Source organism: Phocoena phocoena, chromosome 20 (assembly GCF_963924675.1).
Source record: "Phocoena phocoena chromosome 20, mPhoPho1.1, whole genome shotgun sequence".
Taxonomy (NCBI): Eukaryota; Metazoa; Chordata; class Mammalia; order Artiodactyla; family Phocoenidae; genus Phocoena; species Phocoena phocoena.
The window spans coordinates 30,344,037-30,466,045 of record NC_089238.1 but is presented as its reverse complement, the minus strand read 5'-3'; the positions used below and the strand labels follow the sequence as shown (position 1 = coordinate 30,466,045).

The window sequence follows — 122,009 nt, the reverse complement described above, 5'->3', positions numbered from 1 at the left end:
CCGGGGAGTATGAGGAGAGGGGGTGGTAAAGGGGCTTGTGGCCTTAGGAGACTGCGGGAAAGACCTGCTGTCCTCATGGGGGGACATGCAGTCAGAGAGGGGAGGTGGCAGTTATATTCTCTGTGACCCAAGAGCAGGATCAAAGCCCATAAACACACACTGCAGGGAGTCAGCCCCCAGCTCCCCGGAGCACAGGAGGGGGCTTAAAGAGCTGTACCGGGGTGGACGAGGCCCCCCTCCCAGGCATGAGGGCCTGGCTCCCAGAGGCGTCCGGGCTGAGCCCCAGCGTGAGAACAAATCACATGGTGGGGATTGTTTGCCTGACAGTTTTTCAGGTACTCATGAGGCCTGGGAAGGGGGTCGCAGGAGGAAGAAGGCTCTTCCTCAAGGCTTTCCCAATTCTGCCAATCATTGCTAATCATTTTACTAATAATAATCCCTCCACTTTTGCCTCCCTGTCTCCCAGCCCACTCCTAACAAGACCTACTCCACTCCCCAAACCACTTAGAAGGCAGGACAGCCAGGGCTTAGAGGGACCTCGCTACCCTTTCCTGAAGTAGAGCAGCACAATGGGTCGTGAGATGTTGATGATTTAGGCCCATGTAGCCCCTGCTTTAAATGGCTTTGCCTCATATAGGAAGAAAGTGTGACCCCCTTCCCACTGTAATAGAGAAGAACAAATCTGACTCCATATTGGATCTGTTTCTTCTGTTTTAACCTTTGTATTCTATTGCTTTTGCTTCCAGTTAAGAATGTTGTCTACAGCCTGAAATATACAGCACAGCCCATTCTCAAGGCCATGACCTTTAAGGGTATAATACTTTCCCATTCATATAGAGATAAAAAGTTGCAGAACAGAGAGAATAACGTTTTCTTCCTTGGAGGTTTACAGGAACATCCTGACCTGACCTACATGGACAGCTACAAGAACAAACGATTCTGACACCAAGAAGTTTGCAAGAACAAGCCACGCTCCTCCCTCACCTTGTCTTTAAAAATGCTTTGCTGAAACCCTTCGAGGAGTTTGGGGTCTTTTCAGGCATGAGCCACCTGTTCTCCTTGCATGGCCCTGCAATAAACCTTTCTCTGATCCAAACTCCAACATTTCATTGGGTAACACCATGTCCTTTTAACCCTGACTATTGAAGTAGCACCTCTCTCTCCTTCACTGATCCCCATTTCAACAGAGGGAAGCCGGGCTCAGGATCAGACCCTTCTAGCCCAAACAGTGTCAAAGTACAATTGAATAACAGCGTTTCATCTCATTGAATATCTATTGTTACGCTTACCATCTATTTATAGCATGTGGTAGTGGTTTTTGATTTCTGATATTATATAAAGTTTCTTTCATTATTTATTACTTAATGATTTTAAACTTATGACATATCTCAGACTTACATAAAATTATAGACACTCCTATAACAAACAACTAACTAACTTAAGAAATAAAAACATTAGAAATATGGTCAAACTTCCTGAGTCTCTTTCCCAATTGTATTCCTCTCCCTCCCACCTGCCCTGGCCTGCCGCCATCCTTATATAATGTTGATTATTCCCAAGCATGTATCTATGTTTTCACTAGACGGATGATAGATTGATATGTAGATGGATGGATGGATGGATAAAGACAGAGATAGATATAGGGATATATAACTAAAATTGTATGTGTATACTCCTAAAATTATCTTACATATACGTGTGTGTGTGTATGAGGCTTAACACACACAGAAAAATACAGAAAAGTGCGATAATTACTAGTGCACTTTTTACATAATGAATATACTTTAAAAAAAATGACCAGCACCCCAGAATTCCCCTTTGTACCCCCTCTCCGTCACCATCTCCTCCCTCCTCCCCTCTAATGTCATGGACTAGTTTTGCCTGTCTAAACAACAGAAAGTATCGTTTTGCTTTTTTTTTTTTTTAGTTTCTGCTTTATAGCAAAGTGAATCAGCTATACATATACATATATCCCCATATCTCCTCCCTCTTGCGTCTCCCTCTCACCCTCCCTATCCCACCCCTCTAGGTGGTCACGTAGCACCGAGCTGATCTCCCTATGCTACGTGGCTGCTTCCCACTAGCTATCTATTTTACATTTGGTAGTGTATATATGTCCATGCCACTCTCTCACTTTGTCCCAGCTTACCCTTCCCACTCCCTGTGTCCTCAAGTCCATTCTCTACATCTGCATCTTTATTCCTGTCCTGCCCCTAGGTTCTTCAGAACCATTTTTTTTTTTTTTTTTGCTAGCTGATTTCCCATGAATGGTTGCTAATATAGGTTCTAGCTCAAGAACAAACATTTTAGAACCAATTATATCTTTTTTTTTCTTTTTCTTTTTAGATTCCACATATATGTGTTAGCATACGGTATTTGTTTTTCTCTTTCTGACTTACTTCACTCTGTATGACAGACCCTAGGTCCATCCACCTCACTACAAATAACTTTGTAGCTTTTTATGGCTGACTAATATTGCATTGTATATATGTGCCACATCTTCTTTAACCATTCATCTGTCGATGGACACTTAGGTTGCTTCCATGTCCTGGCTATTGTAAATGGAGCTGCAGTGAACATTGTGGTACATGACTCTTTTTTTTTTTTTTTTTTTTTTTTTGCGGTACACGGGCCTCTCACTGTTGTGGCCTCTCCCGTTGCGGAGCACAGGCTCCGGACGTGCAGGCTCAGCGGCCATGGCTCACGGTCCCAGCTGCTCCGTGGGATCCTCCCGGACCGGGGCACGAACCCGTGTCCCCTGTATCGGCAGGCGGACTCTCAACCACTGCGCCACCAGGGAAGCCCCACATGACTCTTTTTGAATTATGGTTTTCTCAGGGTATATGTCCAGTAGTGGGATTGCTGGGTCGTATGGTAGTTCTATTTTTAGTTTTTTAAGGAACCTCCATACTGTTCTCCATAAGGCTGTATCAATTTACATTCCCACCAACAGTGCAAGAGGGTTCCCTTTTCTCCGCACCCTCTCCAACATTTATTGTTTCTAGATTTTTTGATGATGGCCATTCTGGCTGGTGTGAGGTGATACCTCATTATAGTTTTGATTTGCATTTATCTAATAATTAGTGATGTTGAGCATCCTTTCATGTGTTTGTTGGCAATCTGTATACCTTCTTTGGAGAAATGTCTATTTAGGTCTTCTGCCCATTTTGGGACTGGGTTTTTTTTTGATACTGAGCTGTATGAGCTGCTTGTAAATTTTGGAGGTTAATCCTTTGTCAGTTGCTTCATTTGCAAATATTTTCTCCCATTATAAGGGTTGCCTTTTTGTCTTGTTTACGGTTTCCTTTGCTGTGCAAAAGCTTTTAAGTTTCATTAGGTCCCATTTGTTTATTTTTATTTCCATTTCTCTAGGAGGTGGGTCAAAAAGGATCTTGCTGTAATTTATGTCAAAGAGTGTTCTGTCTATGTTTTCCTCTAAGAGTTTGATAATGTCTGGCCTTACATTTAGGTCTTTAATCCATTTTGAGTTTATTTTTGTGTATGGTGTTAGGCAGTGTTCTAATTTCATTCTTTTACATGTAGCTGTCCAGTTTTCCCAGCACCACTTATTGAAGAGGCTGTCTTTTCTCCATTGTATATTCTTGCCTCCTTTATCAAAGATAAGGTGACCATATGTGCATGGGTTTATTGCTTGACTTTCTATCCTGTTCCATTGATCTATATTTCTGTTTTTGTGCCAGTACCATACTGTCTTGATTACTGTAGCTTTGTAGTATAGTCTAAAGTCTGGGAGCCTGATTCTTCCAGCTCCGTTTTTCTTTCTCAAGATTGCTTTGGCTACTCGGGCCTTTTGTGTTTCCATACAAATTGTGAATTTTTTTGTTCTAGTTCTGTGAAAAATGCAAGTGGTAGTTTGATAGGGATTTCATTAAATCTGGGGATTGCTTTGGGTAGTAGAGTCATTTTCACAATGTTAATTCTTCCAATCCAAGAACATGGTATATCTCTCCATCTGTTTGTATCTTCCTTAATTTCTTTCATCAGTGTCTTATAGTTTTCTGCATACAGGTCTTTGTCTCCTTAGGTAGGTTTATTCCTAGGTATCTTATTCTTTTTGTTGCAATGGTAAATGGGAGTGTCTCCTTAATTTCTCTTTCAGATTTTTCATCATTAGTGTTTAGGAATGCAAGAGATTTCTGTGCATTAATTTTGTATCCTGCTACTTTACCAAATTCATTGATTAACTCTAGTAGTTTTCTGGTAGCATCTTTAGGATTCTCTATGTATAGTATCATGTCATCTGCAAAGAGTGACAGCTTTACTTCTTCTTTTCCCATTTGGATTCCTTTTATTTCTTTTTCTTCTCTGATTGCTGTGGCTAAAACTTCCAAAACTATGTTGAATAATAGTGGTGAGAGTGGGCAACCTTGTCTTGTTCCTGATCTTAGAGGAAATGGTTTCAGTTTTTCACCATTGAGAATGATATTGGCTGTGGGTTTGTCATATATGGCCTTTATTATGTTGAGGTAAGTTCTCTCTATGCCTACTTTCTGGAGGGTTTTTTACCATAAATGGGTGTTGAATTTTATCGAAAGCTTTTTCTGCATCTGTTGAGATGATCATATGGTTTTTCTCCTTCAATTTATTAGTATGGTTTATCACATTGTTTGATTTGTATATATTGAAGAATCCTTGCATTCCTGGGATAAACCCCATTTGATCATGGTGTATGATGCTTTTAATGTGCTGTTGGATTCTGTTTGCTAGTATTTAGTTTTTGCATGTTTAACGTTTATACAAATGGCATCATTCTGCATGAATCTTTCTACAAATGTTCTTGAGATTTTTTCATATTGATACTTGAGCTTCCTTTATAAAACAAATGTATTTAATTTAGAAGAGTGAGTTGACTTAAAGGAAAACATCAAGGGCACACAAGGACGAGTTGAACTTGAACTGCCAGAGGAACAATGGCTCTAACTCCACTGCCTTCCCCCCTTACAGATGTGAAAACTGAGGTCCGAGAGAGTAAAAGTCATACCTTCAGGTTACTTTGCAAGTTCGGGACACAACTGCGATGAGGGCCCCAGCTCCAAATGCTAGAGGCCAGAGATCTTTTCTACTGTGTCATGTTGGCAAGAACTGTCTCCCTCACCCCACCCCATGGCAACAGATACCAACACTATTTTCTAGCCAGGGTTAGTTCTTAACCTTGAACTGCAGAAAGTAAACTGTTTTTGTGAGTTGATTGTTTGAGAATTAAGCCTGGGATTGGGGTGTGTCATGTGGGGGGAACAAGACAGCTAGCTGTCCAGCCTTCAAAGTTATGACAAGGCTTCCACTTGGCAGCCCACCTCGGTGACCTATATTTTAATATGTGCTATTAGATTATTGCTAATGAGACATCTTAGGGATAAAAGAATTATGCTCGCTGCCCGGGCTGTGGTAAAAGTACAATTGAATTAAAGGCTGAAATCGTTTAGGACTCTGCTAGACAACCTGTCCCCCAGGCTGGGCCTGAATGGAGATATTAAGCTTTGGAAATTACACAGGAAAAATAAGTATAATTGATCTAAGGTAACTTCACTCGTCTAAATTAAATAATGTGATTGTCACAGGCAGAAAGGATGGGGATGAGGAGCCGGACAGAAAAGGCTCACTATCTGCAAACAAAGTTATAAGTAAAAGCCGTAGGGAATTGACTTTCCCCTGATGAGCTGAGCACCCTCCCAATGGTTCCGAGTGTCCACTTGGGCATCAGCGGGAAATGGATTTAGTCTGGGCATCATAGAATAATCTGTGGTGTGGCAGGGACTCAGACCACCATCTTTACCATCTCCTACCTAACACCTGAGCACTTCTTGCTCTCCTCAGCCTCCAGTGTGGGAAGCTCCTGCCTGCTCCAGCCCCCTAGTCAAGCTGTCCAGTGTCTGCGCTCTCGGTTACAAGAGATTTCTCTTCTGGTGGCCAGCTGGCTGTTTTTGTGTAGCATGTGTCCAGCCACATGAGTCCTGCCCTCTGGAACACCAAAGGTTGGTGCAATGCCACCTCCCTGGAACAAGGTCCCACCCCCTCCTGAGCCACCTTCATCATAGCTCAGTTGTGTGTGCAGTGCCCACCTGAGGCCAGGTCTTGAGTGACATACTTCATTTGCATAACTTCAGAAGACCTGGGCCCCGTCTCCAAGGACCTCATGGGCTGAAGGAGGGAAATAAATTATATTCCTTGCTCTGACCTAAATATTTGCATTCCACCAACTCTTTCATTGATTCTAGGTTATTTGAGGGCAAGGCTGGTCCTGATGCTGTTTATACAATGGCAGATGCTACCATCACACGTCTGCCAGGCAGGGCCAATCCTGCCCACCTGTGAGGGCGAAGACTTCTCCCCTCCTCCATCCACTCCATCCAACCATTGCGCCCCACTGGCAGCTCCCTTTACCTCCCCAGCTCCTGTCTGTCCTCCCCTGGACCACAGAGCTGGCTGCCTGGAAGGTGAGACTGAGGGCTCCCCACCCCCAATCTGCCCCCCAATATTGCTGCTTATAATGCATTAAAACCCACAGTTAATCCTTTTGTTTTAGCTACTACCCTCTTCAAGCTAGACACCAACTAGTATATGTAGATATAAGAGGCTTCCTTTATCCTTTCTCTTTTTCTTCTCCCGTTCTTCCTCCCTCCCTCTTTCCTTCCTTCCCACAAGTATTTCTTGAGCAACTATTACACATCAGGAACGGTTCTATGAGCCAGGATTGTAATAATAAAGAAAACAGATGAGGTCCCTCTTAAACTCAAGCAGGGGGAAGACTAGAAAGAAATAAACAAGCAACTAAATCAGCTATCAACAGATACTGACAAAGCCTTGCAGACAATACCACAGCAGTGGGTTAACTCAGAAAACCTGGGAAGGGCCCTTTAGTTGGGTGCTCAGGAATGCCTTCTCCAAGGCCTCCCCAATGAGACCAAAAGGTGAGAGGGACCTAGGTCGGCAGGGAGCAGGGAGGGATGCCTCAGGTAGATGAAGCACCGTGTGGGCTGGAGGGAGCTAGCAGCAAGGGGCAGTGCCTCCCAGGGGTGTGGCCAAGGGCAAGGGAGAGGAAGTGGAGAGGTGGGCGGTGGCCTAATTTTAATCTGCTTCTTGGCCACCCTGAAGAGGATGGCATTTACTCAATGCAGTGAGAAAGCCACTGAGGCCTTTATACAGTAAGCAGCACAATCAAAGTTGTATTGAAAGGGTCTGTCCAACACTGTGTGCAGAGTGGCGGGCAGGGGTGGGGCAGAGGCCTGGTCAGGAGGTCCTGGAGTCACCGGAAGAGAAGAGGGGGCAGTGAGGAAGGGGGGCTGAGGCCTTCCTCACAGGCAGGAGAAGGAGGACAGCAGGCGCAAAGGGTGGTTTTAACGACGAGTCTAAATCACACCCCAAAAGAACAGTCTGGGGACATTTTCTGATCTTGAAAAAAGGTAAAGAAATACTGAAAGAGTAAATGGACCTGCTCTCTCTAGTTCCTTACACACGTGACCGCCCTGGCTCAGAAAACTGCCTAACCTTCCCAGTCCTGCTGGGAACCCTGCTGGGCCTCTCTCTGTCTTTCAAAGTGGGCCAAACAGGTTCCATGCCCCTGAACCACCCAGGGATGGGCCTGCTCTCTGGGTGGGTCTGTGAACAGGGCAGAACACAGAGCCCGGTGGTACTTAAGAACATCCCCAAACCTCACCCTGTCAACAAAAACGTGACTTTTAGTGTGTGGGACAGGAGAAATCTCTATTTCTCAAAAGCCAGTTATTGAGTTGGAGAGACTCCCATATTAATCTCCAGAGATGATGTTTTTTAACGCAGAAGCGTGAGCTCTATCTTTAGTGCTGTGAACTTCTTTTCTATTAATTTAGGAGAGAACATGAAGCGGCTCCTGCACATCTCAATCTTCCCTGTCGCACTTGGTACAGGGACCGTTCTTCGGGCCTCCGCTTTCCCTTCTGTACGACGCATGCAGTGTTTCCCAATGTCTAGTCTACTTCTGTTCTGATGTTCTGCGTCCTTACTGAGGGGGAGTGATGAAATGGACTGATCAACACTATAACTGGACGTGAAGGAGATCACTTGCGTAAATGGTGAGCGCCTGGTCTCGTTGGGTCCTGGGGTGGGTGTGAGGGCTGCTATTGACCAGGAAGGAATCCAGTGATAGGCGAAGGCCGGAGCAGGACGTCTGGCTGCCGTAAAGGACTCCCCTAGCAGGGTGTAATTAACTTTTCCTGACTTCTCCTGTTGCGTTGGTCACCAGGGGTCTCTGGAAAGCCTTCATTACTCTCCAAGTGTCGATTTTCTTTTTTTCCATTTCTTATTTTTTCCTGTTACCTTCAGACTTGGAAATTATCTCAGTGACTCAGCCATTTGACTTCTTATTAATTCCAGGATTCCATGTCCTATCTGCCCATTTTCCTTCCTGTTTCTCAGAAGCCTGGCTTGTACTTTAGTTCTTCCCGGCAGCCACAAATTAAGGCACTGTCAGTGACTCCCTGCTACCTTCGCCTCGAAAGTATCGCGGTCCAGGGTCACTTTCCACTCCTCATAGTTCCTGTGCTGAGAGTTCTAAGTCCCATTTCTAGAGTGGAAAGAGAATTCTGAAGTTTCTGCATATCTTCTAAAACAAAACAAAATCAAATCCCAAACAAACAGAAAACAAGACCCCAAATAAAGCAGGTCAATTGAACTGTGACTAGTAAGATAAATCACAGAATTTCTAGGATGGATGGAACTCCAGAGTCTGTCCAAAGTGATGCTTCTCTCCACCATATAATCTCCAAACGGTGGGCACTGAACGTGTGCTTGGATGCCTCCCACGACGGAGTGCTCATTTCTTCCAAAGGCAAGCGACTCCACCTTTAGACCTCTGATTGCTAGGGAGTTGTTTCCCTATAACTTCCACCTGCTGGCCCTGAGTTTAACTCTTGGATCCTCACAAAAGAAGCTACTTCCCTCCAACTGTAACAACCGGCGGGTATTTGAGGACAGGGATAACTACTCCCTCTCCCTCCCTTTCACCACGCCCTCGCACCTTGGGTTTTCTCTTCTCTGGGCCAGGCATCCAGCCCCAATGCCTTTAAGTGTGTCTTAAGAGACTGATTCCAAATCATAGCTTCTGGAATTGCCTCTGGAATTCAGCAGCTGCTAGGGACATCAATGCTAATTGCTTAAGAGGCCACACGACACATTTCTTCCCCTCCCAGCCCTTGACTTTCTCAGGTTTCCTTGATCTGGTTTGTAATGATCGCATCCCAGTGAAATGCAAACGTTCACACTGTTTCACTGCCCCAGAGAGACCTGCCCATTCTCCGCACCAGAGAAGGCCATAACCCTTTGTGATCACTTAGGAAGGTGCCTAAGGGCCACTAAAGCAGCTGTGGCCACGCACAGCCAGATGTCAGGGTGGATGGTGGAAGGAGTTAACTTCTGTTACAGAGCATCACCAACCAGTGCCTTTATGGGCCCACCTTGAGGTCCCAGTGTTTTACTTGGCCCACCCAGTGCTTTACAGATCAGGAAATTTCACATAAAAATCTAGGTCTCTGCAGAGAAAACAAACTTATTGTTATCAAAGGGGAAGGGATGTGGGGGGAGGGATAAATTGGAAGTATGGGATTGATAAGAGGCACACTACCATATATAAAATAGATATACAACAAGGATTTACTGTATAGCACAGGAACTACATTCAGCATCTTGTAATTCACTATAATGGAAAAGAATAGAAAAAAATTCGGATAACTGAATCACTTTGCTGTACACCTGAAACTAACACAATATTGTAAATAAACTATACTTCAATTAAGAAAAAAATCTAGGTCTCTGGCTTCCCATAAAGCTTGGGGAGTTATGTCTGGCCACCCTGAGTTTTGGAGAGGGCAGGAGCTCTCCAGATCACTCCAGACCCCTTATTTCTTGACGGCTGTACTCACTTCCCTCTCTGCCGAACCTCCGTGGCTTTTGAGTTTGCAACCACGGCCCTCGGCCCTTCCACTTCTCTGTCACCAGTGTTGCCCCCGCGATGTGGTGCTGCCTGGGAAAGAGTTATCGCTTTGCCTCTACACGGGACTTTCCATGTGCACTGACCTCCCCAGCCATCGCTGGCCCTCTGTCTGAATTCCTACCTATGTCAGTGTTGCCAGGTGATTCCTGACCGGATCAGGTGCCTTTGGTCCATCCTCCTGGTCTAGCATTTGAACCTGATCAGATGTTCTGCTGAAATAGGCAGGAGGGATAGGGAAAGAACCATGGGTTACCAGGCTAATCTGAGTGTTAATTAACCAGTTGCCCTGAGAACATGTGGTCACATGCTTCTCCGGTGGAGGCCTGGGAATCTGAAGGGCTGTTGCTGAATCCTGTTCAGCGCCATCTTTGGAAACAATACATTTACCAGAAAGGACTGTATGAATTTCCTAGGGCTGCTGTAACAAAGTACCACAAACTGGTGGCTTTAAACAACAGTTACTGTCTCATGATTCTGGAGGCTGGAAGTCTCAAATCAAGGTTTCTGCAGGGCCTTGCCCACTCTGAAAGGAAAAGAATCCTTCCTTGCCTGAGGAAGTATGGGCCTTAGGTGTGGCTCAAGGGCTGCCATGTGAGGGATCAAAGCAAAGGAGGTCTCCATTCAAGGTCACAGTACCACTTCTACCCTTCTGTGGACTTCATGAGCACCCTGAGCCCTCTCCCAGCTCTTGTCACATCAGCTTTCTCCAAAGGCCCTGTGTGGTCGACAAAGCCATGATAATGATTTCCTTTTAGAGAGGCAGAAATTGAGCTCAGAGAGATGGAAGTGGCTTCTTGGTGGTGTGTGGGAATCAGAGTTGACCTACGAGTTAGAGGACTTGGAACACTAAGCCAGCTTGGTCCCCAGAACTGTGGGAACTCTGCCCCCAGAGCTGGATCCAGCAGTGACTTCGCCTCATGGGGTCTCAGCTTCCTCATTTGTAAAGGAGGCCTAATGCTTCTTTTGAGACACTGCTAGTAGGACCCAAATAGGTAGCTTCATTTTGATAGTACCTTGGGAATCATTAAACCCCCCCCCGCAACTTTCTGGACCCATCATTCAAATGATCTACTGATTCAAAGAATGAATGGAGACAAACTTAAGGTCTATGTGTGACTATTATGAGTGAGCTCAAGGCAGAAAACAAAATCATTCTCCAAAAATGTCCTCGGAGGGTCAGGACCCCATGATCTGGTTCCTTCACTTCTGAGCCATTTATGGTTTACATTTGAATGTTCCCACAACTGTTCTGCATTTGCCAACATTTAATGCAGGCATTGCAGGGTGATGATGGGGAAAGGGGCAGTTCTGGCAGATTTAAAAGCAGCTTACTAGCAGGTTGGGTTTCTGTTTACACACAATTTAAACAAACAGTCAAATTGTCACTGGGGAAAGTGACAGTGCTTCTCTCTCAGGATTTCTGTGTTTTGTTTCTTCACCAAGAAACTCTGAGGTTGAGAGTATTCAGTTACTTATTCGTCCAGAAATATCATGGCAGAGTTGAGGAGATAATGAGAGGCCTATAAATGTGGCAGAATTTGGATGAAGAGGAAATGTGCTATGTAAAGATGACACTGATATGGTATGGTAGGGTTGGGAGATTATTGAACAATTGTTGGATTCTACGGCAGGTTGAATCTATTGCCTGAGAAAACACCTTTGTTCAAATAAATTTCCTGTATCGGAAATCCGTTTTAGCCTCCTAAACTTTTCCCTGTTCATTTAATTTGACAAATCATTTGTTCTCCTCCACCCTGTGCATCTGAAAGGAAAGTAACCCTGAATGGAGTGAAAAGTGATTTCAGCAGGCCCCATCAATGCTGTTCATAAGGCCTGTGTTTACCTTTCAAAGGAAATTCCTTTTCCGTAACAATTGTGCAGAGCACAGAGATTTTGCTTCAATTATCTCAATTTAATTTGGAGCGCCTTCTAGTTTAAAACACTGACAAGCAGGTGATTGAATCTAAGAAACCTGGAAAAATTCGCAAGTTATATTATGAATGTCTTTCACTGAAGAAAACTCTGTGTGTGTGTAAAATAAATTTAGGGGAAACTGCAGGCTTTTCTACTATAGAGAAGTAGATTACAATCTAGCAATGCTATTCAAACAACCACTTTGGAAGGGATTCTTTCCTTCCCCCACCTCCAGTTCCCCAAATTATCACTCACTTGAACTTTCTCCATCGGACACATATGCTTCATCTTTCTATACGGCAAAAATGCATCCAACAATCTGTGAAGCTATCTACTGGGAAAATCAGTCTGGGTTAAAACTTGCTAATGTTAAGAATAAGAAAGTATATCATTAAGATTGTACAGACATCAAAAGGATAACACAGGAATATTAAGAACAAATTTATTGTAATAAATTCAACAACTTAAGTAAAATAAATAAATTCCTTGAAAAATGCAACTTATACTGACTCCACCAAATGCTAGTGAGAATGTAGAGCCTTCAGGGTTCTTATCTATTGCTGATGGAATGTAAATTGGTACAGCTACTTTGGGAAAAACGTCTTATAGTCTTATGCTTTTCGTGTCAAGTCTCAAAACTCTTTGCCTATCCATAGAACCCAAAGATTTTCTCACACATTTTCCTCTGAAAGTTTTATAGTTTTTCATTTTACATTTAAATCTGTGATCATTTTGAGTTATTCTTTGTATAGGGTGTGAGGTTTAGGTTGAAGTTCATGTGATACTCTGCAAGTAAATTAATTACCTGGCAGAACAAAACTCAAAACTCTGTTAAGGATGATAGCCAAATCTAGACACTCAATACAGTGGCATCTATAATGTACAGGATATAGTACAAAATTACTTTCATAAATAAACTATACACATTTGTGTACAAAATAGTTTGTATAAAGACACGTGAAGAAGGAAAATATGACCCATTACCAGGAGAAGAATCAGCCAATATAGACCCAGGAATGACAGAGATGATGAAATAGGAAACAAGGACTTTAAAACTACTATTATAAGTATATTCCAAAAGGTTAAGAAATCTATGAACATAATGAGGGAAAGAAATATGGATTTCTCATTAGCCAGATAGAAACTAAGAACCAAATGAAAATTCTAGAAGCAAAAGTTGCAGTATCTGAAATGAAACATCTGCTGTGCAGATTAGATGAAGAAGAATCAGTGAACCTGAAATAAGAGCAACAGAAATGACCAAAATTAAAGCACACTGAGAAAGACTGAAAAAAAATCCCACCACTTGAGGTCCCACTCAGTGACCTGTGGGATAATCCAAGCAGTCTAACATATGTGTAATTGGAGGAGAGAAAAGAGAAATATGAGGGGCAGAAAAGTTATTTGAAAAATATAATAGCTGAAAATTTTTCCAATATGATGAACTCTAAACCTATAGATCCAAGAAGTTCAATAAACCCCTAGAGGATAGCATAAAGAAAATCACACCAAGGCAAATCACAATAAAATTTCTCAACAGTAATAAAGAAAAAAGTGTTAAAAGTAGCCTGATGGTGAAAATACATTATATACAAGAGAGCTATGAAAAGAAATATTTCTAACTTTCATCAGAGACAATAAAAGGAAGAAGACAATAGGATCTTTAAAGTACTGAAAGGAAAAAAAATGTTAATCTAGAATTCTGTATCCAGCAAAAATATTCTTCGAAAAGGAAGGCAAAATAAAGACACATTTAGACAAAAGAAAGCTGAGAGAATTTATTATCAGGAGACTTGCACTACAGGAGTTGTTTAAGGACATTCTCCAGGCTTAAGAAAAATGATGGAAAGGTGGAATTAGAATGCCAGGGACAGTAAATATGTAGATAAATAGACCTTTTTTTCTAAATTTTTAACTTGACTATTCAGAGCAAAAATGATAAAAAAGTCTTGTGGGATTTAAAACACATAGAAGATATATTACAATAGCACAAATGATGGGATGGAGTGAATTGGAAATATATTTGTAAGGTTCCTATGTTATAAGTGAAAAGTATACTATTATTTGAAAGTAAACTATATTAATTTAAAGATATCTATTGTAAGCTCTGGAGAAACCACTAAAAATAAATAAGTATAGCGAAGAAGGCAAAAGAAAATAAGATAATAAATGACCAAAAAATATTGATTAATCCAAAATAAATCAGGAAAGGAGGAAAAAAGATCAAAGAAAGTCAGACAAGATATAAAAGCAAGACCCAAACAGACCACAAAACACTCACTTAAGAGATGCATATTAAATATAAAGTAAAAAGATAGAAAAAGGTAAACATGCAAACACTAAGAAAGTTGGTGTGGTTGAAGTGGCTATGTTAACAGAACAAGTATTACTGGAATTAAAGAGGAATATTCATGATGATAAAAAGGTTATTTTATCAAAACTATATAACAATTGAAAATGATTATAAACCAATGGCAAACTCCAGACAAACTGACAGTTGCTAAAACCACAATTACAGTTGGAGATTTCAACATCCCTCTTCAATAATTAATAGAACAAGTAGACAAAAAAACAGTAAGAATAAAGAGGACTTATACAACACTATCAAATAACTGGATCTAACTTATGTTTCTAAAACATTACACCCAACAACTGCAGAATACACATTCTTTTCTAGTACACATGGGATATTCACCAAGATATATCACAGGCTGGGCCATAAAATGAGTCTCAAAACATTTAAAAGAATTGAAAGTTTTAAAAAAGTTATCAGAGGAGGAGTTTATCCCCCAAGCTAGAACCCAGGCCAGGACAGAAAATTTCCTCAGAGTCTTCCTTTACCAGAAGATGAATTTTCGCAGTTCATTCTTTTACTGAGGGTATAGCCCTTCAAGTGTCTTTTTTTTTTTTTCCTCCCCTGAGATCTCAGTTCCAAATCCCCACATCATATAAAAACCTTGTCTTTTGTTTCCCATAGCCACAAAATACAACCCTCTTTGTTACTAAGATTGATGAATGTCCCCAGGTCAACTATAACTTATGCCTTCACACAGTTCTGGGGTCCAGCTCCCTTTTCATTTTCAGCCTTTGAGCATTTCCCTTAGTATTGTGCATGCTCAGCTACACATTTCAAATATGTTGGTGATATTTTGTTCAACATTCTAGGGGTTTTGTGGCCAGAGGTTTCTCAGATTATCTAGTTTCCACGTTTCTGGAACCTGAAGCTTGTCATATAAGTTTTTACTTACTTGATGGGTTCAGGTTACCTTGGCCTAATCAAAAGTCCCTTCACTTAGAGCCAGGCAGCCTTGGGTTTGAATTCCAGCCCTGGTACTCACCAATTATGTAACTCTGAGCAAGTGACAAAACCTCTCTGAGCCTTATTTTCTATATTAGTTTTAGGGATCATAATCCCAGGTTTTCAAGTTTGTTGTAAAGATGATCTCTATTCTAAATACAATACAAGGCACAATAAGTGAAAGATAATATTATCATTATTCATTCTTCAAATACTGAGTGTTCACTGTCAGGTACACCCTCTTAGTGCTATGAATAAAAGACAATAAATACACGAATAATACATTATATAAACATATTTTAATATATAAATATATATTTGTTATATATATATATATATAACAACAACAAACCCCCCAGAAGTTTAAGTGCACTACCAAAAAGGATAATGGGATTGAGACTGCCCATAGAGACAGAGTGAGCTTTTTGATTAGGTGATAGGAGATTCCAATTTGATGGTGTGACATTTGATTTAAAATCTGAATGAAGTCAAGAATAAAAAATGTAGATGAGAGGTGATGGTTGCACAACTCTGTGAATATGCTAAAAAAGCTGAATTGTAGGGGCTTCCCTGGTGGCGCAGTGGTTGAGAGTCTGCCTGCCGATGCAGGGGACACGGGTTCGTGCCCCGGTCCGGGAAGATCCCACATGCCGCGAAGTGGCTGGGCCCGTGAGCCATGGCCGCTGAGCCTGCGCATCCGGAGCCTGTGCTCCGCAACGGGAGAGGCCACAACAGTGAGAGGCCCGCGTACCGCAAAAAAAAAAAAAAAAAAAGCTGAATTGTATACTTTACATGGGTGAATTGTATGGTGTGTGAATCATATCTTGATGAAGCTGTTTTTCTTTAAGACTGAAGGAAGAAGAGAAAACAAGGTGAAAATCTTTGGGAAAGAGCACTCCAGCTAGAGGGAACAGCAGTACAGAGACCATGAGGTTGGAAGAGACTTTCATCAGTTGGAGGAAAAGAAAGATTGGGTGGTGGGAGTTTAGTTAGGGAGGAGATTGGAGACGGTGGAGATCTAGACTATGGTAGGGGACAGACCAGGCAGGGCCTTGTAGGTCATGTTGAATACTTGAGATTTTATCCAAAGTGCAATGGGTAGCCCTTGAAAACATTTAACTGGAGAAGTGATATCTGGTTTATGCTTTCAAACAATACTTGTGCTTTCTGTATGGCAAGAGGATATATAGGAGGGCAAAAATATAAGCAGGGAGACCAGCAAAGGGAATGCTTCACAATAGTTAGAATGAAGGTCCTAGATATTGCAATTCTGGCTTTGTCCTCGGTCCCTCAGACTATCCTTTATTGATCATAAACTTTATTCTGAGTGCAGAGATGTGACAGAAAAGGCCACTGCAGCAGAGGGACCCATGAGAAGTAGAGAATTCATGCTCCACCACTACCCACAAAGGAAAAAGTTTACTGTAGTACCCTGGCATTCACCTCACCTTTGGTTTAAAGTAACTTGTACTATTTCTACAGGAAGGTTTCAGGGTTTTCAGCTGATCTATCCTGGGCCACAATGAAGAGGGTTAGGAGGGTTCACTTTTCTAGGCTGGGGTTGGCCAATCTTTTTCCCCATCTCAGCCACTGCTTGGAACCATTCTGAACTACCTCTGTCTCTCTTTAAGAACTAAGTCAAGGGCTTCCCTGGTGGCACAGTGGTTAAAAATCCACCTGCCAATGCAGGGGACACGGGTTCGATCCCCAGTCCAGGAAGATCCCACATGCCGCGGAACAACTGTGCGCCACAACTACCGAGCCTGCGCTCTAGAGCCCGTGAGCCACAACTGCTGAGCCCCCATGCCACAACTACTGAGGCCCGTGTGCCTAGAGCCCATGCACCTCAACAAGAGAAGCCACCGCAATGAGACGCCTGCACATCGCAACGAAGAGTAGCCCCCAGTCGCCACAACTAGAGAAAGCCTGCATGCAGCAACAAAGACCCAATGCAGCCAAAAGATAAATAAATAAAAAATAAAAAAATAAAAAAAGAACTAAGTCAAAATTTCCCACAAGTAGAAAAATACATGGGCAGATGCTCAATCTATAAAGTTTATAAATCAGGCAGCTTTGCTGCTTTATATAAATGATTAGAAGCATGGCCTTTGGAATCAGACAAAATTAGGTTTAATTGCAAGCTCTGCCACTTAATGAGTAACTTAGGGATAGTTGTAAATTTTGTTTAGTAAAACTAGGGACAACAATACCTATGCTTCATTGAGTGTGTAAATGTGTTGATGTCTGTAAATCACTTAGCACAATGCCTGATACATAGTAAGGATGCCAGATTGGTAGTATTATTACTTATTGTAATAATTAGTAAGTCTGTTACTTTTACAAAGGGAAAAATACCTTCAAAAAGATGAAGTCGGGGCTTCCCTGGTGGCGCAGTGGTTGAGAGTCCGCCTGCCGATGCAGGGGACACGGGTTTGTGCCCCGGTCCGGGAAGATCCCACATGCCGCGGAGCGACTGGGCCCCTGAGCCATAGGCCACTGAGCCTGCGCATCTGGAGCCTGTGCTCCGCAACGGGAGAGGCCACAACAGTGAGAGGCCCGCATACCGCACAAAAAAAAAAAAAAAAAAAGATGAAGTCTACTTACCTTTAAAAGACATGAACCTGTTAACTACTACATGAGGTTAAAACTATGGAATCAAAAATAATAATTTCAATTTTTTCCTGTAATAAAATTAATTTAAAATAAAGTTAATAATTATAAAATCTTTAGCCAAAATTTTTCATTTTGGAATTCAGTAAGTGTAAATAAGCCCCTTAGCAAACTATTCATAATTATAAACTATTATGGAGTATGGAGTTGATTATTTTTAATAGTCCCAAAATGAAAATCAAACTCACAGTTTCAATATTTGAAGAATGATCACATATATTATGTTATAGCTATATACTATGTTATACTCTGAAGGAGTATTAGGTACACTTTTAAAAATTTACATTTCCAGGTAATTTTAATGATACTGGAAAATGTAATATTGCAAGTGAAAAAGCAGTATATAAATACCATCTACATTGTTTATGATATGTATACGTGATATGTATGTTGGATATATGTCAAGAACTTTGTGAGGGCCTTTGCCTCTATCAACTCACAGCATGGCATCAATGGAATACTCTGGTATAACAATTTACCAAAAATGGAAAAGTCCATTCAAGGGAACAGAAAAGAAAAAAAGAATTATAAGTATGTATGCTTTCCTAGGGGATGGTTTCTTACTAGTGTCTTTTAATCCTCTTTAGTGATTCCTTTATAAGAATTCCACAAGGACCTTTGTGGTTGAGAGCCCACTTGTTCCAATACAGTCAATGGTGTATCAATTAACTGCCATCAACTAACCACCTTGCATCTGTAACAGTCTGAAAGGGAGAGCTCCTGAGTCTGGGAGTCAGATATCTGTACTGCTGTACCTCATGCAGACAGCAGACCATGTGTCTTCTAAAAGGGGCTCTTTTAAATATCCATTAGAGGTAGCACTACTAGCGATCACACTCAGCCTTCCAACACTCTAAAAGCATTGGCAAAGGAGAATTAAATATGCATAATGCAAGCAACTTGTTCTATAAGCATTCAGTATGTCGTTATCCTTCAATAGAACTGTTCTGATGGAAATTTTTATGGTCTTTATAGGTTTTAGGATCTAGTATTTCTCATTTCAAAGAGTAACCTCGCTTTTTCAAACTATTATATAAAACCACAGTGCATTTAACTGATTTAGTTAAATTTAATTTCTTACTTTAAATTCTAAGAGGAGAAAAAACTCTTTGAAGGAAATCTTTGTTTAGATGGCATAAAAGTAGAGGCCTCGTTGGTAGTAGTACTGACAGTCATGACTTCTGTTATTACATACACCCTACCAGTCGAAAGTCAACTTCTTTAGGAATAATAACTATTGCTGCTTTGGCTAAAATTTGAGTCTTTCATTAGAGTAAAATTATGTCTGACATTTCATAAGGCTTAAATGCAAACAAAAATGATTAATCACATTCATAAATATGCAAACTTACATTCAAACCATGATATTAAAAAGGTATATTACATTTGAGACAAAATGGCAAAACCAGAATTTTTAATTGCCAAGAATTTTATGTAGCAAGTGTGTTCAGTAACATAATAAAATAGGAATATTACATTGGCAGAAGTGGAATTAAAGAACATAAAATATTACTTTAAAACAGGAAAACAATGGGATCACTTTCAAGAGCCTCACAGAAAGCTTGTGATTTAAAATGCTACCTTTTCATGATTAATGGGATTAATATGTGGGTTTTCTGTGATAAAAATCATGGTACCTGAGTAATAACATACACTCAATTGCATATGACAACCAATATTATAAAGATGTACTTTCCTAATTACTTAAGAAATTGTTTTCAGCTTATTCAATGCTCTGTCTAAATAACTTAAGATATGTAAAAAGCAAACAATCATACTGTTTCATCCTTCATACTTAAGGATGAAACTTTTTAGTAAGCATGCGTGACATATCATAAAATGGCACTTGAGGGAAATTATTGCTTAACCTAAAGGAAAAAAATATCACCGTTAAATTCCTGCCTGGGGGTTAAATTGTGGTCTTGCATTAATAAAGTAGGTTTTTGGATTCCTTAGCTTTTGGTGATAATTTGGAACCTTTCGTATTTTCCCTGTAGATATTTCAGGCAAGCTCTAAAATTTGAGAGGACACAATAAAATAAAACTCCCACTTAGATGATAAAATATATTAATTCTAATAATATATAAATAAAGTAAATCTGATTCATTTACTGGGCAAGGGCTACATTCTAAACTACCCAACTCAAATTAAACTAAACTCTGTGGCAAACAATTTTTCTCGTTAGGCAATTAATGTTACCTTCGATAAGGCAATTCCCACATAGCCTTTGGCCATAGCTGTTGTCTTTAAAACAAAGTTCTAAATCTGTAGATCATGCAAAAGGTTATGATCTCCTTAGCAGGTGGTTAAGGAAAGCTACAATAGGGATGCATGGTCAAGAGAATATGAGTTTTTAAGAAGTCTCATCTAATTAGCGGAGCTCTCCCTTCCAATCCCCCCATGTTTAGTGATCCAAGAAACTGAAATGCAAATGGAAAAAATGAATCTGTGAAGTTAAAGGTATAAAATTCTGCAACGTTCCTCAGACTCTTAATTCTTATTTCTAGAATGGGAAGGGATTAAAGCTAACCTTATTTCTTTAGAGGAAAGTAAATGAAAAATTATTTATACTCTTAAAAACTTTTTGCAGCGTTGATTAATGCTCATCAATAAATAAGGGAGACCATTTCATTCATTTGGATATGCAAATTAACCTGGAAAATCCATAAAAACATCTTTATCGCCAATAAGCCCATCAGTATAGCAAAATATAATGTAAAAGAAAATGAATATTACTTGATAAACACATGTGAATAGAAGCATTTCAATAAGAAAATCTATCATTTTTTTATAAAAAAGCTTTCTATTTTAAACATCATTACTCAATCACAAATAAAATACTATCAGTAAATGCCTTTGAAATTTCAAGTAAAAGCCACCGCATTTTCCTTATTAGGAATGTTTGCTTTCAGTCGTCCTTTTTGTCTGAGGTACTCTCTTCATGACTTTCAGGGCTGACTTTATTACTTACGACTGAGGGAGTTGCTTGGACTTCTTTTGGTAATGAAAACACATGGCACGTCTGGAGGTCTAAGTAGGTTGTAAATATCTTAGCATATTCTGGATGCTTTAGGGCAAAACTTTTAAATTCCTCTAAAAGAGGAGAAAAAACAAAATCCAATAAATTGAGGTGAATCTTCTTTTGGCATGATGCAGATTAACATATGATCTTAATAATACAATGATCGTAAAAGTCTATTACTCAACCCCTATAAATTATACAACCACTTTGGGAGATAGTTTTTTCCATTATCTAGTCAAGTTGAAGATATGCATACTTTATTCCAGGGTATATAAGCGAGAGAATTTGTGCACATTGTGCTCTGGGAGACATGTATGAGAATGTTCATAGCAACATTATTCATAATAGGTAAAAAATGGAAACAATTCACATGTTTGTCAACAGTTGAAATGGCTAAGTAAATCATGGCATATTTGTGGAACAAAGTGCTACACAGCAATGAAGATGAATGAATAGCTGTGTTGTAACAATGTGGATGAATCTTAAAACCATAATGTTGAATGAAAAAAGCCAGATGCAAAGGAACACATATTGTATGAGACCATTATGTAAAGTTCAAAAACTTAGGCAAAACTAAAATATATTTAAAGATGTGTACTTTTGTGGTGAAATGCTAAAACAAAGCAGGCAAAGATTCCTTTTTAAGTCAGGTCAGCAGTTCCCTCCTTTAAGACAGAGGAAGGGGTTCTATTTGGGAATAGGCACATGGAGGCTTCTAGAGTTATTGAAAAGCTCTATTCCTTGATCTGAGTGGTAGTTACCCAAGGGTTCATTTTTAAAACTTTGTTGTGCTCTATGTTTATGTAATTTTATTATTTTTTTGTAATAGAAAATGTTAACAAAATTTATTACCCAGGACTCTCTATCACTGGCTTTTAAAACTATTTTAACCTTTAACTCTGGTAAAGAAATAAACCATCTTGAAAAGCTGAGCCCTGACTTATGATCAGTAAGGGCAAGTAGAGTGTACAATATTCACTAATCATATCACTAGACCCCTGAGTAGTAGGCCTCCTTTTATCTCAGGTGTTTGAGATTTAGGAAGTGAGGTAGAGTATAGAAGGCTTACAAAATTAACCATCAGAATTTGAACCCCAAACCTCCGGTAACCTGGAGTTTCTGAAATATGATGCTACCCTCAAGTTCGACATTTCTCTCTCCTCTTCTGTTTGGACGGAGAAAACTTTATTGAGCTTATATAGCAAAATGAGCCTGGTCTTTGAATCAGCTTGCTATTTGACTCTATAATAAAAGGTTTTTAACCCAATATCCTATTTCTATCCATTCACTAAAAAAAAAATCCTCCGATAACCAAATGTCTACTTCATGGCACATTAGACTATCTAGCAACTCTCGAAGATAAAAACAGGTCTTAGTGATGAGGAAGTCACCAGTTAGAGCCCAGATCATTCTTTGCAATTACAACATTATTTTGCATTGACAGAGCACTTTATATTTCCAAATCAGGCAAGCTAGTAATTGTTCTTTCTTAACATCCAAAATAAAGATTTATCTGAATGAGTCTATTTCAATGACAGAGATACAGAGGACATAAGTGACTTCTAAGATACGTGGGCAGGAGTGTTGATCTACTGAAATCATGAGCTTTAATTTTAAGACTTGTGCTCTGGTCAAAAGATCAAGGCTCTCTGTCCTCTTTGGGGATGCTAGTGGCATTAAAGAGTAACTCATTTCTAGAAGTGCTGAGAGCTGGCAATAAGTAGAATTTGGGCATTAATTTGGCTAAAGGAAAACCAAGAATGAAAACAATTTAAACTATCACATTTAAATAATGTAAATGGATACATTCATGATACATTTCTATACCTATTCTTTCATAAAATCATACTTAAATACCTCAAACATTCCTGCAAAAAAAAAGAGGGCTTGCATAATATTGGGGAAAGGGAGATATTCTGTGTATTCTAAAAAGAAAAAGGTTGAACTCCAAAAAACAGAGTAGATTTCCCTAAAAACATATTAAAACTGACAGGTAAAAATATGACTACCTACAAATAATTCTTAGTATTAGTTTCCATTGAAATAGCTATTCCAAATAGTTTTTCAAAATTTGTAGTTTGGAGTAATACAGAGTATTAACTATGCAATGAAAATGGTCAGAGAATTAGTACACATGGGGTTTATGACTCTTAAGTTTTTTTTTTTTTTTTTTTTTTTTTGCGGTATGTGGGCCTCTCACTGTTGTGGCCTCTCCCATTGCGGAGCACAGGCTCCGGACGCGCAGGCTCAGAGGCCATGGCTCATGGGCCCAGCCGCTCCGCAGCATGTGGGATCTTCCCAGACCGGGGCACGAACCCGTGACCCCTGCATCAGCAGGCGGACTCTCAACCACTGTACCACCAGGGAAGCCCACACTCTTAAGTTTTATATCAGTATCTACTTGCCATTTTATCCTTTTTTTTTTTAAAATGAACTTAATAGATAAGTGCACTTAATTACCTAAAATAGAATAAGGACAGCCAAAATGACAGTAATTAAAAACAGAAGAGTAGGGCTTCCTTGGTGGCACAGTGGTTGAGAGTCTGCCTGCCGATGAGGGGGACACGGGTTCGTGCCCTGGTCTGGGAGGATCCCATATGGGGCCCGTGAGCCATGGCTGCTGAGCCTGTTTATCCGGAGCCTGTGCTCCGCAACGGGAGAGGCCACAACAGTGAGAGGCCCACGTACCTCAAAAAACAAAACAAAACAAAACAAAAAACAGAAGAGTAAGAGAAGTCTATGAGCTAATTCCCCCATCCCACGAAAGTTATCAGGTTGAAACTCTCTGAACACCAGAAGGAAAAAGGCATTCAAGAGGAATCCCCCTCTGGCCCATGACAGAAGACTGGGGAAGATAAGCCACGCTGATATCTACGACCATATCAAAGCTAAGGCAGAGGCCTCTCCACTGAGGTGTGTTTCCCAAGGACACTGTGAAACTGATGAACCATCCCTTCAGCGCTTAGGGGACTTGTCTTCATGTGTGGACTCGAGCCATCAGGAGAAAGGCTGGTCACTGGTGGACGGACCTGCCATTTGGCCACAAGGTCTTCCTCCATGATAGTCCCTACCTCACAGGGGTGCCATCAACATGATGTGAGATAATGAACGTGAAAGCTCATCTAAGCCACTAACAGGAAACATTAATAGATGGTTTAGCTACTGTTATTACTGTGGGTCCCTCAGTCCATATCCCTCTACTGTGGCTACAACTCTGACATTCTCTAGTAGATGATCTTAGGTAAGTCACCTAAATTCTTTGCATCTCAGTAACATAAGAATAATGAAGAGTACTGATTGAATAGGCTTGCTATAAAGAATAAATGAATTAATATATATAAAATGTGTGAAGAGCGCTTAGCATACGGTAAGTCCTCAATAATTAGCTTCTACCATTACACCACTACTACTATTATTACTATCATCATCATTGTTACTATTACTTCTATTGTTAACATATTAGTGGGGGGAAACAACACTCTTGTATGAGGGTCAGTCATAGTCTGGATGTACACTGTATACTGTACAGTACACCGAATCAGGAGCCAAACTGCCTACTCACCATATGAAACAGAATCCCCCTGGGCTATTTCCTTGAAGAGACCAGAAACATCAAGGTCAGGCACTCCAAGGGAAGCCTGCAGAATGGTGGCGAACTCTTCTTCTGTTATGAAGCCATCCTCGTCAACATCAAAGAGCTGAAGGAAAAAGAAAATAAAGCCTAAGAATGAGCTCCTCCAGAGCAATGGTGGTATGTAATAATCTTAAAAAATAAACTGTTTAGTAATTCAGACATTCATTGTGTGGGGGGCTAGGGATATATGTCCATAAGTATGGTATCTGCTGACTTCACAATACTTATAGTTTAGTGGTAGAAAGAGATAGGATTAAAATAGGGGCTACAGGGACTTCCCTGGTGGTCCAGTGGTAAAGAATCTGCCTTATAATTCAGGGGTGCAGGTGAGGGAACTGGGATTCCACATGCCACGGGGCAACTAGGCCTGCACGCCACAACTACTGAGCTCTCATGCCTTAACTAGAGAGACCCCATGCCACAAACTACAGAACCCATGCTCCCTGGAGGCTGTGTGCCACAACTAGAGAGAAGCCCGTGCGCTGCAACAAAAGATCTTGTGTGCCGCAGCCAAAAATAAATAAAATAATAAATAAATCTTTAAAGAAAAATACGGGCTACGACCATAGTAAGTACAAAAGCACATGGAAAAAATAGGGGCTATAACCATAGTAAGTACAAAAGCACATGGGAGTCCTGTGTAAACAAGATGAATCCTACCCGGAGAGGTCAGGGAAGGCTTTATGACATTTGAGTTGGGTCTTAAAACATGAAGAGATATTCCCAGAACATACAAGTACTGGCAGGCAATTGCCTGGGGCTCAAGTCAGGAGAGAGAAAGACAAGCAAGGATCAGATCATGATGGCCATATAAGGCCTCATCTACCCCTGCAGGATTATGATGGGAAGGGCTGTGGGGTGATTGCCTGTGAACTGAGGGAGCTCTGAGGCAAAGTGTGGAGGATGGAGAGAGGGCAGAAAGTTGAAAAGACTAGAGGCATGAAAAACAATTAAGAGTCTGGGGTGGAGAAGCAGGAAGGGCAGGAAGAGACAGAATTTATAAGGAAGCGAAGACAGGACTTACATATCAGTTAGAGGTCTGTAGTGATGGAAAAGAAGGAGCTAAAGACGGCTGAGGGATTCTAGCTTGGGCAAATGGGTGAAGGAGGGTTATGTTACCAAGAGTGGGAAAACAGGTTCCCAATGAGATCAAGGGTTAGAACTGGAGAGCTTAAATTTGAGTCAGAAGTGCCAGGAGGAAGTTAAGATTGAGCACATCAACTCAGGAGAGTGATGAGGCTTCAGATATGAATTCAGGTAAAGATTGAAACTACAAGTGTGTTTGAGCTTCTCTGTGGAAAGTGCAGAAAGTAAGGCAGAGCCCTGGGAACAGCAAGAGTTGAGGTGTGTGCAGGGAAGAGGAACCGGCCAGAAAGACTCAGAAGCAGCAGCCAGAGAGATGGAGAAGCAGAAAGAAAGAGCATGCATCTTGGAAGCTAGGGAAGGTTTTCAGGAAAGAGGAAGAAACTCTGAGTGTGGTAATGGCCAACAGAGTAAAATGGCATAGGATGGCCAAGCAAGAAGCAAGAAGGTTTGCTGGATTTGGCAATTAGGAGATCCTGGCGACAGATGGTAACGGAATCAAGCAATGAATAGAGAGATGAGGCGTGGAGGCAATAGGCATGGCTCTTTTAAGAAATTATGGAATAAAGCACAGGAGATAAATGGGGTAATAACCACCTACAAAAGGAGGCTGCCTTCAGGAAGGGAGAGACAATATGTTTATAGGCAGAGGGGAAAGGGTGGGATAGTCTGAAAGTCAAGCAGCAATGCAGGGGTAACTGATAGATAATTAATATGCCATATTCATAATCCTCTCCAGGGTATTAACAGTTTTTCATGATATCAACACTGACTCTTTGCAGGCACTGATCCAACATGTTCAAATCACTTTACACACTCATTGAACCCTAATAATAGTCTTATGTAAGGGGGGGGTGTTGTTATTAGCCCTATCTCACAGATGAGAAAGCTGAGCAACAGGGAAGCCAGGTAACTTTCCCAAGGTCACACAGCTTGTAAATGGTCAAGCTGTCGCCCAAATGCAGGCAGATATCTACAGTTCCTGCTGTTAAGGTATCCACTTCTGACCAAATACACGATCAAAAACAGGCATTGGATAAGGTGTGATAATCATGAAAAGAACAATAAGCAAATACTGAATAGTGTTTTAATTGTCCACCAGGGTGGGAGGAGAACATAATTCGAAGATGTGATTTGCTGCTCCCAGATAAGAAGGCACGGAGGACGCCTAGTCCATTTTCTACTACTCAGCCCCTAAATGGATGATAAGATAGCTGGAAAGCGCAAAGTGAATTAGCTAGCATTTGTTTTCACAACAGTAGCCCCGGGGCTCTTTATGGGCCTTGGACTTCAGGCGTTAACTGCCAGGATTCAGTCACAACCTCCCCCCACCTTCTCACAAACTCTAATTTTTCTGTAAAAGTCTTCCATTCCTAAAGAATTCTCACCAACTTATCAAATCAACTAAATTTGGTCCTTTGATGGCTCTTCCGTCTGTATAAGTTTCCTTCACACGTCTGTTCTGGGGACTTTTACTTCCTCTCCATTTGTCCTTTGTCACAACTACCCCACGAAAACCCCTCCATTTCTCTCAATTCCTCATCGCTCCCAATAGCCTCCCTACCCCAGAGTTCCCAGATCTAAGGTAAATCTCGTGCTCTGGGCTCTGGTAGAAGGTTTAACACCTCGTTTTCCTTGGAGAATGGGGGAGCGATACCTCCCCAGTGCACGGAATGCTGTGGGACTCTGCATCAAGACATCCTGTCTTTCCTAGCAAGCACATGGTCCAAGACCATTTGGACTCTGCCTGGAATTTGAATGATGAACAGCGTTCGAGTTTGCTCACTCTAACGTCAGTGCCCAAGGGAGATGTAGAGCAGCTCCCGCAGCTGGGACCTCTGGAGCTGCCTGCTTTGGAGTATTCCCTGGAGCCTGCTTGCTGTCCTCACAACTGATTCCTCCACCAGAGTCTATGCCGGCTGCTTACAACTGAAGAATGCTGACTAATATTCTACCTCTAAAGGTCACCGTGATGATGAAATATGATCAAAGATGGGAAGTTAACTGTGAAGTGTTACCCAAATAAAAGGATGTGAATGCATTCTGTATATATACAAAATGATACTACTAAATGAAAAATAGAAGCATGCCAAAATAATTTTCAAAAACATCATACAGGGACTTCCCTGGTGGCACAGTGGTTAAAGAATCTGCCTGCCAATGCAGGGGACACGGGTTCGATCCCTGGTCCGGGAAGATCCCACATGCCATGGAGCAACTAAGCCCGTGCATCACAACTACTGAGCCTGCGAGCCACAACTACTGAAGCCCACATGCCTAGAGCCTGTGCTCCACAACAAGAGAAGCCACTGCAGTGAGAAGCCCGTGCACCGCAACAAAGAGTAGCCCCTGCTCGACGCTACTAGAGAAAGCCTGCACACAGCAACGAAGACCCAACACAGCCAAAAAATAAATAAATAAAATAAAATAGGCATTTAGGCACTTAAACAAAACAAAACGAAAAAACCAGAACATCATACACCCCTGAGAAGGATAAAAAAATAACCAAAGTAAAACATGACACTTGCTTTACTGAAGAAAAGAGCTAATTATAGTTTTAGGTCCTTCTTTCCTCTCCCTGTCCCCCCTCAAAACCAAGGTCTAGGCTAGAGAAAAATCTCAGGACTTCTTTAAAGACAATAATTACTATGATTAAGGGCCAAATTTTCTATCAGGTCTTTCATTGGTAAACCCAAAGTGACCACTTGCCCAGCTGACCTTATAATCACACAGACAATCTCAGAACAGAAACAGAAATGTCTGGGTTGGAATAAGTTAGCTATGTGTATAATTTTAGGTTTTATGATGAATAAGTCTGTAAAAGTTTTCAGCTTGGAAAGAGTTCTGGCCCTTGCCTTGAGACCATCTGCTAAGCATCAACCTCTTAGGTTCTTTATAGGCCTAGCAGTTAACTCAGTTGAAACCAATCTGAAATAAAAAGTCAACCTGGGGACTCCTCTGTCAAGGATAGAACACATGGAAATTCGTGAGGCTAACCCAGGTGGCCTCTAAGACATGAGAAAGGACTCTGGGAGGAAGAGAGTCTTTCTAGACGATAGACGGGACAACACTTGTTGAGGACACAGTGGGATATTCTTCTTAGAGAAAATCAGGAAGAAATAAGAGTAGGAAAGAGGCATGGGGAAGGTCCTCAGCTGTTATGGTGGATGAAGCAGAGACTCAAAGACCTGTACGATAAGATTCCACATACACAGCTTGGTAAGTGAGATCAAGTTTTTGTTTTACTTGAGAGCAGATCATGTAAGATTAGAATATGGAAGGGAACATCCCATTCAAATACTAATTAGATAAAGCACGTTTCATCTCCAAAGAACCAAAACACACTTTGGGAATGTACCCTTCCCTCTCCTTTTTGCATATATAAGTGATAAAATGGAATCTGAGTTCTCATAATTCAAACTTCCATTAAGTTCTGCTAGGGATGGGGGACATGGATTTTATTCATCTGCCCCTCAACCCCCCATACTGCTGTGACAATATATGTGATATACAGGAAAACATATAGGGTGGAAACTTGAGACATTTATGATGGTATTCACTTGACACCACCACAACAAAGTAAACTCCATCGGGAAAAGATCACCTAAAATATCTCTGACATACAGAGTGAGAAAATAAGGATGGATCAGAACTTTCTGCCTGGTGAATTGGGATGACTATAGACAGGTGGTGTTTATTTATAAACCTCACTTTGGGGCTCCAAAATGGGGAGGCTGAAAAGAAATAATTTTTAAACTAATTTATGAAATCAACTGCTCTTCAATTTTAATGCTGTTAACTAGGCTGCTTCCAAAGACTTTCTTTTTGCTTAAATGGATGCTTGTCTTTTCTTTATTCTCAGTAGCGATTGTCTTAATCACATTGCCCTCGTGTACATGTCACAGCAGATCTATAAACACTCGTAATAGATGCACTGATTTTCAGATAATACACTTAGAGTCAACACTTGTTTACGAGACAGACCAAGATGATTTCAGTGGGGCTGACAGTACCTTAAATGCCACCTGGATGATCTCCTCTGTGTTGGCAGGGTTGCACAGGACAGCCAGGCCAATTACATACTCTCGGAAATCGATACTGCCATCATGGTTCTGTGAAAGGATGGGAGAAATCAGTTAGCAGGGCCATTGGTTGAATGACTATTAATCACAGCCCACAAGGTGAAACTCAGACATGCCACGCAGCTCAGACTCGTCATGCACTGAGCCAATTTGGAAAAATGTTTGCACTGAGATAGAACAGTAGTGAGTGGCCCACCTATTCCCAACTCAGAAGGAAGAAAAATATATTCCTGTTGAGTGATCAGTATAAACATTTTATCACTGAGGCTCATTTAGACTGGCTTTATGGCACTCATTGTGGGTTCTTGAGCTCAGCCTTGATGGGAGCCTCTCTGGGAAGCAGGATGGGGGATTTCATCCTAGGTGGGACTGAAGCCTTCATTCCACCATCGATGGTGGGCCTGCCATGATGGCCAACACCAGTGGGTCACTAAGAGACTCTCTCCATGTAGGAGATAGAAGGGAAAGGAAAGGGGCAAATTGAGGCAATAATCACAGCTACATTCTTTCTCCTTTCTGTACTTACTCTGCAATAAAGCAGGAGAAAGTAAGCAAACTCGAGCAACTTCAAGGGCCCCTTAGTGATATCGGGCCCTGGAAGATCCTGCACTTTTAAGCCTTGGAAACTAAACCTAATTCGTATGATGTTTATATCTATACACTGCAGCAGGTATTTCTTGATGGTTTTATAAAAGAAGGGGTTGATAATTCTAATCCATGCTGACCGAATACAGAGTTTTTCCTACACATGAACTACTCACCTAGATGGGAACACTGAGAAGATGAAATGGGGAGAAAGGAGAGAAAGCTTAAGGAAGAGAGGAAGAAAGGGAGAGAGAGGCAAGGCAGAGAAGGAGGGAGGATGGAAGGAAGAGATAGAAGACAGAGAACAAGAAGGAAAAGGGAAGAGGAGAAAGGAAAAGTGAGATGGAGAGTGGAAGAGAAAGATGGAGGGGGAAAGAGAGGAGGAGGAGGGAGAAAGGAAGAGGACTATAAGCTCAATGATTATAATCCCAGGTGTGGAATCATTTTGGCAGCAAGATCTTCATGTTGCCAGATGAACTATGAACTAGTAACAACAAAGCTAAGTGTGATACTTGATAGGTTAGCAGATGTTTGGCACTGATAAGAGCGTAAGTATCTACATTTCAACCATCAAGAGTTCCTGTAGGGCAGGGATTGCCTTCCTCTGTGCAGTGTATTCCCATTGCCTAGCACACACAGGTAGGTACTAAAAAACGATGCTACCTTTTCCTCACCTACTCTCACCTACTATTGATACTTTGGGTTCACCTTAAGACACTTAGGCAGTGTTTTTCACTGGGGTTTCATAGATGAGCTTGAAAGGGAAGGCTGTGAAGCCTCTGAAAGGGTATGACTTTTTGTTTGTTTGTTTGTTTTTGGCTGAGCCACAGGGCATGCGGGATCTTATTTCCCTGACCAGGGATGGAACCCTTGCCCCCTGCAATGGAAGCGTGGAGTCTTAACCCCTGACCAGGGATTGAACCCGTGTCCCGTGCAGTGGAAGCATGGAGTCTTATCCCCTGGACCGCCAGGGAAGTCCCAGCCCTTTTTATATGTACATTTTTCTAGGGAAAAAAAACCTTGTAGCTTTCCTCAGCTTCTCAAAGCAACCAAGACTCACTGTCACCATACTACTTTATCTTGCTGCAGGGTGGGAACTAAAAAGGAATAATTTACCTTCACTTTCTCATTGGAGAAGGTAGAAACAGAGGATTCAAGATTTCCCTAAAGTAACAGGGTTTCTTCCTAGGATTTAAAACTCAGGTCATCCGACTTCCATTTTTGTCTGATTACCAGCCTCTAAGACAGCTCTTTTCTGCCTTTCCTTTAATCGACTTTATTGAGGTATCAATTACAGTCAATAAAAAGCATCCATTTTAAGTGTACAGTTTGATGTTCTTTGAAAAAATGCAGACACCAGGGTAACCACCATCACAATTGATGGCTACGATATTTTCATCACCCCAGAAGTTTCAGAGAAGGTAGAGTTTTAAGGGACATAATTTTCCTTGTGCCACTAACGTTTAATTTTCTTCTGTACTATGGAGGGCTGTTGTTCATTAGGGCTTAGAGGCTGAACAGCTTATGGTACCGTGAATATATGCTCAATAAAGGTAAATTTATTCTGCAATTGGTTTTCTCCACTAAGCAACACAGAAGTCTTGAATAGAAGTTCTGAAGTATAATGAACCGGTTTGCAGGGCAGAAATAGAGACACAGATGTAGAGAACAAATGTATGGACACCAAGGGGGGAAAATGGCGGGGAGGTGGGTGGTGGTGGTGGTGTGATGAATTGGGAGATTAGGATTGACATTTATACACTAATATGTATAAAATGGATAACTAATAAGAACCTGCTGTATAAAAAAAATAAAATTCTAAAATTCAAAAAAAAAAGAAGTTCTGAAGTATAGATATAAGAATGACCTATGAATATATTCAATATCCTGTGATAAACCATAATGGAAAAGAATATAAAAATAAGTATATATATGTATAGCTGAATCACTTTGTTGTACAGTGGAAATTAACACAACATTGTAAATCAACCATACTTCAATTAAATAAATTTTAAAAAAAGAATGATCTATGGACACTGAGGATATGGTCATAGATAGTATGACTGGAAATACGCCTTTGATTTATTGTGAGGCATCCAATTTTTATCTATACTACCGGACCCTATGTATAATACAAGTCAAGCATTATAGCTTATTTTTCAGATGGAGAAAGAGAAATGTAAAGGACCCTTAGTATTACTGTTATTCATGAATAAAGGTAATATTCTGGACCCTTGGTTTTCTTTAACAGTTTTATATGAGTGGCTTTGACCGACAAAAGAATATTAAAGCAGACTCTTGACAATCAATCACATGAGAAACTATATGTAAGTTTTCATCCTAGTAATGTGAAGGACAAAAGGCAGCATAGAAATTATTCTGAGAGATTTCATTATAGGACTAATAAAATAATACATTTTAAGGTTCCAATTTCAGAATAATAAAATTTAGAACTGGGAGGAATCTTAGAAATCATCCGTTCAACTTCTTCATTTTTACTAATGAAAAATTGAGATGTAAGTTTTACTTGAGGTCACAAAACTCACTATTGCCACAATGACAATTAACATTTACCTAAACATTTACCTGACACCCAATCATTCAAATTAAAGCAGGCAAGTTGATAAAATATATTCAAAAACAGATAATAAAAAAGTATACAGCAAAATACACTCCTTTAATTTTTCAAGTTCAAATCAGTCCCATGGTAAAAAATTATTCCTCAAAGCTGTGGTTCTTTCCTTTAAAAACTAATGGAACTCCTCAGGAAGAGTATTATTATTCAAATTCAATAAATTCTCAGTTGTCCAGGAGAGTCAGGCAAGAGGTATTCTGTTTACCTCAATATTCTTATTTAGAGCATATTTCTACCCACCTGCATAATGGTATTATCAATTTTCTAGGAATTAAATTGTTTTAATCCACTTAGCATTAAAAATAGACATTTAAAAAAAAGTAATTCTGAAAGCACTTCAAGATTAATACATACATTAAGTATCAGTGCCCTGCAGGTGCCTCAGCAAATATTCTTTAAGGCCTGACTATGGGTTAGTTGTGCAATATTACTGATGAAATTTCTGATTGAAGTTGATACATAAATCAACTTTTAAATCACATGCACTATTACTCAAAAAATATTTTAAAAGTGACCTTTAAGATGATATACAAATTTTGAATGTTTTTGGACATTTGCTGTTCTTAGGTACAGAACACACTTCTTTTTCCTGCTATTATAGGTTACAGAATTCAGTGTATTAAATCAAGACTAAGGTGTTTTTCAAAATCATACGGGATATTTTGAAATTAAAAAATGTAGATGTATAATTTCACATTTAAACAAAATCATTATTATTTTCAACTTACTACATTGATTGTATTGCTTTTAGAAATTTGAAAATGAGATGGAGTTATATTAATGAAAGCCCTTCATCGTAGGCTATCAGTAGTCTTCCATGTAGAAAAGGCAACATTTGAAAAAAATTATCAGGTAAATACTCCCTCTTACACTGAAGATGTGCCTTTAAAACACCAACTAAAACCAACCAACAAACAAACAAACAAAAAAACCCATTGGATGGAAATTAAGAAATTCAATCACTTGTTAGGCTATTGGTTCTACACAATGCCAAAGGTTTGTTTACTTGGAAAAGTCCAGACTCTGGACTAAATTTTCTGGGATCCACTCTAGTCCCTGGGGTTATTTGTCCAATTTTACACAAATTCAGAAAAGAACAAGAGAAACTTAGGTAACTTCAGGATGTTTTGCCCTGTGCATGCAGGAAGAGAATCATAAAAGTAGGTAATCCCTTAACTTGAAGAGCAAGAGAAATACTTAATACCACCCCTAGTGTGAGATAATTGTCTTAACTTTCATAAAACATTTAAAATGAAGTGAGGGGAGAAAAGTGGGGCTACGTTTTCTTTTCCCCAACCATCATGTGGAAAGGTTAAATTATAAACTTAATATTCTGAGACCTTAAAAGGCATCTTGGCAGATTTCCCCTTTCCTGGCTATATTACTACAGCCATGCCTAACATACTAGTGGCCATATTCTAAAACAGGGATCCTGATATTAATGTGAGGTTGCAGCCTCATTCTAATATAACCACACCTGTTTTAAGTAGCTCCCCAGACCAAGTTTAAATTACAAGTCCCTTGAGGAAAGCGGACGTGATCGCTAGGCTTGGCTCAATTCAGAATTACACGCATGTGGTATATCATAAATATTATACGATGGTGATAATGGTGTCCACAGAGGCCAAATGCCAACCTGTCCTATTTTCACTGGGGATTTCTAACAGGCAGCTGAGGGCTGTTAACAGGCCAGTTACATCATTTCAACAGTTACAGCTTTCCTCTAAATGAGTCAAAAAGGAAGGATTTATCTTCAAACTCAGGATGATCCTCCAAAGTAGACTGGGAGAGAGGGAATGCATTAAAACCCAGAGAAGCAGGAGGGTAGAAACCAATTAAATAGGCAGATGAACAGAGCACTTGAAAATGCAGCCTCTCGAACTGAGTCTATTGGCCGGGGATTCCTGGATTCTCTTTGCCCCGTTATCACCACCTGAATCAAAATGAAAAAGCCAAACCAAGGGCCATTCACAAGAAAGGTGCAACTACCCCTGCTTTTTGGGTGGCAGTTTCTCCATACTCCTATCTTCTTTTTTTTGGAAGCTGGCAACACTGACTCCTGTGGGGACCTCAGTTTTCAGCTGAGACTAATATGAAAAATACAGTGAAGACAGACTAACCTTAAAGCTGTGGCTGTCAACCTTGGTTGCTCATCAGAATCACCCAGGGAGCTTTAAAAAATACTCATCTCTGAGCTCCACCTCTAAAGATTTGTATTTAACTCATATGGAGTGGGACTCAGCTCAAGAGCTCTCCCGGTGATTCTAAATTACAGTCAGGGCTGAGAACCACTGCAATAAAGACTCAGCAACATTTATAGATATTTATACATCTCTCTATGGCTTTAGATACCAAATAACTGGTTATGATTTGTGTACATTTTCTTTGTTTACTTTTTTTCCTGTCTGCAGTTTTCAAACAAATGAAAGAATATTCTTTGCTCTGAGGCAGGGCAAGACGTGACAAGAGCTGGCTAACATCAGCAGGGCGTGCCTGATTTTGAAGTACATGTAAGAGCGATCACTTTGATTCATTAAGGCAACCAGAGACATTTCAACTATAAGTACACTCTTTCATTCCCCAATGCCCTGATCCTCTTTACAATTATATAAAAACAAAACTGTTACATGCTTATTTTGCTAGGGAAAAGGGACTAAAGAATTCTAGATTTTAGATAGTTGTATCACCATTTAAAAAAATACTACCTTTTATAAAACTGCTTAATTTCACATTTCTGAACCTGTTTCTATACAGTTAAGCAGGTTACCAGGAAAACACTTTTTTAAAAAAAAATGTAATAGAAAGACCAGATGTGAATTAAGAGAAAAACAGGTTTTGAATTTCCTGCCTCCTCACCTTTTTTAAAGGAAAAAAATGTATCTCCTGAGAGCTTTCTTGATTTATTCCAGGATTTTTTTCAAAATTCCATTCTTAACAATAACAACAGCTTTCCTGCTCTTTGGAATTCATTCACCAAATAAGAAATGACCTATTAAAATCTACTCCGTTAAAGCCTGCCTTGCACTCCCATCACATATATAAGTCCATATTAATCCTGTGTCTCAAAAAGCCGACATACAAACCACTCAGAATATTTTTCATGAAAAATCTGTTTAATTAAGCAGTAAAGGGCAGCACAAGTTCAGAAACAGGTTGGGTTATGAAAGAAGTTGGCAGGAAATGACAGCTTTGGATGGGGTAACCGCAACCGTGCAGAGAGCATGGCTAAGCTTCCAGCACTCCTGTCCCCCAGGGTAGTCCCGACTTAGTGCCCACTTTAGGAATACATGGTCAGCTGCAGCCATTCTTGGATAGACACCTGAATCAGGCCATCCACATCTCTATCCAGGGATTTGAAAGCACGAAACATGGCATCCAGGCGAACCAGGCAGCTGATGAAGTTGTTAAAATCCATACTTCCATCCTCATGGGCATATCGGCGGACAATCATTTGGTAAAGTTGTTCCTTTAGCTGGAAGCCTGCTGCCTGCAGAGCACCCCGCAGCTGAGAACTTCCCAGAGACCCAGAATGGTCCCTGTCATATTGCTTATAAACACACTGCCATTTCTTGATGTTTCTCCAGAGATACTTAAATTCTTTGAAGCCCAGCTTTCCAGTTGTATCACTGTCCATGATGGACACGATGCTCCGGCAGGTGTCAAGACTAAAGCCGTCAGACTTCAGATCCTTGTGCTTAGACAGGACTTTGTTGAGAATATTCATTAGGTGAGTGGCATCCACTTCCATGTCTGGTCCAGCCAGCTGTGCAAATTGTTGCCGAAACCGCCTAACTTCCTCACTTTCATTGGCCTCCACGTTGGTGAAATGCTGCTCAGTGGGTGGTGGTTCCGGGGTATACTGAGCAGCTGCAGCCTCACTGATAAAATTCACAATTCCTCCAACTATCCCTCCAATATTTCTTGCTCCTCTACTTTTCTGACTGCCTCCTCCAAGAAGGTCTCCAAGAGCTTGTCCAAGACCTTGACCTTGATCTGCTCCTTCCAATAGAGCTTTTGCAAGAAACATGCTTTTGGTTTACCGAAAGGGTAAAGGGTAAAGGCTGCTGAAATCTTGGAGGTGGTATGAGAGAGATGAAATGCAGTCTAAGTAGTTTACATGCGGAAGAACTGGCTTTTCTGTACTTGCTTGCACTGTACCACACCCAGGGTACACCTCCTACCCTAGTTGCCTGAATTCCACTAGGTCCTAGCACCTGCCATTTTTCAGAGGGCGTCAATAAAATACTCCTAAGTTATAGTATGTCTGACAAATTAGAAGAAATCATATTTTTAAGTGTAATATATTAAACTCTACATTTCTATATGCTGTTAACTATTTTTAGTTCTCTTTCTCAGCACCTGAAAGATGATGTGGAGTTTCCTAACAGGAGAAGTTAAATGACTCAAGGATATCAAGAATTTCTTTTCTAAGGAATATATATTGTTAGGGTACAACTGAATAATTCTGGGGCACTGGAAAAATATTTACCTAATTCTCTTCCTTTAGCAAAGATCTGCAGCATCCAATGTTCTTAAGAAAAACTTGGAAGGGGGATTTTTAAAATGCAGAGTCCTCAGGTCCCATCCTCAGAGATTCTGATTCTGTATAGTCTGCTGTGGGGCTCATGATTTACGTTTTTGGAATCTTTTGGAAGTGTAACATTCACATAGAAAACTGTACAAATCACAAATATATAGCTCAAAGAATTTCATATATATATATATATATATATATATATATATATATATATATCCATGTCATAACACCCCAATCAAGAAATAGAACATCATCAGGACTTCCAAAGCCTCTTCATGCCTCTTTCCAGTTATTCTCCTCTCCCAAGGGTAACTAACCATTGTCCTGACATCTAACACCACAGATTCATTTTTGTACCTTAAATAAATAGAATCATATAGCATATACTTTTTTGTATCTTGTTTTTAAATTTTTAATTAAAAAAATTTAAAATTGTGGTTAAATACATGTAATGTGCAATTTACCATTTTAACCATCTTTTAAAAAATATTTATTTATTTATTTGGTTGCACTGAGTCTTAGTTGCGGCAGGTGGCTCCCTAGTTAGTTGCAGCAGGCGGCGCCCTAGTTGGGCTCCTTAGTTGTGGCACATGGGCTCCTTAGTTGTGGCACATGGGCTCAACACTTGAGTTGCGGCTCGTGGGCTCCTTAGTTGTGGCAGGTGAACTCCTAGTTGTGGCGCGCATGTGGGATCTAGTTCCCTGACCAGGGATCGAACCCGGGCCCCCTACACAGGGAGCGCAGAGTCTTAACCACTGTGCCACCAGGGAAGTCCCCCATTTTATAATAGTTTTAGCTCTTAGACCCATTTTGAGTTAATTTTTATATATGGCATAAGGTAAGAGTCCACTTCATTCTTCTGCATGTGGTTATCCAGTTTTCTCAGTACCATTTGTTGAAAAGACTGTTCTTTCCCCATTGAATGGTCTTGGCACCTTATCGAAAATCATTTGTATGCACACACACAGGTTTATTTCTGGGCTGTCTATTCTATACCATTGGTTCATATGTCTGTCTTTATGCCAGTACCACACTATTTGGATTACTGTAGCTTTGTAGTAAGTTTTGAAATCAGGAAGTGTAAGACTTCCAACTTGTTCTTGTGCAAGACTATTTTGTCTATTCAGCATCCTTTGAGATTCCATATGAATTTTAGGATGGATTTTCTGATTTCTGTAAAAAAAATTTTTGTCGGGATTTTGATAGGGATTGCACGGACTCTGTAGACCACTTTGGGTAGTATTGACTTCTTAACAATATTAAGAATTCCAATTCATGAACACAGGATGTCTTTCCATTTATTTGCATCTTTTTAAATTTCTTTGAACAACGCTTTGTAGTTTCCAGTGTACAAGTCTTCTACCTCCTTGGTTGTTTATTCCTATTTTATTCTTTTTAATGCTGCTGTAAATAGAGTCACTTTCTTAATTTCTTTTTCATATTGTTTATTGTTAGTGTATAGAAACACAACTAAGTTTTTTTTTAAAAAAAATTATTTATTTTTGGCTGCATTGGGTCTTCGGCGCGGTGCACAGGCTTCTCACTGCAGTGGCTGCTCTTGTTGCGGAGCATGGGCTCTAAGCACGTGGGCTTCAGTACTTGTGGCATGCGGGCTCTAGAGTGCAGGCTCAGTAATTGCATTGCACGGGCTTAGTTGCTCCACAGCATGTGGGATCTTCTTGGACCAGTGATCGAACCTGTATCCCCTGCATTGGTAGGCAGATTCTTTTATTTATTTATTTATGGCTGCATTGGGTCTTTGATGCTGCGCGCGGGCTTTCTCTAGTTGTGGTGATCAGGGGCTACTCTTTGTCGCGGTGCACGGGTTTCTCATTGTGGTGGCTTCTCTTGTTGTGGAGCATGGGCTCTAGGCTCATGGGCTTCAGTAGTTGTGGCATGCAGGCTTCAGTAGTTGTGGCTTGCAGACTCTACAGCATAGGCTCAGTAGTTGTGGCGCACGGACTTAGTTGCTCTGCGGCATGTGGGATCTTCCCAGACCAGGGATCAAACCCGTGTCCCCTGCATTGGCAGGCGGATTCTTAACCACTGAGCCACCAGGGAAGTCCCCACAACTAAGTTTTGTGTGTGGATTTGTATCCTGCAACTCTGCTGAATTAGTTTATTAGTTCTAACAATTGTGTGTGTGTGAGTTGTCTGCAGGATTTTTTTACATATAAGAGCATGTATTCTGTGAGCAGAGATAATTTTTCTTCTTCCTTTCCAGCTCATATTCCTTTCATTTCTTTTCTTGCCTAACTGTTTTGGCTAGGGCTTCCAGTACTATGCTGAATAGGAGTAGTGAAAGCAGGCATCCTTTTGTGTTCCTAATCTTAGAGGAAAGGTTTTCAGGCTCAAACCATTGAGTATGCTGTTGGCTGTGGGCTTTTCATATATGGTTTTTATTATGTTGAGATACTTTTCTTCTATTCCTAGTTTGTTAAGTGTTTTTATCTGAAAGGGGGTTGAATTTTGTCAAATGCTTTTTCTGGATCGATTGAGGTAACTGTTTTTTCCCCCTTCATTCTGTTAATGTGGTTTATTACATTGATTGATTTTCATATGTTGAACCACCCTTGCGTTCAAGGAATAAATTCCACTTAGTCATGATGTAAAATCCTCTTTGTGTGCTGTTAAGTTCTGTTTGCTAGTATTTTGTTCAGAATTGTTGCATCAATATTCATATGGGGGACTTCCCTGGTGGTGCAGTAGTTAAGAATCTGCCTTCCAATGCAAGGGAGATGGGTTCGATCCCTGGTCAGGGAACTAGATCCCACATGCATGCCACAACTAAGGAGCCCATGAGCTGCAACTAAGGAGCACATGTGCTGCAATTAAGTAGCACACGTGCTGCAACTAAAGGAGTTGGCGAGTAAGGAGCCCGCCTGCTGCAATTAAGACCAAAATAAATAAATTACAAAAACAATTCATATAGGACATTGGTCCGTAGTTTTCTTTTCATGTACCGTTGACACTTGAACAATACGGGTTTGAACTATGTGCCTTCATTTCTACTAGGATTTTATTCAATAAATACATACTACAGTACTACACTTGAGCTTGGTTGAATCTGTGGATGCAGAATCATGGATACATAGGGCCGACTATAAAGTTATATGGAGATTTTCGACTGCACGGGGTTTGGTTCCCCTAACGCCTGTGTTGTTCAAGGGTCAACTGTACTATCTTTTTCTGAACTTGGTGTCAGGATAATGTTGGCCTCATAGAATGAGTTGGGAAGTATTCCCTCCTCTTCAATTTTTGGGAAGAGTTTGAGAAGGATTAGTGTTAACTCTTCTTGAAACATTTGGTAGAATTCACTAGTGAAGCCATCTGGTCCTGGGATTTTCTTTGTTGGGAGTTTTTAAAAAAATTACTCATTCAGTCTCCTTACTAGTTAGGTCTGTTCATATTTTCTGTTTCTTCATGATTCAGTCCTGGTAGGTTGTACATTTCTAGGAATTTGTCCATTACATCTAGGTTAACCAATTTGTTGGCATACAGTTGCTCATAGTACTGTTTCATAATACTTCTTATTTCTGTAAATTTGGTAGTACTGTCCTCTCTTTTCTGATTTTGTGTGTCTGGATTCTCTTTGCTCAAAATTACATTTGTGAGATTTTATATTTTTAATAAGTATCTTCAGAAGTCAGTCTATGACAGATAGTCCCAGATAATACTTTGAGAAACCTCACCCTTGATACTAGGTAGAGTCAGGGTACAAGCCCTTCAGCAGTCTTTGGAAGTTCTATTGGTAAACTCAGGGAAAAGTGGCCAGGACATAACTAAATCCTTATATCACTCAGCATTTTGGACCTTAATTTCAATCTGCAAACTGATGATAATAGTATCTCCCCTGCCTACTTCATAATGATTCAATTTCTTTTATTATGTTTCAGGACTTGGACTCAATGTTTAGGAGAGAAAGATGAAAACATCAGGATTGCTGTCCTCAAGGATCAAAGAAACCCACAGAAAACTAGGTGTTGTAACTATAATCTGAGGTCTATTTTCACATTTCTACTATTAATACTAAACTATTACATTTGTATATAACATTCTTTGGTATATCGATTTTATAGAATTTCCATGAAAGACATAAAAGCATTTGAAATAAGGAAAGGAAAACTCAGAGAAGTTAATCTACTTATAAAAGGTCACACAACTAATATATTGCATAGGATTATCAAACCAATATGGGTGCCCAAAAGGGGAACAATACGTTCTGCTGAGGAAAGGAAAGGAGAACATTTACCTACAGAAGAGGTAATGTGTAGGCCTGACCATAGGCTAAGTCAGAGTTCTCCAAAAAGACAAGATATATATATATATATATATATATATATATATATATATATATATATAAAGGGGTGGTGTAGTGAAAAGATAGAGGAACTAAAGCATGTGTGGTATTCAAGAGATAATGAGTAGTCCAGTGTGATGAGAGTTTACTGCTGAGAACGATGGGCGATAAAGGCAACTCAATAGAATAGAATGAAATTGGAAAGGACTCTGAACTGCCATGTGACAGAGTCTATCTCACAGGTTACTCTGGAAACTACTAAGGCTCAAATATGAAGTCAAAAGGAGATTAAACGTAAAATTACTTTATAAACTGTACAATTCTAGAATTAAATAATGATTATTCTAGCTATTATTAGGGAGAGAATAGTAGCTGGGAGACACTGCTCTGTGTAGGACATGAGAGCAATGTCTCCTGCCACACTTAGTGGTTTATAGAAAACTCTCCATCAACTGGTTTTATGGCACAATGACTCCAATTACTGGTCTCATGGGCACCGTGAAATGGTCTCTGTAAACACCAAAGGCCAAATGTCTTCCTTTACCACACTGAAGAAGCACCACAAAAGGACTTTCTTCCCTTTAGGGGATCACAAGGGGCCATCTGGCCTCAGACAGATTTAAATCCATTCATATAAGCTTCTGAGGAAATTACATGGGCTTTGTTTTTATAATATTGCAAATTAACTTGACAGCATCCATTGTCATATAAAATGTGCCTCCTTATGACCATCTGAAGTGTTTTTCGCTGAAGTTTAAATCCAATTCCTCTCATTTATTTTCTGCTAAGATGGAAAGCATTTGGCTAACAGTTTCTCATAAGCCATCATAGAATAAAAGACTGTTATTAGATTAACAAGCCTTTTCTTCTCTGGACTATTTAATCCCCTAAGGCTATTTATTAGAACATTAATAGGAACTTTGGTTGCTGTCTGGGGGAACTCCACTGTGCAGCTCTGGAGAAAAAGAGTAGGGGAAGAGGCCATATTCAATGGAAATTTTAACCTCAATTTGAGGGGGAAGAGTTATTGAACTTAAAAAGTTAACAGTGACACACGAATGCTACTAGCAACACTATTCATAATAGTTCCAAAGTAGAAACAACCTAAATATCGACTAACAGGTGAATGAATAAACAAAATGTGATAAATTCATATAATGGAGTACTATTTGGCAAGAAAAAGGGGTGAATTACTGATACAGGCAACAACATGGATGGAGCTCAAAAACTTACAATAAGTGATAAAAGCCAGACATGATACTGTATATTGTAAGATTCCATTATATGAAATGTCCAGAAAAGGCAAATCTATACAAGTCTCTATTCTAGTCTTTATTCTAGACCAGGTCTAGAACAATGCAGGAGGACTTACTATAGTGGTTGCCTAGGGTTGGGAGATAGGTAGGTGACAGGAATTAACAGTTAATGACACAAGGAATCATAATGGGGTGATGGAAAAACTCTAAAACTGATTTATGGTGCTGGTTGCACAACTTGGTAAATTTACTAAAAATATCATTGAACTGTATGCTTGAAATTGGCTGAATGCTATGATATGTAAAATATGCCTCAAGAAAGTTATTTTTAAAAAGTCCAGAGATGGTTTGTAGTAAAAAGAATACTGAACTAGGAGTTCCCAGTGCTGCAACTAACCAGCTCTGTAGCCTTCAGCATACAACTTCCTCTTTTGGGCTGGAAGCTTCCTGAGAAATGAGGAAGATGGGCAATTTGACACTAAACATCCTTTCAGCTCTAGAATGCTGTGAGTCTAGATCTTCATGTGCCATGAAGTGGTGACTGCAGCTTCGTTCTTACCTTGCATTCAGTTTCCTTCTCATGCCCAAGTATTTTTATGTTATATATGACTGTAATTTAATCTTTTTCTTGGGTCTGGTTCTACAACTTTTAAAGACATACTTACATACCCTTATCCTCACTTTGACGTATTGTCTGGTTTTCAGAAGTATTCCGGTAACCTATCAAATATGTTGCTCCTCCAGACAGAACTCCAAGGTGGGGGGACTGAAGCAGGTCTAGAATAACACAGGACACACAGCTCCCACTTTCAGTGAGGGCTCTCTGTCAAGTGGGGCTTTCACCTAACTGCAACATGATCTGGACCAGACCTTCCTAATTTATTGATGAGAATGTCACGTTGGATGAAATCAAAAACCTTTCTAGAGTCCATATAGATAATATCTATTTCTTCTTCTTTATCATCTTGGACTGTCACTCTGTCATAGGAGGAAATTAAATTGGTCTGACACAATTTGCTCCTTACAAAGCCCTGTTCTTTACCTCTTTATGCTCTTGGAGGAGGCCACTGCTCACTTGTTCCAATAAAAAATCGAGCTTTAATCAATGCCCTCTCCTTTCTGTTTCCTCTAAGTGTCTCCTAGGTAGACTTGCATTGAGAAGCCAAAAAGAAAGCATACAATTCTCATGCTTAAAAGGATATTTCTAGTGTAAGAGCACTCAGGGAGGGAAAATATTATGCTGGACTACATGGGGAAGTTAAGTCATCATGAGAATTGAAGAAGGAAATGGTCAGACATATAGGCCATCAAACTTTCAGGATGACTGGTACAACTGGATAAGAATGTTCATCTAGCCCACTCAGAAAGTTATAGCCTTCTTCTGTTAATTATATCATATGAGCTTTAGATTTCATATAACAAATCCTGATTAATTGAGATTGGAATCAAGATGAGTTCTTTTCACATGAGCTATGAAATACTAAAGTACACATCAAACCCGAACTGGAAATTTAAAGGATAGAAGAAAGGGGAAGAGGGGGGTGGAGGAGGGATAAATTAGGAGCTTGGGATTAACAGATACACACTACTAGATATAAAGTAGATAAACAACGAGGTCCTAGTGTGTAGCACAGGGAAAAAAATTCAATATCTTGTAATAGCCTATAATGGAAAAGAATCTGAAAAAGAATACATAAATATAACTGAATCACTTTGCTGTATACCAGAAACTGACACAACATTGTAAATCAGCTATACTTCAATTTAAAAAATAGGATAGAAGACTTCACTGTTGCAACTATTCATCTCTGGCACTGTATTATGAAAGCAGCCATAGACAGTACATAAACAAATGGGCGTGGTTGGTGTCCCAATAAAGCTTTATTTACAAAATAGGCATCAGACTGGATCTGGTCTATCAGCTGTAGTTTGCTGACTGTCACCTGCTATATTTCCTAAACTGATGAAAATAAAGCATGCTGGTAAAGTTTAAGGACTGATTGAAGGATTGCAGTCAAGGCTTATAGCCACCATCGTTCCACATCTGATTTAAAGGGGGTCATTCTGAATCTTTATTCTCACCAAATCTGTCTACTTCTTACTGACATCCTCCCCATTTCTAACTAGTGGTATATCATTCATCTTCACAGATGAGAGAGACTGATTTCTAATCACTCAGCTATAGTCTGGCATGAGCTCACTCTCTTTTTACCAAAACCATTATGCACACAACAGACCACAGGCTAAGAAAATTTAGATAGTTGGTTACTATTTCCATTCTCTAAAAAATGTGAAAACTGTCCTGATTTTTCCCATTTCGGCCTTCTAACTGGTACTTAGTTCTTCTGGCATTACTATGTCCTTTGTTTAAATATTAGAACAGGAAAGTGTGTGTATACTTTAGCACTTGGACAATCCAGCATTTTTGGCTATTCTGGAGATCTTTTATTACTCTTTTGCATTGTGTGGAATGAATGTGTTTCTTTATCCGAGTTCTTCCTGTCTGCCCCGTTCTTGGCATTAGTTCAAGTGTTAAATCATGAGCAAATAATGAGCATATAATAACAAGCATCCTTGCTTGCCCTTCCCTGTTAGAGAAGGTAGGGTGCTGTATTATGCAGATTTTCAAGCTGAGAGTTAGGACAGGGCATTTATGTGGCTTAAGTGACTGAAAATAAACAGAGAAATCTTTCTGAGTGGGATGGATTAACTTTTCTATTCAGTTGTACAAATTATACTGAAAGTTTAGGACCAAATGTCCCACAAAGTCAAAAACATTTATACAATCTGGCTCTTTGCTGAAAAAAGCCTGCTGATCCCTGAAATATAGCTACGCCACCAGCGAATATACATACCGTTATGGTGATGTGTGCCAGACGGAACATGACCCTGAATGTATCATGAGATATAGTGCAGATGAGATGACTTGCCACTAGTAAGAGGTAAGAGGCAGATAACATGGTATACTGTCAAACTAGCAACAAAGATGATATGTGTGCTGCAATATTTGAGGACTTTGTCTCGTAGGTACGTAAGATACTGCTGGCAGGGCAGCACATGGCTCTGCTCAATAACACAGCGTTGAAGAATGAATGAAATAAGGTGATGCTGTGTAGATATTCTTATAACTGTACAAATGACTGTGTTATAATTATTTCTGACTTAGCCAGTGTTGTTTCTCAGTCCCATTAAGTGTATTTAAATGCCTTCAAGAGTGTTGGCAAAAAAAATCTAGTCTTGAAAACTGAATTATGAATATAAAAAATGTTGAGAAGCCACTGTTTTAAACTACTGTCTCAGCTCTCAACTGTCTCTAACTCATGTGGACTTTTGACTAATCCCTATCAGCCTCTGATTCAGAGAGTTCAGTGTACATTTGGGAAAATAAAGAAGCTGAATGAAACCTAAAGATGAAAAGGGTCTTCTTTTCCTTTTTTTCAGAGATGAGACCTCTCCACAAAAAACTATCCTAATCCAATGAGCCATGCTATGCTTTGGATCATGAATGCCACATTTCTGTTGGACCTTGAAATCATCTGCCATCGCATATCTGACAATCTAAAAGAACACATCAGATTGTCAGAAGAAACTGAATAGACAGCACTTTTTATTTTTAGGACAGACTGAGACGAAAATCATTATGAAGTTTTTGCAGAATTGCCAGGAATGTACATGGGAAGAAGGAGTAAGGGAACATGGAGAGATATACAGATCTCTCCCCTTCCCCAAAATACCAACCACAATTGCACCAGACTTGGGGAGAGATTGAGAGAAGAAAAGAAAGAAGGGGAAAAGGAGAATAAAGTGGGAAAGGCACATGGGAGGAGCCCTCTGCCCTGCAAAAATTTATAGCTACTGAAATGAAAGAGCAAGAGGAACAACCCACCCTCTCTTTCCCACCCTTCTTCCTCCCCCACCCCTCATAAGTATTGAGTTTAGCAAGATAAGCTACTCAGAGAGAAATAAACAATGACGTTACTGAACTTCTTTGTCTTTTCCATGGAACATTTCCCAGCTAAATCCCTCCAAGAGAGCATGGAAGTGGGGATGTGCACAGGGTGTGGCAACGATTACATAATTCAGCTTCTCAAAACAAAGCAAATCTTCACAGGCACAGACATGCAGGTATGTTAAAAACAAAAAAAAAAAAAAAAAGGAAAGCGAGAAAGACAGAGAGACAAAGAGAAGAGAAAAGGAAGAGGTAAAGAAAGGTCAAATGCATTAGTTGTTAATTCTCCAGATTATTTTCTCTACCTTCCAGTATGTTGGAGATCAAAAGCGTTTTAAAGACCAACTCGTGGTCTATATCTAAAGCTAAGTCTATACACTATACAAAGAAGTGAAGAAAACTTAACAGTTACAATTGATACGTGAGCCGATTGAAGCAGTCCATGCAGAAGTGTGATTGACCACACTGGCCACAAAGGCTCACCAGTCTCCAAACTGCTTGGAGCTAATTGTATTCTTTCGTTCAGAGTGAGTCAATCTGGCTAACTAGGGCTTATTGTAATCCTTGGTTTACACTCCCTTCCCCACTCCCAAACCTTACCACATATCCCAGTGCTATAGAAACAATGGGGCCACTGGCAGGTATCATCAGTCATCAAAAGACAGAACTGGTGTCAAAGCAATCCTGTTATTGCTGTTATGACAGTTTGACACCTGAAAGACAGGGCAACTTCTATGGAGACTTTTTTTTTTTTTTTTTTTTCGGTATGCGGGCCTCTCACTGCTGTGGCCTCTCCTGTTGTGGAGCACAGGCTCCGGACGTGCAGGCTCAGCGGCCATGGCTCACGGGCCCAGCCGCTCCACGGCATGTGGGATCCTCCCGGACAGGGGCACGAACCCGAGTCGCCTGCATCGGCAGGTGGACTCTCAACCACTGTGCCACCAGGCAAGCCCTCTATGGAGACTATTTTTAATCTTGATTAAAAATCCTGATGAGCATAAAGTCTATGATGTGCTTTGAACTTCCCTCTTGGTCTCTGTTTCATGTCACTTCCCATTTCCCCATCTCCTGTTCTTATTTGTATGTCCCTGCCATATTCCTTCCTGTCACCAAGTTCATATTTATAGAAACTTTATTTAAAATTGCTTGCATGGTTTCCAGAGCCATACTGAAAAATGCTATACAAATCTCACAGAAATACTAGTAACAGTACAAGTGAAAAGTGCCTGTATTTTCCCAACTTGCACTGTTACATACCATAATTTACATCTCCTTTTCCCTAAATCTTCATTACACTTTAAAGTAGCACCATTGCAGTGACACATTACCATTTCACGGACAAGGAAAAAATATTTGTATGCTGCAACAAGCACAGAAGAGAGGCTTGTGCACTCCATACGGAAGAAGGTTGCTTACCTGTATCATGTTAAAGAATAGTTCATCTAAGGGACTTCCCTGGTGGCGCAGTGGTTAAGAATCCACCTGCCAACGCAGGGGACACAGGTTCGAGCCCTGGTCCGGGAAGATCCCACATGCCGCGGAGCAACTAAGCCCACGAGCCACAACTACAGAGCCCACGTGCCACAACTACTGAAGCCCACACACCTAGAGCCCGTGCTCCACAACAAACAGAAGCCACCACAATGAGAAGCCTGTGCACTGCAACGAAGAGTAGCCCCCGCTCGTCGCAACTAGAGAAAGCCCGGGCCCAGCAGCGAAGACCCAACGCAGCCAAAATTAAAATAAGTTAAAACAAAAAAGTTCATCTAAGAGAATAAGTCACAGAATAAGTCATTAGGAATGTTAGTGACCTCTGGGTAAGAAGAAAAAGAAAAGCTCTGTCCTGGTTTCTGTCAGCAGGCTATCATTTCTTTGCAAAATATCTTTTCCCAGTGGTTGATAGAGACCTGGGACTTCTGGTGCCAGCCAGGATGGAATGAGCTTAGTTTAGTCTATCTCTCCTTCTCACTACAATTAGAAACTCTGATCGAAATACAAAAAGCACTACCTCTGGATAAAATACCATGGCAGGAGGAACTTGAAAAACCACCAGATAGGCCTGAAGGCAGCAGGATGAAATTATTAAATTGTTGAAAGTGAAGAACTCTATACAGAATTCCATATATGTACAACAAAAATATCCCTCAGGAATGAATGTGAAATAAAAAAGATGACAATCCTAAGTATTTACCCAACCCTAAGTATTTACCCAAGTAAAAGGAAAACCTATATTCACTCAAAAACCTATACATGAACGCTTAGAACAGTTATATTCATAATTGTCCCAAGGTGGAAACAAACCAAATGTTCCTCAATTGGGGAATGGATACACCAAGTATGGTACATCCACACAATGGAATACCATTCAGCAATAAAAGGAGACAAATTACAGATACATGCAATAACGTGGCTGAATCTCAGGTGCGTTATGCTGAGTGAAAGAAGCTGGACTCAAAAGGATATACTAAATGATTCCATTTGTATGGCATCTGGAAAAGGCAAACCTATAGGGATGGAGTGATTGTCAGTGGTTAAAGGTGAGGGAGGGGCTTGACTATAAAAGCCTAGCTACAGGGAATTTTTTTTTTTTGCAATTGTATTTCTTGAATGTGGTGGTAGTTACATGCCTCTATGCATTTGTTAGAACTCACAAAACTGTAACCAAAAAAGTAAACTTTACTGTCAACTTTATATATTAAAAAACAAATTAAGAAGAGAGAACTTGAAATCTTGATGCACTTTTCCTAAGGAAACTTTGACATTTCAATTATCTAACTCCATGTACGTACATATTCATAAGCAGAAAACTGAATCCCCAATATAAGGACTAACAGTCAAGCTTTAATTGAAAACTTTGTTATAAATAAACTAAAATCTATTTGGTCTTCGGATGTTTTGGGGGAAGTCCAGAAACCTTCAGGATAGAATAGTACCACCCGTGTCATCAATGTATGATTTTGACATAAATATTAAAATTCTTGCTAGTTATGTAAACCTTTCCAATTCCATACACAAATATGGGTATATGGTCACAATATTTATTTCTGACCTGGTGTTTAAAATAAAGACACTATCATAACTGTTGCCACACACACACACACACAATTATTATTATATTACTATTATCATTACTACTACTACTACTGCTCTACTACTATTAAGCTGAAAAACAAAATCATGCAATTAAACAATGGGCTCAGCCTTGCTTCTTCTAACACTGACCTAGCAAGTTTTTCTAATGCCTGCCATACTGATTTATACCCTGTGGGGACTCACGAAATAAAAATATTTGCATGTTAAAGATTAAACTTTAACCTACCCTGTCAAAGAGCGCAAAAAGTTGTCTCAAGACATCTGAAACAGGCAGCTTCAAATACTCCGCAAATTCTTCAATTCCGATTCTTCCTCCTTTAGAGGAACTTGCAATAGCGGCATATTCATCCAAATGCTTACGAATCCCATCCCAATCTAATCTAAACAAAGAGTTATGAAGATGTATTAGCGTTTTACAATCCACATGGACATTTTGTGAGTTTTGTTTTATTCATCTAGAATAAATTAAATACCATAATTTAGGGAGGGAAAAATATATTCAGTGTTACATTTGAAAAGGAGAAGAAAACGAATTAAAAAAATTTTTTTTTTTGCGGTACGCGGGCCTCTCACTGTTGTGGCCTCTCCCGTTGCGGGGCACAGGCTCTGGATGCGCAGGCTCAGTGGCTATGGCTCACGGGCCCAGCCGCTCCGCAGCATGTGGAATCTTCCCGGACCGGGGCACGATCCCGTGTCCCCTGCAACTGCAGGCGGATTCTCAACCAGTGCGCCACTAGGGAAGCCCCAAAAACGAATATTTTAAGGCACACTTTGAACATGGATACAGACTTCTAATTTTTTAAAGGATATTAACATAACTATAATTATCCCAAATATCTGAGGGAAAGAAAAGTAACTGGGAAAAGGAGCAATGTGGTAAGATAATAAATGACTCATGAGAAGAAAAAAAGAACTCACATTTTAATCTAAATATTACTTAGTAAGTCAACAGTACTTACTGAGTTGTTAAAAAAAAAATACAATTCTTGCTTTCAAGCTTTCCGGATGATAATGAACTTACATTTCACAAAATGTTGTGATGGGGGATTCATTAGACTTTGTACACTTCCTCCAATATTAGTTATAAAACACTTTAAAAAACACTGGAAAATATACTGTAGCTTACATCACATCCTGTAGAATTAAACAGGTGACTTAACATATACTTCTACATCCAATTTCAGTAACTATCTAATTTTTTCAAATATATTGGAATATTGTAAAAATATAACATCAAAACATTGCCATCTAGAAGATATAAATAATGTTTGCTACATCAGTTATCAAAAAATATTTTTTAATACTGAACTTTAATACAGTAACTGGTTCTGCAGCTCCCTCCTAGGGAGGATGCCAAGGTCTACTGGGTTAATAAATTCTGCAGATCCCTGTCAGGGCTGAAAACAATGAACTGTAATCAGAGAGGGATGTGGGAGTTACACCTTCATACCAGGAAGTTCAAAGGGAATGTTCTAAATGGTTTAAACCAGATCATTAAAATCACAATTTTTTTTTTTCCTTTTCAAAAAAATTATGTACCCAGAAGGAGAAGATTGATCTAGGGAAGTATTTAAAATTCAATGATGGTCAGAATTGCTGCTCTACAAGTCAATTCCTATTTCACATGAGGAGTTCTGACCACCTCGTGCCAGTACCATACAATTATGCCATCTTTCTTATAAGAAGGTGGCAGGACCAACTACTCAGCTGTTTCTGGGTAGGGAGGCAGATCTGTGCTGATTCGTGTTTACTATCTCATTCTCCTCTCATGACCAACGCACATATTTCTGAGTTAGCTGTTCTTGAAAAAACAAAACTAGATGAACTAAATGGGAGATAAATTCACATCCCTGGCTTTCTTAATAAACACCACGTAGGTTCTAGAGTTTGAGCATTAATGAAACCAGAGAAAATAAACATAACAGGATTTCAGATCTCTTTTGGACACCTTTAGGAAAGTGTGGTAATTTAAAAATATGCTTACTTCAATTTCCGGCTGATTTTGGTAAATTCCACCAACCCAGCTTCCATAGGCAGTGTTAGCTGTCCTGCTGAAATCATCAATCTGCAGTCTTCATAGGTGTGATCTGTTACTGGAATTCTCAGAGCTCTAAAGTATTAAAAAACAAACAGATTCAACTTTTTTAAAAAGGTGATGGTTTTTCATTAGGCCTGAATTGGTCAACAAACGACAGTAAATGGAAAAGTATTTACTACTTTTTGAACCAGTGGCTTTGGCTTATTATTGCCAAAGAGACACATTTCTCTACTTCACAGACTTATTGTGGCCCGAGTTAATCTCCTTATGTCTGTGTGCTTCTGCCAGCTAGTCATTTTTGTTCTGTGTTTTGACTACAGCGATAATAATAGTTGAGTTCAGTCCATGGAAAGTAATGAGAAGACTTAGGTTCAAGTCCTATGGAGTCTTTTACCAGCTGGCACTTAACCTAAGCCTCACTTTTCTCATCTGCACATGGGAATAATCACTTCCTCCACAGGGTTATTTTAAGGACCAACTAAGAATGCCTGTGGAAGTGCCATTTAAACAGATAAATGGTACCTGTACATATTATAAGTGAACGGTCTATCCATATTGCTAGCTATCTGCGTCTTTCCATCTTTTAAGACTGAAGATCACCTTCTTGCTACATAGCAATCTTCAAAAAATACTAATGAGGACTGATTATAAGATCATTTCTTCCAAACCTAAACACCCTCCATCCTCAAAGGAGTGCACAATACTGACTACCTCCCTCCTGCTCAGAGATCTACTTATAGTGAAACAGATTTGGAAAAAATACATATTAACAAGAACTTGAAATAACACTTGAGTGACAAGAAGAAAATCTGTGCTGTACATAAAATAATTTCCTGCAGATCCCTCTTGGCTAAATTTTTATTCACACACATTCAGTGACAATCATAAAATTATGTCATCAACTGTTATTTGATTTTGTTGAATCATGGCTAAGAACATTCAATTTTCAATGAATGCAATATGAATAAACATTTTTTTCCTACCTGCCACTAAGCTGTTTTTGATTAATGACTATTTGGGTATAAGAATATATAAGGAAAATAAAAATTAAAAACACTTCAGGAATTATGAGTAAATAGTAGAACAAAACAGTTAAGAGCTTGGGCTTTGGTAATAGGAAGTGTGGATTTGAATCCCAGCCCAGAAACTCTCACTACCTCAGAGCCTCCATTTTCTCACTTGCCTCAGAGCTGCTGTGAAGATTATGTTAGGTAACACAAGCAAATGGCCTAGCACAGGATTTGGTAAATATTTATTAGTGGTCGACCACCACTACTTACCTCGGCTTTGCTCTTTACCATTTTCAAATGCTTTTAACATTTCCTACTTGACTCTCATAATAACCAAAACTATGAGAAAAGCCAGGCAAGGATTAGAATTCCCACTTTACACATGAGGAAAGGAGCCTTGGAGGGGACTTATCCAAGGCTGTACAGCTAACTGAGGTCTTTCTTACTCTTTATCCAAGGCCCTTCTACCTCCACGCCTCCAAATCCAGGAAAAGGCTGCTTAAACAAACCTTTCCTGTTTTTAGGCAGGTTTTGGGAAGTCAAAATATCTGATGTAAATTCTCTCAGTTCCTAATACTTATCTTCCTTCCTAAATTTTGGACATAAGCTAGTATGAAAACATAATGGAAGAGGGAAGAAAACAATATCAAAGCAAATTTTGTAGCTGCTCTAGAAACTAGGTAAATCAAGTACATGTAGGGACACGTAGTAACAAAAGTTTTTCAGCCAAACACTTTAACATTTATTCTTTTTTGAAAATAAAGTTAGTCTCCTGTGAAATATTAATATATGTAATATACGTATAATATATATAATCTTGCTTATAATGCCAAATTCAGCTATGAAGCTAAATTCAGAGTTCTCATTGCATTTTTACTAAGAGAATAAATACTGCTGGCTTATTAGCTCCAAACCTACCGTTGGGCATGACTGAGGGAGGTGGTGCTTGGGGAGAGGGTACACACCTGGAGGGCTCTGAGGCTGCCTGGGTGGTGGGGATAGTATAACACACTCTTTCATTACAGGAGGAGAGGTGATTTATCTAATCAGGATAGTGGCCAGTTAAAACTCCCTTAAGTGCAGGAAAATACTTGCCTTATGTTTTGCAGTTTCTAAATCCTAAATTTATAGCCATCCCCTTAATGAGGGTGACTTTCCCCCTTTTCTATGCATCCATTGCATTCCCTTGCAAACTTTTCCCTTTTTGGTGCTCTAATCATTAATGCCTTTGAAACACATGGTCTTGGCAGCTATATGGAGGTTGAGGGGAATAGAAGGTGGGTCACAGCAGGAACCACTCAGACCATCATTAGCTTTGTCTGACAGCGGCTGGCCAGCTTGGGAGAATTCACCCTTTGGAGGTCACTGGCTGGTTTCTCCTGGTTCATGTACCCTCCTTGTTCACCTTCTGGCAAAGCTACGTCTCCATTAGTTTGGGGTTACGTCAGAGAAAATATTTATAGATTGTCTTACTGACCGCATTCCTAGGCACATGATTTTTCCTTACCAAAATGAGTTGGGGAATGAGGCCCTCAGACAGAAAAAAACAAAGACAAAAAACAAAAACAATGTTAAATGCCATTTACCAATAATTTTAAAACTATTTACTGATCATAATCACATATAGATACTTACTCTGCCATTAAATTCCGGACTGTACTGGCAAAAAGGACAGGATCACTTTTTTCTTCATCATTTGGTATTTGAACAGGCATAAACTGAAAGGCAAATATACCTTTCCATTACAATTGTGAGGCCTAAGACTTTAAATGCTAAATTAATTTATAAGCTGTCATTATATGAAATCCCCTGCCTTTCTAGCACACGGGTTATAGGATAGAATGTAAAGAGCACTGTGCTTGGACTCAAGAGATCTGAATCCAAGCTCTGGGTCTTTCTGTGTGTTAACTAGTATGACCTTTAACTTTTCTGAACTGTCTCCTCAACTCTGAAAGGAGGGCTATGACCACCTATGTTCCGGGTTGTGGTGAGGATGAAATGAACCAATGTCTGGAATTCTGGAAGTTGTAAAGCTGAAACTACTCAGATCTTACTCTCAAAGCTGCATTTTCTCCCACTTACCCTCTGTGTGAAAATGTTATTAGTGGTAGTACTTTGTTTTTTGTAGTTTATCTTCTCTATCCTTTCCTATATCAGCCATATTTTTTTTTTTTTTTTTTTTGCGGTACGCGGACCTCTCACTGTTGTGGCCTCTCCCGTTGCGGAGCACAGGCTTCAGACGCGCAGGCTCAGCGGCCATGGCTCACGGGCCCAGCCGCTCCGCGGCATGTGGGATCTTCCCGGACCGGAGCACGAACCCGCGTCCCCTGCATCGGCAGGCGGACTCTCAACCACTGCGCCACCAGGGAAGCCCTATCAGCCATATTTTTATCACTTGATCAAGCTTTATGTTTGATCATTTCTTCTGCTTGTTTTTGAACCCTTATATTGGCTTTCTACCATGTTTTGCTTTATCATTTTAAATTTTACTCTTTTTTCTCCACTTGATAATCTGTGATACCTCATTTGTACTATTCTTGTTTTTAATTATAGTTTCCTAACATTAACAAGCTTTCAGTGCTATATTTAAGTCATTGTTCATTTTTTGAGCACCTACTATATACCAGGCAAGATGAACAGGACCCTAATTCCCACTCTAAAGAAGATCCATATTTTAACAGGATAGACTGACACAACACACACTATCATTACCCCTAATGATAGGGCTTAAAAGCTTAATTAACTTACTTAAAGTTATATGGGTCACATGACTAAGATTCAGCTCAGGGCCTGTCAGACTTTAAAACCCTTGTTTTTCCCACTAAACCATCCTTCCTGGAGTATGAGCACAAGGGATAGGAAATGATTAATTTGGTCGGGGGCTGGGAAAAGCAACCAAAGAGGTTTTATAGAAGAGCTAATGCTTGATCTTGACTTTCTGAGGATAAACATGATCTTGCCAATTCCTACTGTTTATTAACTGAACCAGGCACCACGCTAGGTGTTTTATATGCATTATTTCATTTTACTAATCCTCCCAATTCTAGTTATAAGGAATTGGGGATCACAAAGATTAAATGACTTGCTCAAGATTTCATGGCTCATTTCCATTCAACAAATCCTGCTTAAGCACACTGTTATATGCCAGGCACCACACTAAGCCTTGAAAACATGACAAGGAAGTTCTGCCCTCAAGGAGTTCTTCATGCAGTGGGGAATAAATGTATGATACAGTGAGCTAAGTCCACCAATAAGGGCTACCATCCTTCAAGAACCTACTGTGTACTGGGTACTTTATATAAGGGGTTTTATGTGCTGAAATCTTGCAACAATTTCTTTTTTTTTTTAAACATCTTTATTGGGGTATAATTGCTTTACAATGGTGTGTTAGTTTCTGCTTTATAACAAAGTGAATCAGCTATACATATACATATGTTCCCATATGTCTTCCCTCTTGCGTCTCCCTCCCTCCCACTCTCCCCATCCCACCCCTCCAGGCTGTCACAAAGCACCGAGCTAATATCCCTGTGCCTTGTGGCTGCTTCCCCCCAGCTATCTACCTTACTACGTTTGTTAGTGTGTATATGTCCATGACTCTCTCTCGCCCTGTCAAAACTCACCCTTCCCCCTCCGCATATCCTCAAGTCCGTTCTCCAGTAGGTCTGCGTCTTTATTCCTGTCTTACCCCTAGGTTCTTCATGACATTTTTTTTTCCTTAAATTCCATATATATGTGTTAGCATACGGTATTTGTCTTTTTCTTTCTGACTTACTTCACTCTGTATGACAGACTCTAGGTCTATCCATCTCATTACAAATAGCTCAATTTCATTTCTTTTTAAGGCTGAGTAATATTCCATTGTGTATATGTGCCACATCTTCTTTATCCATTCATCCGATGATGGGCGCTTAGGTTGTTTCCATCTCCGGGCTATTGTAAATAAAGCTGCAATGAACATTTTGGTACATGACTCTTTTTGAATTTTGGTTTTCTCAGGGTATATGCCCAGTAGTGGGATTGCTGGGTCATATGGTAATTCTATTTGTAGTTTTTTAAGGAACCTCCATACTGTTCTCCATAGTGGCTGAACCAATTCACATTCCCACCAGCAGTGCAAGAGTGTCCCCTTTTCTCCACACCCTCTCCAGCATTTATTGTTTATAGATTTTTTGATGATGGCCATTCTGACTGGTGTGAGATGATATCTCATTGTAGTTTTGATTTGCATTTCTCTAATGATTAATGATGTTGAGCATTCTTTCATGTGTTTGTTGGCATTCTGTATATCTTCTTGGAGAAATGTCTATTTAGGTCTTCTGCCCATTTTTGGATGGGGTTGTTTGTTTTTTTGTTATTGAGCTGCATGAGCTGCTTGTAAATTTTGGAGATTAATCCTTTGTCAGTTGCTTCATTTGCAAATGTTTTCTCCCATTCTGAGGGTTGTCTTTTGGTCTTGGTTATGGTTTCCTTTGCTGTGCAAAAGCTTTGAAGTTTCATTAGGGCAACAATTTCTTGAGGCAAATTCTACCACTTCCCTTTGATAGGTAAAGAATGTGGCTCTAAGAGGTTAAACGATATAGCTAAGCCACACACAAGTGGCAGGGTCACAATTTGAAAGAAAAGTAAGTATCTGTATAAATAACACCACTTTCAGACTCACGTGGGCCTGTTTTCAAGCTTGTTAACCATGTTTAAGAAGCCTACGGGCAATAGTGACTCAGAGATGAAGTTTAAGCAAGGGAGTGAAATGACCAGTCAAAGTTTTTGAGCAGTAACTTTGGTGGCAGGGAGTGGATAGTCAAAGAGGAAGAGGCTCGGAGCAGGGAGAACCCCTGGAGGCAACCACAATCACTCTGTGAGTGATGGTAAGACCATGAATAGAGGGAGGGAGGGAGGGTGTACAGGCCAGCATGGACCCAAATGGCATTTTCAGGATAAAATGGACAGAAATCATAGGATAATGTGCTATTTGTTATTTTACTTCTCACATTTCTTTTATTAACATCCTCTCCAAGAGGACAGTGGCATGCTGCGGAGACAGCACTAGGCCTGGATTGATGCCTTGTCTCTGCTGTGCGATCCTGGAAAAGTCATTTCGCCTTTATAGGCCTCAATTCCCTCTCTTGTCAAAGGAAAAGTTTGAGTAGATGCCGTCTAAGGTCCTTTCCAACTGGACTTCTAAGTCTATCTTTTCGCTTAGTATCCAGTCATCCTTTAAGATGGAAAAATAAACTAAGCCACCAGAGGTCCCCACATCACTTATATATCCAGAGCAATGAAAAATCTTTGCAAATAAAAATTTCTAAAAATTCCCTCCTTCCTGTTCTAGTAAAATCTCTTATAGTTGCTTAGGATGAAATCCAAAGAAGAAAACTATGTTAAAATCAATGTTCATAAAAACCTAACAAAATAATACAATTAAAGTTTTAAATGGCCATTTAATTCTTCATTAAAAAAAGCTAAATGCTCATTTATAATACACTTGATTGGTAGGTCATAAAAGTTCATACTGAAAACCCTAAAAAATAAATTGCTGTTACACTGTTAACCAAACACAATACAATGAACTATGGGTTTGGTTCCTTTTAGTGCAGGGAATATTTTCCATAAAATGATTTTTAATAATGCTCATATTGGCATGGCATTTTATTCTTGAGGAAAATAATTCCCCTGAGATTTCAAAATAGTTAAAAGCCTGGATTTGATACTCACTGGTCTTGGAGGCCCCCATGCCTCCTGAGAAGCAATTCAATGGAAATTCTAATAAAAAGTCATCTCTCCTTGGATAAGATCTTGCCCTCTATATCACATTTCCAATTTGTACGAAGTCATTCAAGGGTCACAGCATGAACATATCTTTTACTTGGGAAGGAAGATCAGCCAGAGAGACGGGAACATGATTGTCGTTATCTATTACTGAACGCTAATACACACCTAAGTACCCCAGTGACCCCAGGACCACAAGTTATCCTTTCTACCTTTATCTTCTCTCGTTATCCCCAGTATCCACATTGATGGCCCATCTTGATTTCACACCCCTTCATCTGGCCACAGATATTCTTCTCAACTCCACCTTGGCCATGGAAAAAACATGCAATTCTAATTCCTCCTCTGACAAGTTCTTCCATGAGAGTTTCCCCTCATTATCTATTAGTGTTTACTTCACCCCTAACCTGGTCCTGCAGAGACGGCAAGAAACTGACAGTCACCCTCAGAAACTATTCATCCCTCTCTGCCACCCCATGCTGACAACATCTGTCTGCCTATCTACACTGTACTTTGAGAATCAGACACTTCTCTATGACCTTTCTGTCACCTAGAATCTCTCACTTCTGCCACATACTCAGTCACCTCTCCTGATCCCGCCTCTCCTGATCTCCTGATCCCATTAGAGAGTGATGCTAACTGAGAGATGCTAAACAAAGGTACAAAATCTTACTGGCTGAGGCTACTACAAATTCATGTTCAGCTCCTTGGAGCTGCTTGAAAAATTATGTAATTTCCCAAGGTGACCATGCTGCCTCCAAACATAAAAAAATACTTTTTTGTTTCTGTTGTCGAAGATCTTCTTTTATCTTTCTAATCTGTGTAGGTGGGCCAAAATATGTGATCTTAACATTGGGTCTATTTCTTTAATGTTGATGTGATGGGCGAGGATCAAGTTACTTAAATCGAACCTCACTGCTGCTTGGCAGCCCTCTTCTGTCCCTCTTTGACCTGCTGCCATCATATTTTCCGGTTTCAAACATGTTCCTTGCTTCTCAAGTTGCAACTCCACTTTCATCTCAATGATACTTCATTTTCAACTTTAGAAAGAAGACAGTGAAGGAGTTCAGGACATGCAACTGCAAAATGTGCCACTTGGGTATATCAATTATTTTGAGCTGTAGGCACTTAAAAACAGCACTGCAGGGAGAGGCTTTCTCTAAACTCCCCTTATCTGCCCATGACAGATCCTCCAAAAAGAACTCACTTGTCCTAAATGTGCTCCTGGGGAGTTTCAACAAACAGGGAGGACTGACTCTCATCAGAGGGGAGGAGACTAGAAGTCAACATCACACCCAGACAAACTTTATCACACACCATCATGTCTCCCATCTGTTCTAAGGGCCCACTGGTCTTTCTTAAAAATCATTTACTCTTCCCTAAGTGGCTTATGCCCTCCCTCCCCTGCTTCTTTTTTTTTTTTCTTTAATTTGAAACTTTTATTTCTGTTATAAACTATGTGGAAGCTCTAATTCATCCTGTTTTTAAGTTGGAGTAAAATTGCTTTACAATGTTGTACTAGTTTCTAATGTACAATGAAGTGAATCAGCTATATGTGTACCTATATTCCCTCTCTCTTGGACCTCCCTCCCTCCCCATCCCACCCATCTAGATCGTCACAGAGCACCAAGCTGAGCTCCCTGTGCTATACAGCAGGTTCCCGCGTATTTACGTCAAACCTAATCTCCCAATTCGTCTCACCCTCTTCTTCCCCGTGTCCACATGTCCATTCTCTACGTCTATGTCTCTATTCCTGCCCTACAAATAGGTTCATATGTACCATTTTTCTAGATTCCACATATATGCATTAATATATGATACTTGTTTTTCTCTTTCTGGCTTACTTCACTCTGTATGACAGACTCTAGGTCCATCCACATCTCTACAAATGACCCAATTTCGTTCCTTTTTATGGTTGAGTAATATTCCATTGTATATATGTACCACATCTTCTTTATCCATTCATCTATCGTTGGACATTTAGGTTGTTTCCACATCCTGGCTATTGTAAATAGTGCTGCAATCAACATTGGGGTACATATGTCCTTTTGAATTATGGTTTTCTCAGGGTATACGCCCAGTAGTGGGATTGCTGGGTCATATGTTAGTTCTATTTTTAGTATTTTTAAGGAACCTCCATACTGTTCTCCATAGTGGCTGTATCCCCTGTTTCTTTTAATATGGTATATAAGCTCTCAAATCTCACTTTTTTTGGGTATTCACTTTTTATTCCCTGTGATGCCCTTGTGCATATCATATTAAAACTTAATAAATCTGTATATCTTTTCTGCTGTTAATCTGCCTATTATCAGTTTATTTCACAGACCCAGGAATCAGACCTGGGTGGGTAGAGGGAAGTCTTTCCTCCCTGACAGCATCCTGTGTAAACTCCGTCAATTCCCTTTCCCATTGCACCTGAGACGGGCTCCACAGCTCCAGCCCCCTCCTCACTGCAGTATCCCCTCTTCCCTCACCCTGCTTATTCTGTACCATCCTGACCCAGATGATGAGAAGACTAACTGGCCTGTCTCCCACACCAGCACCTCTAGTTTGCACTTTTGGTCCCAGAGCCTTCTACCTCTTCTTGGGCCTTAGACTGCACACAAGATAAAGCCCAAATTCCCCTGCTTATTGTTTAAGGCTCTCCATTACCCAGAGCCAGTCCTTTACATGAATATTCACTACCAGTGAGACTGGTGTATTCATTGTTTACTGACCACATCAAGCACATTCCTTTCTATTAAATAAGTGATGATGAGAGGGAGAAAGATTGACGAGTGATGACACTACAATCAACTTTTTCTTCTTCTAAGGAACAGAAACGGATTTTAACAGGTGAATCTTAAGAAATGTGCAGTTCTGGGAATTCCTGGCAGTCCAGTGGTTAGGACTTGGTGCTGTCACTGCTGGGCCTGGGGTTCAATCCCTGGTCAGGGAAATAAGATCCCGCAAGCCGTGTGGTTCAGCCAAAAAAAAAAAGAAAAGAAAAAGAAGAAGAAGAAAAGTGCAGTTCTAGTTCTGCTCGTGATTCTCCTTTACAGTCTTCAAGAGGAGAAATGCAAAAGAAGAAAGGTTTTATGAACAATGTTTTATGAACATTAGCTCCTTCCTTCCCAAAAGAACAGGAAAATCTAGTTGATAAGGTGAATAAAGATTAATACCTAACTCACCACATACTAGCACACAAGCAACCTGATTAAATCCTCACAACCCTATAAAATAGGTATTATTATCCCCCTTTGACCAGTGAGAACACAGGCTTAGAGCGGTTTAAGTAACATGCTCAAGCAAATACAGGTAAGTACTAGCAGAACTGGAACAAAAACCCCAGTTAACGCTCTTCTTGTAGCACTCTATTTCTCCAGTTACAAATTCCAGAATTCTACCAAGTTCCAGAAGAAATTACCTCTGTTAGAACAAGTACATATGGGGTGTGTTGTGTGTGTAGGTATGTATGTATTTGTGTGATGGTTTTCTAAAAGGCCCGTTTTAGATTAAAAACTACACATCATTTTAGTGCATTCGGATATTTAAATAAACTATATAAATGTATTTGAAACTTCTCTAAGTAATTAGCTTTAAGAGATTTAAAAAGTGATATATTTCTATAGGTGTTGATCATAACACTCATCATTATAATCCTTTCCTACATCAGAAATTTTTTAATGAAAAAAAAAACCTCTTTCTATCACAAGGCAATGAATTACCTACCATTAAGTAATGCCAGCAGCCACTAGAAGCTCATTATAAGCTTTGCCAAGGAAGTTTCCTAAAGCAAAATATGTATGTCTACAGACAAATCATTTTTATGTATCTCTAATATAATGGATGGGTTTAAAGTCAACATATTTTGAATGCAAACTAAGACACAGCCCATGAAAAAGGAAACTGATTGTAGAGTCAATGTGAATGTCATGTTTCCATTCAGAAACTAGCTGTTATCCACAGAGTGCTATATAGTCTGACTTTGCTTATATTCTCTCTCATGAGATAAACTAGAAGGCTCTTTATTTATGTCATATTTTGGGATGTTCCCTACTAGCTAGCTTATTCCCTGTGCCCCTAAGCCATATGCTTATTAAGGAATACTTGTGGAGTAGCTGGCTGATAAAAGTGATCACTAAAAGATGCTTTAAGTACACCCACTATGCCACATTATGATTCAAAGAATAACTTTCAATAGAACCATTCTGTAGACACACATGGCATCATTGTTCAAAGATGCCACAAGACCAATTACATAGGGCATGAGGTTTGGAACTTGTATTTTTAAGAGTCAAGACTTATTTTCAAAAATAAGTCTTTTTGTTGGGGAAGCAGAGAAGGAGTGGGTAAGGAAATAGTCCTAAATACTGTATTCCCTAGATTTTTAGATATCTGATCATCTTGGTAATTAAAGAGATTGATAATCATCATTAATGAGGAGAGACTTGTGAAACTAAAGGATACAGCCTTCAACATACTGAGAAGTCCTTGACTCACAAGAACAAGTGTGTCTAAATGGACATTTTAGTAACAATCCACTCATAGCTCATTTTAAAAACCATAAAGTTAAGACTATATTCTTGAATAATACATCTTGAATTAGGTTTACCTAATTAATATTCAAGAAGGTCTAAAAACACATGTTAAAAATAATACCTAGGATTTCCATCCATTTTAAGAAAAAGGAAAGCAGAGGAAGTGCTTTTGAACAACCAAGACAACTGAAATTGTAGCAACTAAATGTACTGAGACTTCTGACTAAGCTGCATTGGGGCAGCTCAAGCTGGGCCTCCTTTGACGTGGTGGAAAAGCTGGAGCCTCAGAGCTAGTGCCCAGCCCCTGAGAGTCTTGAGCCAAGGTGTGGGTATACTTAGTGCTTGGCAGGCTGCTGGGATACATTTTCCAGTTACATCCCAACAGTGGGGAATTAAAATATTCAAAAATCATAAAGTAGTTAGGAATCCCTTGGGTGAAAGGTAGACTCATAAATCTCAAATTAAATTACAGTTAAAATAAGAATACCCAATTTGAAGCCTACAAATTTCCATCTTCTTACCCTGAACCACAATTCTTATACATCAAATCCCTACCTATTCAGCTTTTTTCAACTGGTTGAAAGCCATTTTGTGTGTGAAGTTATCGAACAATGGATATATTCTTTTATTTGCAGAAAATATTATCCAAACAGGTCTGAGAACAGGTTGGAGAATGCAAATATTGTAATTGAAAAGAAAGAAGGACAGCCATGACATGGAAAGGAAATGTGGTAATAGTGGTCAGGGCAAAAGCATGAGGAATTTGCATACCTCTGTTGTAACACAATTTGACCACTGACACGTGTGCTAGACAAAAAAATGTACAGTTCTATGTGCATTTCCACATCTATTGCTAGATTTCATCTTAGCTAAAGAGGGGTAAATTTAGAGGAAGGAACAGCGTATATATATAAACAATATCTTCCAAATTTGCAGAGAATATGGGTTTTCTTATTTATTTATTTTTTTTTTAGAGAAAGAAAACAGGGCTAGCTATCTGAGCAGCTTTTCAAGAAGGAAGAGCAGTGCTCAGTCGAAGTACTTCGAAATAATAAGATATTTCTTTCTACCGGGGTTTCCCAAAATGTATTCTGTGGAAACTGGCTCTAGGAGGTATCCAGAGAAAAAGGGGTTCAGTGGTCAAACATTTCAAAGGCACTGAGAAGTCTTGAGAAAAGAAATCTGATTCATTTTATTTACCCTGGTACTTCCTAAACTTATTAGGATACAGATTAGTTTTTTCTCTAGAAACATCTAACTATATTCCAAGATCTAGTGTTTTCTGGTCACACTGAGTGATACGAGCTAGTTTTAAAAGTGGGGAGGTGTGGCATATAATTAGTAAACAGGTATTTTCAAGGCAGGCAGACAACCTGCAAGTCTCAAGAAAAATTTCATGGAAGTTAAATTCACTTTGACATAATTTGCCCTCCTACATCATTTGGTAGTGCTGACAACATCTAAATGGCTGAACAACCAAGCTATCCAACAAAATAAAACAGGATTCTTGTGACTTCCATTCCACAGTCCTGTCATCTGGAGCACTGGCCCCCGCTCAGAACTCTGAATTACATATGCAAACTTAAGGTTTTCATTACAAAAGCCATGGATGCAATTGGAAAATCCAGACAAGAGTCTGGAGAACCACTATTCTGACGCTCTCTCTTCAGAGGCTACCTGAGGGTATCACTGAAGCCAACGAGATTCTGAATTCAGAGGTCCATTATTCCATGTCATTCCTGGAAACTAAGCATAGTTCTTGGAATCAACCTTCAGAGTCTTAAAAATCCGGTCAGGATTTTCAGAACATTCTAATCACTCCTCCAGTGTTACAGCCTGCTACTGTGACTTAAACTGAAAAACTGTCCTGTGAACGATGATATGAGCTGCCTTCACGGCTCATACAACATGATTTCCTCAGCCTTTCCACGTGCAGATTGATTCCAAAAGTGAGGGTTTCTCACTCTGTACCTCTCCCACAATCTCTCAGCTTTCACAGAACATACTTCTTCAAGAAGTTGTGGGGTTCTACCAGCTACTGTAGCTCCTTTGGTCAGGATGTGAAGGCATATCATACAACTTGGCAGAGGTCGGCACTAAAAGGATTAAAAGATAGAAACGGGTGATGCAAATCTGGCCAGCCAGGGTGGTGACATGCTGGAAGTTCCCAGAAGTTAGGAAATTGTGTTTCCTAACACAGTTCTAAGGGCTAGGGTTGACAGACTGGGTTTAGGCACACAATTTGCAAAAGACCAGGGCTTATTTTCAAGGTGGTGGATTTAACTTCCAATCTTTCTACATCTGGTCTCTCTAGACTAAAAATTCACAATGAAAGGAAAGGCCAAATCTTAGGCTCCAAGGCTACATTTTGAACCACTTACCTCAACTTCCACCTTTGTGAAGGGCTGGCAGCAAGTGAGCACACAAAGTTGAATGCTGAAGAGAAAAAAAGAGAAGGCCATCTTTATGTGGTAATACAAGTACCATCTAATATTACTGAACAATCTTTTCTTTACATACAAGCAACCCCATGTCACTCTTTGTATGTATTCTGCATTTATAAATGCCACACTGTAGCTATAACACTTCTTGGGTTTAGAGAACTATTCTTGATATTCAAAAGTTAAATTGCTGAATGCAATATCAAATATGTATTTGTGGGTCAGAGCCGCAGCTCAGCAGACTAAACCCCAAATTTGAAGTCTTCTTGACAGCTAAGACTCATAGGCCTAGAGAAACTAACCATGGTCACATTTTAAGGTTCATTAATATGTTTATAGAAAAACTGCTGAGTAGAACATTACTAAATTCTTTTCTAATATTAAAAAAAACAAAAAACCAGTGGGCCTTTCCTTAAAAGCAGAAACTTTATCATCATTGTCCCAGTTATTAATAAATGTTTTAGCTATGGGGAAATTTTCTGAAAAGTTTCAGATTTCATTGTAAAGCTAGATGAAGGCTTTTTTTTTTTTTTTTTTTTTGCGGTACGCAGGCCTCTCACTGCCGTGGCCTCTCCTGCACGTGGGATTCTCCTGGACCAGGGCACGAACCCACGTCCCCTGCATTGGCAGGCAGACTCCCAACCACTGCACCAACAGGGAAGCCCGACAAAGGCTTTCTTTAAAGTGGTTATAATCAATCCTCTCAAAGATAATTTTTGAAATGGTTCCTACTTACAGCTTTCCAGTGTATATTTAGACTCTCTGGCTAAGATTTCTATGGGATTTTTATTTCGCCTCATGTAGACGGATGACCCAGAAGTCAGGCAGGGTAAATTAGACTACAAGTTTAAGAAAACAACCAACCAAGCTTTTTTTGCTATTAAGAAATTAAAATATGATTTACCTGTAAAAATTGCTTGAAGGGACTTACTTAAGACAAGGAATTTAGGAATTTAAACAAGGAATTTACTTAAAAGAAGGAATTTAGGAAACGGGTTTATTAATTCCATAATTAATTATAAATTGTTAATGTGTCAGTTCTCATATCTTCTGTTTGAAAGGGAAACTCCAAGCCACAAAGCCAATCCATATTATCTATCATTAAGTAAATTGTTCTTTAATGATTTGAATTGAGCTTTGGAATTCAATGACTTGAATACATATTTTGTTCTGAAAATTCTGAATGCTCTTAAAGAAAAAAAAAACACATAAATGAAAGCACACACAAGATCTCTTTAAACTTGACTTGTCCACACTACAGACAAACCAAACAACACTTCTTAGACTGACATAAAACAGCTTTTCCAAGGCTTTCCCTTCTTGATGGTTAGTCCCTGAGTCTCCTCTCCCCTAGGACATCTGCTTTGGTGTAAAATCCCTTCCCTAGATCCTGAGTCAGAGTAGTACTTGGAGCCAGGACAATTGAGAAAACTGATTTAGAAGTAAGAGACACAGTGCTAAGTATAACATGAAGACCAGAAGATAAAGGTGGAAACAAGAGGTTACCACACGTAAGTGTGATGTGGCACTTGGATAAAACAACGTTGTATCTTTAGAAGATTTTGTGTTTGTTTATAAATCCTAAGAAATCTTTAACTCTGAAAATACTTTTTTTCCTCTCTTTCTTTGCTGAATTCTATTTTTCCCCCTCTGTCACACATTTCTCAGGTTAGAGCCTAGATTAACTCAACCACTCTATTTACCCCTCATCTCCCTTCCAGAAAAGCTTCCTATTTGACCTTCACATCCACCAGCCCAGCTGCAAAACCAAAAAAAGTCACAATGAACCCAAAGTCACTATCTCTATGAGGGCTTAACTTGTAAAGGCCCCAAGGATGACACACCTCTGGAAATATAAATATGTTATCCCCTCAATTTTCAGGCACTTCTTTTTCTAAAATGCTCTCATACTACTTGTTTCTCCTACTTTCCCCTTGTATAGAAGTTGAAAACCAGGAATTCGTAATTAGTAATGACAGGAAATACGTATTCTAGCCAAGGGAATAGACTGATTTCCTGTAGGGTTAAAGATAGCATAATGTGTAGATACCTTTTACAATTTATGTTCCTTATTTTTGGTGGTGTTTACTTAACTTCAACTACTAGGGACTGAAGTATAACAGGAACATAAATGTCTCAGGCGTATCAATGTTTATTAACACATGTAATTGGCCCATCTATTCTGATTTAAATGTATCATTTCAAAGCAACTTACATACACAAAAAAATGGAGAAAATAAGTATGTTTTAGTTAAAAAAATCTAATTTTCAGAAGTTGTTTGGATTGTCTACAATGTACTTGAAGGCAAATGATGATTTCTTTTTAAATATTTCCAAGTGATCGTCACCTATCCATCAATAATTTGAGCTCTGTGTATAACAGTATCAAAAGGCATTACTTCGTAAGTCCTGGGAAAGTCCTCAAATCCAAAATATAAACAGGCTGTCTTTTTAAAATTTTTTTAAGTTTGGGGAAGGTTTATTTTTTTTTCTCTTCTGCCACCCAAAGCCAGCCAGGTTCCTTGAGGTGAACATAGATGGGTGTCGACACTCCATGCAGGTAAAGGACCAAAGGAGGCACGTAAACAGGCAGGGGAGCCAAACAAAAGAACTTCTTGAGAGTAAGTAAGATTCTACATGTTCTGCTCTTTTTAAAAGGTCTATTTCACTTCAGCTAGCTTAACAGTGAACCTGTATTCTTCTCTTCAACATTTATAGAAACTGCTGATCCTTAGGCTCTTAAAATCCAAGAGTGGAAGTGAAAGCTTGGTTAGCTATTTCCTCAACTCAAATCAGACACATCACAACTATTTCAGGCTATATGACTAAAATGCTCTGGACTGTTTAAACGAATACAGTAAAATAAAGATGGAGACACCAGATAATGCTAAATTTGCAATGGGAATGAAATTACAAAATTTAAGCTAAGTAGGATTCAAATGAGATCACTGGAATGTTTCTTAAGAATTGGTAGATAAACACTTGAGACCCATTAGAACATGACAAACAACTAGAATTCTGCACATGGCAGACACTGGGGTTTAATGGGCAAGATAGTTATGCTCTCTACAAAAACTTCTCAGTTACAAGATTCAAGGATCTGATTAGAAATCTTTACTTCTACAAAAACAAGGCTTTTTTTTTTTAAAAAGAACAAATTCTTTTTCTTCACTCGAATAAAATTTATATAAACTAATAATAATATAAGCAACTTACAATTTATATCCTTGCCATGTCCATGTCACAGTATCCTAGAATAACAATAGTATTTAAATTGTTAGTTCAGAGAAAAAATACCAAATAAAACAAAAATTTTATTTTGATACTGAATATACTTTCTTTCTGAATTAAAAGCAATATGCTGAAAAGTAAGACAAGCATACTATTATTGTTAAACAAGAGTGAACTGATCTATAAATTCTTGGATCACATATCTACATGGCAAAGATCTGTCTTCCATATGTAACCACCTATCTTTTTATGGAATTAAGTTGCTTTGAATTTTTAAAAAAACTTGTGCATGCTTAACTATTTTTCTCCTAATATGAACATATCTGGATAATTAACTGGCTTACAAAAACCAGAATACATCAGTTCTTAAAAAAAAAAAAGTTTATTTGGGGAAAAAAGACTACAGTAGTGAGGTAGTACACAGTGAAAGAATTTGAGTAAATGACAAATTCAAACCCACAGGTAGAAGTACACTGAGTAAAAATTTGATGAATTTTAATTTTTTAACTACAAGTGTCCAAGGTTGAGAAATAAGCCGCTGATAGAAAGTTGAATGGATTAAGAACTCAATCTTAAATGACACAGATGATTAATAATTACATCCTGGCTTTTAATGTAAATTCTCTAGTAAAGAAAGCTCCTCTCCAAAACAGAACATCCCTCCCCCTGCCAAAAAACCACTTTTTTTAGGAAAATGGTGATGCAGTCAATACCCAGAAAAAGACAAAGCTCCTCGATGGAGCAGAAGAGTATTTTCTGAGCCCACATGGACTTTCTATAGGATGTTAGGTTCTTTTCAGATATTTCCTTATTTAAGCTACTTGCCAAGTGTCACACAGCTACGAAGTACTGAGCCCGTAATTAAACACCAAGCCTCTTCCAAATTTATCCTACTACTTCAATCCTTCTCCACCAGTAATGACCAGTGAATCAGGAGATTTCTCCTTCTAAGCTTAATGAAAACTACAAATTTATGAGAGTTTTCTGAAGTCCAGTCTAAGAGACCCTGAATCTGAGACTTAACCATACCATCACAGTGACTACAGGGTAGAAGCTAAGGAAGTGTCTTCCTATAGCTTAGTAATAGCAAAAGCAATATGTCAAATTGGTATCAACCAATATGTGCCTATCTTGCAAATTTTTAAAAACTAAATTGTAGCAAGGAGAATGAGTCTACCCATCTGCTCCCACCATTTATCTATTCATCTATTTTATTTATTCAAACAAAAGGGGTCCTAGAGAATTTGTGCTGTTTGGAATGTTGAGATTCTTCCCATAGTAAACTACGATGCTTACCAGCTTGTTTGGGTATCTGAGGAGAACTGGCTGCACTGGAACTCCTGGAATGAAGGCCCCTATAACCATATAGTGAAATTTTATAACATGCTCTTTATATGAACACAAACTTTACAGTGAATTAAAAAATTAATAATAAATGATGTAAATATGTTAAATGTTTTAAGAGTACATATAAACTATTGGCTAAATGTTGGTAAATCCCTAGTGTTAGCCAAAATGACAGATTTTTGAATTCAGAAATATGTAAGCAAAATATTAAATGTTATGCCTAAGTCACTTAAAATATTACTTATATCTCCATTTGTTTTCATTTGCCAAATACCTATTATTCAACAGGATTAAAAAAAACAGTAATGATGAAACTAAGACAAAGAGAAAATAAAGAGAAGAAAATCTAGTTGAAACCAAATGCTTGAATGCTAAACTATCATACTTGCTAGAAATGAGTTCTAACTTTGGCTCTGAGCATTCTAGCAGCCAATACAAAAACATTTTAAAGTATTAATAATTACTGTGAAATGACATATGAAATTACAAATTACTATAAAATTCACAACTTCATAATATATATATTTTTTTTTTTTGCGGTACGCGGGCCTCTCACTGTTGTGGCCTCTGCTGTTGCGGAGCACAGACTCTGGACCCGCAGGCTCCGCAGCATGTGGGATCTTCCCAGACCGGGGCACGAACCCGTGTCCCCTGCATTGGCAGGCGGACTCTCAACCACTGTGCCACCAGGGAAGCCTTCATAATATTTTAAAAAGGAGTGAACCTTAGAAGGAACTGAAGGTATTTTAATGACAATTGAAGTAGGTTTTCTAACTTGATGACATAGGACCCCAAGTGTCTGTGAGGGTTATCTTTGGAGGAAAAGAAAAATCTGCTAGTGGCTTCTGCTCAAACACACACACACACACACACTGGACATTCCAAGGAAGAAGGGGTTATGATACCAAAAGAGAAAGCAAAGGAGTGAGTTCTGTGGATCCACATCATTCAAAACATTTTATCAGAAAATAAGAAATGCTCCAAGCAAACTGACAAGTTATTCTGTATATTTATTATCAGATCATTGAGAAATCTTCCATACTACTTTGTCACAATACATAATTTAATTGATCTCACCTGGTTTAAAAGTAATCAAACAGGAACGATTAGTACAAGTACCTTCTGGGAAAACTAGTATCTTGGGAGAAAAGGAATAGATTTAATATTTCAGTCTAATTAATAGATTAGCTCTTTACTTGCTTTCTTAAGACTTTGCAAATAGTTGCCAATTTTTATAAAGCAAAAATAAAATAAAAGGCTAACACCTGATTCTAGTGAAAGCTAGAATCTGATTATTCGGTTTTGCTCTAAAAGAAGTGTAGTCTGACCATTAAGATAACTAGAAAATGAATTAAAGCTTTGAAGAGAGAATACACATAGTAAATATTTCTTAATGATGATGCTAATGATCTGAATAGACTTCGAAGAAGATGTAGACCCTGAATCATGGTCAAAGTGTGCATTTTAGGCAACATTAAATGCTTTCTTCTACTGCTGTACACCCTTAACCAAATCATTCCCTACTTCTTTGTTTCAGTTTTCCCATTAAATGATATTCCCTCTTACAACATATAGCTTTGGGACGTACCGAGAAAAAAGGAGGAAATGCCTACAATATGCTTTATGCTTACTTCAATTCGTTGACATATGGAATACAATTTAATGTCCTTTTTTGAGGAGGTGTTTTTACTTTTAATATACTTCTTTATGTTTTCCACACAAAAGATATGCAGTACAGTTCCTCATTAACTGAACAGCATAGCAGCTTCATTTTTCTGAAGCTTTTAGAATTTAGCAATGAGTAAATTGCTAGGCACATAAAACAAAAAAGAAAATCCCTGCACTAACAGCAGTTAGTAATGGGTATTTTATAATAATTAGAGGAGGAAAACATTATTAAGCTAAATTGTCACGATAACAAGTTATTTTTAAAATAAAAATTATGAATAGGTGCAGTTCCATCCTCCAATTAAAAAAAAAAACCAGGTTTCCTACCCCAATCGGATACAATATCAAATATGATTCATGGAGTGGATATTCTATATACTATGAACAATAAATTAATATAGAGTAAATCATAAAATCTCAAGAACTGGATGGGGCATTAAAAGTCATATAGCATCTCTAATGCTTGAATTCTTTTTACAGTATCCCACCCAAGTTGTTGCTTAGCCAATGCCTGAACATTCCAGAGAGAGATTCAGACCATTCTAATTCTGGACAGAAAACTTGAGATGAGCAAAATGAACTGAAATCTACCTACTTGTTAACTTTCACCCACAAGTCCTAGATACATTCCTTGGAGCCAAGAGCAAAATCACACCCTTATTCCAAATGTCATTTCTTCCCAGTGACTTTTTAAATCATTCCTTACATGCCTTGGTTTCTAAAACTTCCTGGTTGGTCATATGCCTCTTGGTACTTTAACAACTACAAATCACCATGAGTGGCCAGATCACCTCAGGACCATGAGTTCTGCTAGAGATCACTTGTTTTCACCTGGGCAAAGATAGAGGGGTACTTATCAGAATCACCCATGAGGCTCCATTTATGCAATAAATGTTGCCCCTTCCACACCTTCAAAAAGCATTCCAGGGGAAGGAGGTGGTGGGATGGTAAAATGTGAAAAAGTTCTACAGGTGATTCTAATATGCCCCTGAACTAAAAAGACTGTATAAATACACTTCAGATAAACTTAAGATTTTAATCATTTTCAAAATAAACCCACCATATTGTTGAGTATAACTGAGCTTCAGTATCTCATCTTTAAAAGGGAAAATAAATTCAGAGGTAGAGAATTACTTTTTATGACACAAAGTAAAAACCAGTTCAAAGAGTTTGGAGACTAAAAAAGAATGATACATTTAACTCCACAGAGTATCTCATGGGGAAGAGGACTTTTTAATCCTCACTCATTTATTCTGCTTCTAGACATCTAGCAGAAGGTATCCCCCAGTATTGGATCTGTGGATCCAAATGAGTATGTATACAAGTGTACAATAAATAAACTTTCAATATATTTAAATAAACATCTACTATGTTTTACCTGGGGCCATTCCCCTCCTGATGTGGCTCGCCTTATTATTTCATTTATTGTGTTTTTTCGAGAATCTGGATCTACACGGGACACCAACACTGGTTGCAGAGCCCGCAATATTCCTTTAAAACAAATGAAAAGTCACAACTAAGTCATTTTTGGGGCTAAAGCTACTACAGCAATGATACCAGATAAATCATAAAACAAATTGTATGGAAAATTAAAATGATAGCAAATCAAAGAGAACAACTTAAAAAAGCCCTCTAATTCAAAGTTTATTAGAACTTAGCTTCCAGCTTCAAAAGGATAGGTGGATATTTAGACCTAAAAATATTTCACTGATTTAACAGAAGTTAGCAGCAGGAATATGAAAAGAAGCAAATGCAGTTTTCTCCCTAAAAGACTTCTTCCTCAATTGACATTAAACATTTGGAATATACTATAAGATTATCTTGTTTTATTTCAGGAATATCCTGCAAACCGATTATGTGAAGTCATAGTACACGTGGGTAGGAGGCAATTATTATTTATCTTACTAAAATTTTCAGCACAATAGTCTTTTAAGTAGGTAGCTTCCTAGCACATGCAAAATAAACCTCAATTTACCAAAAGACTATTGCTAAACAACTTTTGGGGAAAATGTCATATTACACAAAGCAAGGTGGTTACCTTAAGAAAAAAAGAGAGAGAGAGAGAGAGAGCCTGTCTTTCTTAGATGAATGATAAAGCTGTAAGAACTACTATTATTTCTCCAGAGTACCAAGGCAACATCAGGCAGTTTTCACATGCACTTTCTCACCACTTGATGCTTGGCAATAACCTTGGGACAACTGGTAGCAGTTACTTGGAGACTAATCCCCTGGGGAGAGAGCAAAGCATCTGGTGGGAAAAACATTTCACTTGCTTCATTATTTTTTATGGCAGGAAGCATTAATTGTTCCACATCATAACTTTCAAAGAGTTACACATTTGTCCCTCATGGAGATCTGGACAATAATGAAGAAAACAGAGTTAGGAGAAAAGACTTAGTGCATTTATTTATCAGTCTAATACCCTAAGGAGAAATTCACTGAAATAGCATGTAACCAGTGCTTTCACAGATTCTTAGATTAAATTCTCTCTCCAAAAAATCTACCATGTTTGGTATTTAAAAACTGTTCTTTTTGGCATATTTAGGAGCAGAAAGAGGTGATGGTGCAGTGACAGAGTTTAGACTTAAAAAGAATGATAAGGGTACAGATAGGGAAGTCTTTAATCTTTTTTCATAAATTCATTCTTGTGATATAGTACCTCATTAAAAGCAAGGAAATATGTTTGAAGTGTTTTATTATTTTAAAGTTTTTTAAAAGTCTACCAATGAACTATACATGATTTTCTAAATTGAAAGCATGAACATGAAAATATTTTATCTCTGTTATCTTATAAAGTACTTACTGCCAATCAGAGGCACCTGCACATTCTCATGTCGAGATACTATAGAAGGTAACCCAGCCACAACACAGGCAATTCCATCAAAGAACGTTGAATGAGGGGCAACAACAAAAATTGGTGCTTCCACGGGACTTGCAATCTTTCCTTTCACGGTAACTATAAATCCCATTGAAAAGAACATGGCATGGCCTAGAAACTTCAAGACTGGCTGAGTAATTTTCCTTTGGAAATAAATACAAAAAAGGACATAATTAGCTTTGCCAACTACAGCTAACAGCAGGGTTTTACTCTAAAGCACAATGCAAAAACCAAGACAAGCTGGAGCACTTCATTTTAAAACGCGAGCTAAGAAGTATAGCTAACACTTCAGTGGAGCTCTTTCTGCCAGGCACTGTTCTAAGTAATTTATGCATATTAATTTCTTTAATCCTTAGCCCAATTTTATGAAATAGATAGCATTTATTATTATCCCCATTTTATAGACATGAAAACTGAGTCCCAGAGAAGTAATTTTCCCAAGGCCATGTGGCTAATAAGTGGCTCCTTTATTCTGTGACTATAAAGTAACAAGAATGAATCTTAAACATGCATCCACCACTGAGAAATCCAAATCAGTACTGTCCTTCAAAGGAGTCACCTTGGAAATCTATATTTGTGTAACAAGGATGCTGCTACCTCCCAAAACACTTTTAGAACCGGTATGTGGAAATTGTCCTCAGAATTATTTTAGGAATAAAATTTTAAAAGTAAGCCTTATTACCTATATCATTATAGCCCTTAGACATCATCAAGAATCTTAAGAAGTAAATTTACCATCTCACTTCTCTGGAACAAAGAAATTTCAATTCCAGAAATTGAATTGTTTACTCTTTAAAAAGAATCTGTCATTAAAGATTAGTTAATTCATCAAATTGTGCCAGGAATTGTGTTGGACACACAAGACAAGTAAGATCCAGTCTCTGTCCTTGATAAACTCAGTTGAGTAGAGAAACAAAAAAATAGCCCTGGAAGTACAAACACATGACAGACATCTCAGTATGTGAATAAGCATTATAGCTTTGCATGAAAAATGTCTCCCATAAGACATCCAGTGGGAGCTTTAAAAAATGGGCTTCCTATAGAATTCTCTCAAAATTCACATAATAATATAGTGAGGCGCTATTAAGCAACTAACTCCTGAGGATGTTTCTCTAACTTTAATTTCACGGTAAGGAGAAGTGAGACACAGAAAACCAAAGAACTTTTCCAGAGGGCACAGGGAAATGACCGATCTCTCCTTGCCCTGTAGTTTAGAGTTGAGATCTCTATTTATTTAAAGATAAAGAGCTCATCCCTTCACAGAATTTCTATACCTCCTATTTTTTATTTTTAGTGACACAGCCTGTAAAAACTATATTCCAAAATATCCTATATTCAGAGTCATAATTGTTGTTCACTGACTAAACTTTGACAAACTCTTCTTTATCTTGATTTTCCTAATATTTAGACATAGTTATTTCTTACCTCTTCCAACCAGTTATTGGGTGGGTCAGCTTTTCAGGACAGCATGTTGTTGAAATTGCAGCAAATGGCCACGCCAGTAATAAAATTAATGCCAGCAACAGGGCACGAATTGGAAGCAGGATAATTCCAAGAAAGAAAATCTGAAATCAAATTTGATTAAAAAAACAGATGACATTATTTTAATGCTGTAGTTATCAAACAGAAATACATAAGAGGAAAATCTTGTGCTATTCATGCATTCACTCAAAGATGAATTGGGCATTACCCTATACCAGACAAAGATCTAAGCACAAAGAAAATAAGACATTGTATCTGACCTCACAAAGCCTACAAAGCAGCAAAAGAAACAGGGAAGAAAACCAAGTACTGCCTGATCTGTATATCAATGAATGTGAATAGGGGCTGCTGGGGGAACAAAGAAAAGGTTTGTTGGACTTAGTAGTCAGGGAAAGCTTCCTGGAGGAGTTGAAGCTGAAACGTCTTGCTTTAAGAAGCAAGCAGAAGCTGGCAAGGTAAGAGGGGGAAATAGTTTTTTGAGAGCTATAAGTAGGATGAATATTAGTAAAGGCATTAGAGTGTGAAGAAGTAAATGTATTATTTTATATACCTGCCAGTCCTTTATAACTAACAATAGGAGATGGGGGAGGAAATACAAGAAATAATAAAAACTAAATAAGAATAAGAATAAAAACTAAATAAATAAGAACAGCAAATAATACTGAGTGCTTACTATGTACCAGACACTCTAAGCACTTGGCATGTAGTAAATTATCTGAGTCTTACAACCTTAAGCTGTTTTACATACAAGAAAGGAGTGGCACAGAAGGAATTAAGTTAAACTGCTTAAGATCACACAGTGAGTGGCAGAACCAGGATTTGAAACCAATGTGGTTATAAAGCTCTTGCTCTTAATCCTATGTCTTTCAAGTGAAATAAACTATCCTTATACATCACAAATTGTCTTCTTTTTTTTTTAGCCAATTACACTACTCAAACAGTGCTGCCCTTCTCGTCTCTATTGGCCCATAATGTGAATCTGAGCATCATCAAATAATTTATGAGAAATGTCAAAAATATTGTAGTTATCAGATCTCTATCAAATTATATGTGTACATGTGTATGACTGAATTAAAAATTACATACAGGGCTTCCCTGGTGGCGCAGTGGTTGAGAGTCTGCCTGCCGATGCAGAGGACGCGGGTTCGTGCCCCAGTCCGGGAGGATCCCACATGCCGTGGAGTGGCTGGGCCCATGAGCCATGGCCACTGAGCCTGTGCGTCTGGAGCCTGTGCGTCCGGAGCCTGTGCTCCGCAACAGGAGAGGCCGCAACAGTGAGAGGCCCACGTACCACCAAAAAAAAAAAAAAAACAAAACATACAAGGAAATATACAGATCTTAAATGTATAATCAATGAGTTTTGATAAATGTGTACTCTTGTAACCATCACCTCAATCAAGATACAGAACACATCTGCCACTCAGAAAGTTGCCTCATACCTCTTTCAGTCAATCCTTATCCTCTTAGGCAACGAATGCTGGATGTTTATCATCATATATTATTAGTTTTGCATGTTCTTGAGTGTCATATAAATGGAATCATACATTATGCATTCTTGTGTGTCTCACTTCTTCCACTTAACATAATGTTTTTGAAATTCAACTATGTTGCTTTTGATGTCAGTAAGTCATTCTTTCTGACTGCAGAGTATTATTCTACTATATGACCATATGACAATCTGTCTATTCTCCTGTTGATGAACATTTGGGCTGTTTCCAGTTGTGGGCTATTATGAATACAGCCACTACAAACATTCTTCTACAAGCCATTTTGGGAATAGTTGCTTTCGTTTCTCTTAGGTAAATACCTAGGAGTGGAATTGCTGGGTCATAGATGTAGTTTAACTTTATAAGAAACTGGCCAAACAATTTTCCAAAGTGGCTGTATCATTTTAAAGTGTTACTGGTAGTGAATGAGAATTTCAGTTACTGTACATCCTTGCTGACATTTGGTGTTTGTAGTCTTTTATAAAAATCAATTTTACTAAGGCATAATTTACATAAAATAAAATGCACCTATTTTAAGTATGAGGTTTTCAAATGCATAACCCTATGCAGACACCACTATAATCAAGATATAGATCATTTCCATCACCCAGAAAAGTTCCCTTGTGCCTCTTTGGGGGTTTTTTTTGTTTTTTTTTTGTGGTACGCGGGCCTCTCACTGTTGTGGCCTCTCCCGTTGCGGAGCACAGGCTCCGGACGCGCAGGCTCAGCAGCCATGGCTCACGGGCCTAGCCGCTCCGCAGCATGTGGGATCTTCCCAGACCAGGGCATGAACCCGTGTCCCCTGCATCGGCAGGTGGAGTCTCAATCACTGCGCCACCAGGGAAGCCCCCCTTGTGCCTCTTTGCAGTCAATATATCCTCAGTGTATAGCAACCACTGACAGTCAGTCTTTCTTTCACTATAGTTTTTGCCTGTTCCATATTTTCATATAAATGAAACCACACAGTATGTACTCTTTTATGTCTGGCTTCTTTCACTTCATATTTTTGAGATTCAACCATGTTGTCATATGTATCAGTAGTATAGTCTTTTTAATTGCAGAGTAATATTCCACTGTATGAATGTATCACATTTAATCTATCCATTAATCTGTTCAGGGACATTTAGCCTATTATAAGTTTTTAGCTATTATGAGTAAACATTGATGTTTGAGTCTCTATGTGGACATACATTTTCATTTGAATCTCTATGTGGACATACACTTTCATTTCAATTGTTGGGCCAGGATATGCCAAATTGTTTTCCAAAGTAGTTGTATCATTTTATATCTCCACCAACAAAGTATGAAATTTCCTGTTGCTTCACATCCTCATCAACATTCAGTGTTGTCAGTCTTTGTAGCCATTCTAGTGGGTGTAAAATGATATCTCACTGTGGTTTTAATTCATATTTCCTTGATGAACAATGATGGTGAGCACATTTTTTCATGTGCTTATTGGTCATCCCTTTAACCTAACTGTCTGTTCGAGTCTTTGGCCTATTTTTATTGGGTAGTTAGTCCTTTTCTTATCAATTTGTAGGCGTTCTTTATATGTTCTATTTACAAGCCCTTTTTCAATACATGTATAGAAAATATTTTCTCCCATTTCATGGTGTGCCTTTTCATTTTCTTTATTTTTTTTTAATTTAATTTATTTATTTTCATCTGTGTTGGATCTTTGTTGCTGTGTGTGGGCTTTCTCTAGTTGCGGTGAGCTGGGGCTTCTCTTCATTGTGGTACACGGGCTTCTCATTGTGGTGGCTTCTGTTTGTTGTGGAGCATGGGCTCTAGGTGCGCAGGCTTCAGTAGTTGTGGCACACTGGCTCAATAGTTGTGGCTCAGGGGCTCTAGAGCACAGGCTCAGTAGTTGTGGCACACGGGCTTAGTTGCTCCACGGCAGTGGGATCTTTCCGCACCAGGGCTCAAACCCGTGTCTCCTGCATTGGCAGGCGGATTCTTAACCACTGAGCACCAGGGAAGTCCGCCTTTTCATTTTTTTAATGGTATCCTTTGATGAGAAGAATTTTAATTCTGATGAAGACTAATTTATCAATTTTTATTTTCTGTTTAGTTCTCTTCTGCATCCTTTCTAAGAAATCTTTACCTATCTCAAGATCATATTTTATATTTTCTTCTTCTTCTAGAAGATATATGAGTTTTGCTTTTATGTTCAAGACTATGATCCATCTTAAATTACTTTCTGTGTAGTGTGCAGAAGGGATCAAGTTTCTTTCTTTTTTTTTTTTTTTTGGCTGTATGCGGGCCTCTCACTGTTGTGGCCTCTCCCGTTGCGGAGCACAGGCTCCGGACGCGCAGGCTCAGCGGCCATGGCTCACAGGCCCAGCAGCTCCACGGCACGTGGGATCCTCCCGGACCGGGGCACAAACCTGCGTCCCCCGCATCGGCAGGCGGACCCCCAACCACTGCACCACCAGGGGGGAAGCCCGTCAAGTTTCATTTTTATCCATAGATTTATCTACTTTTTCCAGAACCAATTCCATCCCCCCTCCTTTTTTTTTTGGCTGTGCTGCGGCTTGTGGGATCTTAGTTCCCCAACCAGGGATTGAACCCTGGCCCCAGCAATGAAAGCGCCGAGTCCTAAACACTGGACTGCCAGGGAATTCCCCAGAACCAATTTTTGAAAAGACTTCACATTCCCCGATAAATTCTCTTGGCCACTTTGTCAAAAATCAATTGAACATACATGTGGGCTCTCTATTCTGTTCAATTGATCTATTCATCTGTCCTTCCGTTGATCCTACCCTCTTAATTGCTGTAGCTTTCTAGTAATTCTTGACATAATGTAGTGTATGTCCTCCAACTTTTTCTTTTTCAAGTTTTTTTTGGGCTAATATAGATCCTTTGCATTTCCACATAAATTTCAGAATTAGTCAGTTTCCACACAAACAAAAAGCCTGTTGGGATTTTTGTTGAGATTTCAGTGAATCTATAGATCAATTTGGGAGGAAATATCATCTTAATAATGTCGATTCTTCAAACTTATAAACATGGTATATCTCTTCATTTTACGTAAATCTTCATTAATTTCTCACAATGGTGTTTTGTTGTTTTCATTGTAGTGGTCTTACGTGCTTTTGGTTAATATATTCCTATGTATTTCAGGTCATTTTATTGCTATTATGAGATTATTTAATTTCATTTTGCAATTGTTTGCTGCTAGTATATACACAAAGTTGATTTAAAATTTTAATCTTTAAACATTATTAAGATGACAAAATCAATTCTGAGTAACTCTCTCAAATTAAAAGGATTACCCATTATATTGCCATTTGGTAATATGTCATCTCTGTAGGAAGGCCTTCTTTCAACACTCTACTGGGATTATTTTCCTCTCTGGACTTACTTCATAGCACTTACTAAAACATGGAATTGTATATTTCTATACTTGCTTGTTTAACTTTTTCAGTGAAATACAAGCTTTAAATAGGCAGGGTCCTTATTTCTCTTGTTCATTGCTATGTCTCCAGGGATTAACAGTGTGCCTGGCACATAGTAGGCATCCAACAAATATTTTTGGTATGGTAAATGACCCCACAATTACAACCACTCATTTTAATTCCATATTCTATTGAGGAAATAGAAGCTAGGCTAATTTTTTATATGCCATTGTGTAGCAGACCCTTAAATGGTCAAAAAAGAGAAGGGGAGCAATAAAGCTAAGCCCTATAATGAGACACAAAAGTCACAACAGTCCTTAAGCAAGACGTTGATCATCATTTAGGATTAAATTTAGTCTGATTTAATCATATCAAATCATACTTAAATGCAAGTATATCAATCTTTTAAACTGGATAATACAGACAACATTGTTTCTCAATCATGTCTATTTAAATTTTCCTTTTACCCAGACTGTTCAAGCCATTGAAACTACCTTGGAATCTCTGGTCTACATGCATTTTTAATTTTTTTTTTTTTTTTTGCGGTACGCGGGCCTCTCACTGTTGTGGCCTCTCCCGTTGCGGAGCACAAGCTCCAGACGCGCAGGCTCAGCGGCCATGGCTCACGGGCCCAGCCACTCCGCGGCATGTGGGATCTTCCTGGACCGGGGCACGAACCCGTGTCCCCCGCATTGGCAGGCGGACTCTCAACCACTGCGCCACCAGGAAAGCCCGCATTTTAAATTTTTAAAAAAATATCGAGACTATATTCATTTCTATCCAATCCAAGTGGTAAATTTTAAGTGCAGTATACAATTGTAGATAACAAAGAGCATAACTATCAATATTAAGATCAGCAAACAATACCAGATTCTTTCACACATTATCTCACTTAAATTTTAATCCCTCTTCCATGTATTATTATTCCAATTTAATAGATGAGGAAAGTGAAGTTCAGAGAGGTTAAGTGACTTGGCCAAAGCTATACAACTAATAAATGGCAGGGCCTGAGCAGGTTTTCTGACTAAGACTAGTGATCTTTCCATCATCCTACAACTCTTGCAGGGTTATTTGAAAGTGCTCTCAAAATGGTTGCAGACATGCTATTAAAAAAAACCCAAAAACTCAAAAAACTTAATAATTTACTCCAGGTACAATATAAATACTTATAAATATGCCACTTTGAGCCTCTCTCCAAAACATGAAGCCAAATAGACGGACATGACTTTCATTTAAGTATGACTGATTTGACTCAATCAGACCAAAAGGAACCTTGAATGATAGTCAATGTATTTATTATTTCAGAAGTTTTAAGATATAAAGAGAATATCTATCCATTTAAAGACATGAAGATCAAATTTTTAAACATTTAGTTTCTTTACAAAGAGGTGTTACTACATTCACTATCTTCCTCTTCCTCTCTCACATCTTTCTTCAACCAGACACCCATCTACCATTATTCTAACCACCACCCCATACTGCTTAGCCAAAAAGTGCGCATGCGTTTTTTCCTGAAGATATTCACTTAACCTGCTTCCATCGTAGAGAACAACAGTCTCAGGGCACACAAGTATGCCGTGCAAAAATTACACTATTTCAAATCCAAAGTAAATAAATGGGTGAGATGGACAGGAAAATATTAAAACCATTTTTCCATGCAGAACACAAAGGACAAACGTAGCTTGCATAGTCTATCTTGTTCTCTGATCACTAACTTCACCAAACAGGAAGTCCAAAGAGCGAGTGTAAGTGCTAATGGTAAATGCAGCGTTTTACAAGAAAAAGGAAAGGACAGGGAACTTCCTTTTTGTATGTAGCTGTTTTTAAGAATGAAAGAAATTCTGAGCTGCTTCTCATCCTTGAACGTAGAAGTGTTTGGGTGAAAACTGACTCAGGACCAAAAACTCTTGAATACCTTAAGCTGCCCCATATTATCCCTTTTCTTAGACTGTGATTTCCCGTCCTTGATGCCCCTGCTCAGCCAGAGCATCCCAGCCTTTCTTCTTGTTCTAATTCCAGACCTGGGTTCCCTGCCTTCTCCCTTACTCTTCCCATCCCAGACTGACTCCTCTCCTTCCCTGCGGCAAAGCGAAAACTTCCCCAAACCCACTCTCCTGTGCTACGATGACCTCCCACTAGACTTTCACACACTCAAGTCGAAGTTCTCCCACAGTCGTTCCCTCTTCTCGGCATGGAATGTTTCCACTGCCAACGGCCCGCCTGCTCAGCCTCCTCCTGTTTAGGACCTTCCTCCAAGGCCCACCTGTTCTTTGCGTCTTCTTTTCTCACACACGCCCCCAGACCATCCTCCTAGGGCCCTCAATTCTCCCTCCCGCATCTCTGTCCCCTGTAGACTCATGGCCTCTTCAAAAGCCCTCTCCTCTCAGATCCACACCCCTGTCTTCCTCAGAGCCTTGCTTCCCAGACTCAGCCACTCCCCGCTGACAACAACCTCCCCTGACAGGCCCAAGCTCCCCTCAGACTGCCTCCTCTCTCAGACCCACGTCCCCCCCCGAATCTGCGTTCCCTGTCAGACGTCCCTCCCCTGGACCTTAGTCCTCTGTCAGACGCCCCTCACCTGGATCTGCGTCCCCTGTCAGACGCCCCTCACCTGGATCTGCGTCCCCTGTCAGACGCCCCTCACCTGGATCTGCGTCCCCTGTCAGACGCCCCTCACCTGGATCTGCGTCCCCTGTCAGACGCCCCTCACCTGGATCTGCGTCCCCTGTCAGACCCTCGCCCCGCACCTGGATCTGCGTCCCCTGTCAGACGCCCCTCACCTGGATCTGCGTCCCCTGTCAGACGCCCCTCACCTGGATCTGCGTCCCCTGTCAGACGCCCCTCACCTGGATCTGCGTCCCCTGTCAGACGCCCCTCACCTGGATCTGCGTCCCCTGTCAGACGCCCCTCACCTGGATCTGCGTCCCCTGTCAGACGCCCCTCACCTGGATCTGCGTCCCCTGTCAGACGCCCCTCACCTGGATCTGCGTCCCCTGTCAGACCCTCGCCCCGCACCTGGATCTGCGTCCCCTGTCAGACGCCCCTCACCTGGATCTGCGTCCCCTGTCAGACGCCCCTCACCTGGATCTGCGTCCCCTGTCAGACGCCCCTCACCTGGATCTGCGTCCCCTGTCAGACCCTCGCCCCGCACCTGGATCTGCGTCCCCTGTCAGACGCCCCTCACCTGGATCTGCGTCCCCTGTCAGACGCCCCTCACCTGGATCTGCGTCCCCTGTCAGACGCCCCTCACCTGGATCTGCGTCCCCTGTCAGACGCCCCTCACCTGGATCTGCGTCCCCTGTCAGACGCCCCTCACCTGGATCTGCGTCCCCTGTCAGACGCCCCTCACCTGGATCTGCGTCCCCTGTCAGACGCCCCTCACCTGGATCTGCGTCCCCTGTCAGACGCCCCTCACCTGGATCTGCGTCCCCTGTCAGACGCCCCTCACCTGGATCTGCGTCCCCTGTCAGACGCCCCTCACCTGGATCTGCGTCCCCTGTCAGACGCCCCTCACCTGGATCTGCGTCCCCTGTCAGACCCTCGCCCCGCACCTGGATGCGCCTCGCCGCGCCCAGCCTTGTCTGCTGCACGAAGGGGTTGCGCACGGGCGGCGGGAAGAAGGACGTCTGGCGGGGCACTCTGGGCGGCCGCTGCCCCGCGTTCCCGACGCCCGCGCCGGGTCCCGAGGCCGCCACCGCCGCCGCCTCAGCGCACCGGTTCATGGCCGAGCCCGGCGCCTCACAGGAGCGAAGAGACCCAAGCGGCGCGTGCGAGCTGCCGCTGCCGCCAAGGCTTGAGGGGGATCAGCTTAGGAGTCCGGGGTCTTTGCGCAGGCGCCAAAGTTACCTACCCGCCCTCCGGTCTCGCCCCGCCCCCTCCGGCTCTGAACACGCCCAGGCCCTGGCCCCACCCCCTGAGCACACCCCCCACCCTTTTAGGTTGTCCGGCTCTTCCTCTTGGGGTTAATAGCTCAGCCTCCTTGGGGGTGAAGGTCTTTCCTTTAGAGCCAGGCACCCCACAATGAGAGACAGTTTAGGCTGAGTTCTCTGCTTTAGGGTCAGGCGGACCTGGATTTCCTTTTGCTTTTTTTTTTTTAAAAGAAATTTATTTATTTATTTTTGGGTGCGTTGAGTCTTGCTTGCTGCCCACGGGCTATCTTTAGTTGCAGCGAGCGGGGGCTGCTCATCGCGGTGGCTTCTCCCATTGCAGAGCACGGGCTCTAGGCGCGCAGGCTCAATAGTTGCTCCGCGGCATGTGGGATCTTCCTGGACCAGGGCTCGAACCCATAGTTCCCTACACTAGCAGGTGGATTCTTGACCACTGCGCCACCAGGGAAGCCCCTCCTTTCGCTTTTACTGGCTCTTTGACGTTGGTCAAATCACTGTCTCCATGAGCCTCCGCTGCCCCCTTCGTAATCGGGGATAAATGGAACTCACATAAACCACCTGAATCCAGCAATTCAAGTAGCAACCCCTGGGCTGTTCCTGTAAGAGGGTTAATTATCCAGGGTGGGTTTGATTTCTGGTGTACGTTTTGGTTTTGCTTAAACCCGTTTGGGTGGGATATTTATCAGTTACCGCTGACTCCTGACTAATATAGAAATTGGTACCAGGAGTGGAATCTCTTTCACTCAAAATATGGACTGACAATGGGGAGATAGTTCTCCAAAGGAAAATTGAAGCTGCGATTACTAGAAAATGACAAAACCACCACTGCCCTCTGCACTAGATGAGGAACCTGGTCTCAAAAAGGGAAGTGACTTGGGCTGTGGCTCCACTTCACCCTGAAGAAGTTCAAGGGCCTTATCTGGACCTTTGTTGGTGGGGGTTAGGGGGAGGATTTTCCCAGGACCTGAGATCAGTTGATCAAGCCCTGAGTGGCTGAGAGGCAGCTGGAGATGGTGGATGATTTATCTTTACTGGTCAACTCCTCACAGCAGGCTGGAGGCATGATGAGAATCTGACTCTGGGCCCTGGGACGGCTGTTCCTTCCAAGGTGTCCACTGTAGAATCTCAGAATCTTCCAACCCTACCAGATAGATGCAGCCTTCAGCTACTCACTTAACCTCTCTGAGCTTGCATACTCATCTCAGAATGGGAAGACTAATTCCTACCCCATAGGATTGTATTGGGTTGGCCAAAAAGTTTGCTTGGGTTTTTCCACACCACGCTATGGAAAAGCCCGAATGAACTTTTTGGCCAATCCAGTAGTATCAATTAAGTAAAATAATGCATGTGTAGTGTTCATAGAAAAGCACTCAAGAAATGGCACCTTTTAGGTATTACATGGTGGAGCAGCTGAATTTTCTCAGTATTTAACAGAGAACCTTAATAACAACATATTACAGCCGGGATATAAAGTGCCCCAGCTTTGGGGTCTTCAAGTTGAGGGTGGCAGACCCTTATGGTTCTTTAGCACAGAAGGCAGTCTCTCCAAGAGCCCTCAAGGACCGGAGCGATTAGGCAGGCCACAGGAGAAAAGAGGACTCCACCAAGGTCACTTCCAGAGAGACCTGTGCACTCATCATCCCCTTCCCTACCAGCCCCACCATGAGAGGCCTGAAGTAATAGTCTGTCGGAGCCAGAAAGGGCCTCTGAAATAACCCCAGGCCTTAAGTTTCTGTTCTGTAGCAGCTCCAGAATTTCTATATAGGAAGGGATTAAAGATGGGCAATCTGCTGGAGAGGAAGGTAAGGAGCTTACCCATTAATAGAAGCTGTGTTTAGAAAGCACACACATTTCTCCCCTAGCTGAGTTTACTTAGAAGGTTTTGGGGGAGGTGAAGGTTAATGCTGCTGAGGGAGATAACTCAGCTTCCGGCTAAAGCGCCTTCTCTAGGTCATCTTTGGCCTTGAGTCAGGATGTTACCCAGTATCTATGGTATCCTGGGAAAATCACTTTTCTCCAAGCCTTAGTTTCCTTATCAATAAAAGCTGACTAATAATATTCTCCCCTCTTTAGGTTGGTATAAAGGTTAAATGAAGTGATGCACGTGAAATGCCTGGCATACAGTAAGCATTCTATTAATGGAAGGGGTATTACTGTTGTTCACTGTTATTAGTATTAGAATTGGTGTTATTGTCAATGAAGAAACTGAGACTCAAGAAGAGAGGAAACCTTGAACAAGGCCCTGCAATTAAATAACAGAAATGCTGCTGTTCCAGGGCTCTTTCCACGGGACAGAGGGACTCCAGCTCACCCACCCTGAGTCTCTCACTGTTTATTTGGGCATCTGTGACCTTTCCAGCATATGTTACCTGTATGCTGCAGGGAGCGGAGATTTAGACTTTCTAAGTTTCCTCTTCTGGCTGGGGCTGGGGCCCCTCTCTAGTCTCTGCTAAAACAGCCGGCCAACATGGCCACTCAATCGGTGTCTTTATTCATACTTGTTGATTTTTCCCACGGGGAAACTGCTGAAGGGAGAGGAGGGGAGACTGGGTGAGGAGCCAGGGTTTGGTTTTCCTCCATCCAGTGGAGTAAGTGACAGAGGAGGGACATACTAAATAGAGTGACCAAGGGGACCATCACTACGTGGGCTGAGATGCATCGTGCAGTGACTTCAGATAACCTGAGTCCTTCTGTCAGGAAATGCAATTTCAAAGTGGAAAAATAGATCAAAACAAACAAAAAGAACCAAAGTGCATACAAAGCAAACTGCTAATGTAGGGACGGTTCTAAGGCAGCCAGCAGTGAGAAGGCCAGGTGTCTGGCGTGGCCACCGGGCCATGCCCCTCTTCCACTGCCCCATGCCAGGCCAGGCTGTCGGGCCACCAGTGCCCTCTTCAGACAGTCTCTGTTGGCTCCAAGGGTGCTGTAAAGCCACAGAAGGTTGTGGAAGGAGAAGAGCCTGAAGGGTGGCAGCACCAGGGCAGCCCAAGACAAGGCTGCATTGAGAATATCAAAGCATCTCTTTGGGGGTGGCTCTGGAGGGCTGGTGAGGTGTGGAGGGGGAAGGGCACCTGGGACGGGTACAATCAGCACCTTTCTTGGAGCACCTTTCTTGGAGCCACTCTGTGGTTTCTTAAGTTACCAGGTGGGAGTGAGAATGCTTATTAACTACAGAGCTGAGGGCTGCCAGGCCCAGCCGGGTCCTTCCCTGGCGCTCAGGGCCCGGTGTGCAGAAAGTGATAGAGAGGCAGGAGGCCCTGGGGGAGGCAGAGACAGCTCAGCAGCCCAGCCAGTCGGACTTGATGCTTCCGAACTTCACGCTCTTCAGACTTTGGTTCTCCAACTTCAGGTAATACGCGCCCTTGAAGAAGTAGCTGTGACCTGGGATGAGAAAGAGAAGAGGCTGTGACCAAGCCATCCTCAGGCATTATGGCACAGGGAAGGTTCCTGAGAGTTTTACAAGTCTGCCTGCCATAGGGAAGAAGCTTTTAAATCACAGGAGACCCCTGTGAGGCTGGAAGAAGGGAAATGGCTGTGGAATTATGCTCTCTGAGTCTTTGTTTCTTCATCTTTAAGATGTGGATAACGATACCACCTCTTAAGGCTTCTGAGGATTAAATGAGATGATATATGCTATAATTAAGATAAATAACAGAACTCCACTGAGCACAAGCTCCAAACTAGGCACTTTCCTTTTCCAGAGGTGGCAAACCAGGAGGCTGCTAGCCCCATCGGGCCCACAGATTGGTTTTATTTAGCTCACAGAGTTTTTTCTTTTGTTTTGTTTTGAATACCTGGCCAACATGTAAACATCTGGAAATTTCATAGGAAAATACAGATTTCTCACTTCCTTTTAAAAGAGTTAGAATATCTAATAACACTGCTCCCCTTTTCTTGCAGGGCAGAGATCACCAGAAGCCGAGAAGCAACTGTCCCCTGAAAATGAGCCATGTGCTCTCTGGTGCTCCACAGACCCCACCACTCCCTACTGTCTGCCCTGCCTGCTTCACTTATTCATGCCACCAGCTTGGCCCCTGTGGGCTTTGGAATTTCTTACTCCGAACATATATGATCTCATTTTCTTCCTTTCAAACCCTGGCATATAGTAGGTGCTCAGTAGATGTTTATTTCTGAAGATAATCTTTAACCTAGCACCTGATTGTATACTGCTTTTTCCTGGACATGTAAGACCTTTAGCCCCTGGAGGTCAGGGCCATGTGCTTAGCGTATGATAGGAACTCAAGAAGCATCTTTGTGAAATTTAATTGAAATCTCCTCTAAAAAGCCAAACTGGACTCATTTCCAGGGCCCTAGAGACCTCCCAGAAGCCTCCTCAGGAATATGGTTTCCAAACTCCAAACTCTATCCCTCGCTGGTTTGGTGTTTCATTCAGCAAGGGACCAGGGACAAATTGAGCCGATGGGACATCTCTGCCACCTCAGCAGCAGGGCCTAACAAAGTTTGTGCTGTCTCAAATGGAGCCATCCTTCTGCTAATAGGAAGCAGTCACAAGGCCCCTTGCGGAACCCAAAAGGGCCTGGATCAAACCCCAGAATGAATCCAGGGCACTGAGCCCAGGTTTCTCGCTCCCAGCAGGCCTCCCGCCCTCCCTGCTCCCTGGCTCCAGGCTCTGCAGCTGTAGGGGCCTTTCTGGGTCTTATGCCTGGAGCCAGCTGAGTGAGCAGAGGTCAGGGGTCTGGATGCCTTCCCAGCACTGGGTTGAAGGGGCTGGTTTGTTTTCCCGGGGCGCCGCATGCTTTCCTGCACAATAAGGGAGTGTGTGCTTGCAAGGAGCAGGGCCCTGGCTGGGGGGCAGGGAGTCCTAGAAAGTGGACAGAGGCCTGGGCAGCTCACCCCCGCCCTGCAGGTCCACCACGGCATCCAGGTTATCAGGGATGGCGTTCCAGGCATCTGCGATGAGCTTGGGGAAGCCGGGATCCATTTTCTTCTTCACCTCATTGTATCTGCAAGGAAATGGCCATGGTGAACCTGTGGGAATCCCTAAAGGTCAGCCCTTCCCCAACTTGATGGGAGGGCCAGGATGATGGCTCCTGGGTGAGCCTGGGAAGCCAGACCTAGCCCTTCAGGGAGGCCACTGACTGGAGCTGAGGGGCAGGGAGTCAGACCTGGGTGAATCCTAATTCCACTACTCACTAATTAGGTGACTTTGGACAGCCCCATGAAAACAATCTTGTGATTACTGCTCACGTTTAAGCAGTGTGTTACCCACCTTCCATATACTTTTTCAATCCTTTTGACAACGCTAAGACACAGTCACTACCATAATACCCATTTTATAGACCAGAGGCTTAAAAAGGGCACCCAGTTTCTAAGTGGGAGTCCAACCCTGGCCTGTCTGGCTCAGGGCAGCAAACTGCTCTCTGGGCCTCAGTTTTACCATCTGTAAAATGGGTTATAATTAATTTAATGCATTTAATTAACAAATATGTGAAACAGAGTAAAACATGCGAAGTGCCTATCCCAGTACCTGGTACTGGGTAGGTATCTGGGAAATGTTAGTTCCCTTACCAACTCTGATCCCTGCTGCAGTACAAACAGCACTGGCCCAGGAGCCCAGAGACAGGGTCCAGCCCCATCACTGCCCTTCACAGCTCAGCTTGGACAAATACTGCTTCTTCACCTGTCAGGTGGAGTTGACAGTCAACATCCTGGGCAATGATCTTGGCTGGGACAGTGAGGTTACAGTACAAGGTGGTGTGTGAACCCAAGCCCTGTCAGTCACAGGGCGACTTCCGGCCACCTCAGTCCCAATTGCAGTTCTCAGGGCAAGTCGTTATCTTGGGCTCTGCCTTTAATTTGTGTAAATACCTTGAGTATTAGTTGGCGTATTCTTCTTTCTGGCTAGCAACATCTGTGTCTTTTCAATTTGGAGGGAGAACTTTTTAAATGCTGGGGTTATTTTGATTCCATTGCTTCTCCACTTACACTCAATATATTTATTATTCTGTAAATATTTAATGAGCTCCCACTATGTCGCTGTGGATATTGTAATCAACAAGATAAAGTCTTGCCCTCATCATGCTGATTTTCTAGATAGATCTGTGTTTGAATGCCATCCCGGTGATAGCCAAGCATCAGCCTCACAGCTGACTCTCTTCTTCCCCACAGCCAGTCTGATGACCTCCGCCCCAGATGCCAAAAACAGCTTCCTCTCTGAGTCCCCTTCTACAGGGGTGTTCCCCCTCTGCCCATCACCCTCAGGACTGCCAGAAAAGCCTTCCTAATCCCAGTTATGTCATGAAACTTCTTCTTGCCAAACCTAGCATTCTTCCTCATGACCTGGGGTACCAAAACCAAGTTTCCCAGCTCAAAATTCTAGCAATCCATCCATGTCACCTGCACTGACCTCCCAAACTACATTCTCTAGAGTGATGACGGCTGAGAGCTATGTGTCCTTGAACTTGCCCTCATTTCTTTCTCACTCTACCCACGGAAGGTAGGGACAGCAGGAAGCAACTCCATTTGATGGATGAGGGAAGTGAGGCTCGGAGAAGTGAACCAATTTGCTTCCAAGTTCTTTTCCTCCAGGAAGAATACAGCATGGAGCCATCAGAACATGTTGGCTCTGAACAGAATCACACCTCTTCACATTCCTCTCTGTCCCCAGAGCCTCCTCTGGGAGCCTCCTTTCCTGCTCGCTGGTACACTCTTTTGAAAGACTTCTCTGTGAGCCTCTGAACTTCTCCCTTCTGGCTGTAGAACTGCAGTGCAGAGCAGGTGTTAAGAACACAGACATCGGGCTTCCCTGGTGGCGCAGTGGTTGAGAGTCCGCCTGCCGATGCAGGGGACACGGGTTCATGCCCTGGTCCGGGAAGATCCCACATGCCGCGGAGCGGCTGGGCCCGTGAGCCATGGCCGCTGAGCCTGCGCGCCCGGAGCCTGTGCTCCTCCAGGGGAGAGGCCACAACAGGGAGAGGTATGCGTACCGCAAAAAAAAAAAAAAAAAAGAACACAGACATTTGTGTCCAAGCTTTTTCAAAGGTATATCCTTGAGGCACTTCAGCCTGAGTTTCTACACTTAGAAAATGGAGCTAATAATAGCATCTACCTTAAATGAGAAATACAGGTGAAATGCATAGCCCTGGGATGTGGTACAGGTCCCATCACAAGAGCCATCACAATTTTATTTGTATGTGTTTATGTCTCTTCCCCTCACGATATTTTAAGTTCCACCAGGCAGAGAGCGACTATTTCTTGACAGCTGTCTTCCAGCACCTAGGTAATTGTCTGGCACATAGGAGATATTGAATATATTATTGTGGGTTTAGTGGAAGTTTCTAGAAGCAAGGGCTGAGCACTCCCTGGCATGACCTAGGGTTTGCCTAATCTGGAAGCAGCTGCTCGTCCTCTGTCATTCTGGAGCGCTCTCTCCTTCTCCAGAAAGGAGGCCTGGGCGTCGGCAGACTCCACCAGGACCAATGTCTCCAGCTTATTAACTACCTCTCCTGGGAAAAAGATCTGTCTTCTTTGGAAACCCCGCCCAGATCCTCCAATAGATGTTTCAGTTCTGCTGCTTTTAAGGAAGATTCACAGAACTTCCTCTGTGGAGCAGGCTGTCCATCCCAGATCCAGGCTTTGTGAGGTGGGCTTGCTGTGGAAAAGGACTGGGAAGCAGATAACTCTGCCCCAAACCCAGCAAGGTACCACCACAGCGTGGGCATCAGTGTGTGTGTGAGTGTGTGTGTGTGTGTGTGTGTGTGTGTGTGTGTGCGCGCGCGCATGCGCGTGTGTGGACACGTCTGTCCTCATATGTTTACATTCACCGTACGTGCTGGGGGGTGATTATAAATGTTCTCTCCACACCATGATTGAAAGACAAGGGTTCTATGATTCTGCTCTGTGAGGCTGGGCCTCTTGCTGTGCGTGATTCTAAGATCTGGAGATTTGGAGCGCTACTGTGCCGAGGTGCCCTTCCACAGTACGTGCGCGTGCCTGAGAGTGTTCTGGAGCCTGTGGGCAGAGCGCCTGCTCCGCGTTTTCCTGGCTGACTGTTTCCTTTCTTGAGGCTTGAGATATCAATCAGCTTAAGTTGCTGAGCATCTCAGCAAGACGTCTGGAATTCCACCCTGCCACGGCAGCCTGGGACATAAACAGCTCCTGAATGCAGGGCAGCTGGGGGCGGGTGGTGGGAAGGAGACGGGAGGAGAGAGGCCTTGGGAGGGAAGCAGGATTGTTCCAGGGGTGGCAGACAAAGGTCCAGATGCAGCCACGGGAGGAAACGCGGGGAGGCTAGGAGGGAAGGAGGAAGACCACCCCTCCCCCACCGACCCGATGACCCTGAGGGTACAGTGCAGGGGGCCCAGGGTTAGAAGCCAGAAGAAGCGGTTGTAATCCTATAATCTGTGGCCAACACCCTTGACTATAAATAACTTAAGACAAGTTGGTTCATTTCTATGGACCTCAGACTCCTCATCTAGGAAATGTGAAGATTTAAAATCAAACTCCTGAGGTTTGGGCTGCCTCTCACTAACCTTTCCTGGAGATCAGGCTCCCTGACCCTCAGGCCTGACCGTGGCCTCTCAGAATCAGGCCCTTCCCTTTAGATGAGCTGGAGCAGAGAGCTACCTGCTTCCACACTGGCTCCCGGCCAGCCTGTGCCCACAGCTACTGAGCCTGTGGCAGATGGGCCAGAGGGTGCCGCTGTTTTCAATGAGGCTGAATTTGGATGCTGGCTCCAGTGGACACCTGTCTCAGTTTTCATCCTGTGTTTGCTATCTGCCATCCCTGCCTCCACCACCCCCATCTCTTGGGACCCCACTATCTCAGGTATAGTGTAGAAAAGTGAAGAATGTTCTCTGGGAGCCAGAATTCCAGGGTTTAAATCCCAGCCTGCCACTACTTGGCTGTGTGACTTTAAGCTAGACACTTAACCTCTCTGAACCTCTTTCTTCACCTGTAAAATGGGAGGTACAGTAATAATAATATCCACCTCATAAAGCCTTTGGAATGGTGTCTGGCACATAGTATCAGAGTAGCAGCTATTATCTTTATTTTTATCACTCCCTTCTTCAGTGATTCACTCTAAAATATGGGGCTCCAGACCAGACGGACATGGGCCCAATCCAAAGACTTCTGAGAAGGGAAAGGAGGATCTAACCAGAATTGTACCAGTAATGTGCCCAAGAATAGCTCACCCTTTGGTGACTTTTCAGAGGGCCAATAACCCTGGCAGATTAGAGACCAGAGAGGGTGCATCCATGGTCCACAAGCCTCCAAGCTTAACCCAGGAGGCTCAAAGCCCGTGTCTTCTCTCTGTCCACACAGCTGGTGGTGAAGCTTTCCTTCCTACCGCCCTCCCTTACCTCCAGAACTTGTCTCCAGCGAAGATGTACGTCTTCTTGTTCTTGCTCCAGTTAAAGGCAGCATCCACTTTTTGGACATCAGGAGGAAGCCCCAAGCTGGTCAGCGGCTTGGGGTACCCTCGCTCCAGGGTGCTGGCTGAATAGACCCAGTATTCATTCCCTGGGGTGGAAGAAGAGGGTGGGCTGGTGGCAGGTGCTGGAGGCTGTTCCTCCCACCATCCATCTGCTAGGGACCCCACTGTGGCCTTTCTCAGCAGGGACACAAGTTCTGCCCAGTGCCGCATTCAGTGTCCGGAATCAGGGTCCACATACAAGGTTTTACAAATCAGTTATGGAAGGTCCCTGGCCAAGAAGGTAAGTGGGAGTGAGTCCTAGCCTGGCTCCACTTACCAAGCCAGAGACTCTTAAGTGCCACACCTGTTGTGAAGAGGCACCTTTTTCTAATTTGCACAAAGGTCCCCTGTGAGCCAGCGGCTGCCCTCATCACTCTGGGCTGGAGGAGCTGGGAAGCCGGCTGGTGGAACATGCACCCGTGGTGCTTCAGTGCCCCGGGGAAGCCACCCCTGGGCCTCCACCGCAGTCCTTCCTGAGCTCCCTCATAACAGCCTGGTTTTCTGTCTCCCCCACTAGTTCATGAGCTCCCTGAGAGCAGGGGCTGCATCTCTGGCATATGATAGGTGCTCGAATAAAGATTAAATGAGCAGGGTTTCCCAAATGTTACCCATGTGACCCTACCTCGGTGATTTTTACCACTTATAGAGTCTCCTCATATCACTTAACTCGAATTAACATTTTGCTTTCAAGGAATTCATTTTGAAGTCTACAGAAATAAATTTAAACATTAAAAATGAAAACAAACAGGTGTTTAAAAAATTCTAATTAAAATTGTCATCTGCCAAAGGCACTAGCATTAGGAAGGTGTTAAAGACACCAGAACTAAAGTGTCGTTTTCCCTCTGGAAAAGGAATCAGAAGGGTTGAAAAGGGATTAAAAGGTTATTGAAATGGTCGTTCTGTGGGCCAGTGCTAGTTGATGCTTGGTGTCTGAACCCATCTCCCAGATGATGGTTGAAAGAGTGCACCCATAAAGGAGAGGGAACACCCACCAGTGCACAGGAATCACGGTGCAGTGCCGCCTGGAGCCCAGGGCCAGGCAGCTCCCCTCCCACACACCTGCAAAGAATACAGCCTTCTCCTCCTGTGGGGCCTCGTATACAGCATCGATCTTTTCCGGGAGCTCAGGCCAGAATGTGGCCACCAGCAGGGGCCCCATGGGCTTGTCACGTGGTGTCACTGTTCGCCAAATGAACCTGGGTGGGGGAAGGGGACACAGGAAACCAAACCTTCAGTCACTCTGCAGTTGTAACTGCACATGCCTCTATAAGCCCTCTCAGGAACATCCCTGGATGATTCCCTGGGAGGCGGGGAGGTAAGGTCAAAGAAAGGGTGGAGAAGGACTGGAGAATGGGCAGAGCCCCCTCTGCAAGATGCCAGGGCTGAGAAGCAACCTTTTGCTCGCCCTCCTGCTCCCTCCTCCGGGAAGCCTTACCTAACTACTTCTGTCCCTTACTGTGTTCTCCCTCCTCTGAGCCTCTTAAAATCATCAACACTGAGTGCCCAGAAGAGTAGTTTGATTGTTTGTTTCTTTAAGTGTCTTATCTTTCCTGTCAGATTCAAAGCCAATTCAGGCAGAGACTGATGGCACTCAAAAGTATTTCCTGAATTGAAATGATGGATTCAGGCACTTTGGCAGGAGTAGTAAAGAGCCATCGTTTATTGAGGGCCTACTAAGTGCCAAGCACTTTATGTGGCTTGTAAAATGTCGATTTCAATGTCAATATTATAAGATAATATGCACTCCCAGTGGTCTACCCAGCATCTATTATCTTATTTCCCGATCATCCTTCCTCACAAAATTCCCACATTTATGGCCCCTCCTTTCCTATAGGTGGACCCAATCCCCATTCTGATGAGTTTAAGCTACCGGTTCTCAAAGTGGGAGCTCCAGACCAACACCTGGAACTCATCAGAAATGCAAATTATTGGACCTGACTCAGGACCCATGAATCAGACTCTCTGGGCTTGGGGCCCAGTAATCTGTGTCTTAAGAGCCTTCCAGATGATTCTAATGCATGCCAAAGTTTGAGAACCACTGATCTAAGCCTATTGGAGCTTAGCATTCCCTGGCAATGTTATTGATGCAACAGTGGCCATATGTCCTATGTTGGCACAATAAGATTGAACACATACACTTATAGTTCACATCTGGAGATCTGTCTCTCTCTTTCTTTTCTGCTGGATGTTTGCAAGGAAGTTTATAGCCCCAGTTGCCACTGGCAGCCATTGTGTGACCCTGAGGGACCCAGTCTTAGGATGAAGACAATGCCAAGGAGAGCAGTGGACGAAGACATCATTGAATTAGTGACCCTCTTTCTGCCCCTGGAGGCAGCCCTGCCCCTGGACTTTGTACCACGTGGGAGTAATTTCTTTCCATTGTTTAAGCTGGTTTCAGCTGGGATTCTCTGTTACTTGCAGCCAAAACATCCTGATACAGGAAAGTATCACAATCCTTATTTGGCAAATGACGCTCAGAGAGGTAATGGAATTACCAGGATTCAAATCCACATCTGACTCCAAAGTCTGAGTTTAATTATCCTACGATACTGCTTTTCTTGTCCCCCACAATGCCTAGCACCAATTTCTGCATATGGTCAGAGCTTAAATTGTCTTTTTTTTTTTTTTTGCAGTATACGGGCCTCTCACTGCTGTGGCCTCTTCCGTTGCGGAGCACAGGCTCTGGATGCGCAGGCTCAGCGGCCATGGCTCACGGGCGCAGCCACTCCGCGGCATCTTCCCGGACCGGGGCACGAACCCGTGTCCCCTGCATCGGCAGGCGGACTCTCAAACACTGCGCCACCAGGGAAGCCCAGAGCTTAAATATTTACTGATTAATTCAAGGAGTCCGTTAAACACTCATCAACTTCCTTTTGAAAGAAAGTGTGATGTGTCAGGCCAGGGATGGCTCCGACCTGGGCCTAGGCACTGCGCCCTTTCCCAACTCTGTACTCAGATCCGCACGTGTGGTCAGGGCTTCTTTAGGGAGAAGTGCTCCAGACCAAGGGTGGTGCTGGGGCACGGGGCCCCTGGGCTCACCTCTTCCCCAGCCCTGTAATGGGGGCTGCAGGACAGCACTGACATCTGTTGTTACATGTCCTGGTTTGGGCATTCGTGGCCTGATGGACCTGACTTCTCGTTGCATTTTGGGTCTCATCTCACTCCGTATTCTTGCCCTCTCTCTCCCTACTGGCATCTGCCCCCGGGCACCTAGCCCAGTGCCTGGAGCAGAGGAGCCCCTTCACAAGAGTTTTTGGAACATCTTCAGCCTCACCAGGCTCTCCTGGGAAAAGCCAGGAACTCTCACGTCTCTACGGCTTTGTTCTTGCAGTTCCCTCATCTCAGACACACTCCCCCCCCCCGCCAGCCCCATCACGTCCATCCACATCTGCTTCTCCTTTAATGTTTCCCCTTGAGCGCTGCTTCACCTGCAGAGCTCTTCCTTCACTTGCACGTGTCCACAAAGCATTTTGCTAACGTCTCTTGCAGTCACATCTCTCTCATTCTGCCATGTCAGTCCTCTATGCCTCTACTCCCTAAACCAGACTGGGGGTGCTCAAACTTTAATGTACCTCAGAATCACTGGGGAAATTTTCTTTTTTTTCTTTTTTGGCTGTGCCACATGGCTTGTGAGATCTTAGTTCCCCTACCAGGGATTGAACCCAGGCCCACTGGACCGCCAGGGAATTCCCATGGGGAAATTTTCTTAAATGCAGACGCCTGGGACCCATTCCCAGAGATTCCAGTCAGAGGGCCTGAGGGTGAGGACAGAAACCCACACGTTTAACCCTCACACTCTAGGTAGTTTCTGTGTAGGAGATCCACTGACCTCTTTTTGAAGATACCGATTCAGGCATTAAGCAGCCCCTCCGCCTCTGGAACACCTTGCACCCCCAGCTCCCAAAGCCTAGCAAAGGATTTGGCACAGTAGATGGCAAGCAATTATTTGTCGATAATAACAGCTAGTATACTTGAAGGCACTTAGTCTGTGTCAGGCACTGTTTTAAGCAGTACGCTCACCTAATCCTTACAACAGCCCTGTGAGATAGGTTGGAATATTCATCCCATTTTAGAGATGAGGAAATTGAGGTTAAAAAGAGATACACAGGGCTTCCCTGGTGGCACAGTGGTTGAGAGTCCGCCTGCCGATGCAGGGGACACAGGTTCATGCCCCAGTCCGGGAAGATCCCACATGCCGCGGAGAGGCTGGGCCCGTGAGCCATGGCCGCTGAGCCTGTGTGCCCGGAGCCTGTGCTCCGCGACGGGAGAGGCCACAACAGTGAGAGGCCCGCGTACCGCAAAAAAAAAAAAAGAGATACACAATCAACTTGCCTATAATCATGCAACTGGTTAGTAGCAGGTCCAGGATTCTAACCCAGGCAATCTGGCTCCAGAACCATTCTCTCAGCTATTATGCTCTATGGATGGACAGATGGATGGATGATGAATGGCTTGATGATGGATATGGACAATGGATGACGGATGGACAGATAATGGATAGATGGATGGATGATGGACGGACAGATGCATGGATAGATGGATGGATGATGGACAGACAGATGAATGGATTGATGGATGATGAGTGGACCCTTTAATGTAGTCCTAGATTCTGCCTGCCTTTAGGATAGCTGGGTGAGTCTTAGCCCCTGATGGATTGAGTCGGGGCCTTTATTTATAGCACGAAGGACACCACTTCTTTCTACTCTGTAGTTACTTGCTCCCCATACATAGAACATTTTAGGTCAAGGCCATTCCAGGAGAAGACCTGTGGTAGACTGGATTATTGTTCCTAATTCTTCCCTCCATCCCTAGTTTAGAAGGATACATCCACGTGTGTCGTCACACAACTATGTAGTACCATCCCCTAGAGCAGGTATTGGGCTCGGCCACGTGATTTGCTTGAGCCAGTGGAATATTCTCAAACATGCTGAGACTGAAGGCTTTACATGTGCTTGTGTGGTTTGATTTGGCCTCTTGTGCTCCTGCCATGTGCCACAAGTAGCCGCTAATCCCAGGAGAATGAGTGACACACAGAGCATACCTGAGCCCAAACTGCAGCCTGAAGCCGAGGCATCTAGTAGACCCACAGACTAGGAGAGGGCACAAGAAATGCCTGTTGTGGTAGCCACCAGGATCTATCTGACACGCAGCAAAAATGGTCTCATACAGGCCATTCTGTGAAGCCCACAGTAGGATCCTTGAGCAAGAGATGGGCACGAGAATAACAGAGAAGGGGCAGAGGGCAAGGAGGACAAGAAGCAAGATCCCACACTTACCGGTCCTTGAAGAAGAAGATCTCCCCACGGATCTGAGAGATGCCATCAAAGACGATGTCCTGTTTGCAGATCTCAGGAGTGATGGGGCCCAGTGTGGGCGTGGGGCCGGTGCCAGTGTCAATGTCAGGGGAGGCCCCTGGGGGAGGACACCTGACCTCAGACTCAGACTCTCCCCAGCTCCAGGGGTTCTCCCTACCAGGCTGAGCCCCTAGGCTGGCCCACCCAACCTGCGAAGCATCAGAAGAATAGTATTCTGGCCACGGTGTCAGCCCAGGGAAGACGGGGGACGAGGCCTGGACTTGGAGAGAGGAGACTGAACAGAAACCGGAATCCTGTGGCCCTTCGCTTTCACAAATGCTCTTCCCTGACATCCTCAGAATCAGTCCTCTCTACATCCCTAACAGGTAGGCATCATTATTACCCCCATTTTACAGATAAGGAAACTGAGGCCCAGAAAGCTTGTATATGACTTGCCCAAATATTTAAACCCAAAGCTCATGTTAGTAAGCCCACAAGAGAGTCACGGTGGTCAGAGGGGAATACTCGTGTGTCCAGCACTGGGGGGTGTGGTACTTCCTTCACTCCTTAGGATAACCAGCCGCAGTTTAGACATGAAGAAACTGAGTCGAAAGAGGTAAAGACCGGCTCCATCTTTTGTGGCTGGTGAGTGGCAGAGGCAGCACTCGAACCCACAGCCTCTCACTCTACTGCAGTTCTTCCCCGAGTCCAATGTTCCCCACACTTCATCACTCCAGAGCCAGTTTCATGATTTCAGCTTTGTCCAGGTACCACCCGTACTATTACATATTTACTTTTTTTTTTTTTAAATGGGGTTACTTTGTAAACTCTGGCCTCACTGCAAGCATTAATATAAATAAAATTCCCTAGTTTTAGGTCCTAGTTGTGTTGATCCTATTACACGTTAAAATAGAAGAATCGTTAGGAAGACTAGAAACTTGCACCCCCGTGTCACTAAGGTCATTCCAGGCACTGGGAAACTCTACCTTGTGTTTAGCTAATTCTCCTGGATTCTAAACCTCACTTGGATGCATAAACCTGGTTGATCTTAGGCCAGAGGGTTACCTTTCTCATACCTCAGTTGACCCGCCTAGAAAATGGAGAGCGCATTTCTGCCCCGCCTGCCTCACAGCATGGCTCTGGGGAACCAAGTGGGGCACAGACACTGGTGTTATTTGGAAAGGAAAGGGCTGTCCAAGGGCCCCCTTGGAGAGTTGCTCTGACACACTCAGACCAGGTTAACACTCCTGCCCTTGTCTCCTGCAGTCCTAGACAAATGGGACCTGGATGGTTCCACTCCCTGGGCCTCCATCCCCAGTGGCATGACCTCCCCAGATCCCTGCCCCAGGAACCCCAAGCTGAGGCTTACCATAGAGCTCTTGAATGCCCTTGATGTCATCATGTGACAGGCGGAAGTTCTTGGTGTAGGTGTAAATGGGGGCCATTAGGGCTCCGGGATCCTCTGAGTGTTCCAGCCCCATTGCATGGCCAAACTCATGGGCTGCCACAAGGAACAGGCTGTACCCTGAGGCCCGCAGGGAGGGGAGGAGGGACAGAGAGACAGGGAGAAAGATGAGAGAGAAGTCAGGCCTGGCCCCGGTGATGGCGACATTTGAGGACATCCCCATGGTGGGACTGAGAGCATGGAGGTGACATGTACTGATTTTTCCTTCTCCCAAGGATTCTGGGGTTAACAGACCATGCCTATGGTTTTCAAGGAGAGTCAACCAAAGTCCGCTTGTCCCTTTCCAGGTGGGCTGCACGTGTGCTAGAAAGGGGAGCACGTAGCATCGGCAAATCCTCTATGTAGAGTCCCATTTGTTAAAGATCCTGTTTCCTGGCTCTTTGTTTCTCTATAAAGACTAAGGACAAAACCTGCTCTGTGGGTTCTCCGAAGAGGTAACCCCTGGGACCACCATTTCTGCTCCAGGGGAAGCAGTAAAAAGGTTCTCACTTGGAGTGGTTGCCCAAGCTCAAGCCAGACAGTGGGCAAACCCTACTGTCACACCCTGTTGTGTATTGAATTGTGTCCCTCCAAACCCCACGTACCTGTGACTATGACCTTATTCGGTAATAGAGTCTTTGCAGATAAATTAAGATGCAAGTTAAAATGAAGCCATACTGCAGTAGGGTGGACCCTTAATCCAATGTGACCCATGTCCTTATAAGAAAAGAAGATACTTAGAGATGAACATATAAGGCCAAATAACAACAGAGGCAGAGATTGAAGGGATACAGCCTCTAGAGGGAATGTGGCCTTACCCACACCTTGATTTTAGACTTCTAGATGACTCTAGAAGTGCAAGAGAATAAATTTCTGTTGTTTGAAGCCACCTGGTTGGCGGTACTCTGTTATGGCGGCCCTAGGACACTAATACACTGCCCCCCAAGTGCACCACACCTGCTCTGGAGCCTTAAACCACTCCAGCAGGTGGAGAATCCCACCTTTAGGTAGAGACTGCAGCAGGTAAAATCAGGATATGTCTTAGCACGGTACTTGGTGGAGGATGAGAAAAACTCCTTTGGCCAGCCTCTGTCAGCTGGCGTTCTCCAAGTTCCATCTCATTGAGAATAAAAAGAAGAAAAGCAACTTAAAGAGAGGCTGACCTAATTCTGGCTGGCCCAGGACCAGCACTCTCACCTGGCCATCTGGGGCCTTGAACCCAATGACACTGGGGCCTGCAGCCTAGACTGGGCACAGTGCCCCCAAGGATTCTGTTCATTGCAGTGACCACACAGTACGGTCATGACCTATCTCCTGGTCACTCTCTCGCTCCAGCCTGTGAGTCCTGGAGGGCAGAGAACTGTCCCAGGTAGCTGTGTTTTCAACACCCAGCACTGACGAGGACCCCTCCATTCACAACTTGGCAAAGGATGGTGCCCGTGGGGCAGGAGGGCTGTGGACGCTTCCCCGTGCTGCATGGAGGGTGGGGAGAGCAAGGATGAGGCTCCTCCTGTTTTCCTCTCTTCTGCCCACCTGGCTCCCTGAAGGCAGCTCTCTGTTGGAGTGAGGATGCCTCGCAGGAGAATCATCTCTCTGGGGCAGGGCTCCCTGTGCCCAGCATTGAGACATTTTGGGGTTTGACAGCCCCACCTGGAGGGGTACAAATGTGGGAGGGAAAAGCAGCATCTCCTCGGGAAAGCTGGTTCCCACCCAGGAATCGGGTACTGGGATGGATGGGGTCTTATTTCGGAGGCCATGTCTCTGCCCGTAGAAACAAGGCCAAGGCAGGGACACTGTCTCCACGAGGAACGGACAGCATCTCTGCCAAGTGGGTGGGTCTGTTGCGGGCAGTGTCTCTACCAGGGTAGGTGGGTGTCTGGGGGGCAGTGTCTGTGGCTGAGGTGGGTGGGGACTCTGGAAGGTTTCCAGCCCAGTCGCGGGCGGGGCGGGGTGTGCAGTGTCTTTGCCCAATGGCCAGGGCTCCTACCTTGGTCGGGGCAGAAGCCCCACTTGCGGTCATCGTCGTAGTTGGCCGTGGTCGCACACCACAACTTCCCATCGCTGCGGCCGGCGCTGGTGCAGCTCTCGTGCTTGTTGCCCAGGAAGGTGAAGGGGAAGACACAGGGGGCACCTTCCGAGTTCCCGCCCACAGTGGACATGGCTGTGGGGTTAGGGACATGGGTCAGCAGGCAGCAAGGGGTCTGGGGCCACCACCAGGGAGCAATGATATGATGCGGCCATTAACAAACCAGGCTTACTGAGTACTAGCTCAGTCCGGGGCACGTGGTCAAGTGCTTTACACACTGCTCACCTGCCTGGCCCCCTCCAACAGCCCTGTGTGGCTGGGACCCTAGGTTACCCCCCATTTCATGGATGGGGTAACTGGGGCTCAGGGAGATTAAGTAACTTGCCTGGGTACATGCTGCTAGGAAGTGGCAGAGCTGGGATGCAAACCCAGGCAGCCTGATTCTAGAGCTCTAATTAGCCTCCCCTGGATGGGACCACAGCAGCTAGAGGCAAAGGGGGCTGGGCAGAGCTGAAGGTGTCAACACGTTTCCCGAGACCGGGAGCTCCATCACACGTGGTCTCGTGGGAGACCTACCTGTGTCTCCTGCAGAGAGCAGGGACTCAGCAAATGTCTGCTGAAGGAAAGGAGGAAGAAAAGAAAGGAAGGAGTGAGGGAATCCTTATTGAAAAACAGAGACCAAAGGAGATACAGACTAAGACAAAGAAAGGCAAGCAATAGAGACATTGAGATCAGAGAGAGGGAGAGACAATTGCCAGGGAGGCTGCGAGAGTGCGGGTCGTTCAGAGGGTCCTGGGTGGACCTGACATTAGACATCACCAACCGATTCAGCTGAACTGGCTGTCGGTGCCCAGCGTCTGTCCTGATTTTGGTGTCCGTGCTGGACCAGCTGCTACACACCCTAACTAGCGCCCCCGTCCTGGGGAAAGGAGGTGGGGACAGGGCTCCCGTGGGCTTGCTATCGAAGGACAGGGAGAGGCGTGACACCTACCGGTCTCGGGGCAGAAGCCGTACTTCTTGTCGCGGTCGAAGTCCTCGGTGGTGCCACACCAGCGGTAGCCATCGGTACGGCCCTCCGTGGTGCAGCTGTCATAGGATGTACCCTGGAAGCGGAACGGGAACTTGCAGGGCTGTCCGTCAGCGTTGCCACCCATGGTGAACAGGGCTGGGGTGCAGGAGAGAGGGGGAGGGTGCGAATGTGAGGGAGACCGCCCACCTGCCCACGGGAGCATCCGCTGGGCACCTGCATGGGCGCAGAGCTGCTGCCCACCTGCCCGCTCATACCAGGGAAGTTGTAGCATTGGTAAAACGTTAATTCTGAGCTCCCAGGGTGTAATTACCCCTGCCTACACGGCCAACCCCATCCTTCCCCTGGGACATTATGGACGGCCCCTCCACACCAGCAATAAAATAGTTAACACCTGGCACACAGTGGGGCCCTCAGATCCCTGCCCCAGCCCCAGGGTCACTGTCCACTCTGCCTAGCTGTTGCCCACATCCCTGCGGATTGCTAAATATATCATCCATGGTGGGCAGGATGGCAAGAGTCTCTCCATTTGATAGATCGGGAAACTGAGGTTTGCAGAAGCTGGTTCCAGAACTGCTCATGGTCATAGAAACGGAAAAACTGGATGAGGGCTGTAACTGAAAACTACAAAGCACACTCAACCGCAATTTCTCCCTTCCTCGCTCTGTCACACACGCTTGTGCACACAGAGAAAGCTTCGCCTCCTTTCAACCCCAGGCCCTTTCCTGGATGCTGCAGTCCCTGCACGAGGGAGGAGGACAGGAGAAGGAGGGCACAACAGGGAGGTGGTGTTTTGGGGGACCTTTCAAGACACACCCCAGGCTCCCACTCTGACCTCCCCAAGACATGGGCCATGACTGGAGAGTTCAGGGCAGACAGTGGGATTGAGAGTCTGGGCTTGTCTGTCTTGGGTTCTTCCCCTGCTCCCGCGTACCCTCATCCACCCTAAAGCTACAAAATGGTGTGTCTTTGGATTTGCCAACTAGCAAAACCACAAGTGCGTAACAAGGACCATCTGTGCACTACGGTGCCAGAGGTGACTTCACCAGCCCCCGTTAACTCCGCCATGGCCAGAATTGAGCCCAGTCCATGGCGCCCCCAGCGCAGGTCTTGGGGCCCCATACCCTCACTGCTCCTGTCTCCCCAACCAGGTGACCTTCTCCTGCAACGCCAGAAACAAGGGGATGAAAGGAGGAAGAAACACTGAGGCCAGATGCCTTGGTGACCTCAAAGTGGGAAAGGCAATTGTTAAATGTATCATCTATGGTGGGCAGGATGGTGTTAACCTCAATGGAGGCCAGTCTCCACCTCCGGCCTTCCATCAGCTGCATTTCTACCACCCAGGAAGCCCCCATCTCCTCTCAGATCCTGCCCCCAAAGGGATGGAGAGAAGCAGACGCTGGCTCAGCAGTCAGGAGGGGCTGAGTAACCGGAACCTCTGCCCCAAGACCCAAACACGTGCATGTCGTGCGTACTTGCATCTGGCTAAAGACCAAATCAATGGCTAATGTTCAGGGCAGGGAAAAACCCTTCCCTAACTTATGAATTCCAGCTGTTTCTACTTCTATTATCAAGACATTCTGTTCTAAACACAAGGGTTGACACATGGGAGGGTTAACGCCAACCAAACCCCTACCGAGAAATGCAAGATACATTAAATATTTTTGGTTTTAAATATTTCTGACTTATTGATGGTCAATGCCTTGAACTCTTACTTAATACAAAGTATTGCGTGCACTTTGGTACCAAAAGCGTAAACAGGAACACAGTTAACCAGGTCTTTGTTTTTTTCCTTCTGTCAACATGGCTGGTACTTCGGGTTCAGTTGCAATAAAGTCACAGAGATTCACAAACATGTAAAATTACAGCCAAGAAGACAGAGGCATCTATAGATCGTGGAGTCTTTATGGGATAGTGAATACTTTTAAAAAGGATTTTAAAAGGTTTTGGACTTTCTCCCCTTTTCCCCAAACTTTCTCAGCTTTCAACCTCTAGAATCATTAAACACAATGACTTGATAGAGTATGAAGTACGTATGCTGTCCTTTTATGATTTCTGATTATGAAGTGTGTCAAGGATAGATAGATGAAAAAGGATTGAGTGTGTATGTCAACACCCTCACCTTTTAAAAAACTTTTCCCTCTACGTTGCTTCAAAATATCTGAAGCTTATGCCTGAAGCACTGACAAAAAGGCACACACAAATACTGCGTCAAACCTAATGCCTTTGCCAAGACACAGAGATGCAGCCACAAGCAAAGACAGATGGAGACCAAGAAAGGCAGACGCAACAGCTCCCAGACACTCCCCCACCCCCACACACATACTCAGAGTCCAAATCAGAACCAGAAGTGATGGCTGAAATTCCCCAGGTTGGCGTCCCCAAGCCAGGCTGGGTACCAGGCCTTGGTGTCTGAGTCTTGCTTCCCAATCCCACTGCTAGGCTTCTCATCTACCCCCAAGCCTCTCCTCATGCCCTTGAACCCCCAATCCTGCTGGAGGGTAGAGAGTGGTTCTCTAGAGATCCACTGGGCATTTTAATCGTTCTAAGTTCCTCTAATGCATGTTAGAAAAAAATAATTAGCGCGTCAGACTGGTGAGTTCAAAAATATTATTACTAATGATAAAACTTAAAGAAAAAAGGGAATTGATTTAATGAAAGTATTAACTGAATAACGGAACAGACGAGAGGGGCACAGTGATGGCTCAGATCAGGACACAGGGCCTGAAGAAGGGGACACTGGTTCCCTGGCAGTGCCAGGCCTGGGGAGTGTGGAGGCCGGGAAGGTGGAAGCCTGGGGCCCGGAGGACACTCACCTTCATGGGGGCAGAAGCCGTACTTGCCGTCCTTGTCGAAGTTGTAGGTGGTGGAACACCAGAGGAAGCCGTCGCTGCGGCCCGTGTCCGTGCAGCTGGTGTACTCCTTGCCGTTGAACAGGAAGGGGAACTTGCAGTACTCCCCGTCGGCGTTCCCGTACTTCACGCGGACCACTGAGGGGCCACACAGGGTGGAGGGTGAACCTCTCCAGGCCTTTCTTTAGAGACCAGGATTGTGACTCACCAGGGTGTGTGACCTCCCTCCCCCTCCCATCTGAGCAGATGGAGGGGTCCGCGTTTGCCAGGGAAGCCAAAGTTCTTGTTGCTAGGTGACAGGGAGGCATGCAGAGGACCGGCGAGGAGGCTTGGGCACGTGGATGGTCACTTTCTTACCTTGCCCTTCTCCCAGGGTCCACAGCTCATCGTCATCAAAGTGAGAGTCTCCCCCAACGCCAGGGCCTGGGGCGAAGGCGTGAGCCAGAAGCCCGTCTTTGCCGTCAAAAGGGTACCCATCTCCATGCTCTGAAACACACTGGATCTCAGCTTCTAGCTACCCCGCTGGGCACTGAAACCCAAGCACATGCCATCCATGGTTGGGGCCCTTTAGCCCACCTAGCATGTGTCCCCTTCCCTTGTCCTGTTGGGTTATCCAGGACTGGGGACACTCTAGTGAGTCTAGAGTATTGCCTACTTGACTGTCACCATCCTATGGTCTACACTACTCCCTCAAGTCTACACAGCCTTCAGAATCCCTGCCACCAACCTTCACTGTCTACACTGCCAATGCCACTACAGCTATCCACATACCTACACTACCATACCAGTCTCCTCACCACCCACCCTCCTTGTCCACAGTGTCTATACCACCTACCCTCAACCCACACTGCTCTCTCTTAGCCATATCACCTCCCTTCATGTCACACTATCTCGTGGCCACAACATTAACCCTCATTACCGCTTTGCCACCCAGGACCACAGGCCTACACTGTCTCCTGTGCCTGTGCCACTTACCCTCATCACATACCACTCACAATGTCTACACTGCCTACCTTCGTGTCTACACTACTGTCAGTGTTCCTATCCCAACACACATGGCGCCCTGGACCCTGGGTTCTATTCCACTTACTCTCATGTCTACACTGGTCCATCTGCCCCACTCCCATATCTCGAGTTCCTCGATGTCTTTGAGTGTCGTCCAACAGAACTTCCTGCCACGATGGGAATGTTCCTTGCCCAACTTAATAGTCTGATGTATCTACGGAGCACTTGAAATCTGACTAGTGTGATGGAGAAACTGAATTTCAAATTTTATTTAATTTTAACTAATTTAAAAGTAAGTAGCCCTATGGATCCAGGGGCTACCACGCTGGACAGGAGATGGGGAGCCATATGTTTTCAGGTTCACACCGCCTCCAGGGAGTCACGTCACTGCCTTCCCATCAACGCGGCTCTCCAGCGTCTGCATCTTCTGCCCTCCTAGCTAAGCTGGAAAGGAGTCCCCTGTGGCTCTCTGATGTCTGGATCGCCCCCCTTGTCTCTGCACTGAGCCCCCTGCTGGCCCCTCTTCTGCCTACCCCAGCGGCCAAAGTTGATCATGATGTCAGCTTCTCCATCATGGGTCCGAGAAAAACGCAGTGGAGTCACGTCACTCCAGACTCGGAAGGCACGAGCGAAGGCATTGTCCACTGTCTCGGGGTCCAGATCAGGGGTGTAGCCAATGATCCTGGGGGTGGCAGAAGTGCACGTGAGTGTGTATGGGTGTGCAAAGGAACGTGAGCGTACCTACGCGTGTGAGTGTGTGTGCAAGGGTGTGTGTGTGTATGCAAGTGTGTGCATACATGGGAGGGGTGTGCGAGTCTGTGTGCACGAGCGTGTGCATGCGAGTGTGGATACACAGGCAGACAATGTGTGTGCATGCTGAGTAGAGCTCCCTGGGAGAAGAGCCCGCCCAGAGTGCCTTGAGGTCCGGCGGTGCCTCAGATCAGCCTGTATGTTCAGGCCCTGCCTCAGGCGTCTCTCCCCTCCCTCTGGCCGAGGGAGAAGGATGGGGGTGTAAATAGTGCATTATGGATCACAGCACAGAGATCTCATCCTTGGAGTCCAACACGAGCCGTACGGAACAGAGCCCGCAGCCCAATTAACAACCAATTATAACAACTCTATAATACAATAAAAAACCCAATTAGCAACCAATCATCAAGTTCCCTTTACCCGCCCCAGTGACCTCATCTGATAATAATAGTGACTAGCATTTATTACACTCTTACTACATGCTGGACACTGAAAGCCCTTTATACATATGATCCAGTTCCCAAGCCGTAAGTAAGGCTTCGTTTTAACCCCATTTGGCAGATTGGAAAACCAAGGCTCAGAGCGCTGAAAAGGAAGGAGTCCAATGCCGCACAGCCAGTAAGCGTCAGATTCAAGTCCTGGTCTGTCTTATTCCAGGTCCTAAGAATTCTGCATGCAAGCTCCTTAAGAGGCCAAGTCCTCCCAAGATAGCTCCCGGGTCCCCGGAGTGGGGCAATGCCCAATGAGACGTGGTGTCCCTTGGCCCAGGGCCCTGCCTCCCGCAGCCCTGCCCCGGCACCTGTAGGTGATCTGGTTCTTGTCCCACTTGGGCTTGCGGGGGAAGAAGTTGTAGTTGGCCACGTCGGGGTTACCGCAGCGCGGCTTCCGCATGGTCTCGATGGTGCTCTGGTCCAGTTCACCTGTCTGGGGTAGCCCGAAGAACTTCTGCATCTTCTTCAGCGTGTCCTTCAGCACAAACAGGTTACAACTCTCCTTGGGGCAGCCATAGAAGGTGTTCAGGTATTGCTGGAAGAAGTAAGCACCCCGGCACAGGCAGCCACGTTAGGATGGCATAGTACTGATCAAAGGAGTCAGGGGCCCAAGGGCACCGGGTGGAGTCCCAGGTTCCCAAACCAGCTCTGTCACCCACTAGCTGAGTGACATAAAAGCTGTAGAGAGCACGGCCTGGGAGCACATGTTGAGTGCTTACAATGGGCCCAGGCACTAATGTCAGCTTGTGTTAGCTCACTGAATGCTCACAGCAACTCTATCATGTAGACAGTCCATCATACAGGAGGAAACTAAAGCACAGAGAGGTTAAGAAACTTGCCTAAGATCACACAGCTCACAAATGGCAGAACTGAATTTGGACCCAAGCAAACTGGCTCCAGAGGCCAGGCTTAGACCTGTACCTCTCTACCACCCCTCTATACCTCCATCATCTCTTTTAATCCACCAAACTGCTGATGACATAGGGATTACTTTCCTCACTTTTCTTTAAAGAGATTCAAGGGCTATGTGCCTGAGTTCCAGCAGCAGTCAGTCCTGGGTTCAAATCCTGAATCTGCCAATTTCCCAGAAGAAAACAGTCCTGTCCTTCAGGTCCTGTGCAGCGGGCTCTGCCCAAACGGAGGCCAAAACCAAACAGGCCCCTGCAGGGCATCGGGGACCAATCAGCTCACTTATTTGTTGAACAAATACTTTTTGACACGTACCAGGTGCCAAGCCTGGTGCTAGTGCTGGGGGTCAAGTGGTGAGCACGACAGATGTTTCTAGTCTCTAGGGTTCAAATCCCAGTGTGGGGAGGCTGATGGACCACAAATAAGTGACAAATTAAATATGTGATAGGAATGGTGGGAGAAGCCAGGAGATCTCATTACGGGGGCCCTAACCTTGTTTGAGAGGGTAGTTAGGAAAGAAGAAATAAAGGGTATAATAATAATAATGATAATAACAATATAATGACTAATACTTATTGAGCACTTACCATGTCCCAGGTACCCTTCAAAGTGTCTAAGATTACCTCTCCTCGAACCCCAAGACAGGTACCATTATTACCCTCAGTTTGCGGAAGCAGTTGAGAGAAGTTAAGTCACTTGCCCAAGATTTACTAGGCCAGTTGATTCGTGCACCCCCAGATTTGAGGCCAGGCAGACTAAGTTCAAAGCCTGGCTTCTCAAGCCCCGGTCCCCACTGCATTGCTTCTGGGCAACGTGGACTTCCATATGCTGTATAAAGCATGGGGACCCAGGTAGCTTTGTCAGTGCTCCAAAGCTCCACCCTCCCCCTCAGCCATAGCCCTCTCATTATGCAGACGACCTCCAGACCCTTGAGAAAAAAGCCCCCTAAAAATGTAAGGTCTCCCAACCCATTTGTCCAGAGAAGGCAGAGACCTAGATGCTGGAAAGGGGGCAGGGGTGGTGTCACATCCAGAGAAGCGGCCCCCTAGGTGACCAGGGGTCATGAAGATCCTGTCCTGGGCAGTTTGGGGACCACGCTGAAGGAGAATAGGGGCTTTCTAAGGTGGCTGAAGCAATACGTGGCAGATGTCTTGTGTGCTGGAAAGAGCATCTTGAGGGGTCTCCAGCCCGAGGCGCTTACAGGGTGAGGGGGAGTGTCCTTCAGCTGCCCGCATCTCTGCTTGTGCAATGTGGTGGCCTGGATGCCCCTCTGGCCAGGCGCGCGCGCCCGCGACCGCGCGCGCTCGCAAAACAACATCTGAGCCGTAGCTCGGAGCCCCGCCAGGAGGGAGGGCTCCCTGGCCGCTCTCCGACCCCAGCCGGCCTCAGTCCGCCCCCGCCCCACGCGCCAGGGCCCTCGTGCCGCCCCTCCCTCCGCCCTGCCGGCCAATTCTCTCCTTCTGTCCTCCGACCCCTCTGGAGAAGTTCGAGGAAACTTTCTGAGGTCCAATCCTTGACCCTCCTTGACCAACTTGCTCATTGAGCCACTGGAAAAAGCGCTGTCCTCTTCCCTCCTGCCCCCAATACTTGCCAAAAGGTCCCGGGGAGCGGTTTGTCCAAGGCCCCTCTCCAGATGTGTGCCAAAGGTTCCCAGACGTTTGCCAAAGTTCCGCTTTGCCCAGAGCTCCCACCCTCACGCGTGCAAAAACTTAACCAAATTGTGTGCCAAAGGCCCCTCTTCTCTAAGTCCCACAGGGGTTTAAAGGATCCTCCACCGTTTGCAAGAGACCCCTTTAGGCTTTTTGCCAAAGGCCTATCAGGACGCTGGCCAACGGCCTCGTTAGCCAACCCCCCAGATGTGTCCAAGAGATGTATACAAAGCCGCCCCCCTTTGCCAAATCCCGGATACTAGACAATGTCCTTACTATTTGCAAAGGGGGCCCATTCCAGCGGTTTGCCAAAGCACCCCCCGCGCCCCACGCTGTGTCCCGAAAGTTGCCAAATTGGGCTTCTCTTACCACAACTCCCCACCCCTTCCTCCTGCGAACCAGACCACCCCATGCTGTTTGCTGAAGCCCCTCCCCCACGCTGTGTGCCCTCCGTGGCGATGGGGGAGGGGTGGCCCTTCCTCTACCTCCGAAGTTTGTCTAAACTCGGTTGGATGAGGCTCGCTTCGGAACTCACCACAGCCAACTCTTTGTCCGTTTTGGGGGCGACATCTCCAGGAAACTTGATGATGGGCGACGGCGCGGCGGTGGCGCGGCCCAACAGGCAGCCCAGGACGCAGAGCGCCCGTAGGGGGCCGGCCAGCGGGCCCCGAGCCACTCGCGCCTCGGTCATTGCGCTCCCGGGCCCCGCGCGTCGCCCGGGGGGTGGCTGGCTCGGTGCGTGTGGCCGCGTCGCCGCCTGGCTGGCGCCTGCTCCCCCGCGCAGCGCTGCGCCCCCAGGGGCTGTTCGACTCGGTCTCCTCGGCTTTGCCCGGCTCAGCGGCGCATGGTCCGGCCCCCAGCCCTCGCCGCCGCCGCCAGCTCTCGCCGGTCCTGGCAAAGCCTTTGTATGTTTAAAGCCCCAGATGCGTAGCTCCAGCCACCGCCGGAGGAAGTCTGGATGCAGCGGAAACAAGGGAGGGCAGCCGCCAGATGTGGCCGGCTGGGCTGGGAGGGCGCTGGCAGTGCGGCGCCGGGTGGAGGGGGAGCGCTCAGGCCCGCCCCTCTCCGCCCCATTCTCCCTCTCGCCCTCCTCCTCTTTTCTCCTTTCTTTTCCTTTCTCCGCCTCTTTTCCCCTCAGCCAGAGCTTTGGGCCTCTTCGAGAACCATCAGTGCGGCGACCTTCCAACCTTTACTCCCCAGTCCGGGCGCAAAACCTATGGAACCTCTGCTGGGAAACATCTGGCGCGACCACTCTAGACACTTGAAGTCCTGAGGCTGGAGAGCAGCGGTTCTTGAAGGGACACACGGCGTGGGGCCGGACGGCCTGCACTCCCAGGGGTGTAGGTCAGAGATGGGGAGGAAGGGTCAGGAACAGATGATCAGCTGCACCTGTAGGTCGTCAGAGAAAGATATTTTAGATGATTAGAGATGGAGACAGAGAGATGAGAGAGATAGGCAGAAATGGAAAGAGATACAGAGATGGAAACAAAGTGAAGGCCCCTCCTTCCTCATCTCCCTCCTCCCTCCCTCTCCCCTCCTTCCTTCCTTCCTTCTCCTTCCCCTCTTCTTCCTTCTATGACTATTTAAGCATTTACTTGGCCTCAGGCATAATGCTAGGTGCTAGATAAACACTTGGAAACCCAGCAGTCCTGGTCTCTGTCCCTGAGGAATGTCCCCTTCCTCCCTCAGGAAGGAGAATTCATTAGGTGCTAAGCTGTGATGGGGAACTCCAGCAGGTGTGGGAACACCTGACCTCAGTCCCTAAACTAGTATAGGTGGTCAGGGAAGGCTCCCTGGAAGAAGGGACTTCTGGGCTGACACCTGAAGAGCTACAAGACATGAGAGTATTGGGGTGGGGGGAGGGATGTGGAAGGCACGGTCTAAGGAACAACATTTACAAAGGTCCAGAGATGAAGGACAGCAAGAGGCACTGGAGAAGGACGTTCCCTCTATCTGAAAACTGGGGGGGAGGGAGGAGGGTGAGGAGATGGGACTGGGGGTCGGCAGGGACCAATTTGAGGAGAAAAGTCATGGGCTGAAAGGGTCAGCAACAAGCTGCCTGCGAGGACCTTGGAAGTCAGGGTGATGAATCTGGTCTGTATCGTAAGAACCAGGAAAGCTTCTGCAGCTTGGGTGTCAGTGGGTTTCAGAGAAGTACAGGCTTGCCTCGCAGGCATGTGCTGCTGGCTGGCCAGGAGTCCACCTGAAAGGCACCCCTTGGGAGGGACTTCGCTCCACAGCAGGAGCCCGGCCCAGCATCCTGACCCAGGGAGAAGCCTTGGCTATTTGGGGGAGGGTGAGTCTGAGGTCAGTGGGAGAGGGGGTTGCCTCCTGGCTAGGCCCCATTTGGCTCAGGTCCACATCCTCTGGATAACCAGAGAGCCAAGTTGGAGAGCAGAGAGCTAGGAGTGAAAATGGAAAAAGTTGTCTCACTGAAGCAGGGCTTACAAACTCGTGGCCTGTGGGCTGAATCCTGCCTGAACAGCACTTTGAAACTTGGGACACTTCATCTAAAAATCTGACTTTCTGGTTTGCTTTCAGAAATCCCCCCAAATCTGGCAATACTGGGTGCCGATGTCCACATGGCAACAATTAGCTGAGGCATGTACTTTGGTTTGCCACAGTCCCCACCATTCTCTATTGCCTTGCATATGACTCAGCTCAGTTTTGCTCATTTACATCACTGTCCCATTTGAGGTTTCACATTTTCCCGAAAACCTTTGTAAGACATTGGGCACTTCTTGCACAGGGCAGCTGTGACTGTGCCTCTTCACAGTCTGTGTGGTTTTGGCATTCCAAGGGCATTGGTGCCCAGGGTAGGTGCTTGGTGCCCATTTAGAGATGGTGACAGCTGCAGAAGCAGGTGTCCATTGTACCCAGCAGAGCAGTGGCAGTGCCCAGTAGTGACTAAGGCCCAGGGGACCAGGAGATCATAGGCAGTATCTAGTGGAAATGAACTTGTCGGCGAGTGCATGCGATACACTCCAGGACCCCTGTGTATCCCTTTAGCTCTCTCTGCCTTGGCAACCTGCCACGGTCACCCTGGGAGCCATGGTAACCCCGGGAGCCCCATGGTGATGTGGCAGAACCACAAAATGAAAGCAGCCAGTCCCACTGTAGACTTGGTAAGTGGAAAAAGAAACTTTGACATAATACTATAAACCACTGACATCTGGGGATAGAGTTGGTACTGCAGAATCTTTCAGCCAATACTAATACAGGTAAAAATTGCAGGCCCCCCCAAAAGGTATGTTCTACTCCTAATCGCCAGTACCTGTAAATGTGCCCTCATTTGGAAATAGAGTCTTTGCAGATATCACCAAGTTAAGATGAGGTCATACTGGATTAGGGTGGGCCCTAATCCAATGACTGGTGTCCTTATAAGAGAAGAAATTTGCACACACATGTGACCATGGAGGCAGAGTTTGAAGTGACACAGCTGCAAGACAAGGAATCCCAAGGACTGAAAGGAGCCCCAGAAGTTGGGAGAGACGAGGAAGCATTTTTCTCTAGAGCCTTTGGAGAGAACATGGGTCTGACAACACCTTGATTTTGGACTTCTAGCCTCCAGAATTATGATAGAATAAATTTCTGATGTTTTAAACCACCCGGTTTGTGCTGCTTGGTTACAGCAGCCCTAAGACGTTAATACAGGCTTCAATTAAGTGACACCAGGATATGGATCAGTTTCTGCCATGCATTCATTTATTCATTCATTCATTCAGGAAAACTTTAATGCACACTGTTCCAGGTGCTGGGGTACAGCAGCATCAATATAAAATTTGTATTGATGAAGAGGGAAAACAAGGATGGGAGATACCAAACAGGAGAAGACTGGGCCCTGGGGGAGGTAGTGGCCATCTGTTGTTTATTGCTTCCCAAGATCCTGTCCTCCTCCTTTTGGTAGCGGCCCCTTAATTTTCCTTTGAGGAAACCTCCTCTAAGCAATTCTTGGTCTATGAGGTTCAGTGGATGTGACCTACCTCCTGGATCGTGGGTCCATGTGACCCAGGCCTGGCTAAAAAGCAGATCCAATGTCACTGGCTAGAGGCTGGTCCAGAAGGAGGCTTATGAGTCCATTGGAGCCCATGAAAAGTAATTCTGGGACATTCACTGGAGGTATTTGGGATGTAGCCTACACTTTCAGCTATAAATGGTATGATGCAGTGGTGGAGGAGCCCTTAAGGACAGAGGCTTCCTTAGATTGAAACTACACCAAAGAGAACAGAAATGGTGATGCTGAGCTCCTGCTGGCATCGGCTGAACTCCTGGATCCAGCCCTGCCTGCAGCCAACGTATCCTGAGCTTTTTAGTTGGTGAGTCAATATAGCCTCTCCTCCTAACTTTGTATGTGGTTTGTTTGTTTTTTGCTTAAGTCTGTTTGAGTTGAGTTTCTGTTGCTTGCAACCTGAGATTCCTGACCAATACAGTGAAAGATTTAGCTGAGAAATCAGCACCAGTCAGACCCTCTGCCTGAGGTCACAGCCCTCCCTCCTTTTGTCTCTGTCTCTGGTCCCAGGGACATCTGAGAAGCAGTCCTGGGGGTACAGGAGTGTGCCAACACACTCCATCCTAGAGGAGCATAGCAGGACCTTCTCTGGGGCCAGGGAACCCCAGGTACCTTTTGGTTTCCTGCTGGGACCCCAACCCTAGGCCCAGGCCTATAGATTCCAAGCCATGTCCTCTCCATACAGTCAGGAGCCCAGGAGGGAGCAGATGGCACTCTTGGAGGAGGCTAATTCCAGGAGTGCTTAGTGAGGAAGGGATTAAATACAAAGTGTGCGGGTGGAAGGTAGGGGGGACTAATGGGCCAGAAGCAGGACCGTGATCATCTGGCCCAGAAGGTTGACCGGAGGGCGCAGTTATGGGAGAGCAGGTGCCTTTAACGAAACGACAGCCCAAGAGACCTCCTGCCGAGGGATCCAGGAATAAACACACTCCTTTGTTCTCTTCCTTCCCTCCCTCCTTTGCGGGGCTCCCCAGGGTGGGAGGAGCGGGCCCCAGCAGTCCAAGGGGGAGGGAGGTGGAGCGCCACCTGGAGGAGCAAATGGAAATTGACCAGCACGCCCACCATCTCCCTCCTGCACTTTTTATCTGCAGCTAAGCTGGCTTTCTCTCTGTTCCTGAAAGATGGCAACCCTCTTGTGACAGCCATAGATCTTCTTTCAAGGAAGAACATGCTGTTCAGTGGCAAAGAGTGCAGTGAGCTGACTGCCTACAGCTGTAGGAATCAGTCCGAGCTTTTGAGCCTACACCGTGCTCGTTTGGCCAAAGCCCCAGACGATGACTGAGCACATAGGGTACCAGGGCTCCAGAGCTCCCCTCTGGGGCCACTTGATCTTTTTGGAGGAGCTGTCTTGGAGGCTGAGACTCTCTGCCCCATCCTGCTTCCCACTCTTTTTCTTTCTCCGGTCTTATCCTCCAAAACTCCTTGAACTCCTGACCCCATCCCAGAATGTACTTCCTGGAGGGCCCAACTGACATGCCTGTCCTCTTGGCCTGCAAGTCTTCTCATCTGTTAGGTCTCAGCTCAGATGCTGCCTCCCCAGGGAAGCCTTCCTTGACTGACCATCCACAGAAAGGATCCACTCCCTGTGTTTTTTCCTTCCAAGCAGCTACAACTGTCTTGAAACAATCTTATTAACTTTAATTTCTTGTTTGATTATTGACTCCTGTTCTAGAATGTCAGCTGTGGCCCTAGTACCTGGAACAGGGTTTGCATATAGAAGGTATTGAATTAATACTTGTCAAATAAATGGTTGAATACGTTAATGAATCACCCCTAGATGTGGGAGATGGAAGGGCAGGCCCAGTGAGCAGAGGTGGGAATGGTGTGGTGGTCCCCAAGTAGAAAGAAAGGCCAAATGAGCACCCGGGGCTCTGACCTGGAGTCATTTTGGATGACTCAAAACTCTGGGGCTTCTCTTGTGTTATAAAGACACAGGTGGCCATCCTAAGTCTTCCCTTATCTGCCATGTGGAGGTCAGGTGAGAACAGATTGCTTTAGGTTTTGGAGAGCCGCAGGGCAGAGTTGTCAATTTGTAACCAACAGCAGGAGAAACTCAGGGTAGATGTCAGGTAGACTTCCCAACAGTGAAGAGAAGGAATGAGGCCTTAAAGTGTCCATAAGTTAGGCTGAGACAACGGCTTCCCTAAGGGACCTCGGGGAGACAGAGGACAGGTGAAACCGTGTTTGGCCTAACCTAGACTAGTTGAGTGGACACAAAGACCTGCAGACAGCAAAATGATCTTGACTAGGCTGGGAAAGACAAGTGGGCCATCAACTTCCGTCCTTGTCATCCCCACCTTGCCCATCGGCCCTCCATTCCCTCGCCACCATGCCCACACGGGGTCTCTGAGTCCCCGGGTCACTGTCTCCCCCGGGGCTCTGCCCCTGCCCACTCCTCCTGCCTTTGCTCTTGTCTAGATGCGTGGCTTCTGGCCATGATCATCAGGACAGAATGTAGTATTGGCGCAGCCCTTGTTTCTGCCTGCTTGGCCCCCATTCTCCTTTCTTGTGCACAGCACACTGGGTTCTCCTTGGGAAACCATACCTTCCTCCCACGTGGCCCAGGCCTGGCCAGTTGGAGTATCCAGCCCTTGGGGCACAGGAGCCACTTGCCGGCTTCTATCTGGAGGGTAAATCCGGCCTCACAGTGGGGGCAGAAGAAGAAGACACAGAATGGGGGGCACTACTTTAGACCCTGGATCCAGCTTTACCTGAAATCATCTCGCCTTGGATTTCTCAGTCTGAGGAACCCTTTTAGACTTCATCTGATTTGGGTAGCATTTCCGTTATTTGTACCTGAAAGTATGCAGGGGAATCCCCATGATACCTGGGAAGGCTCACCACTGAGGTGCTTCTGCTGGCAGGATGCAGCCCCAGGGTAAGTGTGTCCAGTGGATGAGACTGTGATGATATCGATTTGTCTGTCTGTCTGCACATCGCTAAGCCAGGCAGAGAACCCCCCTTCCTCAGCTCCCGGGGGTCCGTCTTCCCGTGCAGGCGCCATGCGGTGGAAGAGATGGCAGAGTGCATATCTGCCCCGTGGGCTCCAGGGCATCTGCGAGGAAGGGTCTACATTCCCACAGCTGCTTGAATGGCCCTGAGAAGCGTGGGTTACAGGTAGGTAGATGGAAACCAGGCAGTGAGCTCCCTGTACTTGTACTTGGACATGTTCAAACAGGCTGCCCCTGCCCGCCCCCGCCCCCACCCCATTCAGGGAGGCTGCAGAGAGGAGTCCTGAGTGATAGCCTGCCGTGGGCGCAGTGGTGTCCACATATTTGAGCAGCCCATTCATTTGTCATCAGCAGCCTTTACAGGCTGCCTTTCTGTAGGGTGGGAGGCCACGGGTGGTCCGGGGAAGGGGAGGCCCAAATCGGAGCATAGTCTGCGGTTATGGGGCTTGCCCGAGCACTCAGGGCACCCCAGATGACAGGCAGGTATAGTAGGGGGGAAAAAAGAGAAAAGGAAGTAAGAGGCTGTCAACTAAAGAAAAGACTAACGAGCATGTGAGATCTGCACGGATCCTTGAGAAGGTCTGATTTCACCTTTCAGTTTAATGCAAGTCACCACTGGAAGGAAACCTGAGTGCTGACTGCACGTCAGGCACTGGGCCAGGTCTTTTATGGACGTTGAATTCCCACGGTGCTCTTTTGACGCAGGTCATATGGTTAGCATCTCCGATTTACAGTTGAAGAAATGAGGCAGAGAGAGGAGGACTTTGCTAAGGTCCTTGCATGCAGCGTCAGCACCAGGATATCCCTCGGGGCTCTCTGACACCAGGGTCCTCGCACCCAACCACCACACTACATGGACACCCTGGAGAGATGGGGGAAACGGAGGCACATGGGAAGATTTGCCCAGGCCACACAAGGGAAAGAAAACGAGCCACCCCCAGGGGCTCAATTTGTTCCAAGGACTGAGAGAGGCAGGCACCTTCACACAGGTCACTGTACTCCGTCCTCCCAATGAACTTGTGACTAGGCTACGAATATGAGGGGAAAATGAGCCCAGAGAAGGCAAGTAGCTTGACCAAGGACACACAGCATATAACGCTGGAACCTGAGTCTAATGAGTCTTTCCCCCGTAGCAGCTGCTACTCCCCCACCTGCTGGGTCCTGTCAGCCCAGCACCCCAACCCCACTGTCTTCCACCTCCTTCAGCACCCCTGCAGCCAAACCTCCCCCTGCCCTCTGCTGCCCTCAGCTCACCAGTTTCACCCTTGCTCACGGGTGTTCTCCAAATGTCCTCCCTCCATGACTCTACCCTACTTGTAAAGCCAGTTCGAAACTCACCCCCAGGGAGCCCTTGATTCAGAGTCCTTGTTCCGTAACTACAGTCAAGTGCTGACTATGACTTACTGACCCTGTGACTCCAGATGCCTTCACCTCATGGAGGAGCTCTCTCTTTTTTGTCCAATAGTCATTATAATCATCTCTCAGGGCTGGGTATAGAATATGTTAGTGTTTATGAAATACTTAACACAGAGTCTGGGGAATTCCCTGGCGGTCCAGTTAGGACTCTGTCTTTCCACCGCAGGGGGCCAGGGTTCGATCCCTGATCAGGGAACTAAGATCCTGCATGCTGCACAGCCAAAAAAAAAAAAAAAAAAAAAGTATATACAAAAAGAACATTAAAATAAAAGTGTCTGGCATGCGTGCAGTAGGCACTTAATAATTGATCACTGTAATGACTGTGCTCCCCACAGGGCTCATCAAGCAGGCCTCTGTGTGTGTGTGTGTAGGTGGGGTGGGGAGGGTGTCAGCTCAAGCGATCAAAAGTCTTTGTTGAGCACCTACTGAATGCAAGGCCTTTACACTGGGACAAGTGCCAAGACGGGCAGACGGGGTTCTGATGGAACAGGCGGGGTTGGATGTTCATAACCCTGAAATAGAACTAGGTCTCCCCTGACCCCAGATCTCCATCTTGGGGCTATAACCCACCTCAGCAGGGAAGTTTGTACCTCTCAAACCACTGGTATAGTGAGGCCAGGTTATCCTGCACCCAACCCCGCACCGTGGAGGAGCGGCTCCTTCTGCAGACGGGCTGCGCCATCTGGTGGCCACTCTTGGTGAAGCAGCCTCAGGGCGCGGAGCCCGCTGGGTTAGACCGTTATTTAGGCTTGTGGCTCTATCTAGTGGCATTAGTGAGCAATCACACTCAATCAGCTTCAACCTCAGAAATCACCCGAGGAGGTTCGATAAACACTCCAGGACTCCACTTAAGAACTAATGAGCCAGATTTGGGGGGCGTGATTCTGAACGCAAGGAAAGTTTACGTTTGAGAAGCAGGACTGTAAAGGGACTTCTACCAATGTATTTGTACCTGCTCCCCGCCTGTTCAGTAATAAAGTCATCAACCCACTTCATATATGAGATTGTCATTTTCGCATTTAAAGGGGAGGAAACCGAGGGCCACAAAGTGGCAGTCACTCACCCGTGACCACACAGAGAGCCAGCAGACATCTCCCCTCCCAGCTCTAGGGCAGGAAGGAAGCATGTTTGCCATCAGGAGACCTGGCATCTGTTACCTGCTATTTGCAAATAAATGAAGGGCTCTGCCAAGGTGAGCTAGATCACTGTGGCAGGATCTCCCGGCCGCTGGTCTTATGATGCTGCCGTTTGTTTGTCTGTTGGATTATTACTATAACTATCTTACTTGCCTCTTCTTCATCCTGGCTGGCATGAGGGTGGGATGGGACACTGATCTGTCAGGGTTAAGGACACAGAAGGTCTAGAATAGTAAGAACTTGCATTACGATAATGTCAGGCTCTGCCCTAAGCACCTTCTATGTATTAGTTCATCTGATCCTACAAACACGCCCCTGAGAATATATTATTATGATTATCCCTTTACACAGAGAGATATCCCTTTGCACAGAGGAAACCGAGGTACAGTTAGTGAGCAGTGCCCCAGGCAATCTGCT

The 122,009-nt window shown here is 43.3% G+C and overlaps 3 protein-coding genes across 3 annotated transcripts; all 3 read right to left on the bottom strand.

Annotated features, from left to right (window-relative positions):
* Positions 1 to 20,483: 20,483 nt before the first annotated feature.
* Positions 20,484 to 85,113, bottom strand: LPCAT2 (lysophosphatidylcholine acyltransferase 2). Its single transcript, XM_065899023.1, has 14 exons — positions 84,862 to 85,113; positions 76,369 to 76,508; positions 74,869 to 75,086; positions 73,444 to 73,556; positions 71,475 to 71,535; positions 70,347 to 70,405; positions 69,036 to 69,070; positions 65,760 to 65,814; positions 54,728 to 54,810; positions 52,029 to 52,154; positions 50,271 to 50,424; positions 29,621 to 29,719; positions 24,453 to 24,588; positions 20,484 to 20,961 (listed from the first exon to the last, which is right to left on the bottom strand). The coding sequence occupies exons 1-14, from the start codon at positions 85,030 to 85,032 to the stop codon at positions 20,777 to 20,779; spliced, it is 1,635 nt and encodes a 544-aa protein (XP_065755095.1). The 5' UTR covers positions 85,033 to 85,113; the 3' UTR covers positions 20,484 to 20,776.
* Positions 36,187 to 36,936, bottom strand: CAPNS2 (calpain small subunit 2). Its single transcript, XM_065899275.1, has one exon. It carries the CDS (start codon positions 36,934 to 36,936, stop codon positions 36,187 to 36,189), a length of 750 nt encoding a protein of 249 aa, XP_065755347.1.
* Positions 85,114 to 87,671: 2,558 nt separating the features above from the next.
* Positions 87,672 to 113,068, bottom strand: MMP2 (matrix metallopeptidase 2). The gene is made up of 13 exons (XM_065898775.1): positions 112,616 to 113,068; positions 109,831 to 110,057; positions 108,815 to 108,963; positions 107,634 to 107,762; positions 107,241 to 107,414; positions 104,389 to 104,562; positions 103,359 to 103,532; positions 101,297 to 101,452; positions 99,910 to 100,045; positions 95,693 to 95,829; positions 94,521 to 94,680; positions 90,052 to 90,161; positions 87,672 to 88,578 (listed from the first exon to the last, which is right to left on the bottom strand). The coding sequence occupies exons 1-13, from the start codon at positions 112,769 to 112,771 to the stop codon at positions 88,475 to 88,477; spliced, it is 1,986 nt and encodes a 661-aa protein (XP_065754847.1). The 5' UTR covers positions 112,772 to 113,068; the 3' UTR covers positions 87,672 to 88,474.
* Positions 113,069 to 122,009: the final 8,941 nt, after the last annotated feature.

Excerpts from the sequence above, each read along its gene's own strand:
- CAPNS2 (XM_065899275.1), bottom strand. The coding sequence starts at position 36,936 with ATGTTTCTTGCAAAAGCTCTATTGGAAGGAGCAGATCAAGGTCAAGGT.
- LPCAT2 (XM_065899023.1), bottom strand. The coding sequence starts at position 85,032 with ATGAACCGGTGCGCTGAGGCGGCGGCGGTGGCGGCCTCGGGACCCGGC. Across the intron at positions 65,815-69,035 it reads ACATGGCAAGGATATAAATT|CATTCAACTTTGTGTGCTCA; the intron begins GTAAGTTGCTTA and ends TTTTCTCTTCAG. Across the intron at positions 20,962-24,452 it reads GGGGGATTCTGTTTCATATG|AGGAATTTAAAAGTTTTGCC; the intron begins GTGAGTAGGCAG and ends CTCCTCTTTTAG.
- MMP2 (XM_065898775.1), bottom strand. The coding sequence starts at position 112,771 with ATGACCGAGGCGCGAGTGGCTCGGGGCCCGCTGGCCGGCCCCCTACGG. Across the intron at positions 104,563-107,240 it reads CGGCTTCTGCCCCCATGAAG|CCCTGTTCACCATGGGTGGC; the intron begins GTGAGTGTCCTC and ends CCTGCACCCCAG. Across the intron at positions 103,533-104,388 it reads CGGCTTCTGCCCCGAGACCG|CCATGTCCACTGTGGGCGGG; the intron begins GTAGGTGTCACG and ends CTAACCCCACAG.